The 139,754-nt window shown below is 39.3% G+C and overlaps 19 protein-coding genes and 3 pseudogenes across 22 annotated transcripts in view; 11 read left to right on the forward strand and 11 right to left on the reverse strand.

Moving 5' to 3' along the window:
- Positions 1–119: 119 nt before the first annotated feature.
- LOC141820507 (protein LONGIFOLIA 1-like) lies at positions 120–2,891 on the reverse strand (annotated as a pseudogene).
- A 12,391-nt stretch (positions 2,892–15,282) lies between these two features.
- On the reverse strand, positions 15,283–17,680 carry LOC141820727 (protein indeterminate-domain 7-like). Its single transcript, XM_074708097.1, has 3 exons — positions 17,493–17,680; positions 17,019–17,421; positions 15,283–15,865 (listed from the first exon to the last, which is right to left on the reverse strand). Exons 1-3 carry the CDS (start codon positions 17,671–17,673, stop codon positions 15,283–15,285), a joined length of 1,167 nt encoding a protein of 388 aa, XP_074564198.1. The 5' UTR covers positions 17,674–17,680.
- A 4,187-nt stretch (positions 17,681–21,867) lies between these two features.
- On the reverse strand, positions 21,868–26,087 carry LOC141820733 (late embryogenesis abundant protein D-34-like). The gene is made up of 5 exons (XM_074708102.1): positions 25,742–26,087; positions 25,515–25,627; positions 22,528–22,890; positions 22,103–22,441; positions 21,868–22,029 (listed from the first exon to the last, which is right to left on the reverse strand). Exons 1-5 carry the CDS (start codon positions 26,085–26,087, stop codon positions 21,868–21,870), a joined length of 1,323 nt encoding a protein of 440 aa, XP_074564203.1.
- Positions 26,088–27,485: 1,398 nt separating this feature from the next.
- LOC141820496 (protein SINE1-like) lies at positions 27,486–29,940 on the forward strand. Its single transcript, XM_074707816.1, has 3 exons — positions 27,486–27,530; positions 27,950–29,278; positions 29,413–29,940. Exons 2-3 carry the CDS (start codon positions 27,953–27,955, stop codon positions 29,938–29,940), a joined length of 1,854 nt encoding a protein of 617 aa, XP_074563917.1. The 5' UTR covers positions 27,486–27,530; positions 27,950–27,952.
- Positions 29,941–32,717: 2,777 nt separating this feature from the next.
- Positions 32,718–36,750, reverse strand: LOC141820716 (putative NAD(P)H dehydrogenase (quinone) FQR1-like 2). Its single transcript, XM_074708084.1, has 3 exons — positions 36,608–36,750; positions 35,728–36,419; positions 32,718–33,158 (listed from the first exon to the last, which is right to left on the reverse strand). The coding sequence occupies exons 2-3, from the start codon at positions 36,273–36,275 to the stop codon at positions 32,930–32,932; spliced, it is 777 nt and encodes a 258-aa protein (XP_074564185.1). The 5' UTR covers positions 36,276–36,419; positions 36,608–36,750; the 3' UTR covers positions 32,718–32,929.
- A 3,209-nt stretch (positions 36,751–39,959) lies between these two features.
- LOC141820505 (myosin-binding protein 7-like) lies at positions 39,960–43,066 on the forward strand (annotated as a pseudogene).
- Positions 43,067–43,972: 906 nt separating this feature from the next.
- Positions 43,973–44,519, forward strand: LOC141820506 (uncharacterized). Its single transcript, XM_074707827.1, has one exon. The coding sequence runs from the start codon at positions 43,974–43,976 to the stop codon at positions 44,517–44,519; it is 546 nt and encodes a 181-aa protein (XP_074563928.1). The 5' UTR covers position 43,973.
- Positions 44,520–47,458: 2,939 nt separating this feature from the next.
- Positions 47,459–50,359, forward strand: LOC141820700 (BTB/POZ domain-containing protein At5g66560-like). Its single transcript, XM_074708069.1, has 4 exons — positions 47,459–47,790; positions 47,877–47,949; positions 48,040–49,428; positions 49,500–50,359. Exons 1-4 carry the CDS (start codon positions 47,708–47,710, stop codon positions 50,025–50,027), a joined length of 2,073 nt encoding a protein of 690 aa, XP_074564170.1. The 5' UTR covers positions 47,459–47,707; the 3' UTR covers positions 50,028–50,359.
- Positions 50,360–50,517: 158 nt separating this feature from the next.
- On the forward strand, positions 50,518–51,716 carry LOC141820721 (STS14 protein). Its single transcript, XM_074708091.1, has one exon. It carries the CDS (start codon positions 50,764–50,766, stop codon positions 51,340–51,342), a length of 579 nt encoding a protein of 192 aa, XP_074564192.1. The 5' UTR covers positions 50,518–50,763; the 3' UTR covers positions 51,343–51,716.
- A 4,254-nt stretch (positions 51,717–55,970) lies between these two features.
- LOC141820734 (uncharacterized) lies at positions 55,971–57,130 on the reverse strand (annotated as a pseudogene).
- Positions 57,131–63,003: 5,873 nt separating this feature from the next.
- Positions 63,004–65,044, forward strand: LOC141820726 (serine/threonine receptor-like kinase NFP). Its single transcript, XM_074708096.1, has one exon. The coding sequence runs from the start codon at positions 63,019–63,021 to the stop codon at positions 64,876–64,878; it is 1,860 nt and encodes a 619-aa protein (XP_074564197.1). The 5' UTR covers positions 63,004–63,018; the 3' UTR covers positions 64,879–65,044.
- A 4,226-nt stretch (positions 65,045–69,270) lies between these two features.
- LOC141820643 (4-hydroxy-3-methylbut-2-enyl diphosphate reductase, chloroplastic-like) lies at positions 69,271–73,131 on the forward strand. The gene is made up of 10 exons (XM_074707999.1): positions 69,271–69,570; positions 69,653–69,849; positions 70,270–70,449; positions 70,537–70,668; positions 70,752–70,826; positions 70,898–71,003; positions 71,083–71,177; positions 72,306–72,491; positions 72,592–72,678; positions 72,814–73,131. Exons 1-10 carry the CDS (start codon positions 69,336–69,338, stop codon positions 72,877–72,879), a joined length of 1,359 nt encoding a protein of 452 aa, XP_074564100.1. The 5' UTR covers positions 69,271–69,335; the 3' UTR covers positions 72,880–73,131.
- A 3,949-nt stretch (positions 73,132–77,080) lies between these two features.
- On the reverse strand, positions 77,081–78,459 carry LOC141820704 (calcium uniporter protein 2, mitochondrial-like). Its single transcript, XM_074708073.1, has 2 exons — positions 77,959–78,459; positions 77,081–77,654 (listed from the first exon to the last, which is right to left on the reverse strand). The coding sequence occupies exons 1-2, from the start codon at positions 78,415–78,417 to the stop codon at positions 77,202–77,204; spliced, it is 912 nt and encodes a 303-aa protein (XP_074564174.1). The 5' UTR covers positions 78,418–78,459; the 3' UTR covers positions 77,081–77,201.
- Positions 78,460–87,786: 9,327 nt separating this feature from the next.
- LOC141820601 (U-box domain-containing protein 30-like) lies at positions 87,787–89,953 on the forward strand. 3 transcript variants are annotated; one of them, XM_074707944.1, is made up of 2 exons: positions 87,787–87,858; positions 88,209–89,953. In XM_074707944.1, exon 2 carries the CDS (start codon positions 88,388–88,390, stop codon positions 89,753–89,755), a length of 1,368 nt encoding a protein of 455 aa, XP_074564045.1. In that variant the 5' UTR covers positions 87,787–87,858; positions 88,209–88,387; the 3' UTR covers positions 89,756–89,953. The 3 variants fall into 3 exon arrangements, with proteins under 3 accessions (XP_074564045.1, XP_074564044.1, XP_074564043.1); XM_074707943.1 differs by having other exon boundaries at positions 87,796–87,858; positions 88,190–89,953; XM_074707942.1 differs by having other exon boundaries at positions 87,828–87,858; positions 88,049–89,953.
- Positions 89,954–94,188: 4,235 nt separating this feature from the next.
- Positions 94,189–94,901, forward strand: LOC141820735 (uncharacterized). The gene is made up of 2 exons (XM_074708104.1): positions 94,189–94,477; positions 94,540–94,901. The coding sequence occupies exons 1-2, from the start codon at positions 94,189–94,191 to the stop codon at positions 94,899–94,901; spliced, it is 651 nt and encodes a 216-aa protein (XP_074564205.1).
- Positions 94,902–103,424: 8,523 nt separating this feature from the next.
- LOC141820687 (transcription factor bHLH25-like) lies at positions 103,425–104,632 on the reverse strand. The gene is made up of 4 exons (XM_074708053.1): positions 104,597–104,632; positions 104,044–104,496; positions 103,588–103,959; positions 103,425–103,499 (listed from the first exon to the last, which is right to left on the reverse strand). The coding sequence occupies exons 1-4, from the start codon at positions 104,630–104,632 to the stop codon at positions 103,425–103,427; spliced, it is 936 nt and encodes a 311-aa protein (XP_074564154.1).
- A 2,698-nt stretch (positions 104,633–107,330) lies between these two features.
- Positions 107,331–113,262, reverse strand: LOC141820725 (E3 ubiquitin-protein ligase CCNB1IP1 homolog). Its single transcript, XM_074708095.1, has 8 exons — positions 113,179–113,262; positions 109,176–109,258; positions 109,004–109,076; positions 108,747–108,792; positions 108,635–108,665; positions 108,080–108,335; positions 107,845–107,966; positions 107,331–107,611 (listed from the first exon to the last, which is right to left on the reverse strand). The coding sequence occupies exons 2-8, from the start codon at positions 109,243–109,245 to the stop codon at positions 107,346–107,348; spliced, it is 864 nt and encodes a 287-aa protein (XP_074564196.1). The 5' UTR covers positions 109,246–109,258; positions 113,179–113,262; the 3' UTR covers positions 107,331–107,345.
- Positions 113,263–115,632: 2,370 nt separating this feature from the next.
- LOC141820644 (protein DETOXIFICATION 48-like) lies at positions 115,633–117,385 on the forward strand. The gene is made up of 2 exons (XM_074708000.1): positions 115,633–115,746; positions 115,856–117,385. Exons 1-2 carry the CDS (start codon positions 115,633–115,635, stop codon positions 117,383–117,385), a joined length of 1,644 nt encoding a protein of 547 aa, XP_074564101.1.
- Positions 117,386–122,568: 5,183 nt separating this feature from the next.
- On the forward strand, positions 122,569–127,477 carry LOC141820663 (uncharacterized). Of its 2 annotated transcripts, none has more exons than XM_074708019.1 (9): positions 122,569–122,699; positions 122,917–122,988; positions 123,052–123,126; positions 124,984–125,067; positions 126,519–126,612; positions 126,716–126,807; positions 126,942–126,983; positions 127,110–127,190; positions 127,286–127,477. In XM_074708019.1, the coding sequence occupies exons 1-9, from the start codon at positions 122,664–122,666 to the stop codon at positions 127,367–127,369; spliced, it is 660 nt and encodes a 219-aa protein (XP_074564120.1). In that variant the 5' UTR covers positions 122,569–122,663; the 3' UTR covers positions 127,370–127,477. The 2 variants fall into 2 exon arrangements, with proteins under 2 accessions (XP_074564120.1, XP_074564121.1); XM_074708020.1 differs by having other exon boundaries at positions 126,543–126,612.
- A 9-nt stretch (positions 127,478–127,486) lies between these two features.
- On the reverse strand, positions 127,487–128,154 carry LOC141820664 (uncharacterized). Its single transcript, XM_074708021.1, has one exon. The coding sequence runs from the start codon at positions 128,069–128,071 to the stop codon at positions 127,598–127,600; it is 474 nt and encodes a 157-aa protein (XP_074564122.1). The 5' UTR covers positions 128,072–128,154; the 3' UTR covers positions 127,487–127,597.
- A 977-nt stretch (positions 128,155–129,131) lies between these two features.
- On the reverse strand, positions 129,132–135,049 carry LOC141820695 (uncharacterized). Its single transcript, XM_074708062.1, has 7 exons — positions 134,668–135,049; positions 134,025–134,563; positions 132,985–133,073; positions 132,801–132,905; positions 131,933–132,724; positions 131,293–131,515; positions 129,132–129,693 (listed from the first exon to the last, which is right to left on the reverse strand). The coding sequence occupies exons 2-7, from the start codon at positions 134,323–134,325 to the stop codon at positions 129,413–129,415; spliced, it is 1,791 nt and encodes a 596-aa protein (XP_074564163.1). The 5' UTR covers positions 134,326–134,563; positions 134,668–135,049; the 3' UTR covers positions 129,132–129,412.
- Positions 135,050–136,869: 1,820 nt separating this feature from the next.
- The window catches only part of LOC141820622 (cellulose synthase-like protein G3), a 4,237-nt gene continuing 1,352 nt past the window's right edge, over positions 136,870–139,754 (reverse strand). Inside the window, exons 2-6 of the mRNA XM_074707972.1 lie at positions 139,139–139,288; positions 138,713–138,838; positions 138,181–138,600; positions 137,729–138,076; positions 136,870–137,634 (exon numbers count right to left, since the gene is read on the reverse strand). Of these exons, the coding sequence (XP_074564073.1) occupies positions 137,083–137,634; positions 137,729–138,076; positions 138,181–138,600; positions 138,713–138,838; positions 139,139–139,288 (1,596 nt within the window). The 3' untranslated portion in view covers positions 136,870–137,082. The remainder of the gene's footprint in view (positions 137,635–137,728; positions 138,077–138,180; positions 138,601–138,712; positions 138,839–139,138; positions 139,289–139,754) is intronic.

The following is a 139,754-nucleotide window of genomic DNA, read 5'->3' on the forward strand; positions in this document are numbered from 1 at the left end:
ACCATATGACTGCCTCAACGTTAGGCAGTTTCTGGAATTGGCGTTGCCGCCACAAAAACAGTTCCATATTTTTCGCGCCTCCCTCCGTCGGTCTCATCCGCAGACGGCAGGGGCCCATATCAACCTGGCCAAGTGCCTTGTGAAAGGAATTAGCTTACAAAATGTGACTGTTACAACTGTTGTTACATCGGCACCGTTCAAACTCGATCCAACCGCGAGATTTTGATTTTGGATCTTAGAATTCAAGCTTGCGGCGGGGAACGAGGCGGCGAGCGGTGGCGAGATCGCGGATTGTCTCCCCGACGACGTCCTTGAAGATTAGCCTCTCGATCTGAAGGACGGTGTCGGACAGTGCGGGGCCCGGCTGGGACCATCCGTCGCTCGTCCTCCCATCGATGTCCTTCCGCACCGCGCCGCCCACGGCGGCGTCCTCCATGCCGCACTCCGCCGCCGATGCCAGCTCGCGTAAGCGAAGTATATCTGTCCATACTTGTCGAAGTAGCACCTCCTCCCTGCGCGGTGCCAGAGGGGAGCTGACGACACGCGAAAAGGCGTCCCAAGGGGACACCCGGCGCATCCGGTTGAGGATCTCGGCCACCGTGTCGAAAACGAGGCGGCGGTGGAGACGGCCGGCCATGCGCGAGTCGCCAGTTCGGCGCTTCTCCAGGATCGCGTACACGGAGGCGCACGCGTCGCCGTAGCGGTCGCATGCGCGGAGCGGTCGCATGCGCGGACGACCTCACAGACGTAGGCGTAATCGGGATCCACATCCTCCAGTCCGCCGTCCGCCTCCCCTCCGATGGTTGATTCGATCGAGGACCACTGTGACTCCACCCTGTCGTCCGTCAGAGGATCTGTGGATAGGATTAGGCTTTTACTGTGATGATCCACAAAATCGGGCCAACAGGAGATCGAGGAATAGGGTATTGGGAGGAGTACCTTTGAAGTCGATGAAGCGCTTGCTTAGGGGGGAGGGCGAGCCCTCCTCGCCGAGGAATGCGAACGAATCGAGTACGGAAACGGGGCTTGGTTGCAGGTCCGACTCCGTGGATTGCTCCGTCCCGGTGAAGGCCGCGATGCTGTGCACGAGCCTGTCGCAGCGCTCCAGGATATTTCGTCCTCTGTACTCCTCTGCCTTCGTTCTCTGCAGCACCAAACCTCGCATTTTACAACAATATTTAGTTAATTGAAATAGTTTCTCCAGGAGCGAAAAGGCAATTGTACCATGACGTCCAATTGAGAGGACGCAATAGCGCTGTTTTTGGAATACGTGGTGTAGTTATCGTCCTCCGCCTGTGAATAAGCCCTCTCCTCGGAAGATGGATCCGTCAGCCGCCGGCTTCTCGGCGATAGCATAGCCACAGAATCCGGCCCCAATCTCTTTGGACTAGACTTTGGGGATACGCCTGGCGAGGTCCTCCTTTGTGCCCGCGAACTCTTGTGGACCACCGTATTTTGTGGTCGCCGGTTCACCGGCGAGCTCGGGCTCTCCGATGACTTCGGCGTTCGATTCCTCCGCCCATTTCCTACACTCACGAGACGATCGACTGGCGAGCGCTCCCGATGGAGAAGTGGCGGGACTTGGCGTGCAGCGCCGCTTTTGGGCGGAAGCGTAGGCAACTCGCTTGTCGGCCCTCGTAGGGGTTTCGTTACAGGCTTCATGATGACGATTGGAGCGTCTTCTTGGATCCGGCGCTGGTTGTTGTAGGAACTGCAGCGGCCATTGACGATGTGAGAAGGGTTGAAGTGGAGGAGTCCCCTTAGCTGAAGCGCCTCCAAAATTTGCTTTACTGTCTCCATGTCCTTCGCAGGTTCGTGGATTCCTCGCATCCTTAGCCGCCTCTCGATCTCCCCATAGAGCGTCCCAGGACGCTTTGGATCCGGGAAGAAGTCCTCGGCGTCGAAGACCTTCCGCTGTAGTGGCGGCAGCTGTGCGTTTTTCGATGGCGGCATTGCCTTCCTCGTGTTATTGAGCTTGAACTTGGCCAGACTGACCGACTTAAAGAACTCCTCGGTGGAGATCTGTTCAGATTTCGCCGGGGCCGGAAGTTCATTTCGGATCAAGCTCACGTCGACGAAGCCGTTGCACGATGGATCCTTCCGGACGCGTGACTCAGAGGAAGATCGCCGGAGCTTGGCCCCATCTGTCTCAGCTCCCCCTTCGTGGCAATGGCTCGGAAGACCCTCTAGCCCCATTAGCCGCGCAACGACGCTGGTAGATCGCCTCTGCTCCTCCCCTGCTTCGGAGGCGTCAGATTGGGCTCCGGTGTTAACCTTAGCAGCCGTCTGGATCTGGCGCCGATGGAGCTTTCCCTTCGCGTCAATCACCGCGCGGCTGTCGAGAGAGAGCCTTGGACCTTCGCGGATCCTCCACAACGTCTTCCCTCCGTCGCAGGTCTCAAAGACCTGGAGCGGCAGGGGAAGTGACCGCCGGGCGGGTGTCTCTGCGCGGATTTCTGGGGAGGAAGGGCATATCTCCGGCGAAGAGGGAGGAGGAGGCTGGCTCTCCTTATACAACGACGGCAAAGAAGAATCTGATCTCGTCGACGGCGAACTCGACCCGGCAATCTGCAACCGTCCATCCGCCCATTAGAACACCAAATAAAAACTAAAAAAAAAACCTCCACCCATGGAGACAAATCTCACCGAAGGGGTGGTGAGCGGGCGGGCCGAGAAGCCACGCCTGCCGACGACGATGTGTCCGCGATCGAACAGATGGAGGAACCCAGCCATGCAGCCGATCTGCCGCTCGAGGCGCTGCTCCTCGAGGACTCCTCCATGGCTGACGACGCCGGGCGTCATCTCCATCAACATTCCTCCTTGCTTTTCCTCGTCAACAGCTTCCTCTGCTTCCCAACTCCAACTCACTCCTCTCCCGCTCACACATGGGAAGCCTGTGCTCCTCGTTCATTCATCGCAACTCCCGTTGGTTTTTTAAAGCGTTGGCGATGGGCGGCACATTGACGAGAATGCCCCTATGCAAGGAACAATAAACGGATGCGTCCGCGTGACGTGGTTTCGCTTAATGGTTGGAGCTCAGCCGTTCAGGAATGGGGCACGTAGATTCTTGTGTAGCCTGTCCGCAGAGTAAAATGCAGTGTCAGAACCCAGAAAGCGAAAGCGAAAGCGAGGGGCGTTCGCTCGTTTATGCCCTCGGAGCCCAGGCCGAGTTAATTTGACCGCATGACGACGACACGCAGTGCTCCCTCTCTATCTTAACGCAACGCAACTAGACTTGCACTCAGACTTACCACTTCGAGGCAAGCTGTAAATTGAATCTCATTTATTACTGCTTCCTCCGTACTAATATCGACTCCAGCGATCATTAAATTAAGCGGGCTTAAGCAATTAATTATATTAGGTGGTGTGGGAGAGTGTAATGGTAATGGATGGGGACACTTACGCGATTCACAAGATCTGGCGTGACATCACCGTAGCACGTGACGCGCAAAAGGGACGGTTCGGCTGAACTTGGCATGGGCAACCATCCTTGTCGCACCGCGTCCAAGAAGCAGGAGTGTGACTACTTCTCGGTGGCCGCATCAGCGTTTATTTACTGCCGGTTTAATCTCAGGACAAATACTTGGTAAACCTTGTTACCCAAATGGCCCACTTCGAGCCAGTACTATCTCTATATAAAATAAGATTTTAGTGTTACTATGCAGTTAATATATTGTATGTCAAGATGGCATGGCTAAAAGAGTAGATGATGATCTATCTTTTCCAACATGGAAAATTTGAGCTTTTAGAAATAATCTCACGTTATTCTCTATTTGAGCTAAAAGTTAAATAAAAATTTAAAATTTAAAGTTTATAACTTTGAATTCAAATTTGGGCCTATTATCATATTTATCATGTAATAAAATATAAATTTTATTTAATATTTGATACCTTGTGACAATGGATTTACCCCAAATCAGTAAATCATTCCTATATGATTTCACTGTAGGTTGACATGTCACTTGTATGTTCAAAGATTTTAGGTTAAAGACACCCAAGATTATGGTGTAGCGGTAGAGCATGTTCAAAGATTTTTTTTAATTTTTTAGATATCTAAAGATAAAGATTGACTCTCAATTTCAATAAATTAATGAATAAATTTTTCTGTGGTTAAGAAAGTCGCCACCACATGGATAGTCAAGTCAAAAGTCAAACTAAGCTGAAAGTCAAAATCAAGATGAGCTTGGGTGTGGTCAAAATGAGTTCCAGTCAAGTCAACCCTTGTTAGAAGACCTCAAGTCAAATTTATTTGGGGTTTGGTCCCCTCTATTTGGAACTCTGATTCAACATGGTAGTTATTAAAGCGTTAATCATCAAGAGATGTGTTCTCTAAAAAAAAGTATGTCCTCTCGATCAAGAGGAAAGAGGTGTATCCTTTGGGTACAAAGGTCATCCTTTCATTTTCTATTTAAAAGTAACCAATTATAGCATCAGCAAGTAAGTTCCATTATTCTCTTTTTTTTTTTGTTCATTTTTGTTTTTCATTTTCTCCATTTTTAAGTAAGTAAGTAATTTCTCCAATCTCCTGACCTGACGAGTAGAGTCGACCTCTCAACTTATAGAGCAAAGCCCACCTCCAAACGTCAAGAAAATCAACATAATCAATATCCAATCGATCGAAAGTACTCGATCGTGATTACTTTGATGAGTCATTCCATCACTTGATCTTAGACCGGATCAGTCATGACCCTGCATCATCAATAATTACCATAATCCCTGAGATAATAGTTGAAGGTTGAAATTATTAATGATGGCGACACTTGGCTAATGGCTTGATCAAGTCTGACGTACGATTCAACCGTTATCCCCTTTAATGTCCAACCTTGTGCTCTGTTATATAAGAAGCTACGATGGTAGGTAAATATATGGTTTTCTTCTCTCAAGCGGAAGCTTGTCTTTTTTCTTGAAGCACTCTCTCGTTCTCTCTCTCTCTCTCTCTTGTACATGCGAGCTTCACCTCTCTCAGCTTGGAGTTGACTTGATCATCGGAGGGGTCATGTTGACAATGCCAACCCTTGCGGACGTGCTTTTGCACGGTTCACAAGATGCCGATGTTCGATCGACCGAAGGACGGATTTAGTCACGACTCTGAGGAGGAAGGAGGAGGAGTGGCATGAGCACGAGGACAGATTCCATCAATAATATTTAACACGATATGTAGACTTTTATGATTCATTACTATAAATATTAGATGTGTTCAAGTAGAATGAGTTGGCCTCCTAACTACTAGGTAAACACCACCTCAAACAAAGATATATAGAACTGCCTGAGAAATGGTGTAGCGGTTAAAGTCTCGACGACGAATCTTATAAATTTTCGATTCAAAACTCAACTGCATAGTACTACAGGCCGATTTCCCCTCCAGTGAATAGTGGGTCGGAAAAAATGGGTCGTCTAGATGGACCACTGTGAGTGCTTACTGATTTATTCGGGTGGTCGATAGAAAATTTTTGTAGAACTGAATCAGTCTCCCCATAATTAATCGTGTATATATATATATATATATATATATATATATATATATATATATATATATATTTATATTTATATTTATATTTATTTGTGTTTGATTTGCCCATGAACCCTAAAGGCTACTTTGTGGATGTGTCAACACCCAACCAATCAAATTGCAACACGATGATTTTGGGAAGCTCAAAATATAAGGCAGACAAATTGAATCATGTCCGGCGCATGCGGTTCCCTGGCACAAGGACTCAATTAGATTGGGTATTCAAATTGATTAGAATAAACATGATTTTTTTTTTTAAAAAAAAAAAAAGAGATTCCAAAAAGAACAATCTGATCCCAGAATTCTGCAATAGCAAACTGGCCTCCTTGATTTAAATCACAGATGCTATCATCCTAAATGGTAAACAAGATCATTTAATATCATTAAGAAAGATTAAGCTCTCTTAATTCCCTTGTGAATAAAAAGGCATAAACAAAAATATCATATAAGCGAAGTATATTAAACTCGAATATTTAACAGCTGTTGCGAATTCATTGTTCTCAAATACAGTAAAATTGGTGCCCCATTCAACTAGCAAACAAGATCAATGTTAGCACCGAATTGAGATAGATACAACATCACATCACACACGTATATTCAAAGAGACTTGCAATCATGTGATTTGATTCTAGATAAGAAGCACGAGTTCGCTAGATTTCATCTGTCCATTTGACTCAAGAACACGATACATCATTTAAACAAGGAATGCATGAATGAGCCAGGGATATAATTAACTACTGTTCGCTAGCTCATTTAGTTACTTAGTCACCCCATCAGTGAGCAAAATGTGCATCTGTAGACAGAGCCAGCTCCCTTTAAGTGAGATCATGCTTTTGTTTACATAATTATACAAGTGCAGCGTTTGTGCAACATATTTCAACATTCTTTGCTTAGGTTATGCTCAACTCCCATGGAGATGGCAGTCACACCCACCTTCCTTCCAGCACAGATAGAGACAAAGCAAAAGGCTAGCTCTAAGGATCCCCCAAAGTGACCCAGTGCCCTTCCTTTTCCACCTGTGTATCCAACATTTGCTTCTCCGGTGATTCCAACTCCATGCTTTGTTTATAGTTAATTTATCCGCCCTACTCTTTTTTTGTATCGCGTGAGTACAGAGACAGTGTATTATTTCATATTAAGAGAATGAAAGATTATATTATTGTCCAGTTCGTTCCTCATTTTCATATCTCGATATCTCTTATATTAAAAACTCGAGAGGGCGTCGTCATCGCCCCTTGCTCAGTGCCTGAGCATCTCTCCTATTCTCTCGCCCAGTTACTGTCATATCACATCTTTATGCGCCCCTTAAACATGAAAGATTTTTTGGTTGATCCCACCCACATGCATTCAGGCAGGCAGCAACGTGCAGCTCTGATCACCACCACAGCTACACCCACTCTAGGCAATCATGAAGAGCCCGTCCGCTCGATCTCTAGCCTCAAGCCGTTCAATCCATTGAACTGCAGAGGAAGGAAACCGAGAAGGGGTGGGTGGTCTTTAAAATAATAAAAAGGGTTAGATGCCGTTTCGCTGCTTCCCATGAGCTGGTGAAGTGAATGTAGATGGCGCAAACTCTGAGGGCAGACGGCACGTTCCCCAACCTTAGTATAGCCACTGCCCTCTCACATTCCATTGTACCTGAAGATAAAAGTGAGCGAGTATAATAAGTTGGGGCAGCTACTGCACGGCTACGAATAACGAGAGGAGACTGCCTCCTTTTCTCTGTGTATATCTCATAAAGTCTCTATTATTAATGAAGCGATGAAGGGATCCTATGGTACTGTATGGGCTTGTGTTTCGACCGGGATGAAACTTGTGCCAATGATGGAAAATGGGCTGCAGTCAGTCCCACACTGCATTTTAAAAGAAAAACAGTTGAAAGTTCTCCTTTGTAGACTGAGTTTCATAACAGAGACCCTACGAGCATGATCTTCCTGACAAAAAACTAGCAAGATTTGCTCGGTACTATCTTTAATATTAGAGGATGCTCTGCTTCATCCTATTCTATTCCTTTGCTTCAAGAGTGTACGACGAAGCAATGAAGAATAGTTGGCTAAGCTGTCATAAAATAAGAATCGATTATGGATGTGAAGCCATGCATGAGTATTTGGGGCTCGAAGTTGATTCAGTGGTTACTACAGATGCCAGAGTTAGGCATGTATGAGTAAGCCTAACCATTAATTGTGACTACTAAACTTTCACATAGCCATAGGTGTGCCTGATTTTTGGAGTCTATTTTATGTATAATATAGTTGACGAGGATACAAATTGTTGCTTCAGCTTCTTGAGACATGTTGAAGAGCCACAAATCATGACCAACACATACAGAAAGCAAAATATAATAAGGTGATTTAGTAATTAAACATGGTTTGCAGAAAGCCAAGTCATGGAAAGCTAACAACAAGTATCTGTTATATATGTATTCTGAAGGTTTCTTGTGTATGACTGCTCTGAACATTTCGCAAACCTTCTGTCTGCTGCATTCGACCAAGTTATAATTCTTATCATTTTTATCTTTATGGAGCGATCGATTGATCAATCGACACATGGAGAGTCAACGTGACATCTCTATATGGACGCACATCCTATCTTCCCACGTTTTCTGGTCTCCAAGCATCATCTTTGCTTTGGCACCTACCTAAATAATCCACAACTTCAAGAGTGGCCATGTGTTTCAGCAGCAACTGGGGCGTTGTTTGCTAATTAGGGAATCTTTGGAGAGAAGAAAGCAATCGCATGGCAGGAATGGAGGTGGCCCTCACAGGGCTTGGTATTGAAAAACAAAGGATGTGATGAACACGAGGGGTCATCATGTCTCTTTTTTTTTTTATTAAAAATAGATTATCTTCCTCCTAATTCGTTTATGGATAAACCCAAACAATGGGTGGTTGGTGGCCTTCTCACTCCATGTTTGGGAAAGTGAAACCAATTAACCAACATTATTGTGATTTTTTTTTTCCTTTTTTCTGTGGAATGGTGCCCTGTGCCCACCTCACATGGCTCTTCTTGGACTTGTGGATAAGAGATTGGCAGAACAGAAGAGGGAATAATAGAAGGTGGTGGAGCAAACTCTTGAGAAGAAAGCTCATGCGTTGGCAATACTATGCTGATGCCAACTTACCTAACAAGTATAATCTATGCAGATTTGACTGCATTTGAATTTATTCCTAGAAATTCAATGAATGTACATCGCAGATGAACTGGCCAGCGCAGCCAGCTACAATTTCTTGTGGTGGCCAACTGATCCACCAATGCATGCAAATATTGAAGACAGGCCTGTACTGGGTCAATGTGTGTTCCTCAAATTAATTAATTTTTCAGACTTGAAAACTCTTTCAACATGGAGCAATAAATGGTAAGCTAATGCTTTCATGTCTCCAAAGAAAACACAGGGTCAGAAGAAACGGAAGGTCATGACTTTAACCCACTCGATCATTTCTTGTGATATGAGTGACAACGATTGGCATCACTCAACGTGGATGAACATATCGTCATCAAGTGAAGGACGGCTGTAAGAAGTGTCAGCTGTGTCCTTGCTGAAGGCTTATATGCAACCAATCGGGAATCAACAGGTGGACTAAAGCGGGAGGACAAAGATTCGCGCCACAATCTAGGTGGCTCATTATTGGAGCTGAGCGTCAGGTCAATCAATCAAGCTGACACACTCGCAGTATCTATTAGCAGGATTAATGACATATAAGCAGCCACTGCTATTGCCAGAAGATGAGCTAATCTCCAATACTTAATACAGGATCATCAGAGCGTCAACGACTGAATTGGGTATATAAAAAAATTGTATTCGTTTATGATGGCAAACAGTTTTCCTTCCATGTGTAGGAAAACTTCACTGAACCATCTTTCGAGCTGATATCAAGAATCTTCAATTTGTTTTTCTCACACGCTGGCAGCCATTTTTGAGCAAATTTCGAAAATCACAAGCTTACTCCTTTTTTCTGCGTGAGACTGAACCAACTGCTAGTCTGTGACCAAATCAGGTAAAATTTTATAGACATAAGCCATTCAAGCCGCTACGATGAGAGAATTGCTGTATTAGGTAGGTATTGAATAAGATTCATTAACTGCTGGGCTGAGCATTATCATGTAGCTGAGGCTTGAATTCCTGTGTTCGTTGGAATATTGGATTGATGTATCAAAGGTGGCAAAGTCTAAAACAACAGTGAATGGCAGCGTAGGACCAAGCTGCATGTCTTGCTAGTTGCTATGATGAGTTGCTGCCTCCAAAGTTTAGTAACTTGGATCCTTGCTAGGGCTGATGGTCCCAATAACCTATCGAGCACAATAGGCTTAATTCATTGCCACCGCAAACAATGATTCGTCTGCAATGTTGAAAACAGGAATTACCATCTTAATAGTTCGCCATTATTATGCAGCTATAGCGCTTTAATTGATGTTCGGATGACATCAGCTGATTGTGCTAGATCACGAAACGAGGACAGTATCGGCCTTCAAGACGAGCATAAGACTGAATGAGCATTGAAGAGGAGTGCAGAAACATCTGCTGCGTGTTTTGCACTGAGGTGGACCTTCAAATTCTCAGTGTTTTGGAGTTTAGCTGAGCATGCTGGTCCCTGGAGTATCCTACTTCCAGGAGGTGACCCATCTAACCTGCCCATCGGCACCCTACTCGAAGTTTGCCATCGATTGCAGAGTGACTCCATCTGACTCACATTGATACTCTCATAAAGTTTAAAATCACTTCCCTGCTGCACCATGATCAACAGTTGCAATAGCATCACAATTGAAAGTTGTGCGATATGGCAATTGACAAATTAGGATATGTTGTACATATTGTTACAGCTCCCATTTGTGATCTTCTAGTTCATGTAGACATATGACCACATCACGCAAAAGAACAAAAGGAAACGGTATCAATCGAACTTTTTCCTTGGAATTTGGTAATATCTGCTTGGCATCAAAATGCAGTGAACGGGGAGAGATGTAACACCGGCCTCACTAAGTTTCAGACACAATGGAATGATGAATCGTACGCATATCTGTGGGAAATCTTCAAGTATGTCGATACTCACTAAGTGCAAAACCCACTTCTTTAAATGAGTAATATATAGTACAACTCTACCAATTGAGAATAAATTCTCACAAGCTACAGAGATCTACGTGAGGATGAAACATTTCAAACTAGAAAGCTCAAAAACAGAACAAAACCTCATGAGTTAGAGAGCCCTTTGCAATGTGCTAATCAAAGCATGTTGAAATAGTTCTTAGAACCTTAGTAACAAGGTTTGAATTAAAGATAAGATATGTGAGCTTAAATAACACCTCACAATCTCTTTTTAAGAGATGAAATGAAACACAAGTGAGAGAAGAAAATTATTGGTAGCTAGAGCTTTAAAGACTGAATAGAGGCCTTGATATCTAAGCTTTTGGATTTAATTTGGGCACTTGAACACAACAATGATAACCTTTAAAAGGTGTGGATCAATGCCCAAAATAATATTCAAATGCTCTATGAACCATGATCCATTGCTCACTTAATTACATAAGACTAAAAATGACCATTGGATTGGAATGCCGGTATGATAGAGGGAGGTGAATACTAAAATTCATTTGCAATATTAGTGTTTTATAGAAGATAGTGCATAACGAAAAAAAGAATATAATTAGAAAATTAAACCAGAGAGACATCTTCATTTTACTTGGTTGACAACTCCCAATTGTTACATGCATCCAAGGTATATGCACACAAAATCTATTATTTTTTCTTCAATTTTTCATCAATTAAGTTGAGTCCACCTAAGTTGCTTATCTACCTACTCATTTTGTTTGGAATATATTCAAGTATTGTGATCTTCTATTGTTAAGTTGTATCTTTCATAGGCTTTAAGTCATGGTTCCTCAGCTAGCCTTTTTGCATTTAGTAGATCTCTTTCTCGATTTGTCATGCTCCAATGATCCTTATCCTACAGGATGCATCATCCTTCTGCGATCTTACAAGTTTTGGACCATCAAACTTTCATAACCCTTGACCTCGTCAAGTCAATCTATATACTTGGTGGACTCTGCACAATTATTCACACAAGTCAAATAACCAACAACGCCTACATATCATAAGACTTACAAAAAATGAACTTGGCACCCCAGCACAGTGCAGCGGTTAATCTTTATAATGCGGGTTCGATTCTCATTCACAAAGTATATCGTACACTTGCGATGCTCAAACTATTGATGATATTGGACCACTACGTCAAGACTTGCTCGTACTTATGGATTTATCTGGTAGGGAAACCGGGGAAAGTCATCCACCTTCTGAATTAATCGAACCGAAGACTTAGATACCGGATTAACAAAAGATTATTAAAAAAATGAACTCTAGGTAACTTAATCTTTACGTAGGTATATCATATATCAATTCATTATCTATTAAAAAAACTAAATTTCAACAATATAAATCAATACATGGGCCACATAATCGTCGGATCGATTCTTCATCAAGCTTGATGTGATCATCTAAAAGTTTAGAGCGATCATAGTTCCGCTTCGATCCATGAAGCCCATCATTCAACTCAATCTTCTTATTCCCATGATAAGCTCTCACACCCATTGAGGATAGAAAATGATTTTTAAACTGCGTTTCTTACTATTGCCATAAAATTCTATTGACGATTTTATGATGGTTTTAATACTTCGTCACAAATATATCTACAGTAAAGATTTTGCAACAATCTTTATGATAATTATTTCAGTAGCAAACGAATATTTCCAACGATATTGTTATCATCTGCAACGGTGCAATGAATGTAATTGACTTTTTCTTCAACAGTGAGCAGCACTCCTTAGTCCTTTCATTGAGCAATCTCGCGTGGCAAGTTTCAAGACACATTCTACTTCTTATTCACTTGATGTCCTTCCTCGTGCTTAGAACAACAACTTATGCGGGTTCTTGGAATCCTTGTACTGAAATCAAACTTAAGCTTGAGGTGGGATCTTATCTCATTGTTAGTGGGTTCTTCCTTTACATATCGACGTGAGATTTCTACTGTGATAACTTATTTTATGGTCATTATAGTTGAACTCCAAGCGGCGAGAAGTTATCATTATCTATTCCTTGTTTACTCGAGTTGAATTAAAAAATTATGGCCTACTTCAATGATATAGCAAGCTGTTTAGCACTAGCATTTTCTAAAAGAGGGAAAAGAGACGTACGTAAAATGAGCTAAGAGATGGGGCTGATCCGAGTCCAAAGAGTGAGAAGAACAAGGCAACTGATAAGTTGGTCATGGAAGGCGAAGCGATTCCAGAGTTGGAAGCCCAAGGGGAGCATGCAATCGCTTTAGAATTCAGACTTGAGAGCTTTTGTTGTCTGGTTGTGAAAAGCAAAGTGCTAAAGAAAGGAAAAGGGTGACCAGATCTAGCAGACTTTTTCTGGCAGGCAAATGGCATGCACTGTACTGGATCCTTCCCATATTTCTTTCGCAAAGCTTTTGGTTATTATATTCTTTATCATCCGAAGGTTACTCTGTATTCTTTATCATCTCACATAAACAAAGAGAGGTGAATAAGATTTACCATCTATTTTCATTTAATATCGGTCGTGCTTCTAATTATCAACCGTCATGTTTTGCTCCAACTACGTGGGTTGGCTGGAAATGCAGTTTTTGGTCGAAAAGGAATGCAATTTCGTTGAATTATCACAATTGAAGGTCTCTTTAAGCTTGCTCATTTCCTACTGAACAAAAGAACAAAGGTAAAGGTGAAAAACACATGCTTTCTTATACATCCTAATGAACTCCTGAACCAGATTACAAATTTGATGAAAAGCAGGAAATAATCTGTAGTACAGTAAGAATATCTGAGTGGCCACCTAACATCTTAAGTGGAGTTTGTCCTCCTCCAAATAAAAGAATTTGATTATTGACCTTCTTCTTTTTTTTTCCTCTGAAGAAGACATGCAAGGTAAATGGTATAAGAAAGAGTACAGCCATGTCAATATTCTAACTACATAGTGGTAGGAAAGAATTACATACCTTCCCCTTTATTAGGTCACTGTCTACCATGATTGTTGCAAGAGGGGTATCGTTGATCAGTTACAGTATCTTAAAATTTTTGAAGGAACACTAATGCACATGCCTGTGTTACATCTTAGAGTGAATACCAGTTCATGTCCAATGGTAACTACACTCCATCCATGATTTGTAGGGAAATGTAAACGAGATTAATTTTGGGTGAAACTACTATTACAGAAAGACATATCTTGTCAGAGAATGGCTCTGTAAGAAGGTCAAATGCATCACTTATTCACGATGTCTCATCTTATTTTTCAGTGAAGTTATGGTGCAGAAACTTACTAGAGATTTGGTTTTGGAATAATTTACTAGATGCCACCTCTGATACATCTGTTTGATTAATTAAACTCACCAAGACAGTATTGAATTTGGAACACCTACCTTTTCAATCCCTATTTCGAAAAACATCAGTAAGGACTCCACGTTGAATTTTCTAAGGTTCTGAGCATGGTCTTCTTGCAACCATATTCATATGACAGAAAAAAATAACCTTCAAGTGATCAACTGAGCTAGTTCATAGTGAATATTATAAGATTTTCCAATCTTCTTCTACTACTTCTTAGGCATTATCTCTTGTCAAATTATAAAAATGAAAAAAAATATTTAGACCAACACCTTGTGGACCTAGATAAGTGAGAAGGGAAATGTAAAATCACTAAATCATTTTCAAGAGTTTATCCATGCCCTTATCTCACTCAAATAAACAAAACTATAGGCTTTTTAGCAAACACCTTGATCACTCTAGTCATGTCCAAATGGAAAAGTGGGACGACTAAAGTATTCCACATGCTTTCTATCTAGGCCCTTATATACCTCAGCAAAGTGAATACTGAAAAATTATGAGTACAAAACTCCTTGATAGTTTTAATAAATTGATCAGAGAAATAGGATCGCCAAACTTTAATTTACTTCTTAGGTCCTAAGAGTATATTCATGTGCTCACACCCCAAATGAATAAAAAATTATTAAAATATTAATTAAATTTGAGCAATTTTAAGAGGACTTCGTGCTATAATTTTAATACAATTAATAACATCAGAAGAATAAGAGTATTTTCGAAATGAAATATATATCATTTATTATTTTAATATATTTTTAAAAGCATCCTTTTGATAAAAAAAATAATGAGAGTCATTTTAATTGTTGCCAAAAAATAATAATAATAACTCCAACGTGAGGGAGAACTTTGCCATAGAGTTTTAGGATCTAGTTGAAAATTGTGCAATGTTGAAAGAATTGATCCGGCTTAGTCATCGGCTTGGACCGGTCCATATATATGGAAGGTGCGCTCTAGAGTTGTCATTACAATTTATCATTCGATAATAAAATTGCAATTTTTTTTCTGCAAAATGCCGTGGCTCTCCAATCCCAATATACAAGAGCTCACAGATCGAGAAAGAAGAGCATGAAAAAGACCGGAGGATCCACTTGGCCGAGGCATTTTGCTCACGCGTTGACATTTTGTTTCTACTTTTCTTCTTTAGTCTGCACTCTTTTTCTCTTCCGCATTTGCCACCATTTTTAATGCTTTGTACCGACGGGACAATTCAAGAGCCTTTTGCTCTCCGTTCCACGTTCCTCTTTCTAACATCAAGCCACTGAATTGAAATGTATTAAACCCACATTCATGCATGATGGTAGACTGGTAGTGATTATTGAGGGGAAGGCAATTCGACATTCATGATAGAAATTGTAAAGAAAACTTAATTAGACATGCAATACGTAGACTGATCAGTTCCATGTCCCGGTCACCGGGGGCAACATGGAGATCTGCTTGCTCTGGCCACTCACCGGTGAAGCAGTCACCAGATCCATTAGTAGTTCATTTCCGGGAGCCTCTCCGGTTGCTACGCCAAGGAAGTCCCTGGTCCAACGATAGCCGGCCTTTTGCCACATCGTGAGGTCGTCATGAATGTCGCCGGTTGCACCGGTACTGTAAGCCAGGCCAGTTAAGGCGTTTCTGATATTTATAGAACCCATAGCTGTGGCCCTCTGGAGTAGCTCGGTAGCAGAGAGATGAGGCGAAGAGGCGGTGCCGGTGGGGGGAAGGTGGTGGAGGAGGGAGTTGGGAAAGTTAACTTCAGGCTTGAGCTCCAAGTTACCTGATCCTAACTGAGTGCAGTCTGGGGTGGGGTTAAGTATGAAGTTAGGGTTAGAAGCTGAAAAGGGATCCCAGGAGGAGGAAGAGGAGGCGAGGAAATGATGAGGGTGGTGAAGTGGAGGGAATGTGGTGGTGGCTGCGGCCGCCGTGAGTCGTGAACTTTCTTCAGCTAAGGCGTCGCAGAAGGCCCGGTGGGTGATGAAGCTATCCTTCCTGCATGCACACCCAGGAAGTGAAACAACAAAGTAAACCATAGCTAATTAATGATGCTTGAATGCCTGCATTTTGATAATAAAATGTGTTTTAGCTGCATTAAAATTCCTGATTAATTCTTCAATTTGAATAAATTGTGGCATCATTTCTTAACTCAAAAAAGTGGATATTAAGACAGGACTTTTATATTACATTACCTTTGTGGTTTTCTGTGGTCTGTCAGTATCGTTCAGAGAAAACTTTCTCTTGAAAATGTTAGTTGATTTCTCCATCTTAAGTTGATTATCCTAGTTTTTCTCCCTCGAACATAAGGAAATGAAAAATGCGATAACAGGTATATCATGATTTAATTTATGTGTAGATCCAAAACTAGCTAAAACCCTTTCATTTATTTTCTAAACAAACAGAACAGCACCCAACAGTCATTATTTGTATACCTTTTTCCCTCTCGTCCTTCATTTTGTTGTTCCGTTTAATTATTAAGTCAGAAGCTGATGCAAGAACGGAACACATCTCCGGACATCTGTGGCCCATCCAAGAAGCCTATTTCTACTAGTATTTATTTATTTATTCCTACTCTTGTGAGAAGAAAAGTGTAGCCGTAGAGTACCCTTTGAAATATTTTATGCAAACTATTTCCCGTAGGCCTTTTGAAAATATTGCTAGTTTTGAAGATCTCCTCCTACAAACACACTGCACTATACTAGACGAGTACTCACGCATTCCACCTTGTTTAATCAGCATCGAACAGCGAGCGCAGTTGACCATTCACAAAACGATAGTTTGATAGTTTTGCAGCCTTACAGAAACTTTATCAGTGCAACTAAAAAAAATAAGCAAGTACATTTATGATTGTCAATGAACATCCTACATGTTTGTCAGCCAAAACCATGCATAATGTTTCAACCATATGGATGCATAGGACCTCGGCTACTATAGATTTTACGAAAGATCAGGACTTAGAATTAAAATGCTTGCACTAGTTTGAAAGAATAAGTGATCATTGTATAATTTACCATCTGTGTGCATTTAGTTTCAGAATATTAATCATAAGAAGAGGCATTATTTTGTTCAAACTATGATTAACAGATGCAACGCGGTATAACATAAAGAAAGTTCATACGTGATAATTAGTAAGTAGATCATCACAAACCTTGTGAAGAGAGTGCCGCAGTCGCATCTATACTCCCTTGTTCCACACGTCTTCACATGGGCTTTCCAATCGGAGTGCACAGCGTATCTCTTAGAGCACTTGTCACATTTCCACTTCTTCTCTCCGTGTTTCCTGGAGAAGTGCTTCTTGATCCCTGTGAGGTCTCCGAGAGCCCTAGAAGGATGGTGATGCACACAAGACGGGTCTGGGCACACGTACACCCTCTTCCTTGTAATTCCTTCCTTGCTGCCTCTCTGCCTCAGCTTCCAAGGCAGGTTGTGCCCCCTCCTATGCAGCTGCAGGTTCTGATCCCTTTGGAAACCTTTGTTACATATCTCACAAACGAACCTATTGGTGGCCATCAGTGTTTTTGGTGACAAGGCCACGACTTCAGCGTCTGGGTCTTTAAAAAAGGGAACAATTTAAGAACAAACAAGAACAAGGAGGTTAGTTTATTTCTGCTAAGGGTCGTACCTGGATTCCCTGGTTGATTTCTCTTCTTCTTGGCCTTCGGTGGTGGCAATTGCTGGTTTTGTTGTTGGGATGTAAGCAAAGAGCTCAAGCTGAAGCGGTCATAGAGCACTTTGGTCTCACAGGAAACACTGGCTTCTTCGGAGACGGAGGTGGAATTCGACATTGTTGCTAATAAGAACATGGAGGAGATATTCTCCTTTGTTTTCTTTCAGCAAGGAACGAAAAGGGACCATATAGAGGTATCCAGTCTCTATTCTGTTCTTATCATGTACGCCAAAGCTTCCGAAGGAGTCGACGGTGAAGAGAGCTGGAGAAAATAAACCCACTCAAACTTACAATCGCACGATCAAACTTACCAGATCGTGCGGCTGCAAGAGAAGGCTTCACATTATTTTTAGGCCTGATGTCCCTTTCACGCCATTTTTCCCCCTCGGAAAAGGCATTAATGGAGGGCAGTAAGGGGAGGGGATTAATGATTAACATAGTGTGAAGAGGATAAATCAGGTTTATCCACATGCATAAAGCACGGGGCATCCATCTCTTTGATTCAGTTTTTACTTTTCTCTTTTTTATTTAGGTCCATGACTTGATGAATCTTTAGATTTATGTCTTATCACATAACACCCAAACCCCAAAGGTGCTTTAATTGGAATAACATGATAACGAAAGCACATAGCTAGTTTACTTACCTTGAACCGTGCATAGAAAATCGGTTTATAAAGCTTGCTCACAGCCTTTCCCTATAGCCCACAACATGCATTATTGCTCAATTGATATATATTGAGATATTCTTATTCTCTTCCTTCCTATCAATCGCTCATCTTTTGCCTCTTCGAGGTTTAGTGGGCATTACTTGATTGATCAGAGTTCTCTTTTCTCTGGATTTGGTTTCTAGGCTCTTACATACTCTTTATTCTTTTTTTTGATGGATTATCTCCCATAATTAGTGGTTTACCAGTTATTCAAGTCTCTAACCCAAGTTATTCTAGGGGAGTGCTCAAGAGTTGCATTAAATGCCATTGCATTAATGGCTATTTCACACATATATGGCAAACATATAAAGCCAGCACCATGATAGCCTGAGCTATATACGTGTGGGTGGTGGTCCTTCATGTTATATATTTTTGTTCATAGAGTTGCAAACAGACATGGAACACGCACGCACACATTTATTATGATTGTAAATGTATCAAATATTCAATAAAATTTTTATAAACATATTAAATAAATAAAAAATTAAAAATAAATAAATAAGTTGTATTATCGAATTGATCAATAACCAACTAAATAAATTTGAATTGAAAGTTTGAAACAAACTCAAATTCTCGTTTACCTCCTACACATAGGCCCTTGGTACATATAAAATTTGAAAAAGCTTTGAGAAAATTTTACTCACGTGAACTCCATGATCTCTCCTGCTATCGTTTCTTACTGATCCAGATGATTGTCATTTGCAGGGTGCGTCTATTTATGCACAAGGTACCCCTGGCACCGTCTCACTGTATGCCTTAACAGTAATCTTGTCCTGACACCTTTTACAAACTGTAACCTTGTGGATGAGCGAGTGTTGGGTGGTGAGGTGGCCTCCACTTAATATTTTGCCAATTGGGAAGGGGAGGTGACTCAGGTGGGGGCTTAAATGGAAGTTAATATAACTCCAGTATGGTATTTGTGGTGTTCTCAAAGGAAAGTCTTGGTATTTCTGGTGCGAGGGTTCCAATTATATGCAAGCACTATTTAATTTGCTTGGGCTGCTGGCCAACTTGCCTTTGTTTCTATTTTTCACCTGGTTGTAAGCTGGCGAGGGGAAAGCCAAGAGGATTAACAAGTAGAACATTTAATGTTTTTCCTATCTTTCTCTTTTGTCATGAAATATGAGATGGTTGAAGTTCCCTTTATGCTGTGAAATTAAAGGAAACAATATTATACTGCCAAGTATCACCAACTTCAAGTGTATTTGAGAAGATTAATATGTTTTGAAGGTTTTGGTTACATCTGCAAGTTTTCTTTTTTAGAAGATTATTCGGGCACAAGCCATAGCTTCTTCCATCATTCTTTTTGAGAAGATTAATATGTTTTGGTTACATCTACAAGTCTAAATAGATCAATATGATTGATTGAATGTTAGATTTTCGGGTAGATTAAAATCAATCAAATATGACAAGATGAGAATTCAATTTTGACAACGTTGAAATATGAGTATCAATCTATTGATAAGGTATATCGATCGATTGATAGAACTTTAAACTTCGAAATTGAGATTTGATGTATTTTTAAGGTTTACTATAGTAACTTGCTGATTTTCTGCTATAGTAGATAGGGTTGCAACAATAACATGGTTTATTACAAACTATAAACCTCGAAAATTAATTTAGTAATCGATTGATGGCGGTCAAACTATTTGAAAAGAGTTATTTCTACATATTTAAATGGTTGATCCAACGTGGCAGTGCAATTGGTAAAGTTCAACAATCATTATTAGACAGAAATCAGCACGAGCAACAATCTTTAAAAGAGGATTTCGAAATGATTTGAAGATGTCAATTCTTAAAGATTTGGAGATAAAGTGCTACTGTATTTTTACATCAAGAGACAATAAAACAAATTAAGAAGCAAGTAAAGTAAAGTTCTTATTGTAAAATAATTTTCACTTTTATTTATATTTTTATATTTATTTTTTTGTTGTATTGTGTGAAAATAAATTGTAAAAAACTTCTCTACCTTCCAAAAGATATTTGAGAAAGAGAAGAGAAAAAGATAGTGATGATAGTGATTAGAACTAGACCTTGAACATAATCATTTTAGAAAATGATGAACCAAATAAAACTAAGTGTGTTACGATTGTATTCTTATTTCATTGTGACTTCAAATTTTTGCTACACATTTAATCGATACGATCAAAATTATTCATCTCGTATTGCTGTATGTCTAACAATAAAATCTTCTTCTCCGATTATAAAACACAAATGCACAAGAAAAACAAAAATAATAAACTAGAGAACTAATTCTATATAATGTTGTAAAAGAAAGTACTGTAAACACTGAGGCCCGGATCCAGGTTCCCGGGTACCAACCCAGAGGCTCTCCACCCGAGCCCGGCAGCCCAGTGGGCCCGCCGAGAAGACGAATAATCTCACCAGGCCGACTCCCAGATACGCCGAGTGGCTGGCATACTCGACTCACTGACTCACAGATGGCCCGACCGAGCCACATCCCCGACTCGAGCCGCAGCCCCGACCCGACCCAGGGAGTCGGCCCCCGAATCGTACGCCCTACCCCTGACCACTCCATTCCTTGTCCTAGGGCCGCCACAACTGACAAGCACGCCACGAGGTATGGCGACGCGCCGCCGGACGTACACCTCTGACAACAGTAGGTCCTCGACAGTAAGGGCGCCACTCCTCGCCCGTACAGTAAGTACCCGCACAGTAAGGTCCCCCTTGCTGTGCCCAGGGTACGGATCTCCCCTTCCTTATATAAGGCGACCCCTGTGAAGGGGCCAGGTATGCTCTAACCGTTACTCACTTCTTCTACTCTCGACAGTAAACTTTAAATAGTCAACTTGTTGGTTCGTTAAAGTTCATAAAATTTTTTATAAACAATTTATTAATTTATATATAATTTAATTATAAATTTATTCCTATTTTTTAAAAATAATTGTTTATAAAATTTTATTAGAACTTAATAAAATAAATAAATTATAAGAAACTAATAAACAAATATAAATCAAATCGTTCTTCTCCACCCTTATAAATTTGTAAATAAGACCCTAAAAATTTCCAATCTAAATTGGAAGTTTAGTATTTGACCTTAGCGTTATTAAAAAGGTTGATATTTGAGTCCCCGAAATGACAACGGAGGCTTTTCCAGTATTTTATCTATGATTTTTTGGTCGAAAACTTTCTAGAGCTGGGAGTTCAGTGGAATCGATCTCGACCATTGAACAATCAGCTGGCAAGATTAACTTCACTCGTCACCTCTCAGATTAAATACAGCGCTGTGAAAGATCTTTTTCGCCATGGTTTTGTTCCCACCAAAAACTAGTCTTCCTCTTTCCAAAAATTTGATTACAGTAGGAGTTAGTCGAAAGAACATACTCGGAGCCTTGATTTAAGACGCCGACGATAAAGCGCTCGGAAGAAGGATGTGGAACCGGGAACGAGATGTAAATTTCACAGCAGCAATGGTAGGGATGTGAAGCCGGAGCTAATAAGCCACACAAACAGTTTCATTAACTAGTATATATTACAGTAACACACGCTCCGGTTTCATTAACAAATATAGGAAACAAACAGAGTGCGCACCCACCTGATACAAACAGAGTGCGCTCTTATTCTACAAGCAAGGTTACCATCTCATCTCCTTGTACACCCATTTAAGTTGTAGGCTCATTTAGCCTCGCCGCCGCCGCCACTGTGTTGGCTACTCCGCCGGTGCGTGTCTCCAAGTCAGGGTTGCTCCTTAACTCCGCCCTCACCACCCTCTCCGCGTCTTGCCTCGTCGCCTCCTTGTCCGCCGCAATCCTCTCTGTCGCGTTCTGCCAACTACTTATTTAGCAATTAAACAATTCTGTGTAATATGCATCGAGTTTCAAATTAAGTGGTTACTACCGCAAGCACGTCGCCCAATTTAGTCTTGTCCTCGTCTCTGTCAATCCAGGCGTTCGAGATAACCGCCGCCTGGGCAGCTGCGGCGACGCCGCCTGGAATGACCCCAGGCATGCCTGTCGCGGACGCCTCAGCGGCCTGGATGGCGGCGGCGTCGCTGGGCTCGACCGGTCTATTTCCGGCAGTTCTTGCTGTCGCCTCCAGTGCCTCCCCAATTGTTACCTTGTCAGTCCACGTTGCCACGCCGCCGCGGATATCAGCATCCATCTCTCCGCCTCCGCCGCCCACTTCATTATTTCCGCGTCCCTGGCCTCCCACGCCGGCGACGTACTGGCGCACGGCCTGTTTCATGCCGCTTGTTCAGTGAATGCTAACGAGAGCAACGAAACACAAACAACTCTTTGTTACAGCAAGTTCCAACCACCTACCTGACCGGCGACGAACTCGGTGACGAGTCGTAGGTTGGGTTGTCCGGGGACGTCAGTTTGGGTGACGTTGACCCCCTGGTCTCGTGGGAGCGCGCTGAACTGGTCGTGGTCCACGGCCCGGCGCTGTTCGTTGCGGGTGGCGGCCGACTCCATGGCGGCAGCGGCGCCTCCCTTGAGCGTCTGGCCGAAAATCGTGGACTCAAGTGACTGCATCATGGCGGCGTCTCGGGGCGCAACGGGCTGGTCCGCCAGCTCACCGGCCACCGGGAACACGTCCCCGTACCTAATGGCCGCATCTCCCTGACCTTGTCCTGGCCTTCGTGGTTGCTCCTGGCTCATTGTGCAGAGATGTACTCGAGACTTCTGATTTCAGAGAGTTTCCGATGGTGGTTACCATCTGGCGCTGTAGCCTTATATACAGATCGCATTAACAGAGGGAGAGGAGATGAGGTGGGGAGTGGCGCGGGCACGTATATGGACGGGCGTGTGAGCATGGACACGTGTGAATAATTTGTGAGATGAAGGCAGAGATAGCGCGGATGATGTTGGCGCGTGGGGCGGTGGGAAATCGGTCGGCGGTGATTTACTCGGCCGAGAGGCGGTGCCGCGGAGTCGGGGTCATTTTCTCTTTCATTGCGCAAGTTCATTGACTTATCTCAAGCCGATCTCGTGTTTGATTGTATGTGCCTGAGCCCTGCGCCTCTGTCAGCCAAAGGGATCGTGCTGGAAGTGCATGGTTGAATAATAGACTTATATAGTGTATCATTTCTCTTATGATATATAGAGACAAAGTGTTTCTTCTATCAAGACGGCCACAACTTTCAAAAAGGATTACAATTGCTTTCACCTAACAAAAAAGAATCAAGACGAAATTGCTAGAAAGGGAAGGAGGGGAACTAACACAAAGAAAGCGCTTTAGAATAAACTTTAATCCTAAACTCTTGAAATATATAAACATTTTAAGAAATGTGTACCAAGAATATAATTAGTCAATCCAAATTATCTAATTTAGTCACAAAATTTTTAAATCATGTGAACAAAATCAAATTTAAATAATGTTCAATCCTAACTTATCAAAACCAAACTAAATCAACTAATTTAGTTCAATTCTAATTTGAATTTGAATCGAGTGACATTATAAATAAAATTTAATCACTTCATAATATTTATTTATTTATTTTAGATATAATAATATCTGTCGCCCATAAGTCCTGATTGACCATCATATCAAAGCAAAGTTTGATGTGATTTGACTTTCTAATCTCGTGATTTAGCTTTCTAATCTCTACAGCCGTCTCGTAACTCCTCTATCGTTTGGCTATAATTTTCTCTCTTATCACTTGTACCTGTTGTTTCGTTGAGGGTTGTCCCCCTGGCCCTGGTTGATTTCTCCACCTCCTTATGTATATGTATTTGGAGCTTTTTTGTCCTCGTGGGCATAATCGGATTGATACTCAGGTGGTATATTATCATATGAAAAAATGATTGAATCTTCAGAGAAATAATTCTCACTTGGAGAAGTCGATCGATCATCATAATTTATTTTTTTCAAATCATTATAGAACCGATATTGCAAGACACTCAAAATGAACGTTTCACCTGTAGTTGGAGCTATCTCAAACTCATTTAATTGGGATGACGATTATCATTGACTGCGCTAGAGTAATCCTCCTCGTCATGGATGAATAAGTGTTCTTCAATGTTGAGCTTGTATATGAGTTTGCTTTCAATGATGTTTCAGAGAGTCCTACCATGAATGAGCATGCATGCCTGGTACCTCCCCATTTCTTTGGTTACCTTGAGATTCATTTTTGGAGAAATAAATCACTGACTGTTCAGATTCATTTTTTGCATTCATGCACCAATGAACAATTTTAGTTGTCTTGTGGACAACAGCGGAACCAGCTTGACTGATTTATCCAAACTGATCAGAGTTGATCTCAGACTTCAAACTATCTTTCTTTATTTTTCATATTCTTCCTTTCTTTATTTTTCAACATCATCAATCCTCATACTAAAGTCCAAATAAGTTAATACATGACTCCGTCTTTATTTGTGGATGTATACTCCATCTGTTAGGTGAAAGTTTCATCGACTATGATATCATATAGTCCATCTGTTATGTTTAATTTATTCTTTGTAAAATATTGAATGAATAGTACACTTGAACTTCAGCATGTTTTTGTTAAATTAATTGTCTACTTTGTTAAATAAGTAAACTTAGAGGAGCACTTAAAATTATCATAAATCATTCGGCAACTATTTGTCAAATTGAGCAAATATTTTTTGTTTTAGGCAAGAATAAAAAGTTGGGATATTTTTAAAGAATTTATTTAAATCGATTTTAAAACACAGATTAGAGATTACAAAACAAAAACAAGATCTAGTTATTTATTTACTTATTTATTTATTATATGCGGTCAAACGTCGAACTTTATCGAAGCAAGAGAAGAACAGAGCAGGAATCGTGGGAAGTCCGCATAAAGGTTATTGTGAGTTCTGAAGCGAAGCGGAACGGCGGGAAAATTACTCGCCTAGAAATTCAAATCTAACCTGCTCACTGACTTGGCAAATCTTCCTCTTTCAAAAATTTGATTACAGTAGGTCTAGGAGTTAGTCGAAAGAACATACTCGGAGACTCGATTTAAGACGCCGACGATAAAGCGCTCGGAAGAACTAAGAAGGAAGTGGAACTGGGAACGAGATGTAAATTTCACAGCAGCAATGGTAGGGATGTGAAGCCGGAGCTATAATAAGCCACACAAACAGTTTCATTAACTAGCTAGTATATATTACAGTAACACACACGCTCCAAGTTTCATTAACTAGTATATATTACAGTTACGCACACCCTCCAGGAGAGGACAAAAAGGCAAGAAACATAGAGTGCGCACCCACCTGATACAAACACAGACTTATTCTACAAGCAAGGTTACCATCTCATCTCCTTGTACACACATTTAAGTTGTAGGCTCATTTAGCCTCGCCTCCAGTGCCTCCCCAATTGTTACCTTGTCAGTCCACGTTGCCACGCCGCCGCGGACATCAGCATCCATCTCTCCGCCTCCGCCGCCCACTTCATTATTTCCGCCTCCCTGGCCTCCCACGCCGGCGACGTGCTGGCGCACGGTCTGTTTCATGCCGCTTGTTCAGTGAATGCTAACGAGAGCAACGAAACACAAACAAGTCTTTGTTACAGCTAGCAAGTTCTAACCACCTACCTGACCGGCGACGGACTCGGTGACGAGTCGTAGGTTGGGCTTTCCGGGGACGTCAGTTTGGGTGACGTTGACCCCCTGGTCTCGTGGGAGCGCGCTGACCTGGTCGTGGTCCATGGCCTGGTGGTGTTCGTTGCGGGCGGCGGCCGACTGCATGGTGGCAGCGGCGCCTCCCTTGAGCGTATGGCCGAAAATCGTGGACTCAGCTGACTGCATCATGGCGGCGTCTCGGGGCGCAACGGGCTGGTCCGCCAGCTCGCCGGCCACCGGGAACACGTCCCCGTACCTAATGGTCCCATCTCCCCGACCTTGGGCGGGCCTTCGTGGTTGCTCCTGGCTCATTGTGCAGAGATGTACTCTCAGGACTTTTGATTTCAGAGAGTTTGCGATGGTGGTTGGCATCTGGCGCTGTAGCCTTATATATAGAGAGCGCATTAACAGAGGGAGAGGAGATGAGGTGGGGAGTGGCGCGGGCACGTATAGGCGTGTGAGCATGGACACGTGTGAATAATTTGTTAGATGAAGGCAGAGGTAGCGCGGATGATGTTGGCGCGTGGAGCGGTGGGAAATCGCTCGGCGGTGATTTACTCGGCCGAGAGGCGGTGCAGCGGAGTCGGGGTCATTTTGTCTTTCATTGCGCAAGTTCATTGACGTATCTCAAGCCGATCTCGTGTTTGATTGTATGTGCGTGAGCCCTGCGCCTTTGTCAGCCAAAGGGATCGTGTGGAAGTGCATGGTTACGTTGAATAATAGACTCATTTCCTGTCGAGCCATGCCCAATTATATATAGCTTACTTAACCAACGTAACACGTTTATTTGTTTAGCCTAGCTAGTTTCATGACCAACTAAATAACTTAGTTTGGTTGGACTCCATAATATAATTAATTCTACTTGTCTCAAGCAACTTATTTAATTCAATTGACCCAATCAAATCCACTTAGTGTGTTAATCTGAGGAACTCAATTAGTATAATTAGTTTGTCCACTATCAATCTAGAGTTAAATGCACTTAGTGTGTTAATCCACTTATTTATTTGTGGATGTATACTCCATCTGTTAGGTGAAAGTTTCATCGATTATGATATCATATAGTCCATCTGTTATGTTTAATTTATTCTGACGATGAAATTTTATAAAATATTGAATGAATAGTACACTCGAACTTCAGCATGTTTTTGTTAAATTAATGTCTATTTTGCTAAATAAGTAAACTTAGAGGAGCACTTAAAATTATCATAAATCATTCGGCAACTATTAGTCAAATTGAGCAAATATTTTTGTTTTAGGCCAGAATAAAAAAAGTTGGGATATTTTTAAAGAATTTATTTAAATCGATTTTAAAACACAGATTAGAGATTACAAAACAAAAAACAAGATCTATTTATTTATTACATGCGGTCAAACGTCGAACCTTGTCGAAGCAAGAGAAGAACAGAGCAGGAATCGTGGGAAGTCCGCATAAAGGTTATTGTGAGTTCTAAAGCGAAGCGAAACGAGCGGGAAAATTACTCGTCTAGAAATTCAAATCCAACCTGCTCACTGACTTGGCAAATCTTCAAATTTCGATCCTCCAACTATAAATAGTCACCAGAACCCTAAAAAATTCTGTCTTTTTCTATCCTCGTTTTTTGAATACTTCACGCTCCTCTCATCCACTTCTAGATCCAAAACCCAAACTTGGGTCTCTCCTCTCCTCCACTACCACTCGCCCTCTTTGGCTCTGTAGTCGCTCTTTCTGCAGCGACGCTTGGATTTTGGAGAAGGGAGCATTGCATTTGAGCTCAGGTCAGCATCGTCGCCCCTTTCTCCTACCAATCAAGACTGATTTTGAGCTTGTCAAGCTGTTTCTTTCACGCTCGTATTTTTTTTTTCTGAATTCAAAATTGAGAAGGCAGATAAATTTCCAGGTTTTCCTCATTTTCCTAGCTATTTCTGTCATCGGGGGATGAACTGCTTTCCAATTTTATATTTCTTGTGCGATGAAGTTATTATTTTGGATGGAAATGTGTTATAAAGACTTGCCTTTGTTTCCTTTGTATTTCCATTTTGTTGACGATTTTGAGAAATCTTGTTTCCTTATAGTGTGCGTGATTCGTTGGCATATCTTGATTCTCCCATAAATTAATGCAAACTACGAAAAAATTCTTCTTTTCTCTCTATTGCTTTGGGGAGAACTCGTTGTTTATCTGTATTTGGATCCTCAGCTCATGGGAAGAAGTCTTAGCCCATTGCTCCGGCAGGAGCTTGCCAACCTTGACAAGGACGCAGATTGCCGCCGTTCCGCCATGAAAGCTCTTAAAACCTACGCGAAAGATTTGGACTCCAAAGCCATCCCACACTTCCTCTCTGAAGTCTCGGACGCCAATGGTGCAACGTCTGTGGATTGCACAATCTCCCTCTATGAAGTCCTTGCCAGAGTCCATGGCAGAAACATCGTCCCTCAGATAGATAACATCATGTCCACCATCATGCGCACCCTATCCTCAAACGGAGGATCTTTTGCCCTCCACCAGGCCTGCTCCAAGGTCGTCCCTGCAATCGCCCGCTACGGAATTGATCCCTCAATGCAGGACAATGAGAAGACGAGGATAATCTCCTCGCTCTGCAAGCCTCTTTCTGATGCTTTGATGGGCATGCAAGAGAGTCCTGCATCTGGAGCTGCATTCTGCTTGAAAGCCCTTGTCGAATCAGGAAATTGGAGGTTTGCAACAGATGAGATGGTGAATGAGGTCTGCTTGAAGGTCGCAGGGGCTTTGGAAGAAAAGGCGACCCAAACCAATGCTCATATGGGGTTGGCCATGGCCTTGGCAAAGCACAATGGCTTGATCGCTGAGGCTTTTGCTAGATCACTTGTCCGATCTGGCTTGCAGATACTGGCGACTGGTGCATCTGAAAGCAACTCCCAGAAGCGCCTCTCAGCGATTCAAATGATCAATTTCTTGATGAAATGTGTTGATCCAAGAAGCATTTCCACAGAGGTATTCAGGGTAATTGATGTCATGGAGAAATGCCAAGCTGATGATAAGATGCCCTTTGTGAGGGGAGCAGCATTTGAGGCGCTGCAGACCGCGAAGGCACTGGGTTCACAGAACGGATCCAGGCATGGCATAAATACAAGTCCCCTAGTAGGTTCCAACTTCCATAGGAGAAATTCCAGGAGCCCATTGAGATCTAGAAATTGCTCCCCTGTTCGATTGTGCTCTCCGGAGTCTCAGACCATTGAGTCTTCTATCAACAACGATGCATTCGCTGATTCACCTGCTTCAGTCGTTCAATCTCCTTGTGAAATTGTGCGTAACGGAAAACGTGCTAATCGGAGACTGTGGAGCCATGATGGCTGTGCTGTTGATGTTTCATTGAAGGATGGCTTGTTCTTTAAACCTTGTGCACGTACTGAGAGCAAAGTCGCCGATTTTGATCAGATCATTAAAGGTAAGCCAAGTGATCAAAGTGATGAAGTTTCAGGAGATTTCTCGGGATTTATGCAAGCTAATGAGTCCAACTTAGCACGAGATACCACTCCAAATCCCCAGGTATATGCAAAAAGTTGATAACCAAATTATTATTATTATGATTATTATTTTCAAAAGGAAAAAAGATAAATTAATGAATGTAGGCACCTTTCCTGCATTATCTTTATAATCTTATCATTGTAATGGTATTACAGAGATCCAGGCAGCAGCTCACAATGGATGAGATTAACATATACTCAACACCAAGAAAGCTGGTTAGATCTCTTCAGGATTCTACCGATAGCAAATCTGAGTGCACCAATGGTCTAAGCAATCTTGTGCTAGTTAAGCCGTCATCAAATGAAGTCGAATGGAAACAAATAGGAAACGTTAGCAGAGATGATCAATCTCAGAATGTTAACTCTAAGAGTGGTGGAAAAGGCTTGGAGAATGGGGGTCAGTTGGGCATGTTTAACAATATCAAGGACAATAAAGAAGTGCAAGATGGCACTGAATCAGTTTCATCTACTTCTGATGCCCTCGAAAGCAACCTTTGTGAGGTGTCACATGGATGTGGCCATGAAGAACAGAATATATTAACTACGAACAGCAGAAGAACAATGAAGTATGGTACTGCAGTGCTAGGGTTTCTTTCAGGTGCAGTTGTGGTACTTTTTGCAATGATCCTTTTATCGCTGATAACTGAGAATGATGAGCCTCTCTATGGCTTGGTTCCCACTTAATATATGATTAATCGTATCTTAATTTGGTTTGTAGGTCGTGAACATGCACTTCCATTTTGCTGTGTTTTAGAGTAGCGATTATACAATGTAGACTTGCATTACTGCTTGGTTGAGTTTGTTACATCAAGTTGCATTAACTGAAATCAATGTACTTTGACTTGAGAAAAAAATGGATATTTAAACTCACGTTATGATATTTGTGAGTTGATAGTGACAATGGTGCGGTGATAGTGAAAATGGAGAAGACAATTGATAGGATGGTGAGGTGGAGGGACTTAAGGGGGATGGAAAAAGAATGAAGATAGGAAGAGCTTTTAGGAGAGGAAAAGGCGATCACCATGGGCAAAACCAATGGTCAACGAGAAGGGGACCATGGTAATTACTTGATGGTGCAATTGTAAAAGATGGGGTTAGGATTATTTTTAGAGCAAATCCAACAACGGGTGAGTTTTGTTATGTTGGTAGATCTAGTTGGTTGATGGATCTAGCACATAGGACAGTAAAATTTTGTGTTGATAGAGTAGTTTTGTGTTAGTCGGTAGGGCAGCACAAGTAGCAACAAGCGGTAGAGAAGATGATGCACATCATTGGCATCTTAATGAACAAAGAAAGAGTGATCTATGCTTTTTGATAATTCAAGTGTGATCTATGTTGGAAGATAGATTTTGAACATCAATAGAGAGGAGACTGCAAGAAAACATTTAACAAAGGTTAGGACCAAAGAGAAGGGCTCATTTAGTGTGTGTGTGTGTGTCTCCTTCCCCTTTTACCAGATCAAAATAAGATGAGGAAGAATTGGCAGCTCTTGCACCTCCAAATGTAGTGCTCCCCATTAATCTGGGTGGATTCAAAGAAACATGGCGACTACCCTTTGATCTGGTCAAATCAACAATTTATATTTGTTATAACTCCTCTCTACTGGTGGAAGAACCAACAGAAGCTTGTGTGGGATTTTGTTCAAACCAGTTTATCAATGCGGTCCTTGTTGGTGCAATCGTGTCTTAAGTGGTCGAATTTGATATTGGATTTTAATGTTTGTATAAAGGATTTACATCGAGTCTTGCATTTTGTATTTGATATGAGTATTAAATTTTACAAGAACTTGTCAAGACACATATGGAGCTTATCAGCTTATAGAGCTTGTAAGTCGATAAGGTGAAGTGTTGATGATGATTTAGTGAAACTAAAGCAACAAGCTTAATGGCTTGAAGGTCAAATGGAGTTTGGAAAATATTGTATGAGGCACCCAAGGGGCTGTACAAAGAGAAATATTAAGGTGTTGTTAAAGCAACTAATAAAGTATGATTTGGTATGACCAAGTTAGTTAGTTCAGAAATTTGAAGTCAACTACAGATTATAAAAGGATGATATAAGACATTCAAGAGATCATAGATGGATATTGTATCCAGAAGAAGACAATTAAAATAGGAAAAGATTGAAGGATGACATGTGAAGTGAATTATGGACTCGAGGATTTGAGGACCTAGTAGGAGATGACCTTGATGATGAAGTTAAATAGTGGAAGGTAAACTCTTATGTGAGTTGTGAGAGTTGAGATACATGTATCCTTAGAAGTTGGAAGATTTCAACTAAAACTCAATCATTAGGATGATCATAGTTAGGGCTTTGGTCAGCTAAAGGTGATTCCAATTGATTGATGAGCTAAGTCGGCTAAGATGTTGACTTAAGTTGATCAGCAGTAAACAAAATCTTATTTCTATTTATAGTTAAATTAATTGGATAGTCAACTAATTTGAGATTAGTTAACTAATACAAGAAAGCCAAAAGTAGTAGTTGATCTAACAAAGTTGTGTTGCCATAGTTTGATGATATAGGGGCTATAATGGTTAGCCAATGGTAAACTACAAATCGAAACAATCGAGACATTAGTCAATGGTGTGATGGATCCGGTCAACTAACTCATCGAAGACAAAAGAACAAAAGGAGCTTGAAGGCTTTATATAAAGGGGATCATGGGGAACATTCAAGGATTGATGAAATATTGATTGTCCAACTCATTTAACCCTTATTCTCTGGTGGTCTTTCACCTTCCTTTTAGGTTATTATGTAGTTTGTTGTAAGGCATTTCTTTACCTCCGAAGGTTATCAGCGAAGGAGAAAGAAAGTGACTAACCGATAAGTCATGGGCTATGGTGTAGGGTGCCAAACCATATAACATGCTTGTGTTAGCGTTTAGTATATGCAACCTTGTTTATTTTCCTGCTTTGGAGGATGATCTTTGAAATCTAAAAGCTGTAGTTGTATCAGTTTGGCTTGATCTGAAATATGAAACCATGTATTCTCTGTTTCACATGGTATTACATAACTTCGGCTTGCACAACCTCAGCTTGATATAGCTTCGGATACTGCATTTGTATCAGGTTTCGAATGCAAAACTGAAACTACAGTTGTATCAGTTTGTATAAACTGAAAATAGATACCGACTTATGAGGTTTGCTACAGCTGCTGCTAAAATTCTTGGACATAATCAATAGAAATATCAGGTCTCTACTTGAGTGTCAGCACAAAGCATCGGGCAAATGAAAAGTCCAAATATAAGATAAGTCAAGTGCTGTTGTTTCAGATTTGTGTAAGAATTATGTACTAGTTTGGACTATTTAGATTCTGTATTAGTTCCTGCTATGTTTCAGACATCTGCAACTCCATGTGCTTTTGTAAACAGCTAGTGAATTTCTCACTGACGACCCAAACACAATACATTCACACCACTAAATATAATCACTGACGATTTCCCTCATATTGCTGCCTTCCAGAGAAACTGAATCAAATTTGAAATACAATTAAAATGAGAGATGATAAGAATACATTGATTGAAACGCCTTGCACACTTTTAATGACGCCCAGCAGACTGAGCTAAAAAAACCAAAAAAAAAAAAAAGGAGAAAGAGCATAAACTTATTCATCCAACTGATAAGGCAATTAACAGTAATTAAATAGAGTGAATAGGTATTTGAAAAAGGGAAATGCATCATGCACGCGCCAGTTTCTTGACTATAGAAGCCATGTATTTGCCTTGGTGCTGTGCAAGAGCAAGCTCCCCTTCACTTGCTTGCCTAGATCCATCACCAGCATAAACACCAGCACCATATGGAGAACCACCTCTAATTTCATCTATGGCAAACATACCAGCTCCAAAGGTGTACCCAATGGGAACAAAGAGCATCCCATGGTGGGTTAATTGAGTTATGGCAGTCCAACTACACAAGCAAAGTGCACCAAATTAATTTAGTAAATATGATATTATTAGCATCTCATTGAAAAACAAGAACTTCAAAAATGTCAATGAAAGTAAAATTATAGTGTAAAATCCAAGTTTCTGCACCCTTTGGTAAAGAAAATTAACTAAAGCGCTACCATAAAAGAATTATATAAAGATTAGATTGCAAAAGTGGTCATACTGATGCAACAAACAAGCTACTCAGACACTGCTATTGTGCACTGTGCACTTTTTAGAAGTTAATTCTGTCGAAATATCCACTTTAAACAATTTTCTAAATGCATACAGAAAAGCTATTCAATCCTCTGGTTTTGTTTGATATTTTCTGCACAGTGTAAATCGTTTACCAATTCAAACCATGCCTCCCAAATTGTAAATTGGAGCACTATTTCTGTTGGTCAAACAAAAATGTACAATATTTGCATATGGTTCTTAATCTAGCGCAAAGATTCACAGATTTGAGATAACAAAATGGATGTTGATCCATCTAAGAATTAGAGCGTATGTAACTGGATAAATATAGAAAATAATTCCATGTAACCTTAGGTAAACCTTCTAAAATGTTTACTATTCAATACAACAATTACGATTTACGTAAACATAAAAAGAAGAAATATATATTCAACAATCTGTACCTGGAATTCAATCAACATCCAAGACAAACATTTTCCTTGTGAGTTATAACAAATACTGTTAGCATTAATCCAAAAAAAAAAGAACATGCACCAGAAAATTACATCAAAAATCTTACCAAGTTCAAATCTAAATCTAACAAATAATCACTAGTCAGTTCCTAAGATAACTGTTATTAAGTTCAGATCACTTAGGGTAATCATTTAGAATATACATAAATGTTATCAATCAAATCAATTCACTTTAAGATAATGACCAGCAGGCATTCAGGAATCAAGATAAACAGAATATTTATAATGCACCTACAGAAAATCATTTTAAAGTTAAGGATGACAATTTCCTCCGAACCCGATGGAGAATCTGATACCCAACCCGAATGGAGGAAGGTATGGAGGGATTTTTTGAACCCGATTAAATAATCAAGTATATGGATTTTCAAATTCAGGTATGGAGGCGGGTCTGATAAAATCCTACCCATACACCTAAATATCCGATTAAATTTTATATATATATATATATATATATATATATATATATATATATATATTAAAGAAAGATTTCTTTTCTCAAAATTTCAAACAAAATTCAAAACCCACTAACTATTTTTTTTCTTTCATTTCACTGTCAACCAACATCAATGTGGTGTTGTTCTTTGAAATCCAACACCATAATGGTGCTGATATTTGAAAATCAACACCACTGCGGTGTTGGTTTTCAAAATAAAGTACCACAATAGTGTTGATTTTAAGATTTATGCAGTACCAATCACATCACAGTGGTGCTGGTTGACACTCAAAATTGGTTATCGAGTGAGAAATAAGGTAATATAAATTGCAAATTAGTTTTTATTATTTTTGAATGAAAATATTCTTCTTTTATAATCTGCTTTTGTTGAATGATGATAATTGGATGAAATGAAGAAAATTATTAGTATAGAGGATATCCAATCCTCTGATTGGATAGGGATGAGTATCCGATCCTTCAATGGGTATGGATATGAGGATGAAAATTAAATACCTGATGGGGATGGGGATGAGGATAGATATAATAAATAGGCATGGAGATGGAGGATATGAAATCCGACCCATTGCCATTTCTATTTTAAGTGAGTGCAAAATTGGATATACAAAATCAGATGATGCTTATAGTAGATAGATCAAGGGTAGACTCCAATATGAGCATGAGGCAAACTACAAAAAGAAATAGGTTCACCTCTTTGAACTTATGCAGAATTTTCTTGCTGTACTTCACATATGATATATTATACATTTTTATGTCCTGTGATTTCTTCTTGCAGGCTTAAGACTTAAAGCATCTCATTAAGCCCCAGGTTATGAATCAGGATACAAGGGCAGAACAAAGCAAGATATATCGGTCTATCCTGTCATCAGACACATAGATCAAAGCAGAAGAAAAATCCATGAGGCTTTCACTAAAACAATTTGTAAGGAGGGATAAAGAAGAAAATAATTATGGTTACAGGATCAAGGTCTTGTAGTGAATAGAAAAAGAAACATGTACTTCCAATAAGTCATTTCATATAAAATTATATGCCATCAAGACAACAAGAAACAAACAATGTTTAAGATAGATAATTCCAGATTTATTGGTCATTTTTTCCGGTTCAGTGTGCCAAAATGTTATATAACATGTTTTCTGTATGGAGCGTTTGATGCCATAAGAATAACAATTTGTTATTTAAAAAGGAAACATCCGATCAGCAAGTTATATAAATCATAAAGATTAATATTATACACAAATATGCAGTTGCTAGTACTAAGTCGCCATATGCAATTGTGGGAGAAAAACCTTTCCCTAGTGGAAGACTGACAAGTAAAAAGAGCATAGTTAAAATAAGAAAAACAGAAAATTAAGGCCTAGGAAAACAAGAACGGTTTGGTAAAAAGTTTTCTTACATTGTAGTTTCTTGTCCTCCACCTTGGCTCCCTGTGCTCACGAAAAATCCAGCTGGCTTGCCGGCTAGCTTTTGCTCCCTCCATAGCTGCCCTGTAGAATCAAAAAAGGCTTTCATCTGAGCTGCCATGCACCCATACCTTGTTGGAAATCCAAATAGTATGCCATCAGCCTCTGTCAGCTCAGCAGCAGATATCAGGGGGATCGCTGGATCCTTCGGTGGCGCTTGCATCTTTTCCAACACCTCCTGCGGGAGAGTCTCTTCAACACGATAAAGAATACCCTCTGCCCCTTCTATGCCATCCACCCCCTCCTTCATCTTCTTGGCAAGTGACTCGACGTGGCCGTACATAGAGTAGAACACGATGAAGATCTTTAACTTGTGCTCGATAGGTGTTGCTGTGGAAGATGCAGGTTGAACAACCTCAGCACTGCCCTCAGTATTCTCCTCCTCTGGAATGGGGGCATTACGATCAATTGCGGAAGACTTGACAGAACTAGAGACAGTGTTCCGATTCTTGCTCGGGAAGCATCCTCCTCCCTTTCCCATTAACCTCTAAAAACAACACAAATCCTTCAATGCCCTCTTCTTCACACTCTTGCAGAAACCCTAAATCGGTCCAACAACTTCAATACTCGATACGAGTATTAATACCTACCAATTTCGCCTGCGCCGTGTTATCAGTTTCACCCACTGCAGACCAAATACCATTGCAGAATAATGAAATCAGACTGAAACCCTAATTGGCCGCAAGAAAATGCACGAACAAGAATGGAAATCAACCGAATCTTTAGCATTTAAAGCGAAATCGAAACCTACTAAAATTAACCCCGATAACCCAATCAACAAGAGATCGTACACCGCCAGATATCGGTTCTTACCCTAACTTTCCTCTGGAGTGGAGCAGCCGCGCGCCGATTTCCTCGGCGAGTCCGAGATCCGAATCAAATCGGGTATTCTTCGCGCTTCGAACGGGGATAAAGAAGGGTGCTTGAGTCGAGCGCAGCACATCGCTTCGCTGTCGTGCTGACTTGAACTTCGAGAAGGTTTTGGTGACATCCTGTTACACCTACCGCCAATGGAAGGAGATCTCCTGCAACTGGCAGTGCAGCGAATCGGTCAGTTTGTCCAATAAATGGATGCCACGTAGGGGTTTATTGGTTCTTAAAGGAGGGCTGGCATTATTCGATGATTCGGTACTATTGATTATCGCATCTAGGAGTAGGGGTGTTGTTGATAATTTTAAAATTTTGAAAGGCGTTTCAAAATTTCACATATCATGATATAAATTCCTTAATAATTAATGCATTAAAATAACAATTAATTTTGTCTTTTGTGATTTATTCATTTGAAGCTGCTTTAAGGTAATTAGAAATTCAAATAATAAATTCAAATCATGCTATGAAAAACAAAACGTGTATTATTTTATTATTATTTTTATAATTTTAAATGATTCCAATAATAAAAAAAACTACAAATGTATCCTTTTCTAACTTAATATTTACAGAAGGAGAAAATTTTCAGTGTGTCTCTGGATTTATTTTTCAGCAATTATTCCACATGCACTTCGTTTTTATATTTCACATTTGTTATTATATATATATCTAAAGAGCATTCATTCCATCCACATGTAAAAAGGCCTCAATGTCATATATATATATATAGATCACTCAAATATATATTACCAAAAAATAGAAAGCCTACTGAGTCATCTCAGAGCAATCTCAACTATCTTGCAAGTTCTTTCATTTCAAAAGACGTCCACTAATTTCCTATCTTTCATTTTTGAGTTGAATAATTACATTATAACATATTTCATACTTTGACTACATCGATTAATTTGAGTGTGTTTATTGTTTATACCCACAATGTAGGCTACATAAATGATAACAATAAACTAAACAATTCAGACAACTGATCGGTTGGTGCGTTGAAGGAGTCAAATAGGCTGATATAAATTGAACAATGACAGTGTCAAGCCGCCCTGAATAATTCAGGCCGCAATTATAATTTGATATATATATATATAGAGGGATTTAGGTGTTGAGATTTGATATATGCACGTCTTATGTCTTATTCTAATGGCAGAGTCAGGAATTTAGTAGTCTCTGGGCTAATAAATTCATATTGTCATGTCATAAAAAATGTAAGCTTAAGCATACCGCCTAATTGACGTAGCGTTAATTAAACTTAATTGATGAACTCACGTGGATTAAATCCTTTTACACTCATCTTAGATCATCCAGTAGTGATAACAATAAAAGATTGCATTATTTTGGTCATATCTTAATAGTTTGTTGCTTGTTAGGTTATTAAATCTAGCATACATCTCAAATTTGGACAGGTGTATAGGAGACTAAGCTGGAATTGAGCAGTATTCGAAAGTTGGGTATGCTTGATAGAGGAGATTATGCATACGATAGACTTTTAGGAAGTGCATTGTTTTTGCAAGCACATTTGAGTTGGATTGATTTTGATGTGATTGGTTAAACCATAGACACAATATTTAAGTTAGATAAAATTGACTTAATTATTTAATTAGTTATGTTAAGTGTGTAGGTACAGAATCTTAACATAATTACAATTGCAGTTTTGCCAGCTTGGTAAATGGAAGTTTGATAGCAAAAAAGTTTGACAGCTCTAAATTCACAAATGAAAGTTAGGCATGAAATTTAATTTGGAGGTGAGCTATTGGCAAACGAAGTCTTGACAGATTAAGAAATTAGATCGAATGTTTGGACAGGTAAAGTCTAAGTAAATTAAAGAGAATTGGATATTTAAAAGGTGAACTTTCGGAATGTTTGGTAAGTGAAGTTTTGACATTTTAAGAAAGACCAAATGCTCAATACCAAATCTTGAAAGTGAGCTCTTGGAAGGTGAAATATGGACAGGTCAAGAAGAACAGAGTGTTTTGCAAGAAATCTTAAGTGAAACCTTGACAGATGAAAGTCTAGGAGATTAAATCTCTTGGCAACTTCAACAAATATCAAAGAACATCTATACATATTTGAAAAAATGTTAACTTAGTTGACGTAGATCAAATAGGAGTACTTGAAGGCTGAAAACTTATCAAGGTCTCAAGGAATGGAACAGGATCAACTTGAAGACATGTTAGGTGAGAATAAAAATTTTCTTTTAAGTTGAAGTCAATGAAATTGCTTGAGGTCAAGTAAAAACAATTGGTTGCTATGTAAGATCAATCCATTGGTTTAGTAAATTAGATGTCTGGACATGAGTTCTTCAGAAAAACTTGTCTTTTGAACATGATGAAGATTAATGTCGCTTTAAAATGAAAAGTTTTGAAAATAATTTTCAAAGATAGAAAAGGAAGAAGAAGATGTGCTTATATGGAAGGATGAATGGGATGAAGATATTCGAATTGAGCTATATCCATGTCTTAGAAAAGTAAAATATATTGATGAAGCAACATAGTGGTAAATACGGATCGGATCCAATTCATATTTAACTCAATTTAAGTTTTTCCGATAAGGATTGATGCTGCACTACGGTTGTTTGTTCGGAGTCTGTGTCCATACTGCCCATACATCATTAATGCTCATAATGCTTGAATAATGTTGAGCAAAAGCAACTAGCGGTGATTTATTAATGACAAACCTCCCCTCTGACTTGTAAACGGATGAACAAAAGAATTTTCCTTTAAATGGAGAACGCAATCAAACTATCTGTGAGGAGGTAAATCGAGAAACTGCAATTGATCACAATACAGGAGGGTATTACCTGATTTCGGCAAGATTCAAACTTTTGGGACCTACAAGTCTGCAAAGATCGTAACCAACTAACTGCTATGTATTTTATTCAAACCTCCCCTCTGACTTTGTATACGGATGAACAAGTCAACCATGTAATGCAGCATCGCAAGTGGATTAATTACTCATCGAGTGCCGGCATTGACCGGGCACTGCAGGAACGGACAAGGCGAAGGGCGATGGTGTCGATAGGGTGGTTGTCAATGAATTTCAGATTAATTTTTTTAGTTTTTTTTATATTTATCTTGCAGAGTAAATAAGACATTAATGCTGTTATTCGTTAACCTCGACGGTTACGTCACTGTGTCGATTGGGCGATCGTGGATATCATTGGAACGACGACTTGTATCTTCCTTATTAATCTAACTAATTGCGAATTAACATTTTTTTTAATTATAATTAAGGGAAGGATACGGAGAACCGTCGAGGGGTGGGAGAGTAGAAGGCGACTTGGAAAAGAGGGGAGACGACGCGTTTTATTGCCGATTTCTCTTCCTTTCCATTCGATTCGGAGCCCTAGCTCGATTTCGGATCCTGCTGCTTCTTCATGTTCTCCCCGAAACCATGGAATCCCAGGAATCTGCACCCTTACCCGGGGAAAGAGGAGAAGGCGGCGCAGAGGCAGGGAGCGGGATGTGTGCCTGCGCCTGCCTTTGCTGCGACTCTGCTTCTTCTCCCTCAGTTTCATGGAGCCAGAGCATGAAGCGGAAGCTGGAGGGGATGGACGACAAAGCCCCAGGCGGCAACGAAGCCTGCGCAGGCGTGGCCAAGGTGGCGATGGAGATTGAAGTGGAGGCCCTTCGTCAGGCCCTAATCGACCACCACCAGGCGGTGCAGAAGCTACAGATGGAGCTTGAGGAGGAGCGCAATGCTGCCGCGTCCTCTGCCACCGAGGCTATGTCGATGATCCTCCGCCTGCAGCGAGAGAAGGCTGAGAGTTTGATGGAAGCACGCCAGTTCAAGCGTTTTGCCGAGGGGAAGATGGTGCACAACCAGCAAGAGATCGCTGCTCTAGAGGATCTGCTATTCAAGAGAGACCAAGCCATCGAAGTCCTAAGCCGTGCACTCCAGGCATACCGCCAGCGCCTTCACAGCCATGGCATCGACATCGATGGCGATGCGCCTCCCTCGCCGCAAAAGAGTCCTCTCGACACGGCTTCCTGTTCATTCCCCCATTTCGACCTGCTTCTTCGCGATTATCCCCAATTTGATCAGCGCGCCTTATGTGCGAGTCCTAAGCAATTCCAGAAGCTGAACCGCCAGATCAGCCAGCTCGAACGGAAGTCAAGCAACGATTTTTGTGAAGTAATGGACAAGACGGTTATAGTGGGACAGTCACCAAGCCACCCAGTTTCAGGCCTCGAGCACAGTAAGGGAGAGGATTGCCCCTTCCACGGTTGACTGTGCGTCAGATTGTGTTGGAAAAGATGATACGAATGACCAAGTGCATACGGTGGATGCAGTGCGCATGGTGAGTGAAGACTATATCAGTAAACCAAGGGATCTCCAGAACAGTATGGGTGTAAGTGGCGGCGTTGACGAAGACGAAGTAAGGAAGCTTTTTACGCGGCTCCAGGCACTTGAGGCTGATCGAGAATCCATGAGGCAGTCCTTACTTTCCTTAAACATAGATAAGGCTGAGCTAGTGTTATTGAAAGAAATTGCTCAACAAATGTTCAAGGAAGGTGATACAGAGAGAAGGATTGTGAAGAAACCACCTACTGTCGAGAGGTTTTCTTTCATTTCGATGATTAAGGTAAATATCAATTCTTTTTTTATATATTTTCAATGCACAAGTTTTTTGGTATGTAGACTCAATTTAAGTGTTTCGACAGACACCAAAATGAAACATGCTGAACATGAAAATGTTTGGAATCTCGATGGGTGTTTGGATGCGTAGAACATGTCAAATTTGGAGATAATCCTTCAAAGACTTATTGGTTTCACAAGTGAAAAATAGACTGCTGAAGGGTTTTTACCTTAATTATAATAGAGAAAAATTATGCATAAATGTTCTACTGTTAGTCTGATCAAAAGTTCAAAATCTGTCTGTTTATGATTGATGAGAAACAGTTAAGAAGTCATGTGACTTCAGTAATTCAATTCAGAAGATGCAAATTTGACGTATCCGAGAAGGTAAGAATACAGTTACACAGAAATCAAAACAGTTATCATAGTAGTTCCGATGCAATTATACAAGCAATCTTGGCTATTCACTTTATAGTACTATGTCATTTTCCAGTGTCAATTTCTTCTTGCATCAGATTGTCCTTGCATTAACCTGTAATACAGTAAGAAGATATGAAAGTGAGTACTTGTGTTTTTTTTTTACTGATCCTATGAGAATCCTCTGAAATCCAAAATTTTATTCACTATTCATGAATACTTTTGTGCAATTATTTGGGGTATTAATTTTTTGATAGTAATTGACTTGAAGTATGAGTCATTTGAAACCCCTAATGAGTTAGTGTTTTGTTTGATTAGATCATTGAAAGGTGTATGCTGAATGCAACAGTGGTATTTTAATGATGTAGCTTTCTTATTGAGTTTCTACAATTGTAGTGTTTCATCTTTTTTGGATTTGTTCATATTAATTGGTTTTTGGGCTTGATTAGTAACGACAAGGGAGCATTATTGTGGATCTTGTTAATCAAACTAGTTTTTTTATGCTTGTCGCGACTATGCATATTTTACAAGCTCCAAGCTAGAAATTGATTGTCTTTTTCTTCACATTGAATGTTCTCCTACATACATCTTGTAGCTGTTCTTGTAGTAACATTTGTCTCCAGTATTGGAATCTGTTGACTATTTGGACGTCCATGGGAATGTGCCATGGAAGGCATTTGTGCTCAAATCTTAAAAAAGTTAACTTTAATCTTTGCTTAGGAACCCCCTACTTGTATCTCTCACATATTGTACACGACCTTGCCAGTGTAAATGTGAAGCCTGTTAATTTCCCTATCTATTATTGATTATGTATTGACAATCTTGTCTCATTCATCAAAATTTGAGGCAATCTCAAAGGGAATGGTTGTTATATGAAGTCTAACAGCATTTTTTAAAATAATTTATGCAGAGTTTCTTCTCATTTTTCTGGAGACCATCTCAATTAAGGTATGTTTGCAAATTTCGCTATAAACATATAAATCTTTCATTGTTTCAATCAGATGAAAATTGAGATCTCTGTTAACTGTTACCTTTCCAGATACACCTTTGGGCTCTCCGTTGGTATTGTTGGCTTATTGATGCTCTTAGAGAAATCTATCAACACAAGGCATGGAAAGCATCTCCTTGGAAGAGCATAGCCACAGGGGTGACTTCTATTCCTACTGCACCAAGACTCTCAAAACAAAGATCAGATATGTAAATCGACTAGGGTATTGATGTTAATTGTCCATTGGCAAATGTATTCTTTTTTAGTCTATAGGGGGGCCATTCCCGTGGGGATTTCGTCTTGATTGTCAAGCTGCTTTTGATACTAAGTCGTTAGCAGCGAATGTATTCTTTCATGTACCTTAAATGCGTGGACACTGGTTTGAATTTTACTCTACTTTAGTGTGATTATTTTGTGTATATTTTGTCATTCTCCTGTCTGCTTTTTTGAGTGTTGTTCACCGTAATGGTGGAATTTAACCTCCTCTTGCTCACAACAGAGATAGGTGTTTTGCTAATTTCAATTTGCCCAACAACCACACAAGTTAAAGAATGGAACGTAGAAGGAAGACATGCAAGAAGAGGATATGATGAGATTTAGATTGAAGCTCTCTACCTCTTCATGCTCCGACGACATACACCGCCGCCATGGTCTATGCTTCTCCGGAACATCCCAAGAATTACCCCGCCGTCGCCTCTCAGATGCAGCAACGACTCGTAGCCGTTTATCCTGTGCCGGTGATCGTCGCTTCTCCGATCCTCACCCGGTCACGGTAGAGATGTCATTGCCCAACAACTACCTCTCGGCATGTATCGCCCTTGCCACTGTCAAACCCGAACGTTGGCCAAAGGAGCCTGCAGCCACAGCCGCCGGCGCCACCATTCAAAAACGCAACGGAATTTTGGAACGCGACATGTTTGGAAGAATGCGAAGAGTTTGGCGTCCAACTGAAGTCCCTCGGTCAACGTTCATAGGAAAGCAACCTGAAAAGTCGCTTGGTCCTGAATTTGACATGCCGACACCTCGATCGATCGGAATTTAGATGGCGTAGACTGCTCATCCAGCTGAGCACCCAAAATTAGCTACCTACCAATTGGCACCTCAGAAAGATGCAAAATTCAGCAAATAACATCTCCATCTGTCGATATCCGATGTCCACGGAAAGCGTTTTGACTCGAAGCGCGATATCCATCTTCATAGGTGTTGCGTGTTCTACCCCATCGCGCCTTTAATTGGTGGCCGTCGTTGTCCCCTTCTATATAAATTATCTATCGACTTCCGGAGTCGATCGAGCTTGGAGAAATCTGAACGACGGGGGAGGGGAAGATGGCGAAGAAGTCATCTTATCCTCCTGCGGTCATCCCTTACCAAGCCGGAGGAGGAGCTGCCCCAGTCTTCGCTGCCTATCGGTCCTACCGATGCCAGCGGCAACTACCGCTGGTCTTGAAGGGAAACCATGAGCCGAACCTGGGCGCACGGATCGCTGAGTCGACCGGGCAAACCGCGGCGGAGTGCACCGCCGTCGTCTGTTGCTGCCCATGCGGCCTAGCTAACCTCGTCTATCTGGCGGCCGTGAAGCTTCCCGCGGGGCTCGTCCGGCGGGCCCTATGCGGAGCCGGTGGCATGACTCGCCGTGGCGTCGGACTTGTGAGGAATAGGCCCGGACTTCTGACGAATAACAGAGTCAATCCAGTCGATGGCGATGACGACGGCGGCATCAGCTTCCACGCTACCAGGTCGTTGGTGAGGTTGAGGGATGATGCGGCGTGCCCTACGAAGCTGGCGTTGCCGGAGCTGGTGGCGTTGGAGAAGGAGATGTCGGCAAGGTTCTATGGCGCCGGATTTTGGAGAAGCCCTTCGCGGAAGGAGTAAAGGCCGTGGTTCGTCTGCGAAGGAAGAGGGGGAACGGCGACAATGTGAGAATCTCGCAGGTTGAAGAGAGATTAAAATTATGCTTAAAAAATGAGATTTTTTAATTTTAAAAAAAATGAAAAATCAATATTTATTATTAATTTCTTGGTACATTTTTATTAGAGGGGATATATGATAAATATTTATTTTTTATTCTTTAACATTTTTATTTTTTTAGAAATTGTGAATCAAAAATATAAAATCTTCATGAACTGAACAAGGCCTTCCATTACCTAATCCCGATTAAGTTTCCCACCATTAACTCTCTTATTCTGCTCTATTGAAAATTATTTTTTACAGTTTATGATCTATTATTTAATAATAGATAAATCACTATATATATAGATTATTTATTACGTGCTTAGATTATTACAAAATAAATTTTTAAATGAATAAAAAGATGTTAAAAAATAGTTATTCAAGTCATAAAATAAGCACATTGTAGATTTAGTAAAATGACTATTCAAAATATGTTTCAATGGGCTAAAATTTAAAATTTAAATGTTTAATCTAATAATACAATTAAAAGCTTCCTTTATCGAATGGACATCATTTAATTAAATAATCAAGTCTTCTAATTGATTGAAATTTTTTTTTTAAATACTGCAGAGACGAGTAAGCTCTATAGTTAATTATCTCACAGAATTAGAGTAAAACAATATAAAATATGAAAATTTTAATTTGACATATAAAATTTATTTATAACATATCTATTACATAATAAATAAATAAACATAATGAATATAAAGTGAGAGTGTAAAAATATTATTGTTTAATCTTTTGTTAAAAAAGATACTTAAACAATTAATAAATTATTTATTTAGGGATTAGTATTTAGATATTTGAAATTAAAATGAGCATAAGATATGAACTTATGTTTAGGTGAAAAAAAATGAAGACCTAAGAACTTACTTAGAAGCACATGTTTAAATGGAGATAGATCATCAAAATATATTTATATGCTCAATCGTTAAAATGAACATAAGTAGAGGCAATTAGACATACTTCAATTTTTTTAAAAAAAATTTTGCTAGTCCTTAAAAAATAAAGTAAAATTAAATAGAATATGTTTTCAAGTGTTCACAATTTGAAATTAAATTTGGATTTATAGATTTGATGTAATTTTGGATTTATAAATTTGATTTTTTTTAAAAGGGCCATAAAGAAAAAATATTTAGGTAATTTTAACCTCCTTTGAGGTGGCTTAATTTTGTTTTGGATATATATAATTAAACAAGTTTAAAAATATAAAATTTTAAAAGAAAATCAAATAAGCCACAGTTAAAAGTGTAGAAATATTTAAACTAATCAAATTAAAACCAAATTTAAACCAAGCTCAAACTAAAATAAAAAAAAGGAAAGAAATCAAATTTGAACAACTATTTCAACAACTTGAATAATTAACCTCAACTCCACTTGTCCTTGTTACCTTATTAAATAAATTTGAACAAAATAAAAGTTAGTTCTACTTGACAATTAGTTGGGTAAGAATACTTAATCCGTAAAGAATTAGTGAGATCTACTTGAAAAACAAAATACACCTTAATTTTTTTATAAGATCTTAGTTCTACTCAACCAAGTAGTGTGGTTTTAAAAAACATAATCCTTATTTGAATATTTAAGAAATTTAATAGTGTGGTTTAGTAAAACGCCTTATTTATTTTAATAGAGATTAAATTGTGTCAAAAGTTTAAGAACACTCAAGAAAATTAATTTGATTCCTAGCTACAACAGCTCTCTTTTTATATATATATATAAAAATGGTGTCTATTTTTCAGTTGTACCATTCAAATCAAGAACTAGAAAAATAGGTAAAATCCATGGGATCAGATCATGTTAGATGGCATGTCCACCTCCAACTTTACCTTTTTTGCATCATTTGCTTCCCCATGAATTTGTCCTGTCTCACATATTTAACCACTTTTGTCCATCATATTGTATCTTCCAGAGTGAAGTCATCTGCAAGATACCCTTTTTTTTTTTTTTGGCTAATTGTCTTTCTCCCTACGCCGTCATCAACAATAATAACCAAAGCTTCCCCCACTCTCAGCAATTGATTAAAGAGTTGGTGAAGTTGGTGAAAAGCAACACGAGTCACAACACTTGAATTCTCTCTGAAGCACTCTTCAGTTCACCGAGAAGAGCCAGAGGCAAGTGGGAGCCACAGAAGGGTCATCTCTTATGTGGTTATTTGGCCACTCCATTCTCATGCACAACCTACTACTCAATGGAACAAGTGGGAGCAGTTGCATTATTGCAACACTCTGTTCTAGTCCCCACCTTCATTGTTTGTAGTGATGGTTTATGTCACAACAGAGCCCATGCTGATTTCATTGTCACGCATGGAGAAAACAGCCTTAACCTGGGAATTCACACAATTGAACAAGTATAAATTCATGTTTCTCGCAACATCAGTAATGCGTCTACTTTATACACACAAAACCGTTTCTTATCAATCCCAATTTAAATTCACTACTCGATTTAAGAACACCCACGCTAATTTTAACGAGAAGCATTTAGTGTCTGACAAGAACTGAACATGATCATAGATTCCAGAATTGGGCCAAGGCATTTGGTAGGGTAGAACCGAACCGATCCTTCCTTCATCTACGCATTCACGCAAACACATGGTAGTTGTAGAGTTTGAATGCGATGGCGGAGGCCGCTCCATTAACGGCAGCATGCACTGTGAAGCGGAGGTAGATGGGCATCGATGAGTCGGAAGTGGAGACTGAGACTGAGTTGCGTGGGAGAAATGAAAGAAGTTACAATGATTATTATGGCAAATTAATTATCGAGTTTCAGTTCGAATGGTTCACCTACCGTACTTTAATGGCCAACCAAAGCGTGCTTGTTCCAGGGCAAAGCAGGCTTTTGATGCGCGCTGTTCATTCTCGCCTTTATCTTTTGTTCCCTCCCGCTTTAAAATCCATCCTTTTCGATCAGCCCTTGTCGAACCAGCCTGTCTTGTGTGTGGACAGGGCGATGGCGGAATGGAAACAAAGCTTGAAAGAGATGCTTCTTCCGGAGGCAACACTTTGCCTCTGAAGGTCTCCGAAACAGCTGTTCGTGTTGCTGGCCGTGGTCTGCTTCGCATGGTTGGGGGGAAATAGGGATTTCATAGCTCGCGGTGGGGGTGATCTAATTCCATGAGTTCTCGGAGTAGGGGCCTCGTTCGGGGGAAGGAAGCGGCGATGGCGAAGGAGGAGCGAGGTTCCAAGGGCCAGGCCTGGTGAATTTTGTGTTCCATTGCGGTTTCTCTTACTTTTTCTTGTTTTGGTTCGTGATTTGGGATTAAGAAAGGTTTGACCTTTGTAGGTTTTGTTTCACCACGGGATTGCCGAGTGATATCGCGATCGAAGTAGATGGAATGAGTTTCCATCTCCATAAGGTGATCCTCAACTCGGTTCTTCGTCCAATTGGATGTGAAATTTGCAAGAAAAACTTGCTGCTATTTTTTTTTTTAAACTCCTGCGAGCAGTTTCCTTTAATGGCGAGGAGTGGGAGGATTCAGCGGCTGATCACGGAGATGGAGGAAAACCCTAAAAGTGGCCCGAGAAGAAGGCAGAAGGAAAGGGTTGAAGCAGGGGAGCCGCAGGAGGATGCTGACGGAGCAGATATCGAGGAGGTAGAAAAGGAGGAAGAGGAGATGGAGGAGGCGGCTCATCGACACATCGCGCTCGCGGATTTCCCGGCCAACTGCGAGGCGTTCGAGACGGCCGCCAAGTTCTGCTATGGCGTCAAGATCGACCTCAGCCCCTGGAACGTGGCGCCGGTTCGCTGCGCTGCGGAGTACCTCGAGATGACCGAAGATTTCTTCGAGGATAACCTCGTCGCTCGCACAGAGAGGTTCCTCGCCCAAACCGTACTTCCCAGCATCCGACAGTCAATCCAGACCCTCAAGTCGTGCGAGGACCTACTGCCGCTGGCCGACAACCTCACCATCACCCAGCGATGCATCGACGCCATCGCCGCCTGTGCATCTGCCGCGGACCCGAACTCCCTCTTCCGGTGGCCGGCCGACGAAGGGCACCGCGGGGGCAGTGGCAGCGGCGAGCAGATCCTCTGGAACGGGATCGAGACCGGGCTGCTCCGCCGCAGGAACGGCGTCCGGTCATCCTCGTTCGCTGCCGGAGCTGGTTCTTGGTTGGAGGATCTCGCAATCCTAAGCCTCCCGATGTACAAGCGCGTGATCGCCGCAATGAAGGCGCGCGAACTGAACTCCGACGCCATCGAAGGATCTCTAATCTCCTATGCTCAGCAGTCCATTCCGGGCCTTTCCCGCTCCAGACGGAAGCACTCCTCCGCGCCTGTAGCATCGGAGACTGAGCAACGGGAGCTACTGGAGACAGTGATCGCAAACCTTCCTGCAGGGAAGAACTCGGTGGTGGTAGCCTCCTCCGCCACCGCCACGAAGTTCCTCTTCGGCCTGCTCCGGACCGCCCACATCCTCCGAGCCTCAGAGGCCGCGCGAACTGCTCTCGAACGCAAAATTGCCTCGCAGCTGGAGCGGGCGACATTGGATAATCTCCTGATCCCAAACTATTCCTACCTCGCCGAGACGCTATACGACGTGGACTGCGTCGAGCGGATCCTCGGTTACTACCTTGCTGGCATAGAGGCCGAACAAGCACCACTTTCCATACAGGAAGGGCAAGAGGTGGAAAGGGCGACGGCAATGGTGGCGGGAACGGCATCCTCGACCGGTTCGCTTCAGTCTGTCGGGAAGCAGGTGGATGCGTACCTGGCGGAGATAGCATCCGACGCCAATCTTAAGGTGGACAAATTTTACGGCCTTGCGGTGGCGCTTCCGGACGAAGCTCGAGTTTACCATGACGGCCTTTATCGCGCCGTCGACATCTATCTCAAGGTAAAGAGATCAAGTGTAATCGTAGTTGTTGTTCTTCTATCTGTTGATTTGTGTTTTAAAACCTTGGGTAGACGCACCCGCGGATGAACGAGGAAGAGAAGGAGAGGCTGTGCGGCGTTATGGACTTCCGGAAACTGACGCTGGAGGCATGCACGCACGCGGCGCAGAATGAGCGGCTGCCACTGCGGGCGGTGGTGCAGGTGCTCTTCTTCGAGCAGCTGCAGCTCCGGCGGGTGATTGCGGGGACGCTGCTGGCGGCCGAGGAAGAGACGACAGAGCCGTCAGCAGCGGTGGCGGGAAACAGGGGGAGTGGCGAAGAAGGCGGTGCATGGCGGGCGGCGATGCGGGAGAACCAGGTGCTCCGGCTGGACATGGACAGCATGCGGAACAGAGTGCAGGAGCTGGAGCGCGAGTGCTCGAGCATGAAGAAGGCGTTGGCGAAGCTGGAGGAAGGCGGTGAGGGGGAGGAACGTGAGCAGCGACGGCATCGGCCGGACAGGAGCCGATTCCGCTTCCGGTTTAGCACGCAGGTGTGCGACTCTCGCGAGGGCAACGTGGTGGAGTCGAGGCAGACGGCCAGGCGCGAGCTGAGCCCGTAGCTTTGCTTTCGCGCTGGCTTGTGGACTAAAAGCGCCACCATCTTCTAAAAACAACCGAAAGGAAACTTGAATCTGATTGTCTTTTCGCCATTTTATCAAATCTCGTACCCAAGATTTTATATTTATATTGGCCACTGTCACATCACACACTGAAATGTCTTGACGGGTTTTCACGTCTAAATCCTCCATAACACACCATTAAACTTCTTGTCTTCCAAATGGAGCATTGGAGGAGAGGCCTTGTTGGAGGCTTGGAGCAGAGACTTTTGGGCTTTGATATGAAGAGCCCAGTGCACCAATGCTTAGGTAATGAAGCAGCTCATTGAAGGACTTTTTAAAATTGTTTATCAATTTATATTAAAACTTATATATAATTTCTCATATATATAAATAAAGAATTTATGTTACAAGGCACGAGGCAGTGCACCCTCAGATCCCAGCAATCCCACATGCCACATGGCCCTTGTCTCCCTCTCCCCCCCTTCTCGGATACCCTTTGCTATTATCTGCCAGAGACGCACGTGTTGTGTAGACACGTCCAGTGGCACTTGGGCAGTGCATGCACAGTTTGACATCTCGATTCTGCGTGTGTGCCCATTGGAAATTTGCAACCTTAATTAATGGATACTTTCTTTTAAAATGTTAGTAAACAATTAAAGTTTGAGTAATTAATCATATAATTTATAGTTTATATACACCACCAACACCATCTCCGGTTGCAGAAATTGAGTTGCCGATGGCGGATTCAAGAACACGCCACTTCCACCACCTCCTCTGTCTCCTATCCATCGCTACTAGCCTCGAAGTCACCGGCGGGAGGCTGCTCCAGGGAGCCCCACTTGCCGCGCCGTCTCCGCCGCCGCCATCGGCCACCCTGGCGGATCAGTTCCTGACCCCGCACAACCAGGCTCGTGCGGCGGTCCGGGTGCTGCCGCTCCAGTGGAGCCCGCAGCTGGCGTCCACGGCGAGCAGGGTGACGCGGGACCAGCGGGAGCGGAGCGCGTGCGAGTTCGCGGACTTGGGGTCGAGCCAGTACGGGGCGAACCAGGCGTGGGCGAGCTATCCGATGGGCCCTGCGGAGGCGGTGCGGTCGTGGGTGGCGGAGGGGAAGTACTACGACTACGCGAACAACACGTGCACGGCGGGGCACAAGTACTGCGGCACCTACACGCAGGTGGTGTGGCGAAGGACGACGAGCGTCGGGTGCGCGCAGGCGGTGTGCGGCGGCGGCAGGGGAAGAGCGACGGCGACGGCGACGCTCACGCTGTGTCTTTATGATCCCCCTGGGAACGTGGTGGGAGAGAAGCCTTACTAATTAATGGCTAATTTATCAAATCAGGCCTCCTGTTTTCAATTTTATTAGCTGGACTGCATTTTACTTTTCTAAATGTTCAAATCACGTCGCATTTTATTTTTTTTTCTTCTCAATTTCTTTCAATCTATCTTTTTTTTTGCTCAACAAATTGATTCTGACATTAATTAATAGCATTATAGCTTTAATAAACTTGCATATAAAATTAAGTCCAAAGTAAATTGTTAAACCGATTGTTTCTAAACCAATTGCTTGTGGAGGGTAAAGATGGATTGCGTAAAGCCTAAAATGTGAATGGTAAATTTTATAAAATTATAATGTGATTATGTAAAAGAAATAAAGGTGATTCATCTAGGAATTTAAAATTCAGAACGTAATTTATACACATCTATCTAACTAAGATATATCTTTTAAATATTTAATCTTTTTTTTATTTTCTTAAATATTTTACAACTATATCACAATTAGGGCATTAAATGTTATTATTCCTTGCCCTTATTAATTGATAGTACTTTTTTTGAGATGCGAGCAATAAATTAACAGTAAATTAATATTGATTTTTATCAATTACAATGTTTGACTCCTCGTGCCATGCTTTAATTACCCCATTAATACTAGGGGACACAATGTGGCGTATTTATTTAGGTCAAAAAAGATTTAAACTTTTAAGTATTTGTTTTAAGATTAAGTGAAAAAGACAATAAGTGAATTGAGTTCAATGAAGTTTAAAGCAGAGAATTGGTTAGTTTGGTCAAATTCCCATCAAACAAAACAAAACTTGCTAAACTGCATAATCCTATTCAAAAAATTCATAGACTACAAACTTTGGTTACCCCTTCCAACCTTTTTAGTTCAAATGTTGAACACCTAAAGAGTATGCATGTCAATTCCAACCCAGCTCTTAATGCTAATTAGTGGTTTTCTTGGGGGATTGTTAGACCACAAGTACATATTGAGCCAAGTGGAAGGCGACTAATTGCAATAATATCACCCCCAAAGCAAGCTAGAAGACCAAAGGGATCCTCCAATCTGTCTACTCCAGAATTAATTGGGTTGTAAGATATGAATACCTGATATAAAAAAATAAGGGATCCCAACTATAAAAGGGTGGAAGTGGAAGTTGTACATTTCCTTCTAATCTTCTCCTGTCTAGAGTTTTAGATCACAATGGACTCTCTTGGATGTGTTCAAAATCCTATCCAACCTCACTGATGAAATTTATGTGAACTCTAGTCTCATCGACGAATCAAACATTGTCCATGTGAAGTGATTAATTTCAATTTACTCATGATGTGAAACTTGACTAAGAGGTTGAGAAACATGACACTATGTAAACAACTCCAATCTAGTTTACATCTTTTCTAAGACTCATTTTGCGTATTACCTATAAGAGACCTCTGAGCAACTCGATAAAATTCAATGATAGACTGTTGGAACTGATTATATTTAGCTTAGACCAAGTCTCAACTCTAGTTTCTTTTGAAGCTTTTGCCCCAAGGTTGGAAAAGAGGTGAATCAAGTGTCACTCCAATGGCAATGCTGACCTTGGTTTCTTTAGGGGATTAAGGCGGCGCACTTCTTGCTCTCTTAGAAGATGTTGACCTCTTCGAATCAAGTAACTTTCAATACACAATTGATTTGAGAGCCTTGGTGTTGGTGGCTTGTTGGCCAAAAGATCCAACTTTAGGGATCAATGTTGGCATATGAGTTTCTAGGCCCCAAATTGGGAAGAGGAGTTGTTGTATCAAGAAGAGAGTGGCCTCCAAAATAATCAATAAAATGAGCATTCAAATTTGACTGAGGATGTGTTAGAAGGATGAGAGAGGAAAGAAAGATGTGCAAGCCTATACAACCCTAGAGTGCTATAGACAAGACACTTAGTATAAGGTTTTGAATAAAGGTAGCTAGAGAATTGATGTCCTGTGACAATTTTTTTTTCCTTTCCTAATGAGCTCGAGTAAAAATATTAAGCAAATGTTGAAGGGGACCTTTAGAGTGGGGATTGGCCAAGAGGAATGAAACATATGAAAAAAATTATATTTTATGGAAGTTGAAATACCTTTAGGTTAGATGTTGTAACACACTGAGCAAATTAGATATTATTAACCACTTTAATACTTAGGGCATTTAACCTTCGAATAAGAGGACTATAGAATGGTGTCAAAAGTTTGGGGAGAATCAGCTAATGGTTCCAACTGTATGAATAAGAGAAGTGAAAGTTAAAGACAGGTTTGAAAGATAATTATACAAGTAGATAGAGGAATATAAATTGTCTCTATTTGAGAATAACATTCAAAAGGAAGGAGCTCAATAAGTAATATTTGATCATATTCTTAAATTTAGCCACTAGGATGTTGGAAGTGTTAGAATGAACATTATCTCAGTTTTGACTTAAGCCAGAAGACATGCAGGCAGAAGTATTCCATTGGGATAGTAAAAATGAACTTGTCAGCATAATAATTTCATTGAATTGGATTCAAATCAACCAAATTAAAGATTCAAGTTGGTTTAAAAGACAAAGTCGAATTGAATGCAGTTCAAATGAAGGCTATTTGTACATAAAATGTAGTCAAGTATATGAAGATATGCATGTGGTATCATTAAAAAAAATAATTACACAAAAGAATTAGAGAAACTAGACATTTTATCAAAGTGGCAATGAGAAGTCTTGGAGGCAGAATGGGAGAGATGAACTCGAGAAGGTCTAAGCAAAGGACCTTAGCAGTCTTGCAAAGAGAGGGGAAACGACTCAAATTTGATAATGGGAAAAAAAAACAAGTTATTGCAAGTAATGGCGAGAGGAGATTAATGAAGATTTAGCATCAAATTCAAAAACAGAAAAAGATCTTTGTACAACTTGGTTTAAGAGGAATAACTGATGGGGGTGAACTTAATCATCAGTTTCAAAGGTCCTGGATGACACATGCTCTTTGAGATGGTAGCACCATTGCGAACAAGATTTAATGCATGTGCTCAGAATTTAACCAATGAAAAAAAGCTACACGTGCCTGAATTGTTTAGCTGACAGTTACAAACAAATTCAAGCCGAGGTTGGATCTACCTATGCACCCTTACCACATGGTGTATCATTACTGAGAAGACTCTAAAAGAAAAGTCAAGGTCGCATAAAAGAGGCTTTTTGGCAGCATTGGAGATTTACTAGTGTACCACAATGCTCTGAGCCACAATTAATCGACACCTCTAATCCATAATTGTCAGACAAATAACTCCGCAGTCTTCACCTAATTTCATCTCTATCCTTGCTACCCTAGTTCACCCTGTACTCATTTACCTTGAACAAACTTTTGGTAGTTCAACTGAATTGAACTTACTCTATTCACCGCAGTCAAACTCTCTCTTCCCAAATGGAACTCCCTCTAACTTTCCCACCAAGGTCCAAGCTAGACACAACAATTAACAGACCTCAGTATTTGTTATAGTTTTGACCATAACACAGTGTTTTTATATTAAATTTTGTAAATTAAGTTAAAAACATCTTTAAAATTATATTTTTCTTAACTTTATATTATTTCCTGGTAATTCACTTCCATAACCAAAACTGTGTTACTTAAGAATGCTAACAAGAAGGATATCTATAAAATTTTAATTACCTATACTTGTTTAGATATTAATAGTGTTGCTCATCTCATACCCAGTCGTCTAGGATATATATATGTTCCTCCCCATATACACCCTATATTTTTAAAATAGGTACTCACCCTAATAGATGTCTGTCTAATGTTGACCAAATACCACCTGATAAAGAAAAATAAATAAAAATAAGAATGTCAAGTATGTATATAATCTTAAAACAGCTTAACTTTTCTCAACTATTCACCAGTCGGCCTTTTAATCTAAACTCATCAATACCCATAAGAGTTTTGCTATTTTATCCAAATTTTAATATCTATATCCATTTAAACGGATCGAATAGTAAGTACCTCCTAACATCCATTCTTGCATGCGTGCGTACTCTTCAACCTAGCTATCATGATCTGTTGCAGCTTGCAGTGTTCTTAAAATCAGATCGGCCTGAGTTTTGGGGTCCTCTGATTGAACAAATATATTATGCCAGTCAATAGAGTATAAATGATCAATTATCTGATTTTAATAACACCGACAGATTGACCATCAGTATAAATGGATTACCAGGATCCATGCTTGCCTATTTGAATATAATTTTCTTTTTTAAAAAACAACGATATGGAATTTTTTTCAGGACATCAAAAATACATACCTTTGACTGATACTCCAGGAGCGACTCATATACAAACCTGCACAATACCATTAAACTTCTCTTTTCCAAAATAGCCCAGGCAAAGTTTGATATTGGCACGGCTCAATCGGATCCAACTATAAATTTATAATACTAAGAATAAATCATGATGATTTGATTGAGCCGTACCAACATCAAGCTCTCACCTAGCCTCCCCTCCTTATCATCCTCAAGTTCATGTTTATTGCAGAGAGACGAGACTATTTATAGAAGGAGAAATTAAATCGAACTCGAGGAAAAAGGGATACAGTGAATGGATTTAATATGTGGAGAAAAATGAAACGGTTGAGGCGTCGATGTCTCTGTTGGAGATGTTGGACCAAAAGGATAGTTTAATGTAATTATATACATATATTTAAAAGATAAGTGACGTACTTGAACTTGTTTCAACTTGTTGCACGTCTTCTTGTTTGACCCGGTTCTTTTGTTTCTCTTGCCTGCCAACATAAAATAACGTGGAATTAAAGCCGGTTATATCACAGAGTTAGCTATGGCCGGCAACCAAACCCTTTGGATCTTTCCATCCATGAGTCAACTTCAAGTTGTACTGTGGTCAAGATTCTGGTTTGCCGGTGCCAAACAAATGAGTCTGTGGAGGATACTATATTTTGTTTTTGACTTTTTGGTTGATGAAGTTTGTAGCGCGACGTACTAAGAAATTTATCCGAGAGGACAAGCAATAAATGAAAGCATATGGGCAATCACAAATGAAGGGGAAATTCAATCTCATCCATGTCAAGCTGTTTGAACTTTCAAAAACTCATTAGATGCTTGTTTCTTCAAGATTCAGGGATTAGGGAACCAAGTGAACCTCTATCCATGATTACAATTGACTAGCAAGCAGACTGGTAGAAGTTTTAGCTTAGTTCATATAAAAATACCTGGCTTGTCACTAATATTTCAGCAAGGATGGTGTTGGTGAAGCTGAAGGCTTTAAATCCTCGTACCTGTATATGCAAAAAGAAGTTAAGCTTATTACTGAGCATTGAATATACAAAACCATTAACTTCAACAAAACAAAGTCAAGTTACTATTTGCAGCTGCATGGGGTTCTGCTGCATCTGAAAGGACTGGATTTATTGTAGCTGGACCATTTTCTGTAATGAATTCCCCTAGTAATACATCTATTGTACTTTTCTTGGCAGAAGCAGTGATTTGGGTCGCAGAGGGAGAGGAAGGTGGTTTCAGATCTTCATACCTACCAGAATAGCACATTAGGCATTCAGCTCAGTCAACAGGAACAAAATCAGACAAGTACAAGGAAAACTTGCATATGCTGCGTAAGGAGAGATAAGCCTATTTCCTGGGGACATAATTTGTTCAAGCTCTTCATTAGCAACGTCTCCAGCCATTTTGGATGGACTAACAGCAGCTGATGGCTCGGTAGTACTTGGCACGGGAGTCGGGACCTTGGTGGCTTCAAGTCATTATACTTATTCATATAAAACACTCCAAATTCACGAGTTATGCTTCCAGCATAATGTGTGAGACCATAAAAAGTGGCTCACATAGCATAAGGAGAAAGTGAAGTAATCTTTTGCTCTTGCACCTTTGCAGGTTCATCCTTCACTATTGGCTTGGTAGGTTTAGGTTCAGCACAAGAAGGTGCAAGCCCTTTCAAAGTCTCAGCTGATGATTCCTGAAAGATAGAGATGGAGCATGGCTAACTCATAATTAAGTTTTCATTGGTAGCTAGAATATGGCTTGTTGCATTCAAATTATTTAGCAAAGAAAAATAATCAGTTTTACTGCATGCCCAAAGGAATTGGAAATTGTTTGAAGAAATATACAGAGAGAGAATAGGTGAGAGATCAAGAATGCTGTATAGAACTATAGGTTGATTTGTTAACTGTAAAATTCAGTGTCAACGGTCAACAACTAACCTGTTTAGACTTTATCTTGGCAAGAAGCTCCTCCATAGGCAGCAATGGTGCAATTGTTTCAGCAATCACCTCTACAATCTTACAGTAACTGAGTTTCTTATTTGTCACCATGCAGGCCATGAGTTCTGCAACCTGCATTAGGTAATTATTCAATTTTATAACACAAAATAAAAGAAAATAACCTAAATTATGATGGCCATCATGTCCTTTATCAAGGATAATAAATGAACATTCAAAATGAATACATCTTGTCCTTTCGCGTGGGTTCGAACGAGGTCAATTTAGATTTAGTCTGGCAAGTTTAGAGCCTAGTCAAATTTTTAAGTGGCAACAAACATTTCCTCATAATCCCTACTAGGTAGCTTCATGAATATTTCCTCATCTATATTATGATGCAAGAAATCATTTTTTATGTCTAACTGATGTAGCAATCACCAAGATATGGTTGTCAATGTAATCAAAAGACAAACAAAGGTACTCGAAGATGAGAATCACACGGTTACTAGAAGGCATTATGGTTGAATAACATGAAAGGAACAAATCACCACTAGATATAATTCTAACTCTAATACCATGTTGAGATTGTTAAAATAGGAAAACTATTACGGTTGTTACCTTAGGTAGTCCCCTCTACTTAGATATAGATTACCCTTTTTTGTTATTGTCATTTTATATTTACATCCTTCAGGTTGGTATATATATTTAAATGAGCCATATTTTATTTACAATTTTATCCTCAATAATAGCATTTACCTCTCTACCTGCAGAGTAATCACCTCCATCAAATTAACCATTAACCTCCACTGAGCTAAGAACATGCAGGGATAATAAGAGAATTCACCTCCACCACGGTAAGGGCACTCATCCCATCGGGGTAATAGAATTCAATTCCACCTAGGTAAGACACTCACCTGCACCACGGAAGGAAAATGTAAGTCTAACTGGGGTAAAGCATCCAAGTTTGTTCCACTTCTCGGATTTTGCAGCATGACGCCACTGGGCAGATTCCCTGCAACATTCCCTTTTGCAAGACTATTTCCGACTAAAACTCAAAGGACCGACTCTGAGCCTTAATGTCTGATCCTCTGATCTCCTTCACGTACTTCTACTTGTACTCATCTCCACATGAAATGCATTCCATGTGGTACTGCCTCGATACTAAAAAGAGATTATTTTAACGCATGTTCTACGCCAATGCCGACTCATCTGCCTATAGATTAACTAACACCCTGAAATCGGGCACGCCGCGACACCGGAAAGCAATCAAAGCTTAACCGAATACGAAAGTGATTGATTGTGCAGGAGCTACGACCCTTCACGCAAGGAAGACAAGCCAAAGAAACGAAGGGAATCTAGCGATAAAGGATAGTCAAAAATTACCTGGACGCCGAGGGCGGAAACCGATATGGGGGCAAAGTGGACCTCCATCGCAAAGGCTCATCGTTCTCGGAAAACGAAGGAACCGGCTGGATATGGCGACCGACGTATCCACAGAAGTCCGTGTTCGAGGGGAATCGAGCTGCGAGCACAAGGAGATCATCTCCATTATCCTCCTACGCTACGCTCTCCGTGTGTTCGATGAATTGGGATTTGGGAATGAATACCGTTCCAGCGGCGGGAGAGAAAGAGAAGCGATGCGGTATAATGCAGCCCTTACCGCAGATGCTGATCCGCATAGGCTTATTTCGCGGTCCCACTTTTTATTTATTAATTGGACGGTCTCTCCAATCGATTCATTGCTTTATTATAAATCCGATTTTTTTTTTAATTTAAAAATTATTCTCATAAATATTATTTAAAGTTTAAAAATTATGAAAATTTTCTTATTTAAAATTAATACGATAAGAATTAGATATTGCTAGGCCGTGCGCATTTATATAAAGCCATTAATGAAAGGACAATATGGGAATTAGAGGTGAAGGGAGAATTTCTGAAATTTTCTCTTCTCTAACAAAGTCAAATAATCCTCAAGAAAATTAGGGAAAAATTTGAAAAATTCGGGGGAAATGCAGGTAATAGACTAGATATATTGCTTAATAGATCATACAGTTACTACATTTTCATCAAATTCAATCGCATACTTCCCCTCCATGGCAAAAACAAAGCTCAAGACCTGATGCCATAGCATCTGCATCCTAATGTTCAATGACATCAACCTTCACCACACAAGAGAGCAGGCAATCCAGCATCGTTCTGAATCCAAAGCAGGAAGAGCTTTTGCTCGTCATCTTCGTCTTCCTGCTCCTCCTCTGCTTCCTCTTCTTCTCCTTGGTGGGCGCACTGCAAATCCGGTGGTAGTGCTTGTACCTGCGTCCACTGCAGCCCTCATGCCACCACGTTGAAGATGAAACAAAGCTCCCATTATCTGGCACCAGTTGCTTCATGGACTCTGCGTCTGCCTCTGCTCCATGCTCACTAAGCTTCTCGTATCTCATCCTGCTCTCTCCTTTCTCTTCTCCTCTGCAGTTCTTTCTGATTAATTAAGTTCCTTCATGATTCTTTTCATGCTGGGACTGGTCCGAAGAAGACGGAAGAGAGAATGAGACGGTGGTGTCTCTTTGTGGTTGGGTGATGTTGAGGAATTGCATGAGCAGAGGTGAGAGATTAAAATTACAGAGATGCAGGTGCAGGGACGACGGGGCCAAAGGACATGTGGCGTTGGGAATCTCTTCTGAACTTTAGGCCTGGAGAACCAAAATTCACGTGAGCTGCATGCGAAGGGGCCTAGGGATTTGACAAGGCAAGTTGGATTCATTGAGCAAAGAGACACAGATCTATGGCGTTAGATTCGTTGGATGTGAAAGGATAGAGTGGCATAGCATAGGAATTAAATTATAAATGAAATGAATTCATAAGGTAGAAAGAAAATGACGAAATGATTTTAACCTGTTAGGTTTATATAGTTTTTCTTTCAATCAATATATATAAATTATTGTTTAACATATTTATCTTTGTGAACCTAATAAAAACATACCTATCCAGTTCAAATTTGTTTGATTGGTACTAATAGTTTGATCAAATTGATCGTCTTGGTATATTAGCCTAGTCTTTATTTTTGATCGAGCACAACTAGCGTGTTTTGGACTTGACCAAGTCACATGATACACTGGAAAATTCTCATACTTCTATATAGATCACTCGTAAATGGGGAAAAAAAAATACTTAACGGCTGTCTCAAATCGTTTACTATTAGTACTTGATATGGTAAGTCTTACCAGGCCTGACGTAGTGCGATCGGTCAATAGATTGCCCAGCCTGGCCGGCCTCGGGGCCCACGGTCAAGGTGGTCTTACCCAGTCATGTGCGGCCCCAAATGTCAACAGACTGGCTGACATGGCAAGCTCTAGGGCCCATAGTCTCGTTGTCGGTACTCTCAGTTAAGAGAATCTGAGGGGTCTGATAGATCATAACCCGGAAGCTCAGCCTGTTCACCCGGCTCAGCTGGAGTTCCCTTGCTCGGCCATCCCTATACGATGCACGGTTCACCCGGCTGTTATCGTCTATACCTTCTCCCGGATGTCAATTACACTGCCGGATCATCTTCCGGGAAACACACTCCCAGATCCTCATATTATGTCTCGGCCATCACTCCCTATCACCGGGACTGCTCGGCCGCATTGAACATTACCGTGCCCGAGCATCTCTTGCCTCATAGACTCGCTTCCCGGGATACGCCTTGGGTAACCTGTTCACTGTATCCATACTGCTTATTTGCCCGGCCATCCCTTCGAGGCATATGGCTTGCCTGACTAATACTAAGCATAATCAGTCCCGAGCCTAATTTACCTTCCGAATGCAGTTCCCGAGAAGTACCCCCGCAATCAACCTAAACTGTGTTTATCGGCTCATTGTAGCACAGCTTGTCAAGTAGCCCGGCCGTTCACCCACGGTGTCTGGTTCACTTGGGCAACACACACCCTACTTGGTCCCGGGTAAACCCGATCACTATCGGTCCCAGATGCCTTCCCACTCCGATAAGTAATTCTAGCTCAAGTCCGGTTAACGCTACAGTCAAAAGAACATGTAAACTGGTATGCAGGGAAAAGGTTGCGCTCATATCCTCATGATCCTTCCCTCCGTGGCAGTCATCTTCCTCCTTTTTTGGCTAAACGACAGAAGCCGGGTACATCGCCACGCTGGAAGACGGTTACAGACAGGTCGCCCTTGTCCCTCAGATGCCATCCCTCTGGCGCAGGTGTCAGACAGCATCAGATGCTGTCCCCCCGGATACCCCCAAAGCCTGCTTCGTTGGCAGATGGGAGGTTCTCTTCACAGGTATATCAGTCCTCTCGTAGGTATGAAAAAATCATCGAATCTCTAGCATACTCACTATTGTCTTCTTCTTCTTCACTACTGTTTTTCCCCTGTCGGAAACCTAACTTGAGCGTCGGAGTGGCCTGCCGGGACTTCCCGGCGCCAGCTAATCCGTTCGTTCTTCAGTGATCTTGCAGGTCCTCTTCTTCATCGGACCCACGTCGGTTGAGGTGGCACATTGTTGACTAGTAGATTGACTGTCGTCGGTTTTTGGCCGGAACAGTACTTTCATCACTTATAATACTTAACAACATGTGTTTCTTTCACTAGCGGATTAACTAACTAAGAATTACCAAACTAATCTCACAATATCTGTGCTTATTAAACTATGAAAACTCGATCTCAGCACAACCTTCAGCCTTAAACAAGGAACAGAGCTTCACAAACCTAAACAAACACCTACCAACATCCAAACACCAAAACGAACCTTATACTCACTGTTTGATGAATGGTTCAAGATTTCTTCTGACTTCTTTTTTCTCGGGGAGAAGGATTAAAGAACCAAAGGCTCGGTCCATTTGGCATCAAGATTGTAACTTAATGATGCTTATTTTATTAAACAAATATAATATAATATAATATAATAATATATTTGAATGGTTTCCCAAATCCTTCTCTCGCGCATTGCCGTAATTTGGTGGCTTTTCTGTCTCGATCTAGCAATTTGGAGCATTAGCTGTTCCCAGTGTTAATTAGCGCATAGACAACAATAATTTTCTCCGTCATTTTGCCTTCACGGACAAGCACAACGTCAATGATCGCCCAATATATTATTAAGCCGTGTTAGATGAATCAAAGTGATGAGTGACAACCATTTTCTTTAAAACAAAATTCAACTTCCGCCAACTGCTTATTCAATAATTGTGGACCTATTGCCCTTACGAAGGGGTGAAAGAAACTGAAACAATGAACAAAGCTGCCTCTCCCACACTTAAATTATTCTAATCTGTTCTAGCAATCCTAATCCCACTATTTTGCCTTTAACTGTACTGCAAATTTACCAAGTCAGCGATGGAAGAGCATCAAACAAGCTATAGTAATATCATAAACAAGCATCAGGACAAAAAATTAAAATAAAATAAAAACCATTTGAAAGTGCCGTATTAACAAAATGGAATAGAGCTTATACCTTTTCAACAACTACTCGATTGATCTCTTCAGCTCATTAATCTCTTCTCAGAAAACAAAGCATCGGTCTCTGCTTCAATGGAGCTCTCTCCCCTGTTTCTCCCCGCTCTGCTTTTGATCCTAATTCCTGACGTTTTCACCCACCAGGCCGCCGCGCAGGCCAACACTACGCTCTTTTCTTGTTCGTCGGATACCTCGCCGGCACATCCCTGCGCCACCTTCGTGCTGTACCGGACGCAGCCTGGCTACACCGATCTCACCCGCATCTCCGACCTCTTCGGCACCAGCAGCCAGATCATACAGGAAGCCAACGGTCTGCCGTCCGAGTCCATCACGCTCCTCCCCGCCCAGCTCATCGCCATCCCAATCAACTGCGGATGCACCGGTAACCGGTCTTTTGCGAACGTCACGTACTGGATCGCATCCGGTGACAACTTCTACGTGGTCTCCACCCAACAGTTCGAAAACCTCACGGATTACCTGACCGTGCAGGCCTTGAACCCAGGGGTAAAGCCGACCGAGCTCATGCCGGGGCAGGCCGTGCTGGTGCCGCTCTTCTGCAAGTGCCACGATGAGGCCATGGCGGAGCGAGGCATCAATTATCTCATGACTTATACGTGGGCCGCGGGGGACGACCTTCCGAAGCTGAGCAAGGAGCTGAACTCTTCAGTAGAGGAGATAAGAGCTGCCAACAACTACAGAGATTTCAGCGCCGCCATCTATAAGCCAATTCTCATTCCGGTGGCAGAAAAGCCGCGCCTCGCGGTGCTATTCTACAACACCACCACCAGCTCCGAAGGGGGTCGCCGCGGGAAATCTAATAAGAAAGGCATCATTTTATCAAGCATGATCAGTGCTGCTTCGGCGGTGGTGATTTGTGCCTTACTCGTGCTCGCTTGCTGCAAGGTTTCTCCAAATAAAATCGTGGCACACACCACGTCAAACTTGGAAGGTGTCAGAGAACTTCTGTCGCCTAGGAAGTTAGCTCCCAGCAAGAACCAAGCTTTGAGCCCCAGAGCAAAGGGAAACAAGGTATTGGCTGGCGTCTCCCAGTTCATCGAGAAGCCGGCCATGTTCGACGTCAAATCCATCATGGAAGCCACCATGAATCTCAGCTCAGCTTACTGGATCGAGGGCTCCGTTTACCAAGCCACTCTCGACGGCGAAGTCTACGCGATCAAGAGAGCGAAAGGCATCGACGTGGCAGAGGAGTTAAACATTTTCCAACTGGTCAACCACGCGAATCTAATCAAGATGGCCGGATTCGCCATTCACGAAGATGGGGTCTGCTTCTTGGTGTATGAGTTCGTCGAAAACGGATCGTTGGACAAGTGGCTCTTCGCGAATGCCTCCTCCTCGGATTCCGTCAGCTGCCTGTCGTGGAGGCAGAGGCTCAACATCGCGCTGGACGTGGCGAGCGGCCTCCAGTACTTACACGAACACACGAGGCCGAGCATCGTCCACGGTGGCATCAAATCCAGCAATGTGCTGCTGGACGCGCACTACAAGGCCAAGTTATCTAACTTCTCCAAGGCGAAGCCGGCGACGGTGGGGCTGCGGCCGTCGGCGGACGTGTTCGACTTCGGGGTGCTGCTGATGGAACTGCTGTCAGGGAGGAGGGGCGGAGTGGAGGAAAGGGACGCGGGGGGCACGATGTCGAGGGAGATGAGGGCGGTGTTGGGGGTGGAGGAGAAGGGGGAGAGACTGAGGAGGTGGATGGATCCGAAGTTGAAGGGGCTGTATCCAGAGGATGGCGCGGTGACGGTGGCGGCCATGGCGAGGGCGTGCACGCGGGAGGATCCGACGGAGAGGCCAAGGATCAGTGAGATTGTGTTCGGGCTGACGGTGCTGGCGCAGTCGTGCAGCGACGCTTTCGACAGGGCGTGGGCGGCGAGCTCGGAGGAGACGATGCCCATCAAGGATGTCGTGGCGCGTTGATTTCTTGATTTGAGGTAGCAGAGCCCACTTGGTCAACACTGTAAATTGGGTAGACCAGGAGTTTTAACTAATTAGTCAGGTTCATATTTTGCGTGGTTAATATCACAAAGTGGAGACAAAAGAAAAGAGTTTTTCCTGGTCAATGTGTGTGGCGTAATATATATAAATCGCGTGTTTTTTTATAAAAATTATCAGGAAAGATTGAATTTTCAAGGCAAAGATTTTCAATCGTCCTAATTTTAGTTTGTGATTGATGCTATTGCTTTTGTCGTTCTGCTCCACTAGGTATTGCTAATTTATACAAATCATTTCTCCAGCATTACAAGTTACACAATACACATTTGAGTAAAAAAAATATAATTCACCATCTAGGTCAATCTCACTAAATCGATCTTATGATCATCTATAAAGATGTAAATCTGGAAGCTACAGTTGATCATAACTAAGAAGGATATTGTCTCGGCTTCGTTGATATTCGACTCTTATTCATTTCAGTAATTTTGTTTTATCGTAACAACTCAATTATGTCCCAAAATAAATTACACAATAGACGATATTTAACCCGGCACACATGTGAAGTGTAAGTTAGTTTAATCATACATGGCGTGCCTAAGAGCAGCAATTTGATACCCCTTTGCTTAGATGCATATTTTGGATAATATTTCATTGTACTTGGGCTGCTAATTATACATGAATGATTGGCAAGTCTGTAGTTTCCTCGCTTGTTTATTTTGTTAATATAAACATCACCACAAGGCTACTTATCGTACTTTGACATTTAAACATTTAACATGAGTCACCTTTTTCTTCTCTCTTGCTCGTCGAAGAGAGTAGACCCAACCACTAGGTCCAATTCGGATCTAGCCTGGACCTATAATTGGGTTAATGGATTGATTACTCATTGATCTAGTTAATTAGGTTAGTCATCCTAGATGGGATCTATATGCGCGAAAAATCGATTAAACCGCATATAACGTAGCGGAAAACAGGATCCCTCCAGAAGATCCATGCGAAAAACATACTCGTTTGATGATTCTACCTACTAGAATCGAGGTTACCTTTGATGCGAGCCCTTCGCAATTCCGACAGCAACTCTTGCCTTCAAAGGTTCATGGATCTCAGCACGATCAGTGTGTTCGCACCTCCACGGTATCCACACGAACACTGAGATAGAGAAGAATCAAACTGTGGTGCTAGCCACAAGAGGAGGTTCGGCCAAAGGTGGAAGAGAAGAAGAAGAGGGAGAGCAAGAGCATCCAACAACCCTTCATCAAGAGTCTCTCACCTCTTTTATATCCCACTATGGGATATGAAGGATTTTGTCTTTTAGTGATATGAAGAATTAATATTTTATTAATTCTCATGCATCTCATGCATGAAGATCTTTCTCTTCCTTTAATGAAGATCATGCATCTCATGTATGATAATCTGTCTCTTCTTTTAAGGAAGATCATGCAGCTTTATGATCATGCATCTCATGCATGATAATCTTTGATGAATTCGAATTTGACTTGTGTGACTTGAGTCCAACTCGAGTCTCACACAATCTGAGTTGACTTGAGTCTAACTCGAGTCCAACTCAATCCGAATTGACACTAATCAGTTACAATATATATCTATTTGAGATCGATGACGATGAATCAACAAAAAACAACTGTTGAGGATACAAGATTGCTTGTGAGGCTTAGATGAAAATTAGAATGGGCACACTGAGAGGGGTTCAACGTGGTTACTCTGACGTTCAAATTAGTACAAAGATTGAGAGAAGATAAAAATAATAGAGCTTATGGAAGAAGAAGGAGATGAATATGTTCATACCATATCCCCCTTATTGTATCAACCTTCTCTAGAGTTTATATAGTTGTTAAGAAAGCATTTTCACATCAGTAATAATGGGAGATTAAATCTGATAATCGTTATTTGCTTCTTCACTCGTTGAATGCTAAGTGTACGCAGAAGAGCATCTGGAGATAAGTCTGACACCTATATAATTGTTCCTCTATTCACCCGTGGTGTCATGTTCAAGAATATACTCAGTAACCATCAATAGACACCTGTAGAGTGGCGAAGCTAATGGACATTGAAGAGTCTGAGTCTTCTGGAGTTGAGGTGGTTGAACTGATAAAGTTAAGGAATTTGAGTCCTTTGGAGTCGTAATGACCGAGTGATGGAGTCTGAATCCTAGAGTAGTCTGAGTCCTGATGGAGTCTGAGTCCTCTGGAAGTCTGAGTCTTCTGGAGTCGGAGTGACCGAGCTGATGGAGTTGAGGAGTCTGAGTCATCTAGGAACATGTGGACTGAGTTGAGGGAGGAGTCGGATGACCAAAGTGAAATCTGAGTCCTCCAAAGTAAGAGTAGCCAAGTTAATAGGGTCGAGAAGTCAAATGACCAAACGGATGGGGTTGAAATGGCTATTTGACCTCCACTTTTGATCTCCATTTAAAAAAGAATGATGCTAACCTTTTCAGTGCAAGTTCAACTAGTGGTGGGACTTCCTCCCTTGCTTCACACCCGTACTCAATTGAGGATGAACCCTTTGGCTTAACTATTGAAGTTCTATCATTATCCATGGACGGACGTGGTTGGTAAATTCTTCGATCGATCTGCTTCACTAATCTATATAAGAATTATTGGAGAAATGATGCTTCCAACTGATTGGATTGGATTAGGTTGTTATATGTCTTTGGTAAATGATTTCAATTAAATTTAACCCATGTTATGAATATTTCCACTAAGTGTATAAGAATTTAGAATAATGCATATAACTTGGCGATTTTTATGAGTTGATTTGTGCTTAATGACTCGGAGCCCTAAAATGATTGTTGGAGTTCGAAGGACATTCTAACTAGGGTGAAGAGAGTTGAATATATAGTTGTGGATGTGATAGTGAGATTATGGATTATTTGATGGCTCGGAGGCCTTATGTGGGACTTGAAAGGCAAGAACAATCACATGACTTAAAGCAAATTTTAAAGCTGTGTCTGGAGGCTTGATGGCCTGGCGTGAGATGTATTTTAGGGTGTCCCAAAGCGAAGTGAATTCATAAACATGGAGTATCAGATATATGGTACAGAATTCTGAAACTTTGCATAAATTTATGCCAATTGAAAAAGAGATCATTGACTAGATAGATTTAATCGACTAGATAACAATTCAATCAACTGAAGCAGTTTAGCTGATAAGGCAATTGGATACAAAGTTCAATGAATATAATTGTTTTGTTCAAGCAGCAACTGAGTGGCTTGGCTGCGCTGTACATGGATGAGATGTTAGCATAGGGGAGGAAAGAAAGATGTCAGTACATGTATTCAAAGGTTCTTAATCTGAAAATAAAAGAAAGAGGTAGAGAAAAGGTTGCTGAATCTAATTACCATGTTCATTCTAGTAATTTATGTTGCATAGACAATGAAATTACTCCATGAGCTAAAGATAACAATAATGTAGCATAACTTACCTTCATAAGAAATCTTCACTGATATATCAATGGCAGAAGGTATACCGCCGTAGAAGACAGAGATTTGGAAGCTAATTGCTTCACATTTGCATATGCTTCAACAAATATTGGAAGACGAATGCGACCAAGCAAAGTTGAAGGATTCCTGAACAACAACAACAACAACAAAAATAACATTGTTGAAGAACTCTGGGAGAAATCTGGAATATACATAAACAAACGTGGAAAGTGAGAAGAACGAGAAGAACGTAAAATTGTTTCCATGTATATAATTTTAGTAAAAATAATAGAAAAAAAGTCCACGTTTTTCACAAAAAGTTAGCCTCCAAGAATAGAGGAAAAGAGAAAAGCAAACAAAAAAGACTTAATTTATACATTATTATCGTAAATATAATTTGACAAATCAACCCCTGCTCATTTTTCTTTGCGGAATCCTGCTGAATAAACGTGTTCCATGAGCACAGCGTTGTTACATATCGTTTTCCTGGTGACAAATTCAATTGGCATTTCCGTTACAAGACAAACTCGTGATTAATGTTTTAAAAATTAGATCGAATAAAATTAATTACCCCGTGCTTAATTTTAGACGCCGGGTCAATCGTGGAGTCAACAATCATCCACAGACGCTACCCAAATAAAATACAAAAATAAAATTTTCGTGCATTTAAAAAATTGTAATGCGCTCTATCTCTAGTCAACGGCGTTCATTGCCCGCTGCCCTTCTCCTTATTTCAAACGGGGAGGAAACTTGGATCGCGCTAAGATCCGACAGCCCGTTCTCTCTCTCTCATGGACCACGGGCATCAACTATACGACGAAACGGATCCGATAGAAAACCGGTAGCCAGAGAAAAGGTTTTTTATTTTTATTTTTAAAAAAAGGAAAATGCAGAGAAAATTTGGAGGCTGGAGGCGAGTGGATAAATAGAGCGACCGCCGGGGGATTCCACTTGCTGGCACCCGAGGCACCACACCGGCTTCCTCTCGTCGTCTTCTCCGTCCGCGATGGCGATCTCGATGCAGCTCGCGCGCTTCGCCCCCAGCCTCGCCCACTCCCGCGTCCGATCTGCCCCCTTAGCGAAGCCAACGCTCACCGTCCGTTGCAGCGGTGGCGCCGCGCTCGAACCGGACTTCGACAAGAAGGCGTTCCGCCATAATCTTACTCGCAGCGACAACTACAACCGCCGCGGGTTCGGGCACAAGAAGGAGACCCTCGAACTCATGAATCAGGAGTACACGAGTAAGTGGAAGGAGTTTGGTCGTTTTTGCCGCTGTGAGAATTGGGGGTTTTCTTAAACTTGGTTGGGGTTGTGGGATTGCAGGTGATATTATTAAGACGCTGAAGGATAACAACTACGTGTACACTTGGGGCGACGTGACTGTGAAACTCGCGGAGGCCTATGGGTTCTGCTGGGGAGTTGAGAGAGCGGTTCAGATCGCTTACGAGGCGAGGAAACAATTTCCTGAAGAGAACATCTGGATTACCAACGAAATCATCCACAACCCGACGGTCAACAAGGTTTGGGATGGATCCTAGCTACTAATTGTGTCCTGTTTAAAAATATAATGTTTTATTGTTAAACTTTCTGTTCGTTTAACTTCGTAATTTTCTTGTTCATGCAAGAAATATAAATAATAAACTATGAAATCGGTTTATGGATTCTTGTAGAAGGTTCTCTAATTTGAAGCATCTAGCTATACTTGTATACTGAAATAAACTAGGTTGGTTTTAGCATCCCAGTATAATTTTCATCATGACCTAATTTAAATCTAATTGTTAATAGAAATTTGATTCATTTCAGGATGTTATTCGTGCAATATAATTTTGGCAGAGAAGGGCTATTTTGCTACATAACAATATTTGGCGATTACCATTTGTTCCTACTAGTATGAAATATTCAATTTTATTGAGATTGATTGTATTGTTTTAATGCTGCAGAGATTGGAAGAGATGGACGTGAAAAACATTCCCGTTGAGGAGGGGATGAAACAATTTGATGTTGTTGACAAGGGTGATGTTGTAATTTTGCCAGCATTTGGAGCCTCGGTTGATGAGATGTTTACCTTGAGCGAAAAGCAGGTTCAGATAGTTGATACTACTTGTCCATGGGTTTCAAAGGTATTTTTTATTTTTACATCAGAGGAACTTGTAGTGTATTTCTCCTTGAATAGCTTCATCATAATTAATGTCTTGCTGTCGTCAAAGGTCTGGAACACTGTTGAGAAACATAAGAAGGGTGATTATACTTCAATCATACATGGCAAATATTCACACGAGGAGACTGTCGCCACAGCATCATTTGCTGGAAGATATATCATTGTGAAGAACATGACTGAGGTACTAGATCGTTGACCCAATACCATTTGGTTATGAATTAGATTCTGAAACCAAACATTGGATATAACAATTGCAAAAAATAGGCAATATACGTGTGCGACTACATTCTTGGTGGGCAATTGGATGGGTCTAGCTCCACAAAAGAAGCATTTCTTGAGGTATATTGACTCTTTTATTTCATATTATCTGCACAGAAGAAAGGTATTAACTGTGCATTCATATGCTACAGAAATTCAAATATGCCGTTTCTGTTGGGTTTGATCCGGATGTCGACTTAGCTAAAGTAGGCATTGCAAATCAAACCACAATGCTCAAGGGCGAAACAGAGGAAATAGGTAAGTTTATTGTCCCACCCTGATACTTCCTGTGTCTTTCCATCTATGGTTTACAACCAAATATAACACTAGATTTCAGGTAAATTGGCTGAGAAGACCATGATGCAAAGATATGGGGTTGAGAACATCAATGATCACTTTGTCAGCTTCAACACCATTTGTGATGCCACCCAGGTGAATTTACTGATAGTTTCCTTTCTTTTTTACTATTTGCATTTCGCATGCCTTTTCCTCTGTTATTATTGTAATTGAAAACTTCAATACAAACAGTTAAGCCATCAGTATGTTTTCTCTCCTTGATGTCTAGTTTAAATCCATTTCACTTCACTCTTACCTATCAAAATTTTACCATGAATCAATTTTTTTTCTTCAAATTATCCTGAATATCATTGGTTAACTTCTTCCCAGGTAACTGAAGAATTTATATAAGTTTTTTGCAATAATCTGGGTGGGTAGAGTTAATTGCTTGCCATCAAGTATAAACAATTGTTCAGATCGGCATGTGACTTTCATGCCTTGTGAATATAATAGCTAGAAAACCATTCTTTTTTTTTTTTCTGTGGAACTCCTATTTGTGGACTAGTTCAATGAAATTGAATGACTAGAGCTCTGTAGTTAATTTTTACTCGGAAATGGATCCATGTTTTACGTCCTTTTTAGATTGTTCTTTTAAGGTGTTGAGCTATCATGGTTGGTTACAATTTAGCCATACTAATTAGTTCTTGGTGACATATTCTGTTACAAGTTTTTTATTTATTCAGATTTATTATCAATTATTAAGGTTGAAAAAAAGTTCTGTTGCATAGTAAATTATTCTTTTTTTGACTTCCCCATTTCTTCACCTGCATCACTCTTGAGCTTTTCAGAAACCACATTTTGTGTATGCAAGGAATTGTCTTCGTAGTCATCATCATCAAGCTGTATTTTTCCCAACTATTTGAGGTCTTCTTCCTACAGTAAATCCTATAGAAAGTTATATCACTTGTCAACCTAGTCTCACAAAAAAAAAAAAAAAGGAAACAATTTTTTATTTTGGCTGTCTAGGCCCTAATGAAACCCTCAACATTCTTCATCTGATTTGGGATTGATATTGGTGGATTTTTATTTTATAGGGAAAGGATTATAATTGTAAAATAGAGTTTGGAATATCTAACTTTCATATTTATTTTTTCAGTTTTGTGGCAAATCAAAGTTGTAAAAATCAATAATATCTTCTGTTTTTTAATTTTTTTATATAATTCTTTGTATTCTATTGGATGACTGATGTCATTTCCCCCTTACCCTTCTCTTGCACTCTTTCAGGAAAGGCAGGATGCTATGTTCAAACTGGTGGAAGAGAAACTTGATCTCATCTTAGTCGTTGGTGGATGGAACTCTAGTAATACTTCACATCTCCAAGAGATTGCTGAGCTCAAGGGTATCCCTTCTTATTGGATTGACAATGAACAAAGAATTGGCCCGGGAAACAAGATCACCTATAAGTTAAATGTAAGTTACTTAAGAATAAATCTATTTTAATCAGATCATGTGACTTTTCATTATGAAATTTCATAGTCGTAATTATCATCTTATCTGTTTTTACAAGCAGCATGGAGAGCTTCTTGAGAAAGAGAATTGGCTACCTTCTGGACCAATTACAATTGGTGTCACTTCAGGTGCTTCTACTCCTGATAAGGTAATTAATATTGGATCTAATTTATGAGTCAACCGTTGACAAGTTAGTTACATGGAGAATTCCTGCTTCTGAATCTTACACCATTGTATATTTATTTTTCGGTAGTTTCTTATTTTCATGTCGCTTATAATGCAGGTTGTGGAGCAAGCATTGGAGAAGGTTTTTGCGATTAAACGTCAAGAATCATTGCAAGTAGCATAATTTTCAAGGGGATCCGGACTGGAGTATGTTTTTAGATGAAGCGCCTACTTGTACAGTACCAGCACTAGCAAAACGTATCTGGCTTTATTCTTCCACTATATACCGGAAATAATATAGTAGTCCACGATCTATGCTTCTATTTTATTTGTATCTTCAATTAGTGTACGAGGGCCAAGTCCTTGTTGAGAATGACAAGCTCTCCAACTTGACTCGAATAACAAACTGAATAAAGGTATGATGTTGTGTCACCCATTTGTATCTTGTTCTGCACCCAAAATATTAGTTGCAGCTCACCATTGGATGCATTGTTAAAATCATGGAGTCGCTAACATGCCTGAAATTTGGCATGAAATCCTAGCTAGCTAGGGCTTCAACATATGGTTGGTGGTTTACATTATATTTTTTAATTTTTAATCCAAGGATAATAACTGAAGATAAGATCTTTCAAAAGATGAAGAACTAGTGATGTCCTTGTTGACAGCATTACTTAAAGGACAATGTCGATGGTGACTATAAACTTGGAGACATGGAATCAGCTCTGAAGTTATGGATGGGCACTTCAGTTTTTTCGCTCTCTCAATTGAATTGTTTAATTCTTTTAAAATAAATTTATTCACAGTAATCTCATTCATGACTTTTCAATTAGTCATATGGTATAGCAATTGATGGTGTCCTTCCTGTCCGCTTAGACTCCTCTCCTAACGCATTCTGAGCCGAAACTACAATAGACTCCTAGTGAGCCAAGATCTGATAGCGGTGTGGAGAAGAGTTGTCTCCGTGTCCGTGTGAAAAAAAAATTATACATTCACTTACCTCGCCCGATCATTATATACTCGATGGAAGGGAATCTTCACATAGGATGTCATGTCACGGGCCTATCAACTATCTCTCTGTGAGGCAATTAGGGCACAATGGGGACAGTTGTTGGATTGCACCTTGACATAGTTTTGGCGGAATCTCCAGTAGGGTGCCATGTATCCATCAGCCATCCACCTGAGTAACGGTTAGGACACCAAGGAGTGACAACCGTCGAGAAAATCTCCATGTATGATGATATGCGTCCACTAGCTATGCATCCTAGGGCAGTTAGGGCACCAAGGAGTGACAACCATTGAGAGAATCTCTACGTGTCCATCAGCTGCCCATATAAGAGGTGATTAGGGCATTAAAGGGCGACATATGTTGAAATGTGTCTTGGAGAATCTCCATGTAAGATGACCTATGTTCGTTGCATGCACTAATTATTTTGTTAGGATGCCAAATGATAAAGCCAAGTGCCAAATTAGCTAGTTTCAAGTAGGTCTTCCAAGTTCAAATGGATCGTCGTTGGACGAAAATCAAGTGCTTGAGAACTCTAGTCTTGAGCGGCCTTCCTGAGCCCGAATGTCAAATGAACACGAGTGCTAGGGAACGGGGTCCCAAATGATCTTCCCAAACCTAAATCAGGTTGTTGTTGAACAAACACTGAGTGCTCGGGCACATAGACCCGAGCAACCTCCCCGCGTCCGAGTACGATGTTGCTAGATTAACACTGAGTGCTTGGGAGCATGGGTCCCAAGCGAGCTTCCCAAACCCGAATGGGATCATTGCTGGATGAATGCTAAGTGCTTGGACACGCAAGCCCAAGTAGCTAGCCTTCCGATGAAGCCCAATGAAATTGTTGCTGGACGAACGCTGAGCACAGTGATCGAGGAAGGAGAATGGCGAATCACTATGCTTGGAATATGAGACTGGTTAATTGGAAAGCGAGGCCAGATGCTTGGGGAAACACCGCGGATAACATCAGTAATGAAATAAAATGACTGATTAATTCCCACTTAATTTCATCTCAATGTTTACTAATAATTTAAGGATATAATATAAGCATTCTAAAGGATATGACGGTACACAAAGTGAGTTCTACTGAGTCGAGTGAACTGATCGTTTGAGATAATAAAAAAATCCTTCTCTTTGGAGTTAAATGAGTTAAAATTTTACAAATATCAGTCTTACACATAAGATTTTATATTATGTGGGTTTTATATTTTGACAAACACAAACCTCTGCCATAAATATAATAGTGGACTTTACTTTTTGAATTCATAACTTGGTCCGAAATAACCATTTTCCTGTTCTTGAATGTGTAATTTGGGTTCAAAGGAAAAAAAAATGGTGAAATAAACTATTTTCAGAGTTCTATTAAATCGAACTAGAATTTGTTTGTCATCCTTCGCCAGAACTCACATTTGAGCTATATCAAAGCGAGCGTTTGATTAATTGTATTAATTGGGAAACATGTCCTGCAAGATCATCGGCTACACATCGTCTAATCCAAGAACGTGGAAAGTATTGAAATCCTGCTCCTTTCAAAATCCACCACTAAGAGATTTCTTGTTTAAAACAAAATATAACTAATTGAACTGAAATACTAACTTAAATCGAATGTAAACAAAATTGTCTGAGCTCGCATTCAAACCAAAGGCCTCAAGTGTGTGAGACAAGCGTGATAATCAACGTTGTTGATGTTATTGATTCAACATCAGTCCAAAATAAAGACAAGTACAGATTTGACTTCTACATTAATGTGCTCATTCTACTTCTGCCACTAGGAAAAAATGAAATCCTTGAATTCCCTGCTCTTTAGATACACCTTTATGATCTGCTACACTTTATTTGTGGCCTTCATCTTGTGGTACGAAGTTTCCTTGTTCGAATTCTCACAACCACTCCAAGAATTTATTCGGATAAAATCATTTCAACATAATTGATGGCCGAGAGCAAGTAGAACTACCTTCTCATGATCCAAGTTAGCTGCAGAGAATAAGTTCCAGGAACCAAAAGGACCATCGAAATGCATGATTTGCTATTATTATCATCATCATCATCAAATTGATGTCACTAGTTTTCACGCCAATCTCTGACAATTGTTTCGTGTTCTTTCATGCAAGGATGGTAATGCGTGATCCTGGTAAAATAATGTATCAGCATCGATTCTGGAACTGATTCCTTAGCTAGCTAGTGTTGTGTTTCGAGACTTGAGAAGCTAGTGGATCCATTTTGTGCGGTTGTTGTGCAAATTCTGGGGGTACGATAAGGAATGTGTCACCTTGCCTACGACGAAAGCAAATCTAACCTCGCCCAAGCCTCGTCCTCATCTGTACCATTTGAGAGTCAGCAGATCATCCATCCACTGAGAACCAAAGATATCCATTTCTTTCACTCTCGTATGTCTTTCCTTTGTCTTTAACGTGAATAAAGTTATTCATTAATGCAGTAATCATCTGTCTAATGGGCGATATGCATGGAATAGAATTCCACACGTATGAGCGTACTGTGATTCGATCATAAACTCAGTAAGGGTTTTATAATTTATGATCCACTACAATTCATTCTTGATATAAACCTTCTAACATAAGAGTGTGTTTAATTCAAGTTATTATATATAATCTTAGTTATATGATTACTAGATAATAAAACATTTCTATCTTTCTTCGAATATTAAAAAACACCTTTCTTTTCTAATGCTTCTGGATCTCTCTCAATCTCCAAATGCACTCCACTCCAAGTCATTTCATTAGCTCTGAAATCCTCCAATCATAAAAATGTATATACTTGTTATGATTTTAGTCATAAAATACCATCTTACCCTTATACTTTAACTACTTTTTTGGAATTCCACTATTATTATTGTATTGAAATGCTCTAACCTCAAACCTCTATACTTTCATTATTATATATTATTGATTCACTCTTAATTATTTATATATGTGATTTTTGCTAACAATGGAAGTGGTAAATCAATAACACTTACAAAACAGTGAACAACAATATGAATTATAAACAGTACGTTAACAGTAGTTATGAAAGCGCAATAAAACTTAAAACAATAATAATGAAAGTCCAGGTCCAGGGTATTTCTAAACAATTAGTTAAAGTATCCATGTAAAATAAAGTTTTATTTTATTTTAGGGCTTGAAGAATACTTCGGCCGTTCTAGCACGTGGCCGAGTCACATGTGAGAGAAGCTCTCGCTCATCACAAGAGCCCTCCTTCAATCTGCCATCACATGTGAGAAAGGCTCTCGCTTATCACAAGAGCCCTCTCGCTTATCACAAGAGCCCTCCTTCTGCAAAAAGATAGAATCTGTCATCTTAACGGCCCCACACGATCGGCCCCAAAACCATTTATAAAAAGGTAAATAGAGAAACTACAGAGCCCTCCGTATCACTTTCACGATCACGAATAACTTTCTCTAAATATGATCTCATCTTCAGTTGTTATTCATTACTGCAATAAAAGAAACGAAAAACTTAATTTACAGCCTCCGCGAAAGAGGTGGTTCTCTAATGGCAGCAATGAGAGAAAGGCCGGTGAGAATCAGCATCAGGCATCGCCGGAACTCGGCTTTTCCTGAGCTGGTGGAACCGCTCGACGTCGAACCCATGGGCCTTCAAGAGGCCGGCTTGCTTGGTATCGAACCGGGCCTGGAAGAAGCCCTCGAAGGAGGGGTCCCGAGAAGTGCGGAGGAAGAAGGCGTAGCCCAGCATGAAGTAGGCCGAGGTCACGTAGAAGCAGATCGGCTCCATCACGTCCCACGACAGCTCCCAAAAGGTTAGGCGCAAGAAGCCCGCCGTCTGCAGCGCGATGAACCCCAACCCCGTCCACATCTCCCTCCGCACCGACGCCGCCGCCGCCTTCTCGATCCACGCTTTCTTCGCCTCCATCGCCCTCAGCTCCTCCGTCTGGCTCTCATCTTGAGCTGGAGACGGAATCATCCTCTCGATTGCCTTCGCTACCTGCCCAGAAGAAGATCAAAATTATAGTTGATTATTATAGTTATTTTGGAGTAACTGATAAAGTTCTTTACTGAGCGATTCTTTAGTTACGTTGAGGAAGAAATTGTTCGCAAATGCAGTTTTGGAAGTGGAAAGGTTTGATTTTTGTACTCTTGTTTCTTTTGTGCCGGAATCAACTCCATGAATTTAGAATGCTGGGTTCGGAATCGGGGCTTGTTTTCTAAGTTCGAATCGTTCAGTTTCTGGTGGAATTATTTGGAGTTGAAATGGATGCTGATTTGGGCGAAATCTCGTCGAATCTTACCATTTCGGGGCGGAGGAAGACAACATCGCCGAAGACGACGACAGCGCCGGACTCATCCAGTGCCTTCGTGAGACCCGTCGAGGTCTCGATGCCGGGGACGTTTCCGCAGATCTGGCCGAACTCCGCGTAGGAGATACAACTCCGGCCGAGCCCCTTCAGCTTCTCCCGGACCGCCTCCATCTGGGCCGCCCTCAGCACCTTCCTCGCCTGCGACACCGTCACCATCTGTTCCTCATCCGGCAGGGATAGATACTCAAAACGGATCCGATCGCCGACACGGTAGGGTAAATCGCCGGTGACGGCGAAGGGGAGCCGCGCATGGGATTGGTGGAGAAGGCCTAATTTGGGAACGGCAGCGGCCGAGGAGGAGGTGGGAGGCGGGGCGAGGGAAGAGGAGAAGGAGGAGACAATCTTGGAAAGGTTAAGGAGGCGGCGGGCGAGGGCTATGCGGAACGCCATGGTTAACCTTCTGACTTTGTGGAGCTCTGCTTCTCTTCTCGGGCTTCGGCACCCGGTTGAGATTCCAGAGACGAACCATTTAATTTATAGCCACGGCGGCCGGTGAGAGAGACAAAAAAAAAAAAAGAATTTGATTTTATTTAAATAAAAGTTCGACCTGTTATCTTGTCATCAAATTCAAAATTATGGGATAATTCTAATATTAGGCAATTATCTCGATTTTAATTAAATAGCTAATATATTAACATTTTATTATAATTTAGAATAATTATTTTTTAAAAAAAACCTTTAAAATTAATTATTGACTTAACAAGTTAATGCACTACTAAGATTCTCTTTTCTAAAATACCCTATTTAAAAGTAAAGAAAAATTAAATAAAGAGTGTAAGAAAAATTAAAACAAATAAGAAGGATCTCACTGGAACACAAATAGAACATTAAAGCTTTGCTTGGTTGATAATCAATTTTAGAGGCTTTTTTAAAAAAATCTAAAAATTTATATAATGTTATGAAAAAGTTATCCAATATGTTGAATTAATAATATAATGAAATGAAATATTACCTTTTTTTATAGAAATGTTAAACACAATATACACAAGGGCTAATTTTATATTAAAAAATATTTTTACATAAATAATTTATTTGGCTTATTTTATCTTAACCATTTGACTCGACCGACCAACTTGACAACCTCAATCAATTCAACCGACCAACTTGACAACCTCAATCAATTCAATCCAATACAACTATCTAACTTGCATGACTCATTGAAAATATCATAATATATATTGTCGATCATAATTTACTTTTAAATAATTCAAATTTTTTATACATATTTTCCCTCCCTTTGAAAAGAAATTAGTTTGTTATTGTTTGCTTAAATATTATTCAGAATATAGAGTTTTAATGGACATAGATGATCTCCCTTTCTGAACTACATGCTATTTATCTTGAATAGTAAGTCAACTCTGTAAATTTGACTAAAATAATCTCTATTTTTAAAAGAGAAAATGAAAAGTGTTCAATTTTTTTTGTAAAAAAAAAATCATTTCTAACGTGTTAGCAATACATTTCAACATATTCAGATCACTTTTTAACACATGATCTTCACCCTTAATACCATCATGAATTTGACGACTTGACAGTAGGTTGGATTTGACAATGTTGAAATTTAGGGAAACCATATATATAAACATAAACATGAATAACATGTTTAGAAACTATTCGTTGATAGTTATAGATGTACTTAATTAGTTTTGCTTTTGTCAATTTTAAAGAAATTAGAGAAAAGGTCTATGATGGAAATTCAATGGTCAAATTATTCTACATTTCATCTCACCCTACGAAGGATCACATCCCTTATATACATCAAGCACGAATACATTATCAACTCATTATTAATAACGGATTGATATGTTCTATGTTTATGAGATTCACATCGAATATCATAAACTTGCAATTAATACAACAATTATATGACTTTAATAAAATTTTCTGCAATGACAAATTCGGGCGTTACAAATTAACATATAAGCACATCAATGGAGAAATAAAATCTAATATTTTTCACTTGAATGTGATTCCGCATATCACACCTTGTTAATATATACCTAAGTTGAATTTTATGAGTTAGATACCCTTTTAGAATAATATAATTTAATAATTATATTGATATAAGACTAAAGAGATCATAGTTATCTCACTTGTAATAAGCTCAAACAATAATCATATATATATCAACTTCATTAATGATGATGTGGATGTATAGCATGAGAATTGCGTGAAATATGATCTCTTCATATCAATTCTCAATTGGTCCTTCATATGATCCAAAAGGGCCTAAATCATGTTTACTAATATCTTATTTTAAACTGCAATAGTAAATCATGATTTGTTTTCTTATAACTCAATTGTTGATCATACATCACATTTATAAACATCATATGCAAACCATAATAGTAAATCAGGATATCTTCATTTCAGGATACCTAGGCACCCAGAGACGAGGAAGGGCGTAGCAAGCAACAAAATACTTCGGGGAGTTGAAAATAAGCATAGATCCGGAGATTCCCGAATAGGTTAACCTTTCGAACGTATACAAGTCAAAGTATACATGTGACCATCAATATAGAGTATTAAATACTGAATACAGACTTCTACTAAATGTGTACTTCATCTAAAAGAAGAATCATCATATTCATCACATGCTGATGAAACACTTTGGACGGCAAGCCCTTAGTAAGTGAATTCGTCAATATAGAATCTGTGCTAATATACTCTTTCATCACCTAACCACTCTTAACTCTTTCTTTAATCGTTAAGTATTTGATATCGATGTATTTAGACTTAGATAAACTACAATTGTTTTTTAAATATAATTCAGCGGTTTTATTATTACAGTTGATCTTTAATGGCCTATCAATGTCATCAATAATCTGCAACTCTGTGATAAAGTTTTACAATCATATCCCTTAATTAGATACCCTATAGCACGCTATATATTCTACCTCTATAGTTGAAGTAATTATAACAGTTTATTTGATGTTTTTCTACGACATAGCTCTTCCATCCATTATGAAACTATAGGTTGAATATATATTGTGCCTAAAAATAATTTTTTCTTTAGACTAATTATTTTTAACATAGATATACATCTATCTACATAAAAGTACTAAATTTACCTGGTCTCCCTTTAGTAATAATATTATTTCAATTTAGTAACATATGTACAAATAAATACATAAAAAATCTAGAAAACTAAATTGAACATAAGCAATCGACTAATACTTAATAGTAGTCGAGTGATAATTCAAACAATCAATTGAGCCTTAATAGTAAGTCAGTCGCTGTGAATTAGACGAGTGCTTCAATCAACTAGAAAACTTTCATTCGCGATTTATGTGCGAATAGTTGACTGGACCTCAATAGCAACCAACTGTCTAACAATTGAGTGTCTCAATCGATTCAAAAATATTCTGTGTTCAACCTCGAAAAATAACAATCAACTGATACAAATCAACCAACTGTTTCAATCGATCAGAAAATATATTGTTCTTGACTCGTGCACAATAGTCAATTGGACCTTAATGGTAGTCGGCTGTCGAAGCAGTCGAGTGCCCCAACTCAAAAATTTTTTGTGCATGATTTCAAGCAAAACAATTGATTGATCCTATATAGTAGTCGACTAATCGAGATTGGCTAAGTGCTTCAATCAATTCTTAAATCTACTATTTAAAATTCTCAACACATCAGTCGACTGACCTAGTACATCAGTGGATTGATTACAACTTTATCAGGTTTCATGGATCAAAAGTGTGTTTCGTGATCCATTGAATATCGGGTGGCCTATGTGTGTTGAAACAAACCACCACGACACATGGAGCTTGTGTATTGTGGAAATATGTGCAACAGAATAGTTTGTCTGCACGGCGCACCAAGTGACTAGAACAAACAATCCCATTCAATTCCTTCACACGACCAAATACCCCAAAACCAAAACTACAGCATCGTGTCATTTCAATGCTAAAGGCAAACAAACTAATTTGAGCTTCCAATCCCCCAAGTCCTTAACTCATGCAAAAAAGTGAACATGAATTGGATGACAACAAGCTAAGGATATATGCTCAATTCGATTACTTAACAACAGATCCCACTTCCATTATTTCTGTTAGTTTATTTGTTTTGGCAGAGAACAAGATTCCCAATTGCTTTCGTGTTAATTAGCTAGGGGCACAGTGAGCCAGCCATCTGCCATCATCCATCCAATGGTCTTGGAAACTTCTCATCATCACCAAGCAATTGCTTTCATTTTTTTGGAAGTTTCAAGATTCCAGTGAACAAAGGGAGGTGATGGCGAACCCTGAATAACCACCCACCATGTAGGGATTCCAATTCGATCGGTTGTGCATGGGAGAGAACAATTTGTTTGAGGCAAAGATGATCGATATGGTGTCTATGAGTTTGTTGAGATAATTGTTCATTTGAAAGTATTGGAATTGAGGTAGTTATGTATATTAGCCTTTATGACTCAAGTATCATTCTTAAGAAGATTGGAGAACTTGCTTAGCGATTGAATATATATGCGAGTGAACATGTCCTGACCAGACCAAAGCAACCCCTTCCAAGGATCATTTCGAGTTTTACTAGAGTTTGATGGGAGTAAAGCACTTGTTATCGAATAGAGATTAAATAAATCCATTATTTGGAATTAAGTTGGAATCCACCTTAATCATTGCAAAGAAGAGTTTGTTGTGTATGGATAACATTTTCTTATCTCTCGTAGAGATTGAAGGGGAAGCAATGACTGTTGTACCAACAAAAAGTTAACACGACTAATACATCAGCTAGCTGCTGGATGATCTGCAAAGAAGATGGATCCGTGAGTTGAATTGGAAATTGGATTAATCTTAATCTTGAGTTGGTTTCCATGAGTGAGTTAGGTGACGGAATCCACGAATTGGATTTTGAATGGACCAAGAGAGTTTGGTTTCCTTGGAATGCAACTTATCTATCAATCAGTACTGCTGTTGTGTTCCCATAAACAACATAATTGACCACTTGGCAATATCTTAACCAAATCTTGATAATAAGTATAATTTTTATTTTTTATTTTAAAAAAAAACTTGTTTAGGGTAACACAGATTAAAAAAGTTAACTAATGTAGGTCGATTCTTTTTATACTTCTTGCTGTCTTTCTTTTTGCATGATTTGCTATGAGCCAAATTGCTGAGTGTTTGCTGATGCTTTGAGAGCTTTCCATCAAGCAGGTGATGCAACAAGCAATTGACACTCAGGTCAACTTCACTTTGATAGATTCACTCACGATGCATATCAAGGAAAAGTATTTGTTTGCATAAGCTCGAAAAGCTTCACTAATGGTGAAAATATATTGCAAATGTGTTGACTTATTGCTCTATACTTACTCTCGGAATGCAAAAAAATTGGAAATCCACAGTTGAATAGATGAATCAGAAACCAATCTGATTGGATCCTTTTTGTTTTATTATTATTATCTTTTTACTTTGCTTTGGGAAAGTAAAAGCGAGAGGGAAGATAAAGCAAGTTCACCATTCATTGCTTTTTTATGAAAGATATTTTGGAGGCTATCCATCGTCCATGTGTAAATAAAAAAACAAAACCTTTTTTTGAATTTATTCATTTTGGTCTGGCAATTAATGCAAAATAAGATAACACATAAATTGTATTTAGTTATCATAATGAAATTTACACCTGATGCCGAGAGTATAAATGTGGCTTAACATTGAAGGCAACAAGATTCTGATACTGCATCATAGTCAACAACGATTTTGCAGCATATCTTAAATCTTACAACTGTGCAGAACACTTGGTGAAGAATCCCATACTGAGAAAAGCAAAACACCATGAATCTAGATACCAAAAACAACTACTACTTGGTGAAAAGATTCAAAGAAAAATCAACTAAGCAACTTTGGAGTAGAGAAAACAAAACATGTGTTAACTGCTCACTGATAGAGTTCTTTGTTTGTTGGACTTCCCTTCTTCTTTCGATTACCGAGTTTTATTTGCCTCTTTCTTAGCTGCTCGTTGGCCTTTGTTAATATAAACAAGGGAGTTTTATGGCCTACTTCTCTCTCAAATGAGATTGAAAGAACCTAATAAGTTAGTTCCAGTAACTTTTCTTCTCTTAAAAAAAACAGGATATAACATCAAGAATCGAAGCAGCAAAGTTGAAAGTGACCAGACTCTCATTAGACATCCAAGTGAGTAGAAGATTATGCAAGACGCACTCAATGCTGTTTAATTGGAAAAAAACAGTGTATATCTTAGAAGTGCTTGGAACATTTGAGGAAGAAGCATCAATGTGGCTGAGTCATGCAGCAGTCACAAGAACATTATAATGCTTAACTAGAGGAGAGGGCATTAATAAATGATTCACTGTGGGATAGGAGGCGGCAAAAAGGTCCATCTTTCAGGGAATAAAGATACACTGTGCTTTCTTTCGATACGTGAGGTAGAATCAAGTGTAGTGTAGCCTTAATGGATAAGGCTGCTAATTGATCTCTGAAATACCAAGCGAATTAAAGATACTCAGCTTGTGGAAGGGAATATTTGTCCAGTAGAATGACTTGCGATGTCAATTCTGGAACTTGATGCTTGTGAATCATTCAGTTGTTGGGATCATGAGTGTTCTTCACTAGATTGGGTGGTTTGTTTCAGTATACCATCTTAAACTATATAAAATACTTATACATTTAATATTTTTGGAATGTAGCAAAACCTCAACCGTAAGCTCACATACCGAAATCATTGATTACCTCTGTTGCTAGAGTAGTAAAGCACACACACAAAAACAACGTATAATCTGATGTAAGTCTGCATCTATAAGATGTTAATATAAATAAGAGAAAAGTGCAATAAGAATTGAATAATTAACAATTTAAATGCATCCAAGGATATCTCATGAGCTCCAAAATATTCACTGGTGAAGACACCATCAGTTGTGACTTGTCCAATTCATGTATCTGTATAGTTTAGTTGATTAGGCCCAGTAGGCCTCCTCAAGACCCAACAAACAATCACTAAAGAACATCCAACTGAAACCACACAAGGAACCGCTTAACAACAGAGAACAGAAGTTGGTTCAGTTGAAGACAGAACACTACAGGAGAATAATTGGCAAGACAAAGAGTGTCAGAATCAATCCCTTAGGCTAGATCTTAATTTTCTAACTAGAATATTCCACCCTCCTTTTGCTGTTTCATAGTAAATGAACCATGACCAACTCCATGCTGTGAACAGAGAATCCTGCAGACATAGCCAGCACAAGACAGTAGACTGAGTTCACTACTTCGCTCAGACAAGCGAACAGAATCCGCCTCACGCCTTAAGTCAACACTACACTACAGCTACAGCCCATTGAAATAATAAGCAGCGGGAGTGCCAGACAGACGCTTCGCCATTAATTCAATTCAAATCGTCTATCTTTCTATCTGTTAGTTCGGAAATCAATAAGAGAGATGATAAAAGGGTGATTTTATTAATAGAGAAAAAAAAACCTCGTAGGAGTTTCGTCCAAGTCAGATCTGAACAATTTGGAGGATAACAATTCGATTTGGATATTTATATTGGATAATGTTCATATTGGAAATATTCGTCAGAGTTATAGAAAATCTACTTAATTAAAAATTATTAAAATTCAAATTCAGATTTAATAATCTCAAATTATTAGACTGAATTGGTTAGGTCAAACTATTCAGTTGTTCAGGCTCTTGTAGGATGTGAGTGATTGAATGTCAAGTGCTGCGAGATTTGACTAGAATACTTCCTGAGCTCAAATGGGAAGCAAAGTGCTATCCCGAGAAGGTTGACAAGTGCCAAGTAGGGATGCCAAGTGCTCCCAAGTGTTGCCAAATGTCAAGTCGAGATGCTAAGTATTCTTGTGGAGTGTTGAGTCAGGATGTCAAATTGCCTAATTGTCAAGTTTGAATAGATTGCCTTGCCAGAGTGCCGAATAGGGAGACCAAATCGTTTGACTGTCAAGTCGGAGTAGGAAAGAAAGAAATTGAAGTCTGTATTCAATACAATTTTTTTTAAAATAGTTTCGTTTCCTCTGACGATGCTTTGAGGTCACATTAAATATCTATTTTTCAAGATATAATAACACAATCATGTACGCAACTAAATATTGATTTTCGTAGTAAATTGAGTATGTACCCAAATATTATCCTAGGTAGAACTGTCAAATAGAGTGTACAACAGAAAATAAAGTGAGAGGATGAACATAGGAGGATTTCTTTTACTTATGCATTTATTTTTTCCATTATTCTCTGTCAAAAGTCATATAAGAACTTAAACCCTTAATTATAGTAAATAACAAGTAAAGATCCTTTACTATCTTTATAAATATCAAGTGTTGACCATTGATGATCAGTCGTTTCACTTAAACGGTTACAGATTCTTCATTAATTGTTGACAATTTCAGATCCATACGTTAATACATTTGTTACACATTTGAATAGGTAGCAAAAAGAGGATTAGTATAACAATTAAATATTGATTAATTTGTTTAAGTAAATTTATCTCAGTCAACTATTCATTGTGTTTATATGGTGTTTGTACATGAATCATTTGAGTTTAGTACCGTCTGAGTTTTAGATTTGTACTCCTTGCACAAGTCCATACGTGAAAGATATTATAATTTATTATAAATCAACTTTGTAACCGCGAGACTCCTAATACAAAATTATTTTATTTTGCTCATCAGCAGTACAAAATATGGGAAGCCTTCTTTTTCGTATTTCACTCCATGCCACAGCGATGTTTAATTTTGTCCCGCCAAGGCTTTGAAATCCCTGCCCCGCACGGTTCCCACGGCCATGTGTCGACCTCTCACTTGGCCATGCCCGCACAGGGACCCGCCTTACCACGCAGTCAAACCCCGAGTCTCAAGAATCCGGTCAACAGATTCAGAGCTGCAACAGTCGCAGAGTCCAACAACTGCCAACATGAAAACAGGCTCCTCTTGTTTAATTTAATTACTTCCTGCACCATTAACACTATACTTAATTTAATCTGTGTCTCCCTTCGGACTGAATTTGAACAAAGAGGATCACTTTTATATCAAAATCTCTAATGGCCAAACTAGAGTTGATGTACCAATTTGGCTTTTAGAATCAGATTACTTTTTATTAAAAAATTAATAAGAGATTAAATATGCGTTAAATATAGCTTGTTGATTCAACTTGCGGTCAGCAACGGCATTCAATCAATTGCCTTCGTCACGTTGTACTATGTATACTATTCTCGTTAACGTAGATATCAAAACATAAAGCAGCCATTAACAATTACCTAAAATTAAAATAATTGAGAGGAATTGGTATCTACATATCGCCATCTAATAGTATCTTTTTTATTTTTGGTTAACTTAAAATATAAAAAATCAAATCATGTCGATGCAACTCCCTGGATTTCCAAAAATTCGATATAATGAAAATGCAACGAGCGAATACGAATTTTCTCTGTTGCGAAAGGGTAAAATTGGCATTTTAAAGTTTAGGGATGGGAGTTTTCTGTACCCTATCCGAAGGCGTCATCCGAAGAGCAACACGGCGACGGTCAGGCGACAGGCAACGACTGCACGTGCGGTGCTCGGTCCGAGACTCCTTGGCACCGGTTACTTCCGGTCAGCCTCTTCTTCTCCTATTCCCGGTCACTCTTTTTTTTTTTTTTTCCTCAGGGAAAAGGAAAAGGAGAAGGCAGAAGACCGAAAGACAGTGAGTGTGAGAGTAGTGAGATGGTGACTTGTCTTTTCAAAATCCTCCCTTTTTTCATGGAGTTTTCTTTTTATTGTATTTAATAGTTTAATCGCATCGCTGCTAGTGCCTTTTATCTGCCTCCTGCTGCCTCGCGAGGTTGCGTCAGATCGCTCGCTCGCTCGTTCTTCGGTCCGTCTGAGAGCCGGTGAGGCCCCTCTTCTCCTTCTTCTCCCTCTCTCACAGATTTCATGTGCGATCTGTTGATTTTGAACCTCGAAAGTTACCAATTTGTTCGCTTTCTCGTTTCTTGCGTTGTTTAGGCTAGATTTCCCTCTACGGCTCACACTTTTTTTTTTTTTGGCTCTCCGCTTTTCACCTCCTGATTTGGGCTTTAGTTCGCCCATGATTTCGCCTTTTACTAAGCTCTGGTGAAGCCAGTGGCTGGGAGAGGCCGCGAGGAAGTGAGAAAGGGAGCCTTTGGGAGAGAGCAGGGGCGGTGGTCGATTATGAGTTCATGATGCTGGTTATGATGACAGGTTGCTTGCTTTTGACCAGCGCTACCCAAGGACAGCTGCTCGTGAGTTTACATAAAACTGAGGAAAAGGGCGATTTCAACTCCGCTCCCATCTCGTCCGCAAGATAGCGCTAGTTTCCTCTTCTCCCTTGTTCCACTTAGATTCTCGCAAAAAGGTCGAACCTTGGGATGCAAAATTGGGTTCTTGCGGTTCGCAGCGATGCCACAGTACCAGCAACACGCTTCCTGGAGACTGGAGGGTGGCGGGCAGATCATAGATCCGGAGACTGCCGTCAAAGGCGGGATCCTGGGTGGCGGAGGCGGGGGTGGAGGCCTTCCGACTGGGAAAGATGGTAGCTTGGTGGTTGCCGACGAGAAGCTTGACCTCAGAAAGATGTTTGAAGAACTCGATTCAGAGGCGGAGGATGTGCCTTCAGTGTTCATCTGCCCGATCTCCCTCGAGCCTATGGTGGATCCCGTCACCCTCATCACCGGTCAGACCTACGAGCGCGCCAATATCCTCAAGTGGTTCTCCATGGGGCACCTCACCTGCCCCACGACGATGCAGGAGCTTTGGGACGACGCCGTCACTCCGAATCGGACGCTCCACCAGCTGATCAGCGCCTGGTTCTCGCAGCGGTACCTCCAAATGAAGAAGCGATCCGAAGACGTGCAGGGGCGCGCAGCAGAGCTCATCCAAACCCTGAAGAAGGCCAAGGGACAGGTCAGAGTTCAAGCCCTCAAAGAGCTGCACAACATCGTAATAGCTCATGCACCTGTCAACAAATCAGTGGTGGACATTGCCGGAGTTACTCATCTCTCTTCTCTCCTCGGGCCCTTCACTTCCCATGCTGTTGGCTCCGAGGTGATCGCTATTCTCGTCAATCTCACATTAGATTCAGATACAAAATCTAATTTGATGCAGCCGGCAAAGATCTCACTCGTTGTGGACCTGCTAAACGAAGGGACAATCGATACTAAGATCAACTGCATTAGGTTGATCGAAATGCTGATGGCAGAGAGATGTTTCCGGTCCGAGGTGGTGTCAAGTTTGAGCCTTTTGGTTGCATTATTGCGATTGGTGAAGGACAAGCGACATCCAAATGGAGTTGCAGCAGGGCTTACCTTGCTCAAAGACATTGGATCTCATGCGCAAGTACGCAGCTTAATGGTGAGCGTAGGAGCAGTTCCCCAGCTTGTTGAGCTGTTGTCCAACCCGAAATGGGAGCTGAAGTTTATAGAACCCGCATTGCAAATCTTGGATGATCTTTCAACTACACCTGAAGGGTTGTTAGCTCTGAAGGATTGTCCTCAGGCCATCCGCACTGCAGTGAGGCTCTTGATGAATGCCTCTGATGTTTGTACTCATCATGCGTTGTCTATATTGTGGGCGGTCTGCAAACTTGCTTTCGATGAGTGTGCTTCCCTGGCCGTTGAGGCTGGGTTGGGTGCAAAACTACTACTACTCCAGAGTGGTTGCAATCCAGAGATGAAGCAGCGGGCTGCTGAGCTATTGAAGCTTTGTAGTCGCAATTACTCTCCAACCGTGTTCAGTTCAAAGTGCAAGCTAACAAGAACTATCCAATGACACAAACTGATTGCTTCCTGCAGTGTTAATTTCTTGGTAATCCAAGCTGCATTTGAAATGCTGTCATTGCTAAGCTGCTATATGTTTGAGCTCTTGTTTTTTCTGTATAATTTGTATGCTTGGGAGTCTCATTCTTGATAAAGAAGCATCTAATAGAGGGTAATTGGTTGTGAATTGAAAATGTTACTGATTTCGATTTTCTGCTGGATAATATATCAACATTGTCACCCTCAATAAGCTGGTGAGGTAATTAATGGTAGCATGCTTTGTCAAACAAGGGTATAGTACTCCCCAGATTAATTTTGATGTGGGCTTAGATGAGCTTGTGAAACTTCTTGCTGTAATTTTTTATAAGTTGGTGATTTTGATACTCTACTAATTTCTTTCATCAAATGAAACTGTCAGGCTCCACTTCATTTTCTTCATCTCTTAGTCTTAAATAGAGATTGATGGTTTACCCTCTCAAGTTTATGACAATATCCTGTCTTAGATCTGCGTGTTCAAACGCATGTGTGCTCTGCACATGTCATTAGCATTACCTATCTGTTTGTCAAGTTAGCTTGTCTAATCCAGTGGTTAATATGACCATAGTTTGTTTTTAATGCAACAAGTAGATACACAAACCTAGAATCTAATATGATGAAAGTCATCCAAATATTGCCATATCTGTACAAGTCCATTGATTAGCCAAAACGTGAGAATTTCATTTTGGAGTAGCCAAATACAGCAGAGGCATAAAGAATCCTTTGAAAGGAGTGATCTAACTGCAGTTACCCAGAGCACAAAATTATGCGAGTTCTTTCCTGAGGAAATGATAACCATTTACCTCTTATCATAGCAATATGCCAAATTCCTTGCAAAGTATCTGTTGACAGGGCCTGATCATGACATGACATACAGTACAGCAAGCCCTGCCTTTTCTTTCTTTGCATTCAAGCAGCCATTGCTGTGGGGACTGAGAAGACCTTTTCCCATGTGTGTGCTGCTTGAAGAAGAAAAGTGGACAAGACTGGAGATTGAGGGAACGGTAGACTGGTCACTGGCGAAGAGCATTCCTCTGGTTGTACTGAGATTGGCCATTCATCTGTGCTAGTTAGGAGGTGAGATGGGCTTTCAATGATCCATTGACTGTCCCAAACTTGAAGGGTGCCCGATGAATTTGGAAACCACGTCAGAAATGGTTACCTGTGGGGAAACCATGATGATAAAACAGGAAGTTTGATCATTTCGTGGGAAAGAGAAGGGAAGGAAATTGTGGGAAGATGGTTTTAACCATGAAGTAATTTTGATTCTGAGACAGTAACAAATTTAAATTTATCTGGTTATAAGCAGTGCCCCTCCCTTCTTCGTCTTATTATAGCTTGAGGACATTGAAACATTGTTGCTGCTAGCAATCGCATCATGTTGTTGCTTGCTTGTGGACGCCTCTGTTGCAGTTGCTCGCGAGAGATATGAAATTGTTAAGTCGTGGACTGCAACGCTCAATCATGGGAGATGTGTAGCTCACAGGCTATCAACGTGCATTGTTTATGCACATCAGACTATGTTGCCAAAGAGCGAGTACCTATGCTTATAGGTGCTTGCATAGGTAAAACAACTGCACATGCCATTACTGTACAACTATTAGCATGTCTGCTAACACAGGCAAGTGGCATGGTGATGCATGCAATGTTTGATACGACGAAGATTGGTGAAACTGATGGATGCAAAAGAGGTCATTTAGTGATATTGTGTCTCTCTTATTGCCCTCTTTCTGGAAATGAATCTTAATAGATTGAAATAAGAATGCGTATTTTTCAATGTGAATCATTCATGAGATAACAATTTAGCACAGATGTTTGTGAAAAAGAATATTGAAGCATGACCACGAGAGAATAACAATTCTCTCAAAAATTGGTGTTTCAAATTCATTTTATGTTGACATGCAGGAATATTTACTTCAGATAAACACATTCATTCAAGTAGTCTAGACACTCTTTTGGATAGTCACACCCCTTTGAAAATTCCAAGTACCTTTTGGATAGACACACATACTTTCAAGTGAATTGACTCATCCATTTCGGATGATTGTCATTGATGATTTTATTGTTTGTCATCGAGATACCTCTTTAAGTTCTTGACACACCCTCTTGGATACGTGAGAGGGTCAAGGTAAGTGTTGAACCCTTTCTCTATATATAAGATAATATTGTTTAATTAAAGTACTTATAATTTATTGATAATTATTTTCTAAGATACAATTATCTTTGATTCAAAATAAAAGTACCCTTAATTGAGTCCTAGCAAACTTTTGAGTGAAGGAAAAAATAACTCAAGAGACGATCACAACTTGAATTTTGATTTAGTTGAGTAAGAGGAGAGTGGAGTTTCTTTTAGAGGGAGAAAAGGAATAGCCTCAAGGGTGACAAGGCAATTTTAAAAAGGGTAGGTCCTTTTTTCCCACAATGGCACTGTTCTCCCATAGGCCATAGTAAAGATGCAAGGACCACTGATCATAGACAATTCTACCAATATTAACTATACTAGATATTTGTCCTACCCATGTGGCTTGACTTAATGCTAAAAACCAATATGAGCATTAACCACAAACAATCTGAGCAAGCTTGATCTTCTAGTGTTTCACTTGTGAAGTTGTATGATGATCAAGACCTCCCCCTCCATTTCAACATTGCTCGTCTTTATATTTTCTTATCAATCCATTGTGCTTCCTAGCTCCTTTGCGATCCAAGCTACAAGAATTACTAGAGATCACCACACTGCCTACTCATTGAGATGCTCTCTAGTAATCTAAAGTTCATAAATATGTTGTAGATATTTCATCATCTTGAAGGCTGTGTAAATCATCTCGAGCCAAGTGCATGTACCGTTCAATTTGGCTTGAGAATCTAAAAAATATTCGATATTTGATAATCATCATTTATGCCAGAGAGAATCTTAAGATACTTCCAACATTTTCAATCGAAGGGGAGGTCTCTTGCCAGATTTGGTGCCAGTCTTTTAGATTCATCTCAGATATTTTCTATTTATCTTAATTTTTATTATTGTTATATTATATTAGAATAATAATAGTATTCCACCATCAAACCTTACTATTTTCATGAACTCTCATGCTAATTATATTCCACTCCTAGTTAATGTGGTTGTTGGAGAATGCCAAGGCTATTTGTAATGCTGAGAAACAGTCTAGGTCTTAATATAATATAGTTTCTATTTATCACGATAATAGAAAGAAAAAAGAAGGAAAGAATCTACCAAAAAGGACAAGAGAAAACTTTGTCCAAAGAGAATAAAATAATTAAAAGAAAAAACTTGGCTCTCGTGTTTAGTTTCTAATTACTTAATTTTCACTTGTTTTTTGCTTCAACCAATGAATACGGATTGTAGTAGTTTTTATTGTATCATTTCAGGCTGCTTACATTCAGTTAAACACAATGAATACGGATCGCTCCTTTAATTAATTTGTACTATAAGACATGTCTTAGCATTTCTAGGTAGTACACCATATTTTATTGAATTAAAAGTTGGCAGCGTGTTTTCAATCTGATTTGATTGAATATATATATATATAGTTTAATATTGAAAGGAACCAGAGAATCAGGGACCAGTAATTCAATCGCTAGTATGAATTCGAAAAATAGAGAGTTTTCAGTTTTATATTATAGATTTTTATCAATGACAACTCTACTTAATCAGACATGGAATGGAGATACATATGCTGTGCACAGATCTTGAATAATAACACTTAGTTATAAATTAAATGAAGATATATAATAAATCGCTTAAAAACGGTATATAATAAATGTGATAAGAAAACAATAAAGGGCACCATTCACCTTGGTTCTGATCCAAACTAGTAGCCATCACTTGTGGTTCAGCCTCATTTACTCTCCAATCCACAGTGATGGGCAACACATGCCCTTCCCTTCCCTTCCCTTCCACCAAGCTAAGTCTTATACTGTTGGTCAAATGCCAACTGAGCAAAAGCATGAATAGTGGCATGTGAACTGGCTGTCAGTGTACTATTAGTCGTCCACTCGAAAATGTCTCTCGACTCTACCATATTGGCAATTGGCACAAGCACAAATGTGAAAAAGAAGCAGTTTGGCCTTTAATTATTTCGGTAATCCTCCCACACTAAAACTTTTTCACTGATGAGATGATGATGAGTGCATGTATATACGCTGGGAATTGATTCACCTGAACAATGTATGATATGATGTATCTTGGTGGTTGCTGGAAAAAGCCAAAAAGCATGAGAAGTCCCACACCAAGAAAGCAAAAAAAGTACCAAACTGACTACAGATTCTCCTGCCTCCCCATACTGCATCCTTGCCCTATTAATCGCATTCTCTTGACTTGGCAGAGACTTCCACTTCTTTTTGATTTTCTTGTTCCCTCCATTTTTCTTTCTTTCTCCCCTTTGCAAGCTGGAGATGAAAGCCCATGGAAGGTCTCTTTCTGAGCTGCTGGAACAGCAACAGGAGCCTTTTGTATTGGATGTTTACCTTGTGGAAAGAGGCTACTCTAGGAGGTTTCTTGCATCCAGGTCTTGCTCACTTTGCTGGCCTGGGAAGGCATGCAAAAGGCTAAAGTTGCTGACCAGCCATGGCTTCAAGTCTTGGAGGAACGCCTTGAGTTGGTTTCACAGGGCTCCTCGTCTCAACAATGTCCCCAAACACAATGCCTGTTCCAGTTCATCCTGGAATTACAATATAGTTCACTGTAAGTTCTTTAAACTTTTATTTTCTGCGTGAGACTCTTAATGCTGCAATTTCTCGTTGCAGATGATGCAGAGGAGGAGAAGTCAGGCATGAGTCTCAGCTTGCCAAGAAAAGTCCTGCGTATCTTTAATGATTTTCTTGAGGTAGCGTACGCTCCTGCATTTTATCAGCTCGTTGGATCAAAGAGGCAGATTTATAAGTGGTCTGCTTCAGAGAGAAAAGTGCTACATGCAAAGATTCCTCCATTAAACAGCACAAGGCATTTGGTGATCTCAGAGCTTTCATGCTCCGGCGATATGGAGTGGAGTGGATTCCGGTCTCAGGTTGGAGAAATTGGAGTGGAGCTAGAAGCTACACTTTTTGAAGACATCAAAGAGGAAACAATTTCAGACATGATCTGCTCTCAGTGTAAAATTCAGACATGATATAGTCTGCTTGGTTTATTTAGTTCTAGCGATTCCAAACTTTGTATACTTTTCTGTGTGTTTTTACGACTTTCTCATGAAAAAGCTCTGGTTTGCACTGGATTCAGGTAAATGCTGATGTCTTCCAATATTAAAAAGACAAAGAAACTAAAATATTATTCTAAATTATTTTTAACATATTTAAAGTTCATGAAATTCAATATTTGAAGAAGCACGACGAGTTGTACAAATCAATAGCATAGCATTGTTTTTAATGAAAAACTTATGTACCTTCATACTGTAAATTCATGTGGGATAATGGCAGGCGATGATCAGTAAAAAAGACATTTAGTACTATTGGTATATGGTAAGAGATAAATTAAAGAATAATAATATATGTTATAATCATTGGAATGTAATTTGACCATTCATTGATACATAGTATAAATGCAATACTAAATACTAGGTTGGTAAAGAACATGATACTAAATAAACATAAGTGAACAGTAAGTTACCAATATAAAATAGCAAAGAGCTTTAATTTAAAAGAATAAGTCATTTATCAAATGTATGATAATGAAGAAATTAAATAAGAAAGATTTATTTAGTTGAAATATTATTTTTCCTTGAATGAAAACAAAGAATATTATCTATAATATATTTTAATTTTTAGATCAACTCAATTTTAAGGGAAAATGGTTAAATTATATGCATGACTAAAGTCATTGAACCAACCTAAATTAATTAAAACCAAACTAAATAAATTTTTTAAAGTTGAACCAAATAATCGTAAATAAACTTATGTGATGTACAAAATGGTTAACACGTGCAAAGTTCTTATACGAAAAATACGTTGCTCCTGGGCATGACTGAATAATTGGTAACCATGTGATAAGTTTGCTACATTAAACAAGAGTGGATTCTAAGTGAAGCGGAGAATTACCCTTTTATATGGGAATCAATTTTAATTTTCTGATTTAACTCTCTATAAATGATTGTGGATCTAGTCGTGTGAGTTGGTTATTGCAAGACAGATTTACTGTAATGGGTAAGAGTCAAATTTCAACGAAGTTAAAATATTATCCTCTTCCGTAGTGGTCAACTGCAGCCTCATAAATGATTGTGAGATTAATCATGTGGAGTCATGGGTCAACTAATCACGACCTTTTGCCACATATTATATGGCAAATACGTTTCACTAAACTAGGAAAAAGAATAGATTATCTTTTGCGCTGTCTCACTTGCTTTCCTTTTTTTTTCTTTCTTTTAGATCTGTCCTTTTTTTTTTCTTGCCATTCCCTCCACTAACACTTCATTAGGAAAGAGCGCATAAAGGATCTAGTTGCAACCGCACCCAACCTCACGTGCAGTGGCCGAAACCTTGAGCAGCAGCACACGAACGTTGCGTATTCGATTAAAATTAAATCAATTAATCAAAATTAAATAAATTGCAATTTTCAAAATAAATCAAATCGAATGAATTTTTTAAATAAAATTTAAATAAATTGAATGATAAAATATTAATTAATTTAATCAAAAATTAAATTAATTAAAAATTTTAAATAATATGGAAAATATATTGATTATTTAAGAATTTTCAGATTCAGAATTGATAAAATATTAATTAATTCGATCAAAAATTAAATTAATTAAAATTTTAAAATAATATAAAAATATTTGAATTAGTTAACTTACTTAAGAATTTATTAACTAATTTTTTATTTTAAATTATTTGATTTATTTGATTAATTTTTTATTTTAAATTAATTGAAATCGAATTAAATTAATTAATATCATTAATTTTTTTAAATAAAATTTTAAAATAATTAAATTAAAATTTTAAATTTAATCGTTTCGATCGAAATCTAATTTTCTGCTCAATGGTCATAACTCCTTAGCACGCCGCATGCAGCAGCTGTGACCACGACTGCCGGTTCGGGTGCACGATGGATATTGGTTCGAGCAGCTGCTCGATGCTAGCTCGTTCGTGCGAAGGAGTAGCCGCTAGCTGGTTCAGATGCTCGACGTTAGAGGCTCGTCCAAGGCAAACGAAAGGACGCTGCAGGTTAAGATACGCGTGTGTATCGACGAGCAGTGAGGGGCAATAGAATGTGTTTTGGATGCCAAACCAACAGAAAGATCCTTTAAGAACCTCTTCTGGGCGCACACGACACTTCCTCAATGGTACGGTGCGGCGGGGACGCTGGAAGCTGCCTGACGATCGCCTGAAATCTGCAACCACAGACACCGTGAGATGGACGGCCGGCGGGACCGGCGAGACCACTCCGATGCTTAAGTCAGAGGCAGCTGAAGAGAAAACGAGAGTGGCAACAGTAAGGAACAGTGAGCACATACCTGGCCCCTCCGCAGGGGCTCGCCTTATATAAGGGGGAGTCGGTCCGTACCACGGACGAGGCAAGGTGGACTTTACCTTGAAGGTACTCTCCGTACCTGGGAGGAGTGCCGTCTTTAATGAGGAGGTACACTGTGGACAGTGTCGTACGCCGAGACGGCGCGTGGCCATGCCTGACGGCGTGCTTGTCAGCTGGAGTGGTCAGTAGGACAGGAGAGGGAGTGGTCAGAGACAGAGCGTACGATTCGGCCCCGACTCCCTGGGTCGAATCGGGTACGCTGCTCAATCGGACTATCAGGGAGTCGGCTTGGTAAGCCTATCTGTGACATATACTGGCGAGCTCCGACTTCTCGGGACGAGTCGGGTATGCTGCCCACTCGGGTTATTTGGGAGTCAGCTCGGTGGGGTTATTCGTAGACTCGGCGGACGCCCCGGGCTGTAGGGCTTGGATGTAGACCTCTCGGGCGGTTATCCCGGCACCTGGATCCGGGCCCCAATGTTCCAGCCGACTGCCGCCGGATGATTGACTCGACTCGGCCGTGTCTCTCAGTCGGATCCGGGCCCGTATCCTTACGACCGTAACAAATAAGATCCTTTAAAGAAAAATAAAATGGAGCGCCTTGTAATCATTTAAATCAAAGACACCTTTTTACTTTAGCCCAACAAAAATCTTCCTGTGAAAAAAAAAACAAAGAAAATTAATTGTTATGTCAATCGGACAAAACCCGACTCTTCCCTAATTCCTCGTGCCTCCAGTTTCAGGTTTACGATTTTCAAGCAATCAAGATTAATGCTTAATCAAAATGGTAGCTAGGATTCTAGTGTGTTCATATAGATTGAATCGTGTAAATTAAACTAGCAAGAGCAGCAAACGTTTTCATTTTCAGTGGGAAGGTAGCATCTACCGGCAAAGGTTCAAATTGAAAATCTATATATATATATATTTATTTTTTCATTTGATCAAGAGCATTTTCTTGCATAATTAACAAGTGTGATATGGAAAGCATCACTACACCTACTACGTGGGTTCCGTGAACATTCGTTTGACGTACGTGTCTTTAAGCTTAACTAGTTTTGGCATAGATAATTAAGATAAGTGATCCGATATCTCAATAATTACGGTCATACTTGTGAATGGCAGGGTAGGATTTAGTGTCGAGCTCCATGGTGTTTGGAATTGTTGGCGACCGGTAGTTCTGTTAACATTTCCGCCATAACAGTCCATATTTCTTTTGTTTTTTTTCCCTGATGTTTTTGGCATTGATCTACACCTTCCTAATGCATAACAGAGTTGTTGAAGATTAAGAGCTTTAAATTGTACAAGAAGTAATTACGAGTTAAGATGGCGAAGAGCAGGCGATACAAGCAATGAGAAGCATTGCAGAGGAGATGGCAACTTGCTCCTCAGAGAAGCCACGCTTCTTGAACTTGCAGTCCTTCTGTAGCCTCATTATCGTCTCCTGCTGCTGTGCCTCTCCCTTTTTAATCGATTTCTGACTCCTAAACTTGCTTTGCTCTTCTACCTTGTACACCATCCTTCTCGCCTTTCTCGATCGATCAGACTACAATTTACAACTGCTAAACTTGTCTGCTCCTCTCACATGGGATGGAAGCAAGTGCTCGCACCACCCTTTTATAACGATATTGAGTCCCATGTGGATTCTATTGCAATGTATAAAGTGAGCGATGCGTTTGATGCAGACATTAACCAACTTTGTCCCTACGATTTACAGTATGACATCCTCATAGAAACATTCACCCTCTGTGCAGGCCGTGAGACAAGACAGACGGGTCAAAGTTGTGTAGTTTAAGAAATGGCTTTACAAGCTCATTATTGCTATTCTTTCATTATTATTCTGGCTGCTATCTCACTATTAGAAAGACTTCAACAGTGTATATAGGAAGGGACCACGATATCATGACACAGTTGTGGTCACCCTCATTATTAATTTGCTTCTTATCTCACATGGGGCAGCAAATGCTTAAACAGTGTAAGGAGGAACACTACATGTTCTAAGGCTATCTCATAATTCTTCCAGAAGGGAGCAGCAAGTGAAAGGGATAGGCACTGGCTAGCTAAGGATGCATCGTTTTCTGTTCTGTGAAGTTATACATATGTATATATATTTCAGTAAACAGATGAAAAGAAGGAATTAGTAAATTCTAATCTTTTTGTCAATAGGTGTATCTGAAAACATTTAGATAATTAACCTTTGTCCCATAAGCAGGGGTAATGGGACAAAGCATTCCTTCTTGGTCCTGGAGCTATGCCTATGAGGAGGGGCATTTTATGTGCATTGTCTGTGATAAAACCTCAAGGTTCAATGATGTTCAGTTATTGTAACTAATTAAGCCAGTACATTCTAGTGTCTAGTTCGAGGTTATTTAGTTTCAAGATAAATGGTGCGAGCCATTCATGGTTTGCTATGCAAATTTGAAATGTGGGGATTTTTGTGGGCAAGCCATGTGGTGAGCTTTACTCACCACAATGATCATGGTGATTATTGTCCTTAATCAGAAAGATGAGAGAAACATGTCCGTTAGGTAGTCCTGATGAGTCATTGTCCAATAAATGAAAGATGTTGTTGGGAAAAATGAATGAATGATGCATCTCGTCGGCACTCTCAGGTGTCAAACTTCCCATGAGCATGAGCAAATTAAGGCTTCTAGGTAGACTTGACGAGTCATTGCCCAATAATGAAAGATGCTCTTATTAATGAAGCATGTGTTCAGCACTGTCTAGTGCAATAGTTGCGCGCGGTTATATATACCACCACAGTAAGTGTATAATTAGTAAATACAACGGTTTCTTTATTCCTTTTTCTTCTATTCTTCTAACACTGAAGCTTGAGCTCTTCTCAATAAGGTGCTTCCTAATTTTCTTGTAGATGTCGGTAGAATCTTGATGTTGCTTGATCAAGGTTTCATTGTAGCAATAGAGTAATTAGAATCCGCCACCTAACGATCCCACACAGTCGGTCTCACAATCATCTATAAGAAAGTAAATTGAGAAATTTTAATTGGCTACCGTGGAAGAGCATATTTTTCTCGACTTCATCGAAATTCGACTCTTGTTCATTGTAGTAATATCTACCCCACAGTAACCAATTGAACCTTATCCCAGAGGCTTTGACCAAGATTTCATTGGCCTTACAATTGTATCATCCTGTTTCAATGTTTATGGTGTTGGTCATTGATCATTCTTCTCATGATAACTTCAACTTAATTGGATCTACTGATTCAGATTATACATGATGTAAATTAGATTTTAAAAAAAGTATAAGTGGAAACTATCAATTTTTAGGTCAGTGCTAAATTAGTTGGAGCAATGGAAAATAATACTGTGTAGCTCTATCGGCCACTGAAATTGAATATATAACTATGCATCAATATGCAGCTCAATTATAGATGATGAATATACTAAAAAAACTATGAACTTAATTATAAAAAAGGTTCGAAGTGCTAATCGATAATATTAGAATATGATAACATCTTTGAAAATACTTCCATGTGAAAGGCTTGAAGGAGATACAAGGAGGTCTTATTAGGAAGTAGGAGTGTCAATTTAGGTGGATCAGATGAGTTCAAATCGGATTGAGTTAGATGGGTCCAAATCGGATTGAAAGAAGGATATTATAAAAAATCTTAATCCAAACTTGACTCGAACTCGAACTTAACTTGAAAATCTTAAATCCGAACCTGGATAATCCAATCAATCCGATTAATTTTTTTATTCTTTTTCTAATAATTTTTCATTTTTATCTTAATATTTCATCATGTCATACTAACCTTCTCTTATTAATATACAAAAACATCTTAATTTTTAAAATAAAATTTAATTTAATCCAAAACCCCCTTAAATCTTAAAATCAGGTAAACTTAGGTCAATTCGGATTCAAACCGAACTCAATCCAACCAAATCCAATTCAAAAATCGTCAACCCTAATTCAATATTTTTAGTATCGACTTAGATCAGATTGACAGGTCGAAGATCATCGTGCCCAACAAAGCTGGAAACAGCAATCCTGCAACGTTTGAGCCATGAAAAGTCTTCAAGAGTTAAATGAAAGCTTTGAAGATGACGCAAAAAGATAAGGTTCGATTATGTGAACCATGATTCAACCGTTCCGTCCAAGACCTATAAATTAAAACTGCAATTACTGATGGGGTAGTTTTTAAAATATCTTTAATATTTAATAATTTTTTAAAAAATTTTATAAGAGTTAAGATATCTCTATTTTTTTTGGTTTCATTATCAAAATTTTCTACTTAAGATTAAATTATTTTATCCTTAAGATTTATCATCTAAATCATTTGCTACAAATAAAAATGTTTTTTTAAGAAAATAGAAATAAATCTTAGGGCATTTTAGGAGGGATATTTGTTATTAATTATCTCCACTATCATATCATTATATTCCCATTATTGATTCCTAACTTAATTAGTTAAATCTATCAATAAAGTTTCGAATACTCACTTGCATCTCCCTGCAAACATAATATCATTAAATAGTTAATTTTATAGTGAGTAATTTTTATCGACTATTTAAAGTCAAAAAAATATACAGATCTAGTTACGAAAACCTTACATAGAGAACAAATATATTATTAAGGAATCAGGTTATAGAATTTAATATACGAATAGAACAGTGATAATTCAATCATGTTCACTATAAATTTAAAAGAAGAGAAAATTATGTATTGTGCAAATAAAATTAGGTTGGATAACATCTAATTCAACACATGAAATTGGGCTTTCAATTTACCTATTCTATTGGGGCCCAATTTCAACCCAACAACGCCTATGTGAGGGCTTTTTCCCTCCCAATATTTGAATTTTAAACTAATAGATTTTTTATACTCAATTTCAAGTGCGGTTCTCTCCTCTTTAGCTCTTCTCTCTATTATCTTATTTAAGGTATTAAAAGTTTGTTATATCTTATAATTTAGAATGTCTTGTTTCAAGATAAAAGTCATTATATTTTGAAAGATAATTATCGATAACTATAAATATTTAGGAGGGATAATACTATCTTCAAGAAAGAAAGTGTAATTTTTTTATTGATCTTACAACTACTCCTCGAAGATGCACATCAATGAAGTTTGTCAACTATACTCGGAAATTACCAATCCAAAGAGAGTGTGTGTGTGCGTGCGCGAGCGCACTACGTGAAGAATTGTTTTCCAAATTATGTGTCTATTCGAACGAGTGCATACACTACTTACTACTTGAAGAATTGTTTTGTGTGTGTGTGTGTGTCCATTTGCTCTATTTTTAAATTTTTATATATTTTTGAATGATATTTAATTCCTATTTTTTATTATTTTAAATTTCTTTAAATATAATTGTTAAAATTCCTAGGCTAACGAGCCAAACTAAATATCACACACGAAATCAATCATTTGCTCTATATGCACCACAAACCATTACATCATATCTAGATCAATGGTAATCTATTGTCACCTCTATGCATTACAAACTAATGAAACTATTATTTGTAACATGATCTATAATTTGGTTTAATATATAGACTATTAAATAAATAAACTTTTAAATAGCTTTAAGAACTTCTATGTCATTTAATTAATTCAATTTTTTGAAATAAAAAATTACATGGAGTAACAACAAGGAATGCTAATCGTAATTTTAATAAAAAAAAAGGAAATTAGCAACGTACAAAGAAACTGATTTCTGAAACTTCTTGTCAAACTTCAAGTGTCCACGAGATGCTTGTAGTTGCCAAAAAATGATACAATTGAGAATTATTCATTTGGCACTAAATTAAGAAAGATCATTATTACAGTCTTCTGAAACAAATTAAGATTGTTATTGCCCAAATATAAGGCCACCATTTGTCTCTCCAAGTCAAGCTTCAGACTTCAAACATTCAATTTGAACCAGAGAGAGGTTTTAAGAAGGGGAAGATAAGAAAGGTTAAGAAAACTCAATTTCCCCATTGACGTCCTCAAACATACTATTAAAAGAAGACAAATAAATATTCCATTCTTCTCTTCTGAAAAACATGATCAGTAGCTTTAATTTAACCATGCAAAAAAAGATTAAGAGAGAAGAGGAAGTTGTAATCCGAAGACAAAAACATGCAGCAAAAACCAGTGAAAATGGTGGGTTTACCAATCCTTGTCGTCAGATAGATGCCTAGTTAAAAAGAAAACAACCATTCATTCACTTCCTCACATGAATTGCCTGAAAGCTGAGTTCAACTTCTTCACCAAATCTTTGGCTGTGATGCAGAATTCCTCTTCCATCTGCGGAAATCCGCAAAAAGAATTTTCTGTTATTTGCAGATAAAACCAAATATGAAAAAGCGAAAGGAGCAGCAGTTGAGGATCTTGCCTGAGTCATTACAGTGATGTCAAGAGAAGCTCCAGTGAAGGTCATCACATTCGTGTTCATCACCGAGAGGCGGAGCTTCTCGATCTCCGATATCACTCTCACCAACGCTCCTTTCTTGTTCTCGCAGTGAATCTTGATCAAAATGGACTTATCACAAACCTTGGCTTCAATCTCTGGAAGGGACTCGTCATGACCCTCATTGCAATTCTCGTCACAGGATGAGCTATCATCATCACTAGACAGCTGAGACTTCCTCACAAGCACTGCGGACTCGACATTCCTTTTCGCAATTTGCTCTTCCAGGGACTGCACCTTCTCCTGGAGCTGCTTCAGGTACTTGATGCCATCCCCAAGAACAGATGCCTTGTCCTTCTTTTGCATCAAACAAGTTTGAGAGATATTAGCGAAGATGCATGATTTTGTGCAAACCCAAGACCAAATTGTCGTTGTACATACCTTCTTTAGGCCTGGAACAATGGCGGATAGGGCGATGAACCGCTGGCTGAGCTTCTCCCTTCTCTTCCTCTCAGCCATGATGTGCTCCTGGTTATGAGAAGTTGTTCTTCCTCTCTTTGGTCCCTTGGCAACCGGCACATCCATCTCTTCTTTGGGCTCGGAAACAAGACTGCCGCGGAAGGCACAGACCGGGTTGCCGAAAGATAGGATCTTTGGGCCTGATGCTGATGCATCCGGCAGCAGAACAGAGTTGAGCTCGGTGGTGGTGGAAGAACTCCAGCTGTTGGTTTTGGCTATCTTCTTGGGTCTGACTGACGCATAGGAGCTGTAGCTTTCTGAAGAGGGGCATCGTTCCAAGTCGTGTCGAAGTGCGACTCCTAAATGCTCTTCTGCATTGAACTCGTGAGCCAACGAGGTCAACTCCCACTGTTCGAGGAAGCTGTGATCCATTCCCTGCCAATTCCACCAAAAAGAAGCAATTTTTCACTCATTCGGCTTCCTGATGGAACTAAAGGAATCAGAATTGCCATGTACCAAACTGCATAGTCCTTACCATGTCTGAATAGCATGGAGACTCCAATGCTTCCATGATGAGAAATTGGTTCTTCCTCTGCAAGAGCCAAATACAGACAGCAAATCAATCATAAAAGAGAAAGAATCGCAGGTCTTTTCAGCTACTTCAAATCAAAGAAAGCAAGAAAGAAGAGGCAACCTTGAAGCAGAAGCTAAGCACTTGACTTTGTTAAAACAATAATCTTCTTTTGTAATTTTAGATAGACCTACACTTTAATGTGTTGTTGATATATATATATATATATATATATATATATATATATATATATATATATATATATAGCTAGGAGACTGCTCTCTTTCTCCATCTCCATTTGGCCCAATAGTTTATTTATTAAGAAAATGCAATATGGTGACTTGGAAGTTGCTCTACAACAGCTAATGTACACAGTAGTCAATTTTATTTTATTTTTGCTTTTGTGCTAGACACATGCCATGCATTGCCTGTCGTGTCAGCAACTCAATGTAGTTCATAGCTTGATTACTGGAGAAGAAATTATTGATATATATGCCAATTTATAGCTGAATAATTGCTCTCAGAATTTTCTCCAAGATTGTTGGAGAGCACAAAGTGACTCGAAGAACCTCCAAATACTTTAATTTGCAGCTAAATTAAACAGCAAATTTCACTGGGGTTCTACTTCTACCTTTATTTTTGTAATATTTTATATCACTAAATCATCTAAGGAACTTCTACCAGACCCAATTGCCTAACATGATGAAGCAAAATATGAAGTACATTTTTAAAACCACAACTTGCTACCTTAGCCAATATAATTAATGCAGGTAATCCCTGCATTAATCTCGGATCTGAATCATTATTTTTTTCAGCCAGATGCAAAATAAATGATCTTGGATGCATCTCAAGGGCACATGAAACACCTATATATATTATGTCCAATAATACAGCAACTGGGCTGTTCAAAATGATACATGCATGCGTACTATGTACTCTCCATTTTATTTCTTGGTTTCTTTCCAAATGTTCTAAATTGGACGTCCCTCTTGAGTTATTTGTCATATAAATTAAGGCTCAATAATGCTCTAATTGTCCAGATGCACAGACATAATGTGATAGGAATGTACCAAATGATCCATCTCAGATCACATGTTACTGATCTAAGCATCTTAGCGTATCTAGTTTTGGTGTTAAAGAATGAAGTCAGACCATACTTTACAGCCAACAAGGACATGATTAACTGGTCCACCTTTGTTTAAACCTTCCATCTGTGAGAGAATCCAAAGAAATGAGAATGATTTTCAAGTAATTATTGGAGCTAAAGGAGAGAAATCATTTCAGGAATATGTACATTGTAAGAGTTTGATCGGATCTCATGCCCATGTGTGTGCGTGTGTTCTAAAGGAAAAGAAAAAAGAAAAAAAAAATCTGTGTTTTTGTTAAGGCGTCGTTATTTATTTAAACATTGCAGAATCACAAAAGTGAGGCCACGGGAACTCGGCAAGGGCATTTTGATTCTCGCGGATTGATTTATCATAACCAATTACAACTTGGTAGGTGTGTCCTTCATGGACAACATGAGTTGGGAACCGCAACTCGGCTAGTCAGGCGGAGCTACATTGTACGATAATGGAGTCGTACACTTGACATGGTTAGATTGTAAGTCAGGTATCACCTTCGGTGTAAAATGCCTTATCAGGGGTGGTTGTGCCGCAGCGTACAATAACTGTGATCATCAAGAGTTGTCAAAAGTTGAGATCAAAGAAGATCCGTGCACGAATATAGTAGCGGGTGATGATCCAACCGAATTTATCAGGATTGCATCAAAAGGGATAAAATAAAATGAACTTTTAAAACCAAATTTTAGCTGAATTGATCAATTTAAATTAACTTAGATCAAATAATTAAAAATTATCATTCAAAATTTAAAATTTAGGGATTAGAAAATTCGAATTTATTTCATAAACTAAATTAGATTTTCTTTAGAAAATCTTAAGAGAAATTAATTTTTAAAATAAATTTAAAAACTTAATTTTATATCTTAAAATTAAATTTGAAAAATAATTATGAATTTACTTTATACAAAAATTATTATTATTTATTGATTTAAAATATTTCAATTTTAGTTCCAAATTAATTTTTAAATTTTAAATTAATTTGAAATATCACACTTGTGAATGAATTCACAATAAACAACTTAACTCGAATCATGATCGAATATGCAATCACAAATGAGGCTAAATTTGGTACCAATCATAGACCTAGTTTAGAAAGACTAACTCTCAACTTGTGATTTTTAGATTTTTTAAAAAAAATTAAGTTAACCTATAGCATAAGTCAACTTGTGGTTTCTGTTCAGCAATCAATATTCAGTGTTAAGAGTACCAAGGCTTTTGGCATCCTCTCAAATTCCTATTTTAATAAGCCAGGTAAACATCTAATGTCTCTTTTCGTAATCGAAATATTAACTTCCCCTGTTTAAACACTGAGATCAAACTAGAGTCGAACAATACATATAAAGAGAAGTGAGGGCTCCAAGTTGTCTGAACAATGGAGACTAGTGTTCTAACCACGCTAGGACGTTGAATATCTGGTTAATCAATGGCATAAAGTTTTCAGATGTCTATAAAGAAGATCAAGTATTCACGTTGCTCATCCTTCTAGATCACTATATCTTTTTTTTTAAAAAAAAATATCAACAGAAAGTGCCTGATAAAAGGCCATGTTAGGGGAAAATGCCATCTCAAGACATGCCAGGGGTGTACAGGCTTCATGTGAATAAGCGAGCATGATTACGGGAAAGTTGGGGCCTCTTCATCGGTGAAATTATGAGGTTGCGCAGAGTTGCTGCGGGGTTGCTTATACCAGATCCAAATGGAGGACGTAGTTGCCTTCTTGTTCCAGACTCAACAGGACCAGCTGTTGTTTTTGCTGGTGAGCCACCGGAAAGTTCAAAGGCTTCCAAATTAGTGTTCTTTGTCGATGGCCACATCTCCTCTCTCCTTCCTGGAGTTTCAGGAGTAAAAACCAGTCGATCTGCGACAAATAAATCATCTGGTACTTTTCGAGAGAGCTTAAAAAGTTTCATTAGCTCTCCGCTTGATGTTATAATAAACTAGTCTAAACTAAAAAGTTTCATTTGCTCGCTGCTTGATGTTATAACAAACTAGTCTGAGTTCAAACCTAATAGTAAAGTTTTGGGAAGAAAAAAAAAGCAATAAAAACAAATTTAAAGAAGAATTAACCAAAATCCATCATATTAGCCGTACCTGAGAACAACTCTGGCTCAGTTCTAGCAAAAAATTTGTTGGCTGGTTGTATTGATGAACGTTTCATAGAATCATACTCAGTTCTTAGTTGATCATACATCTCATCAAGTTTTCTCTTCTGCCTGATTTTGGAATAAGTATGTTAGAACTTGAGCCATCCTCAACCAAGTGTAACACTGAAGGTAAATCATAGAATATGACTATTTAAATGAGCAAAAAAACTTTTGGAATCAACCTGGATTTTTCAGCATATTTTTCTTGCAATTCCTTCTTATCCTTTGATAAGTTCTCTATCTCTTGTTCCATCATTTGGCACCTTTTAGCTATTTTTTGATATGCAGTGTGTACTTGTTCCAGTTTTTCAGTAAACTTTTCTTGCATAACCTCACATTTCTGCCGGCACTGTGCAACTATCTTGTTCATCTTAAAGTTCATTTCAAGTTCCTTTTGTCCAATGTAAAACATTACACTCCTGTATGCACTCTTCATGACTGATTATTTTGAAGTCAAGGAAGAAAGATGAAATAGTTCTGTTTTGACAAAGAAGTTAAAGACATCATTTTCACCCATTTGCCAGGCTCCATTAAGACAACCATCAGACAGAGCAGAGCACCCACAGCATTGATCTTGCATGAACATGCAAAAGCATTATGAAAATGAGTAATTTACAAGTGTTAGAACTAGTGCAACTTTTAATGACTTCATGAAAATGAGAAATCTATATATTCCACACTAGTGGGGTGTTTTGAGAGTCAATCAATGGCATTATCAGTGAAAGGCTATGGGATACGTATTTGTGGAGAAACTCCAGCCATTGACATCTGCAAAAGAAGAAAAACCCAGTGTAAACTGGAGCAAAGACAGACATTGCACGTTCAAGCAATTAATCAAGCATATCTTACATTGATCCATTCATCACTAGGATTTATATCGACCGGCCTCATAAGACTGGTGACAAAACAGATGGTTAATCATAATAGCAAGAAAAAGACCAAGAACAAGCACACAGAGAAAAAAGAGTGAAGATGTCTCTCATAAACACAAAATGTGTTCCTTCCTCTAAAGCAAAATAGTTCAAAAAACATTAAACTCATACTTACTAGTTAAAAGTAAAAATAAAATAAAATAAAAGGAACCAGTGTTGAATAAAGTGTCACACCTTTTGGAGAGTACTTGATCACAAATTGGACAGGCAGCATCATTGCTTACTAACTTGTTTGCGTCTTCATTGCCTTATTCATAAGTTAAGGAAAATGATGTTGCACATTTATGTTGGAGACTGTATTTCAATCACTAAAGTTGATTGCGTGTTTGAAATTAGAAGCGGATACAGAAGAGATGACCACAAGTGGTCGATACCGCTCGACCTTCCAATTCTCTCCAACAAGCATTACACCTCATCACAATTGTTACTCTGGAAATAAAAATGCATAGATTAATATATACAGAAAAAGAAGAAAAAAAGACTTCTTGTTTCTCATCTAGCATACCTACTACATCAGACAATCAGTAGAATTGATTATATATGTATAAAATCAAAGAAATATTTTAGGACTATGTTTCTGAACAATAATAAACAGAAAATCTCAGGTCTAGAATAATACTGTTCTTGAAATACCTAAGCCATTGGAACCCTATATAAGAAGAATAACACAATAACTTTTTTTCCTCAAACCAATAATATCTTTGGTTTGAAGAATGCTCTGATATTATGGCCGGAGATTTGAGTTCAAAAAATGGATAATTTTGGACCTCAACAAGAACAAGACACAGGCCTACTTATCAAATTGGCCGGTCGCCTAGGTTCTTCCCATTGACTATAAATAGCCCCACATTCAATTGAGTTAGGTATGCAATTCCCCCTAAACTTTTTCCACTTATGCCTTGTCTCATATTTGTATTTGACTTGATCCTCATAGTGCAACCCTGCAAGGCACATTTCCTGTTTCTCTCTTCTCCTTGCAGATCTGAGATTTCCTACATCACTACTCTTTCTACTAGAGGCTCTCAAAACCATCTATAAAAATTGATAAGTGGCGAAAATAATGGTTTTATATTTCCTACTTTAAAACAACCTAACCAAAACTTCATCAACTAGATAACCACTATATGATATTCCCAAAAGATCCCAAAATGGCTATATTTATCATCTCCAAATTTCATAACTATGGAAAATATTTTCACACAAGTACTAAAGCTTAGGGCTATTTGGAATGGAGAGAAAATCCCATACCTCATGGCGCAGCACAGTTACTACACACTGAAATTGAAAGTTAAAACAAACCCTTGCTATTTATTAATGACAATAAACTACAAATTATGCCCATGAAAAACACCACTGAGCAGTGGAAATCCTCCAATTGAACACATATCTGTTCTTTTTAAAAGAGAAAGTTAGGTGCCACTTAAATTGGAGAACCTTGGTTGATAAATTGAATGGATCTCTAGACACCATCATCACATCCAACAAAAATCTTTAATCACAGTTTATTGACTTCGGTTATCACAAACGAGTCTGTTGCATAGAAAGAATTGCTTTGGACCACAAGACATATTCATTAAAAACAGTCCATAATCTGTTTGGCCTCTCAAGTTTCAAAATCTCAATTTGGCCCCTGAATTTTGTACATCTTTATCTTAATTCAGTCCTTATAGCTATTGCATGTTTATCATCTGAATTTTAAAAAGTCCTAAGTTGCTAATGTTACCTAATGTTGTTTGAAATTCCAACAAGAAAATTTTTCCTCTTGCCTAATTGGTATAAATCAGTTGTGATGAAGATCCTTCCTAGCTTAGTGGTTCTCCTATTCTTGGCTTGTTAAGCGAGATGATTTGGATATATGGGTATAGATCTGATGCACAATGATCATCGTTACCATGGGTCAAGTAACTTGGCTTTGTGGCCCGGGCTTTTTTTCACAACCATCAAATATAATCTCTTTTCTAAGAGTGTTGGACAAATGACTGATCATTGCCTTCAACTTGACATCCATGTATATACTTGAATTGTTAATATTTGTATTTTCTATTTATATGTTGCGCTGGTCAAGTCAATCCCCTCATCTTCAATGTGCTTATTCACAGATGAAGATAGTATTTAAATATAAATATACAAGAACATCTCTTATTAACTTTAACGATTGTAATTTTGCCTTTAATGATATGTTGATTTTATCGCAGGTGATCATGGTGATTGCATTAAAATGACCAACCAAAGTACAAATTTATTAGAATTTTCAAGTATTCAAGATTTATGTATCATAGTTTAGGTACCATATGCATTGAACCTACTAACGAAATATCAAAAATGAACCTAATGAAGTTTTACTTAAGTACTTAAATTCAATGGTCAGTGGACGATTTTCAGAAACCTACTAGAATGTTTATGAGCCAATTCGTGTACCTAAAATTTTCCAATGGAGATGTACATATAACTTAATATAGGCAACGTAAAAAAAGAATGGTTAGACTTTGGCATGAAAAATAAAATAGACTTTTATATGTTGAAGAAAATATCTTCCACTCTGTTGGAAATGAAAATTGTATTAACTCACAAAAATTATATTATACAGTCTTAGTTATATATACAGTGTTAGTTATATATGACACCTCATCTAGAAAATAAGGAAAGATAACTTATCAAATCTCCTTAAAAAAGGAACAATTAAAATAGGAAAATAAATATAAATAAGGAAGCAAGAATATTCGACACATTCTTTCTAATTCCAACTCATTCAAAGGATTAAGTCAATTAGAATGACAGCAATATCGGAGGATTTCTTGACAATTTGGCCAATTGTCAAAATGATGTGATGGTTCAGAGTCTCAATTGGCCAATAAGATTTGGATATGGCTTTAGAAGTAGTAGGCTTAAGAGCCAGGACAAAATATTTATTTAAATGTACAAACTCACGTGGATCACCTCCTAACCATTTTTCGAACGTGATCAACATTTGAGAGCGGGCAATGTACAAAAATTTTTGGTTAAACAGAAGTCAATAACACGATATTGTTTTAAAGTGACACAACTCGACCTCTTGATTTGATCTTCCCAATTCAATGCATTGATAAGAAAATATATATATATATAGAAATATAATAAAAATGATGCTTGTTCTTTAATCAAATATCACACAAATATATTCAATGGATGATATACTATTCAATGATTAATCTGTAGAAAACTATTATTTTGACTCATGTAATTGAGGATAGGTATAGCTGAGCCATCAATATTCAGAGAGTCATATTAAAAATAAAATAAAAAACCTAATTTGTGCCAAATATCATGATAAGATTTGGCGTGCAAACGTGCAGACACCAAAATATCATGTACCAAATCATACAATTCCAACCTGGGAAGGCAAATGAGTGACCATTTACTAGCCATGACTTCCTTACTCCTTCAAGCTTAGGTTACTACCAAGCAGTCTTGAAAACTAAAAAAGGGTAAAATTTGCTAAAAGAATTGACTTATAATTCATGTTAGAAGTCAAGCAAATCAATATGAAATATATAAGCGAAAAAGTAGAATAACAGTAACCGTAGGTAAATTGACAGCATTTAATTCATACATGATGCAACAAATAGTGAAACTGGATTTGAAGTTAATATTATTGTGTGCTTTTATTGGCAATTTGGTGATGAAGTATGAACCGATCAAATTAAATTGCAAGTCCTGATCAAGTTTATAATGTATGTTGAACCAACTGGAGAAAAATACCACAATTCATGGAGGAAATAATCAAAGTCAAAGCGTCTACTATTAGAGACAAATTGGAAAACAGACTCTCATTGACTTGAAAAGTAAACTGAAGTCTTCGGTACTTTTCTGTAGGTTATGTATTGAAGGATCATACCATTTCATATGATTATGAAACAGAATCAGGTGCAATGCATAGATCAAATGAAAGCATAATTAACTCAAATACTTGTTCAGATTTGAGTATTGTACCCTCGTAACATGTCTTTCCAATTGGTAAATTCAACTGAATGATGGTAGAAAGTGCTATAAAACAAACCACTCAAGAGTATAGTAACTCATTGTTTGATATTAATTTTTTTTTCTTCACAAAAACACCATAACCAACTTCTGACAGAGATAATGTTAACTAATGAGATTACCCATCGCTCTATATTGAAATAAAAAACATATTGAAGCCAAGAGGTCACTGGAATAGTAGACTTTGGTACATAGAACGAATTTAGCAAGAAATCCTAAAAATATGTGGCCGTTTTAGTATATAGAATCTGAATTTTGATCACCATTGAGTAACTGTAAGGTAAAAGAGGACCCATGAGGTAATAAACAATAAAGCATCAGAAAATCATTACCAGGAAAATATATTCCAAACTTCTCTGCAGCATCCAGGAAGTGCTCAACGTCAACCATTCCAAAGGAAACTTTTTACTTAAGCATCTGAAAGAAATTAGAAAAAAAATAGTATATCAGAAAAAGGGAAAATATGTAGAAAATAAAATGTAATACTAAAATTTCCCGTGGAAAACAAACCATTCGTTTTATTCAAATTAATTAACCCAAACTTGACTTGAGCACAATGTTACTTGACCCAATTGATTTCACGCACAAACCGCCATCCCTTCTCGAATCCTCCCCATCACTCAAAGCACCTCGGACCCAACCTCGAAAGCCCTATTCGGCATCAAAAACACAATATCGAGGCAGAAGTAGAAAAAGGAGGAACTATCCTAATCCTGCCGCAGGGATCGCACCAAAACAGAGCCCTATAATCTGATGTCGCTTCTACCACATCTCTTAGCCAACCACACCGCCATGAGATCGGAACAGACACATTTGAACTGAACCAGCATTGAGGGAAAAAGATGAGAAGAGAAGACCCACCTCAATCTATATTCAACTGCAGCACCCTCAGATACAGAAAATGTAGAACAATAAACCAAGTTGCAATCCCAATCTAAGCACTAAAAGTCTCCACCCGAACCAAAACCAGCATCTAACAATCTGGAAACAAATAGAAAGAGAGAAAGAGAATCAGAAGAATGGAAATAAGAGAACCTACCCTTCACGTTGCCGGATCAGATCTGACCAGGATCCGGAAAAGGCGAAGCATAAGAAGTGAGGAAAAGATCAAGCAGCAGGCAATGAAGAGGAGCAGAACGCCCTTACCTTATCTGGAAAGACAATTCGGCCTGAACTCGCCGGAACAGTGGATGAGGGGCATCAGTTCCCGCACTTCTTTCGTCATTAAATACATAAACTTAAACCCTTAACACCTAAACCGGTTGTCTTGACCCTTCGAGCCGGTTCGGTCTTGACCCGACGAACCGTCTCAGCTGCTTCCAGCCTGTAAGTCTCAAATTTAAAAACGCAAAATGAAATTTTGAATTTATACAATGAAATTATTGCAAGAATTATTTTTCTTGCGGCTTTCATTTTAAATAAATATTTTAAATGATTATCATAAAATAAAATAAAAACTCAGGCCCAATATTAAATTGGCACTAAAACAAAATAGTCCCGTGATTAGTGTAATCACAGAGTCAATCAATCAGGTAATCACCAAACAATTAAATTAACTCGTGAAAAGATCAAATAAACAACTGTGAGATCCATCAATAACTAATAACAACATTATTAAGAAACAAAATCTACAAGGATCTCACATGTGTGTGTATAAGTCATGTTGTGGTAGGATCAAAATGGATTAAATATAATCTCTTAATTTATTGATTAAGCTTGCACCACCTGAGGATATATAGCCGAATGATTATGAGCGTTTGGTCAAGGCCAAGAGGAAGCTTGTTCAAGCTCAAGGTGACCAAACTTTCAGTGGCGTATGTGTGCATAAGGAAATATGTGCAACTTTACCAAACTTTTAAAAGAAAACTACATAATGCAAGATGGTACAAACGAAATACTACCACTAAAATCTCCACTATCATCGACTTACACATGTATTGGACGACGCAAGACACATCGTTAATTCAAACCTTGCACTGCATGACAAATAGTTAGTTAGGATAAGAGTTGTGTCTGTATGCATGCCAAGCATCCCCTTGCCACTGCACACCATTCGCCATTAGTCCATTACTGCTTCCCATCCAGCTTCTGTCCTCTCAATCCGCTCCAGCTTTAAAATATAGCACCCTCCATGTCTGTTTTAAAAGGAAAGATAACTTGGTGTACGTGAGTAGGCTTAGAAGTCGACCACTCTTCTGAACTCATCCCAAAGTGCTACTCACGAAATCTGCAGTTGGAACTTGGAGTAAGAGGGTTTGCCTCTGAAGCGTGTGGTAAAACAAAGAAGGCTGACCGTGATGGCACACAACCACCATAGCCATGACCAATACATATCTTACACGATCAGGTGAAGTCGGTCGTCAAATGTTCAAACAAAGCAGCTGGAGAGAAGGAAAAGCTTTGAACATCAACGATTTAGTCACTGACGTTGATTTCGGTTCATTCATGACATCATCAGGATCAGGATTAGTTTCTCTTTGGATGAGGACGAGTGACCATCAGGCAATATTCCCTGCCTGTGTATCGAATATGCACTCTGATTCGACCGGAAAAGGAAGGTGACTGGATCGAGTCGGTCCGGTTTTCCAAAGATTGGTCGTGCAATTGACCGTCTAAACAATGGACGCGTGTCCCTCACTGCTCCTCCTATTTAAGTGCCTTGCTCCCTCGCATTCCCAATTTGAAGAAGAAACAAAACGCTCACTGGATACGACTTCGCCCACCTCCATTATCGCCTTCCATTGTTGGCAGAGCGCCAGAGCAGAGCTTATCGCGGTCAGAAGGAGATGTGCAATACCACTCCGTCCTCCTCTTCTCCCCCCTTTCCTTCACTCGCCAAATCTCATCTTTTGAACAGCACTATTCCTGATGACCTCCATCGCCATCCGACTCTCTCTGAGGTTAATCATATGCACTTTATTAATGCATAGTTATGTATTTTACATGCACGCATTCTGACTATGGTCGATCTAATTCTGCTCCAATCTGTTGTTTGAATTGGTTGATTAGTTAGCGGATGAGATGCGCGCCATCGGGAAGATATCGGTGCCGGCCGCCGTGACGGGGCTCATGCTTTACTCGCGCGCCATGATTTCGATGCTCTTCCTTGGGTACCTCGGCGATTTGGAGCTGGCCGCCGGTTCGTTGGCGATTGGGTTCGCCAACATCACCGGCTACTCCGTGTTGTCCGGGCTGGCGATGGGCATGGACCCCATCTGCGCACAGGCCTTCGGCGGCAACCACCTCAGACTTCTCGGCCTCACCCTGCAGCGCGCCACGCTGCTGCTTCTTTCAGCCTCCCTTCCCATCTCCCTCCTGTGGCTCAACGCCCGCTCCATCTTGCTCCGCTGCGGTCAGGACGAGAAAATCGCCTCAGCCGCGCACATCTTCATCACCGCCGCCGCGCCCGACCTCCTCTTCCTCTCCTTCCTTCATCCGCTCCGCGTCTTCCTCCGTGCGCAGAACATCACCCTCCCTGTCACCTACTGCTCCTTCTTCTGCGCCGCGCTCCATGGCCCGCTAACTTACCTTCTGGCAGTGCACCTCCGTCTGGGCATCGCCGGCGTGGCCGCTGCCATGATCTGGACCGACCTTAACCTCCTCACCTGTCTGTTGCTCTTCCTGCTCTGCTCCGGAGCGTGCCGCGACACCTGGCCCGGCGGACCCTCCACCGACTGCCTCCGCGGGTGGCCGGCGCTGCTCCGACTCGCAGCGCCCTCGTGCGTGTCCGTCTGCCTCGAGTGGTGGTGGTACGAGCTCATGATCATCTTCAGCGGTCTCCTCGCGCACCCCCGTGCCGCCGTCGCCTCCATGGGCATCCTAATCCAGACCACCTCCCTCGTCTACGTCTTCCCCTCAGCGCTCAGCTTCGGCGTCTCCACGCGCGTCGGCAACGTGCTCGGCGCCAACCTCCCCTCCAAGGCCCGCGCTGCGGCCACAGCGGGTCTCGCCTGCGCTATCGTGCTCGGCCTCGCGGCGACCGCGTTCACGGCGTCGATGCGGCATCAGTGGGGACGGCTGTTCACCCGCGACGCGGAGACACTGAAGCTCACTGCGCTCGCGCTGCCCATCACCGGGCTCTGCGAGCTCGGGAACTGCCCACAGACGGTGGGCTGCGGCGTGCTCCGGGGGAGCGCGCGGCCCGCCACTGGCGCTAACATCAACCTCAGTTCCTTCTACCTGGTAGGGATGCCCGTCGCCGTGCTGCTTGGCTTCGTCGGCAAGATGGGTTTGCTGGGCCTGTGGCTGGGACTCCTCGCGGCGCAGTCCTCGTGCGCGGTTCTCATGGCCTTGGCACTGACCAGAACGGATTGGATGGCGGAGGCAGAGAGAGCCAGAGAATTGACCAATTGCCCTACTTCTAATTCATCTTCAACCATTCCAATTACTGTTCCTGCTTCTGATGACATAATCGATACCACAAAGGAAACAGAGAAGAGGCCCACAGCTCTACAACACGTCTTGTCCATGATTCATGAAGAGGTGAAGATGGTAACCAGTGATGCAGAAACAGCTCCTCTCATTCTCTGTGTCGATTGAACTGATTAATTCATCTATTCATTTATTTTCCCTTTTTGTTTTATAATCAGGACTTTGCTTGTGAACCTAATCCCACTCGTTCCTCTGTTTTTATTTTTACCTTAATTCACTGACTGAAAGCTACAACCAAAACTAATGCGAGGAAGATCATAGACAGCGACGTCAAAAGTTACGACTTTTTGCGTTGAATGCTTACTTTAATAATTCCCCTGCTGTTCACAAATTGGAGAGTAGATGCTGCCGTCACTTTTTAGTACTTTAGATTTAGTAGTTTTTTTGGAAATTGATTTTTTTTACTGGTCGAAAAAAAATGAAAGATTATTGTAGCTAATTTTTTAATAATTAAAAATTAAATAAATTTATTGTAATCAAGTTTCTCTTTTAATGAGTGTGGTGGCTTCACTAGTGGAAGATATTGATGTTTCACTATAATAAAAGGTGAAATTCATCATCTCAATGGCTCCACAATCATACGTGAAAAGATAAATCAGGAAATCACAGTTAACCCTTGTCCACTGTAGTAAATCTGTCTCGTAGTAACTAACTCAACATACTCCAGGAGTGATGCTTCACAATTTAAGGAGTTGGAAGAAGATGATGTGATATCTCAACTTCATCACATGTATATTCTACACTAGAGTATTGAACATCATGATCGAGTTGTGATACCTTGCCTTGGGTTCAACAACTTTAACTTACGGGTTTATAGTGATATGTGGTTCCTTTGTTGGATTCTATCATACTTCAACTCCTTAAACGTTAAATTTGGATTCTTAACAAACTTAACCCTAATATTGACTTCAATCACAAATAATGATTTTTACCTCTTCCTAAATGAGATAAAAATGCAAGAGAAGATGATACATTATCAAGAGCTTAAAGAGCCAAAGCCTTTTAATCATTGTCTAAATTCTTAGATTCCTTTAGAAATTGACCTTAATAGAGTGCAATAATAATGAATGTGTATGATAAGTTATTAGTACATAAAAGCTGTTGACGGGCTTATATATCTTTGGTTCACCTTAAAAGGTTGTTTTGGAAGCCTTCAATGATTGTATCACATCTTCAGTTGATTGATTACATAAAATTAGATATTGAATTTCAATGATATAGCTAGTTACTTAACAAACTTTAGTTAATATTTCGATGGTTAATATAATATATACTACTAACCATCGATTAATAGATTGTTAATTATCCAAAATCTCTTGCTTTGCTTTTGTTGACTTTTATATTGTTAGAATTGTATTAAAAATTCATTGATTTTATTAAATAATAAAGATAGATTTGCACATGCATTTTGATTCCAATCTAAAGGTAAAATGAATCAATCAATGACTACAATGCATGGATAAAAATAAAATTTCATGTCTAAAATCTTTGATTGTACATTTAAAATTAAATTAAACATTTGGATCATAAACCTAGTGCCTATTATTACTGTGTTATTCGATCTAGATTTCAATTATAGTTTTAGTATTTTAATTAAATATATATAGTTTAGAAATGAGACTTAGTTATAGCAACAAAAAAGACCAAAAACAAGATAAAACAAGATAAAATAGGACTACTTGGTTAGCAGATTTCAATTATATTTTTAAAATAAGATAAAATTTATTTAAATATAAATGATGATATAGAGGACAATTTAATAATAATTCAGACTTACGAGCGCGATGTCGTATATATTAGTCAGAGGAAAATTCATGCAAAAGGGAACGAAGCCACGTTTGGTTCAAGAAGTCACTGTATGGTCAACACTTGAATCATTCCTCCTCCACTGATAAAGCAAAGCATGCAAGAGCTAGAGGCATCAGTGGAAGGCTTGGAGACTATCAAAATAAAGGCTTAATTAATGCATGCTCAAGGCACGACGGGTACGTACGTTGACCAAGTGCCGCTTTCATTGAAAGATGATGAGTCCATATACTTGCCTGGTGGAATGTTTTGCCAGAGAGGTAGAAAACTAAAGGAGAAACGCAAGAAATAGCGAGGGGAGACCCGTCTCCTCCAGAAGCAGATGTGGAAACGCAAGAGGAGCTCTCTAATTTTTTGGTGAAACGCAAAAGGAACTCCCTAATTTTTTGGTGAAACGCAAGAGCATCGCTGTTTGTGCAAACTCTCTGTCCATGGATAAGCTTGGACCATTAATCCACGACCATATCTATGGTGCGAGGCTTGTTGTCGAAGTCAAACACATTTAGCTTCGTCAACAGTGGAGAGCACGGAGGAGTCTACATCTGGTTGTCCACAGTAGGAAAGCGTTTAACTAGCATCACATCATGTGCGTTAACAAATGCCAAAGGAAGATGAATCCAGACATCCAGTGCATGGGAAAGATAAGCTGACAAGGCAATGGTAAAAAAAAATAAAAAGGAGGAGAGTGACAGACCACGAACACGTACGTAACTCCAATCCTGTAGAAATGAGAAAGGAAAAAGCGAACAAGCTAAGCAAACAAAGCCAGAAGGCAGCGTTGGGAAAAACATAGGAATGGAAAAGAGATGGAAATGAATGAGATTTCATTGTGGATGAAAATTTAATTTTACATTGAGATTTTATGACTTTATGATTGATTGATAATGTATCGTAATTATTTAAGTTGTGAGGGAGAGACTCTTTTTCCCATGCGGATTGCAAATATTTAGGGTTACAATTATATTGAATCAGAGTGATTTGTATATGCGAGCATGATCTGTGTGCATTGAATATCAGATCGGTCAGAATTCAAATTGACACTTGATTTCCTTTTGTTATATGCTCAAATGCGTAACTGATTGGTTCAGAGGCTAGAGTTCGAGTCGGTGATAAATGCATGGCATTTAATCGATCAGCCATTTAATTCTGCTAAAAGTCTAAGATCCTATATAAGAAGGTTACGACCACTTATGAAAAAAAGTAAAAGAGACCATATAAGCAGACACAAGAGCACCTTCCACTTTGTTCCCCCTCGTTTCTTTCTCTCTATCGTGCACTTCACTCGATAGATCTTCCTATGACAATGTTCGAATACTTGCTCAATTCATCACAAATAACCTATGCTAAATTGAGATTATGGTTCTGACATTATATTTTAAAAAATAGACATTTAACATAACCTCAAAGTATCGTGACGAATATGTTTTAAGGAAACTGTATCAAATGCAGGTCTCACCTTTTCTTTTTCCAGCTTGGTCGACTCAGCACTTAGCAACTCGACATCAATGACCCATTCAAACTTGGCAATCGAGCAATTTGGTTTCCCAACTCGAACTTGATAACATTCGGAGGGAGATCTTGGCATCTCATTCGAGAGCACTCAATGTCCTGACTCAATATTCGGCTTCGCACTCATACTCGGAAAGCACTCAGGTCGTCTCTCTAATAGAGTGGCACTGGGACCACTCAACATCCCTCGATATTTTGTCAACGACATCCCGATAGAGTTTGGACAACTTAATCTATTTGACAGTTTGAGATTATCAATTCAAATCAGCTTAACATATAAGACTGAATTTGATTTCGGTTGAAATTTAAATTCAGTAAAATTTTCTATATGTCGGCAATATTTCCAACAGGCAGTTTTCCATTCAATGCGGTTCACTTCATGCCTCAATTTGGAGAAAATAAAGTGAAATGAGAAATGCGCTATGCGCTAGAAAATGAATTATAAAGCTGCCCCATCTGCGGTGCACGTAGCATCTGATCATAGTTTGCTGGAAGGTTTATCAATTGTTTTTGGGGCTTAAGTTGATTACAATGAAATAAATTTATTGAAGTGGACAATAATCGAATTTTAATAAAGTCGAGATAATATCATCCTCCATCGTGATTAATTACAGTTTCTCGATTTACCTCTTTATAGATAGTCGTGGAATCGACTGTGTGAGATTGCTGAGATGACAGATTCTATCTTTTGTTGAAGAAGTTGAAAGACTTATCAATTGCTTGCGATCGTTATAATGAGCGTGCGACATATAGCAGATACGTGCATCTAATTTTCTCTAAAGTGATTGCTCTCTGCGTGCACGCTTTCTCTCTCTCTTTCTGAAATTAAGAGGTAGATTCGATTACATAGAACCAATGGTTGAGGTGCCAAATGGATGGCCTCTGTTCATTCCAGCAGGCGAAACGAAAGCACGGCCTGAACCACAAAATGGTATTTGATGCTTAGGTGCCACCGTGGCACCTGGGCGTGGCCTGATTTGCGTCATGCTCAGGCCATTCCGAATCAAATTTAATTTAAAATGGTTTTTAAAACTGAAAATTTTATCATTACGTACATTTGGAATGTTATACTTTTGGGGGTTTAATGGGCTCAATCTGGACTGAGAATTAGACGCTGTTTGTGCCAACTAAAAGCAACTGGACTAAGCCAAACCTGGACGGAAACTTATGGGCCTGTCAGGCCCATGCCACGCTAGGCCCGTTAACCTCTCTAATTCCTAGGATGACAAATTTTAGTATTTTTAATTCATTTTAAAAAATAAAATTAAAACTAATTCTTTCCTGAATGAAATTTAAATTCGAGCAAAAATGTAAAAACAAAAATATATTTTTTTAAAAATGTCGAAATAATACTCCAATATATTTTTATTTTAAAAATATTTTTATTCTAATATTATTGTAGATTTATGATTGTGCCTATTACAATATAAAACAAAATTGCTCTAACTAATCAAATTATAATAGATAGAATATTATTATATTAAAATATTTTTTGCTAACTTGATAAAATTACTTGATTAAAATGATTTAATACTATTGTAACAGTTATGGTCTATAATAATATTAAAGCTATTTTAATAAAGTTAGAGTAATTTTAACTGAATTAATAAAAAATATTTTGATACAAGAATATTCTATTTATCATAATTGCTACAATATATTTCACATTTTAATGTTTATAAATATAGTTGCTGATTTTAATTAACTTAAAAATATTTTGATTAACAAGTAATTTTAATTTTAATTAAGTTTTAAATAGTATTTTAATTTTGACTAAATTAAATTATTTTATTTTGATTTTTGATTTTTGATTTTTGAATGTCCCTGAATTCTTGAACCAAACGTGATAGGATGATTCCAAGTAGATGTTTTCCGCAGGATCGACGGTCTGGATTCAAGAAGAAGGGAATCTTCGGCGTCGCCAAAATTGGAAACCGACCACCTCTATCGTTTTTTATCCCAACCGGCAGACCCTACTGCCTGACGCTGGAACCTCCACGGCTGGCTGCTCTCCCCTATCGCGTCCCTCCTCATCCCTTCCCTTCTCTCGCTACTGGGATCTACAAACAAGATGACTGCAAATCCTCCTACTCTTCCTCCGTTTAAGGTATGCTCCAATCTAATTCCTCGTCTGTATGAATTTACGACTTTATCGGGTCACCATAGTTCTAATCACATCAAAACTTGTGATTCCTTCTTTTATTGTGGGATTTCTAATCTCTTCTACTGCGATTGGATAAAAGGTGCCATTTGTTTTTTTTCCTTTTTGACCCATTTTGTCACTTCGTTAATTTGTTATTGGCTGAGACGAACTATTGTGGCAGTTGATATTGGGATCAATGTCGGTGGCTCGTCGTCACATCCTAGAACAGATGGGGTTCCTATTCGATGTCATGGTATAACAATGATCTGCATTCCTCTTTTCAATGGATAGAGATATTAACTTGGTTTATTTCTAGACCGCAGACATTGACGAGAAGAGTATTCGTAGGGAAAATCCAGATGAATTAGTTATGGTTCTTGCTGAAGCTAAGGTATGTAGCCTAAATATGGGAAATTCCGGGGCTTCACTTGCATTTATGCTTGATAATTTAGTCCAAGTATTTTTTTGGTGAAAGTAATTTGGACGTTGATTTTTAACTTTACTTTCACTAGCACATTAAGATTAGGGTGCTCTTGTGTTTATACGTGTTTGATTTATTTGTGTGGTACCCATTTTGTGTTAAAATATTGTTATTTTTCCTATGTAGCATGGTTAGTCCTATCTTTTATGTACATATTTAACTCCATAATAGTATTGATGTGCTTCTGATACAGAAAAGGTTGATGTAATAACTTGCCAAGTCCAACCGCTAATCCAAAATGTTAAGCCTATGTTAATAGTAACTTACTCATCTAAACTTATCCCTCATCATTAGTCCAAAACTCATCATATGTGACTAAACTAGGGTAGTACAAACTGCCTCATTTAAAGCTTGACCTTCATATCAAGACTTAAAGACGAATTCAACAGCCTAGAGTATCCTTAATCGGTGACATGTAAGGCTCAATGGTGAATTTTCCATACACAAGCAACGCATTCCAACAACCCATCATGCCAAGGATATATGCTCTCATTTGTCATAATCCACATGGATTAAAAAAAACCTATTAATTTGCCAGGTTCAATCAATGACCAAATGCTTAAAGATATTTAATAGTAGTTAATTCATATAAGCTAATTACCCTATCTCATAACTCATAACATGGGCATAAGTTATGATGACACATTTTACCATCTTAAGATTCTTCAAATTAGATTCCAATGTGTTTCCTTGCGCTTCTTTAAGTAACCTAAGATCTTACAGAAGGCTTGATTACAATTTTAGAACTAAATATTAATTCTATAAGATATCTGATGCAAATTTTGTTTGTGCTAATTATGCAAAATAAAATTGAGGAAAAAATATAAAGTAAAGTGGAGGCATTCCGAAGCTCTTAGTCCTAATGCAAATTTCTAACCTCAGTGTGAGTTGAATCTGATTCTCTTATGCCCGAAGGATATAGTCATGTCCCTCTTTGTTGTCATTATGAGAGTGCTATTAGACCCTTTTAACTTTGAGTAGCAAAAATAAAAATAAATTTTTTAAAGGAAATGCAAGTTGAAGAGGAAAGAAAGGTAGAAGAAGGAAAGTAGATTATTGTGAGTTGGATTTTAGAAAGGGCTTGTGTGGAAATTATGCTCATGCAACTCTAATTATCTATAACAATCTTATTTGTTCTATCTCCACACTTTGTAGAAGTATGATTCCATCTGTTGTGGGTGTGTGCAAGATGAGGTGCACTATATGAAACTTGTTACTTTTCCTTGACTTCTTTCAGCTTCTAGGAGTTTGTATGTGGTTCCAATGTTGTCATCACTTCCCATGGTTGGGGAGTACGTGTCTTCATGTTTAGAGTGGTGCACAAGTTATATGGACCATACTTTGAACATGTATATTTATGTTAGATGATCCCTACCATGGTAGCCCATAACATTGCAAATTTGGTTTGAGTTAGGGTTAGATTTTTTAACCTTCTCTAGGTTGTTGAGTTGGCCTATATCTGTTACATGGCAGTTCTGGGACAGATTGAGTTAACAAATTTTTCTAGTTGAAATGTCCTTTAGGATAGTGTGGTTCCAGTGGGAGGTGTATGTTGAAACGTAGAGGCTTTGGTAATCTGTAACTTGGTAGGCTTCTTCTAATGAATCAGAGGAAATTCACTTTGGATTTCTGCCTAAAGTCAATGGCTTTGATAATCATTGTTCTATTAAACAACTGTACTTCCTACCATATTTGGAAAAATTTTGGCTATTCCTTACAGTCTCATCTTTTATTTGGTTTTTACTTGTACTGATAATATTGTGTCAGGCAGATGCTATCATATCAAGGATGAATGCTGAAGGTCTTATAGAGAAGATTGAGGAACCAACTCTCTTGATTACTTCTGATATAGTATGTCATAACTTTGCTTACGTGGCATTTCATATACTTATGATTTCCTCCATATGTTTTGTGCTAAAATAGTTGGGGCAGTGTTTTCTTATTTTTCATGCTGGCATGCTATAATTATAGATTAGCACTGTAAAGGGGAAAAAAGTAGCCCTTCTACTAATTATGTTCATCTCAGCTTCTGTTTATCCTATTATGTACTCGTGCTCCATAAAATTTTCTTCTATTTTTTTAGAATTGGACTGGACCAATGGTTGTGACGGCTTCAACTAGAATTTGTCCTGAACTCAGTCCATTTGGCTTACTATTGGACAAATTGTTACAGCTCAGTTAGAGATTTGATGCGTTTTCCATTGCATATACTTTTTTTTTAAATTTTGATATTATGTGTGTGTGTGTGTATTGGTTTCACTAACATTAGATTACTCAATAACCCTCGTCTATGTTTATGATGATATTTTGATAAGCTTGCCTTACGCTTGCCTTTTATCAAGTCTTTTCTATTTTGTGCTAGTTATTTCTTTTTTATAGTAGGGGCTCAGTGTAAGAAGATCCATATAGTCTAGCTCACTTAGTGGGAAAAAAGCTTGATTATTGTTGTTGTTATTGTGCAAGTTATTTCTTTTTCTTACTTGGTGAACTATGACTACCTAATTGTACATCCAAGATCTTGTCTACTACATCCACAAGAAAGAAAGCCATGCCAATGTGCTTGCACTTACATGGATCTAGTGTCATACTGTCATGTCCTTGATCTAGTACATGTTTTATTTATAGGACGTGAAAATGCTATTTATTACTTGACAGCTTGGTGCAACGCTTGAAACCATGTCCTTTAAGATGAAATGCTGTTAGGGACATAATAATTATTATGGCCTATGGAAACCAAATAACTAATGCTTATGTTTTATCCTCAACTAATGCGAAATAGTTGTCGCTAAAAGAATTTATGGTACAAAGTTGCGGATAATAATTATATATGATAAAAAATTATCACAAATTTTTTATCACTATTATATAACTTTGTGGCAATATTATAAAATATATTGTCACTTAATTGTGAAAAGATTGTCAATAAGAGGACATTTTATGAGGGATCAATTTATTGGTATGATTACTACTTTTAACTATGGGAGTTAGTCCGATGAATCTAGTTATAAAATTTTTATAACCAAAAACTTTTAATGATATATTATTAAACTTTGATAATTATAAATACACTTTTTGTAGTAGTGAGTAGTGAGTAGTGACTGAATATTGTTATGTTTTCATCTAACACTCACCATAAGAATGTTAGACCAAAGAGTTATCTTGTTTGATATTCATTGTTCCATAGACCTAGATTAAGCAAACACAAGATCTATCGTTGCATGTATTTCAGCTATCTTTTTGTTTAAATGGTAACAATGTTTCACCCATTGAGCTTCATGCATAATAAATTGAATTGTTTTGAGTGCTATGTCGGTATTGATTTGGAGGTGGTGGTCGATAAAGGGATAATTAGAGAAAAGCCTAGCAGCAAGGAAGAAGCTCGGCAGTTCCTCAAAGGTTAAATCTACATGACTTCCATTCAACTTTCTTGTTCAAAATTTATCAAAAATATCTCTCTCTTTTCTCCAAGGCAAGTAGAGTCATGCCTTTTCTTCTGCAGGCTATTCTGGAGGCCACGTATCAACAGTTGGTTCAGTTCTTGTTACCAATCTAAAGACTGGCAGGAGATTTGGAGGTTTAGATAAGGCTGAGGTTCTTGCAAACTTATTTACATGGCAGTGTTTTAAAAGCAGAAATCTGTGTGGCAGAAGGGCACAAATTTTTTCATGTCAATGTTGTTGACGTTTAAAAAATAGCTGTCTAACAACCTCTTTAAACACATCTAGGTCTATTTTCATGACATACCAGACGAGATCATCGAGAACTTGGTATTTCTTCTTCCCTGCCAACTCCTGTAACATAATTTGTTTTATGTATTTTCCTGCACTATTTACCCTTCAAACCTGCTTGCGTTAGGAATCCTAAATATGAAATTTTATTTGTTCTTGGTGCAGATTGATGAGGGTGTTGTATTCAACGTTGCTGGTGGCCTGCTGCTGGAACACCCATATATCTCGCCATTTGTTGAATCAGTGGTTAGTAACAATGGAAGTCACTGAAATCTCATCAATTTTGTTAAACTTCCGCAACGTTATTTACTTGTGCACATGCATTGCGTTGTTGGTCGCAGATAGGAGCTACGGACAGTGTCATGGGACTTGCAAAGGGTCTCACTCACAACCTCATTCGTGAAGCTTTATCCGTGGACTCTTAAAAGTATTAACGCCTTGTTAAGAGTTCTGATCAACTAGTGTTCAGATTAAATGAATTGAGATTTTATTATTTCTAGTCGAGTATTTTCACTTTGTATGGAAGGTAGCTAGCTAGTCAATGATACAAGACGATCTATCGATGGTTTACAAAATGATCAAATATAAACAAATCGAAGCATCCATCGACCCAAGTTTAGAAAAGAAAAGAGATAAAGGAGAGTGGTTTCAGTTCAGCCGAAGCATTGTTCGCCGGGAAGAGGCCCAGGAATGTACCCCCGCTCCAAGAACTGCAAGCCAAAGACGACCACGACGGCGAGCAGGGCGAGGAAAGAGAACCCTTCCGCCGCGCCGAGCAGGCCGTAGGGCCCCGCCGGCAGCCCCGATCCGGTCTTCGCCTTGGTGTAGAGCGACCACCCGACGATTCCGGCCACCACCAGGTAGCTCACCCCCTCCGCCGCCCCAAACGAGCCGCCGGGTCCCGGCGGAAGCCCGCACCCCGTCGTCTTAAGCGTGTAGAGGGAAATTCCAATCACCGGGCAGGAAAGAAGGCCCCCGACCCCCGCCGCGATCTCGATGCCCTCGCCGCTGCCGCTGCCGCTGTCGGCGTCCTTGGCCTTGCAGATGACGGGCCGCCGGAGGGTAGGAGTCAGGTGACGAGGCAAGGAGGTGAAAGCGAGCGGGAGAAGCAGCCTAGCAGTCGCCATGGGGATAGGATTAGGAAGGCAGCAGCGGTGGAAGCAGGGCAGCAATATCCGCCGTTCGCGGTTCGCCTTATCTCTTCTTGCGCATGGAAGCCATTCGTTGGTTGGTTGGTTGGTTTCGTTGGTCGAGCGCTAATCTTCTTCCGGGTTTGGTCGAAACGCGACGCAGGTTTTGTGCAGCGCCCGCCCGAATCGCATGTCGATTGCCCTGCACTGCAGCGCGAGGACCTACATGACTAAATTAAATTACTCACTCCCAGATGCTGCGATAAAACACCACTGAATTTGCATCCTCGCCCACATACCTCATCACCAAAAGGGTGCTAGCTTTCAATATTTATCAAATGGTCGTTTGATACGAGCAAGCTCGATCATTGAGATGACCTCATTCTTTATCAAATGGGCAAAGTGGTTGATGTTTTTGTCCTCAATCTCCTGAAAATTCTTATGCAATGGAGCTAGTGGGGGCAATTCACGCACTAGAAGAAGTGGTCGACGTCAAAATGGCACTGGCGATATATTCAATTTATCTAAGCGACATGGTCGAGGTTTTCTGTGACATCGATCGAGCCAAAGGGATAGGATGGGGAGGTCCTTGCTTGGGCGGTGGATGTAGTGGGAAAGAAGACAATAGAGGAGGCAGCAGCACTTGTGAGGAATTGAACGATCGATAAGGATGCACGGCAAGGGCGAAGGCATACAACAATGGGTCATCAATTTTGCACTAAGAAACAAAGAGTGCATTGCGACATTCATGATTGGAAGACAGTGATAGTTGAAAAATATGCAAATTTTGAAAATGGACAAACTAACTTGATCATTATACACATCAATTTTGCACTAAGAAACAAAATGCGGCATTCATGATTGGAAGACAGTGATAGTTGAATGAAAATGAAAAACAACTTGTAGAAAACGTACAAATGAACTTAAATGCTACCTATCGAGTAACTGCAAATTCACTTGGTGAGGAAAAACAATCAAAACTAAGGAGACAACTATCAGAATTTAACAGAGAAACATGCTAATGACATCCATTCCGTATGATGCATGGTACCAGTAATATTGGGACACCATGAAGGGTTGTGACATAACAAACATTACTATCATGCCTTCCGGATATTATGGTTTAACCTAAATGCTGGAGATTACATGGCAACTACTTCAGTAGGTCAAAGCTAGATCAGCGAATCATGTGTCTATGTACTACTAAAGCACTAATCCTTGTATATATACACAGCCAAAAACCACATAAGCCAAGCACTAATACTGGTCCAACACTGCTTCCTTTGCCTTTACAATTCACCTTTCAACCACTTCCTTGGCATGACTTGCTTCATTGTCTTATTTGCATAGAGTATTAGCGACCAGGCTGCCTTCAACTTGTTTATCTTGTTCGACTGAATTTGCCTGACTAGTGATGAATTCTTGATCAGACATTGCAGAGCCACGAGATTCTACCCTCTTGATGATGAGAGGACATGAAATAAGGTTTGTCTTTTGGCTAACTGAAGATATTGTGGATAAGACATCGGGTTTGGTGGTGATATCAACCCATCTGTTCCCCATCCAATCTTTAGATATTCTAAGTCTTTTTAGTTCGCATATTAAGAATATGTCTTCACCTGCAAGATCAGGAGGGTTGCTAAGAAAATCTGATTGATTACTAAATACAACAGAAGGAAACTGATGCCAATAGTTGCAAACACTAATGGCCAGTTTTGTTCACAGAATGGAATAACTCATTCCTAAATAATGAAATTGACAAGGAATGAAATAGGATTAGGTTATTGGGATGGAATTAGGTGTTTTATTTGAATTCCTATGTTTAGTTTGCAAGAATGTTTTACGTAATAGACAATGATTAGTTTTTACAATGATAAAATATCCCATCAAATAATTTAATCAGCTCAACAAACTACCACAACCATAATGAGCCGGCCAATTCAATTTCCCTGGCCGATCAATCCAGCCCAATGAGCCAGCTCAGTCTAACCAGCCAGCCCTGCTCGCGGGGCTCATACAATCCACCTGGCACACTTGATCCACCTGAACTGACTGTCCTGCATGGCCTGATCAGGCCAATTCATCGGGCCTGCCCCATCTGGTATAGGCCCACCCATGCCACTCATAAGAAGTCTCAACGTCATCTTTGTATGTCAACATAATCTCAATCGTGCTAGTATAAAAACATTTCCAAGAAAAAACCTAGGAAACATTTAGTGCTAATGGGCCCAAATTAGGCAGCAGAGATGCTCCTATACCCAACAGTCAAAATAACAGAAATTATAACGCTGTTGCAGTATCATTTCAGGAAGCAAGTTTGGAATTCTCTATTAAGTACTGTATATCCAGTAGGAACATAAACTGGATGTAATTGTAAGCATGAACACCAAAAGTTAAGGGCAAAATCAATGCGTATATTCTGTCTTGATATGATGATTACGAGCACTCATTTTCTCAAGTTTAAAGGTCTTTTTTTAGGGAAAAAAACTATTAGTGGCCTACTGCTTACTGTGTGATCAACAATACTCCATGTCACTACAAGTGGGCCTGAGAATTCCTTGCATCAAGACAATAATGTGTCCATGTTTCCTACAAATCTCAAGGTCAATATCCAGTTGTTTAATTTGATCCAAGATCCATAGCTAGTTTGAGTGAACTTTTTGAAGGGTAGAAGGATAAAAAGACATAAATTCCAGGTATAATGGCAGCTGCAATCTATTTGAGATGAATACAAGGAGCATGCCCATTACAAGCTTAGAGAGCATTTTTTAAATTACTTGGCTGCAGCCTATTGTGTAGTTAATGATACACCATAAGGTGATTCTAGATTCTCAACTCTCTTAATCAAAGTGTTTAAGATATTTAAAGCTACCATGACTTCTCTGTAGCAAACTACCCATATTGACTAATAGTACTAGGTTAAATACAAATTACAATTATGTTTAAAGTTATTTCCTCCTGATTACAGAGTTATCATCCCTCTAAATAGCTTTGTCTGGGCAAAATAGAAGGGCATCTTTAGTCTATTGACACTTTAGACAAAATGTCAATGGACTGAGGAATACCTATGATCAAGTTGGTGCAAAACAGAGAATTCTCTTGTTAGGGAACCAGTTCCATAAAAACAGTACGGTATTGATTGCCAATACTCAATTGAATAGAACCTTAGACAACAAAATAAGTAGGCAATGGTAACTCCAAGCAGTTTAGGAATGTACCAGGCAAATATAGTTGCACATCATCATCAATGCTGTCGCCCAGCTCAATAACTACTGCTTCCCACCAACCATCACTCCAGCTTACATCAACAGCCATTCCTTTCTGGAGAGTGACATTATCCAGCAAATCAATAGAATTAGGACATGGCCGAACAGTGAGACGACCAGAATATCTCATGCCCAATCTATCAGGAGCTGCGGTCCTGAAGGCAGGTACCCATTCCTATACCATAATAATAAGCATACATCAGCAAGTTTGTGAAAACAAATCTCCTTTACTGAATAGTAGATGCAGAAAATCAGGGAATCAACATTAAAAAAAAATCATTTTGCATAAAAATTATTCATCCAAATAAAACAATTATATGACTTTTTTTTTCTTGGAGCCTTGGAGGCAATTTTAGTACAAAAAAGATAACTTAAGGCTGATTAAATACATAAAGCTAAATACACAACCAGTTACATTCTAGTGGTGATATTAGACATCATAATTGTATGGATGAACTAAATGCAACTGAAGATACCTAAAGAAGAATGTTTTAATTACATCGAAGAAGCAACATCTCTAGAAAGATCATTTTTCATGCTAGCAAATAGTCCATGATTCGCTTCAAAACTTTAAAAGAAAAACAACTCCTACCTCCAAATTCCCATATCCATCAACATTTAGCACATCTTCATATCGGACTTTTAACTTCTTATGTGATAATTCCAAAACAGTACACCTGAACCAACAACCCCTGATACCACTATCTTGGCAAAGAAGCTCTATCTTCTCTCCCACCTTAAAAGGTGGGGTAACCCAATCAGGAGACCCAACAAAGTTCATTGGGAAAGGCCTTTGAACAAGCAAATCATACCCTGCATCCTGATGAGTATATCTGCAGGTTGCTACATGATCTGAAAGTCCTGAGAGTTTAGTACTTAAATGTTCTTCAAAAAGCTTATTCCGCACCTTAACAAATCTAGTTCTCCGGGGACCACATTGCTCCTTCAATGAACCATAGCCTATTTCTTCATCTCCTTTTCCAGTCTCATTACAAATACCAAAGCATGAAAGAACATCTTGATTAAAATAACCACGCAAAGTTCTTAAATCAAAAGGCTTGAATTTATTTTTGCTGTACTGGCGAAAACAGAGTCGAAGTCCTGCTGACGAAGAAATTGACTCCACGCATTTTTCATAGTGTTCAGGAGTCAATACAGTAGCTATGCCATCAACACATTCTGCACTGATGACCTGAGAAAAAGGTGTTATGAAGACTTCACAGGGATGAGGGGCAGGTGCTGGTATCGTGCAAGCAAATTCCTGATTTTGATGAAACCATCGTACTTTAACCTTCTTCTCCCCTTTTTTATCCTCATACATATCTTCTAAATAAGCAAGATATCTAGTCTCCTCTTCAGACATTACAAGGACAAAAGAATGGGCCTACAAAAGAAATGGTTAATCATTGAACACCAAATCATGATACTGTATCAGAAAAACAAGAGATGTTCAAACTTACTACTATTGTAGTTCCATTGCGAGAAAAAGCTCGGTAATGCTGGAGCTGCTTTCCACAAGTCCAAGAAGCACCAGACCAGGAAATTTCAGATTGATAGTTTTTTCCCTGAGAGAACATTAAGAATATTCTACAAAAAAATTAAACAACAAGAACATGTGAGAAAAACACTAAGAAGAATTATCACCATATTAAGTAAGCGGCGTCCAGTATCATTGCATCTATTAACTTCCATTCCTGATCTGAAAACATGCTTTAATGGATATTTTGGCAACTCTGTGACATGAGGTGTTTATTTGATAAGTCCTTGACGGAATAAATCGCAACGATATTGCTGAAATCTCTGAGAATATCAACTAAGCAAAACCATGGAATATAAAATCTCACGAATAAAGAAAAATCAGATATTCAGCTATTTCCATTACAGTGTGTAAAGTTAAGTTTAAAGAACAGATCACAGAAGCATTTATTTTAGACATCTATGAGGATCCAAAATAACAAAGCTCCTAAAGAAACAAGTTTGCATAAATTGTTTGTTTGCAATTGTTAAAGCTAGCAGGATGTATAGAAGTAAATATGCAGCGGTTCATTTCTAGTATTTCAAAAATAGTAAAATTTCTAAACTATCATCTGTGTATCTCACAAGTCCAGGGCACACACCCTTCAGCAGTATCAGAACCAAAGCAGACACAAAATCAATTTCCACCCTGCCAATTATATTGAGAAGATATACCAATTCTAGTGGAAGAAAGAAACGTAAGACAGGATTCTCAAATCAAAAGATGATTATGAGACAGAGTTCACAGGTTATTTGCAACATAAGAAAATAAGCTTAAAATGAACCCTTAAGTTCTTCAATGACAATATCACACACATCATAAACATTTCTAACCCACTTTAATTATAATTAATTGCAAGCATGTCTTGAATCAGCATAAATCTTTAGACTGATGACTTATATTTATAGCTATGGCATGAGAAAATTTGGCTCAATTAGAGACAAGTATAAAAAGAAGAAAAAAAACAGTTACGGACCAAATACAAGGTTTCAATCACATACACTCGTGCATGGCACTGATGCAAACTAGGTAGATCTAGAAATGGTAGATCTAGAAATACAGAATCAATGAGAAAAGTCATGCAGAAGGGCATCTAAGCTTAGGGGGGAAATCAGTACACACATCAGCGTAAGACAAACAGTTATTAAGTACAAAGTGAGATTAATACTTGAATTATGAGGGCAGCAGACTTCTGCTGGAAGGAATGAAGCAAGCCAATCTACGACCTCTCTTCTCGATCTCCATTTGAGGGAAGATAACTGCAATTTATCAGCCTCATACATCTGACAAAATTCGTCTGCGATAACATAAAGCATGTGCCTCAGACTGCGTTCAGTGCCAACGACCGCAAGGTAGGAATCTCCCGAAGAATCCTCAAGGTAGTAATGAACAACGCGATGCCCTCGCTCCTGAGAGATGAACTTCTCGCTCCATTTTACAAAAGCAGGGCCACTTTCAGACATGGTCATGGCTCCGAATCAAAGTAGCACTCCAAACTAAAAAGAAAACCTAAGCACAGGAAGTACACTAATCTTTGCCATTACACAACTCGATGACAAAAGAGTTTTAGAAAATCTCAACTTCCCAGAAACATAATCCCAGTCGAAGTGGGATCGGGCTCCAAAACCACAAAGCTAACATAAGCACTAAGAGCTTGAGGCAACGATAACTTCGCGTGGGCGGGATCGGGGTGAGGAGGACAACTCCCTGAGACACGGGCAGTAAGGTTCGGAAGCCCTTTCCCAAATAAGAGAGCACCTAAATCCAACAAAAAGAGAGCCAAGCAAACAATAAAACCTCACAGGCATCACCTTTATCAGGGGAATCGATCCCGACGCAGCAGCTTGAACCGAAAAGGGTTTAGATTCAGCCAGAATCTCTCCATGGACAGTTCAGCCGAGGAGTTCACCACCCAAACCCGGCCAAAACTCAGGGAAGAGACACAGCGGCGCCGATCCGAGCCTCGGAAGCGAAAGCCCACACGAGAAGAGGGGGCGAGGGTTTGTGTAAGCAACGGACGAGGAGCTTCTACGGCGCGGAGAAGGAAGGCGAAGTGGCTACTGGGGGCACGGAGAGGTGGGAAAGACTCCGTTGAAGGGACCGGTGAAGAATCGCAGAGGAAGAGCGATCGCTTCTTCGCGAGCAGGACGCAACGAAACGGATGACGGCGATGAACTTGAGCACAGCTCGCGCTCTCTCTCTTTCTTCTCTCTCTCTCTCTAGGAGCGAGGGTGTATTTATAGGGGTCGAGAGATGAGAGGAGGTGGGTGGATTTTTGGGTCAGGGAGATCAAATAGAAAGCGTTTGGTTATCATCGTCATCATCATCATCAGTTCATTTAGGGAATTATTCTCCCTTTTGAATTCAAAACTACTTAATTAACTCAATTACCCAATTAGACACTTAATTTAATATGAGCTGGATTTAACCCACCCAATCAGGATAAAGATTAAAAGGCGATCCTAATTTTTAAATTTATTAAATGATACCCTTTTTCTTTTCCAATTTATTCTTATAAAAATTTTAAAAAATTGTTTGGCTAGTCCAATTTATAGAAAAAAAAATCCTTAATATAATTAGTAAAAATTAATTTTATAAAATAAACATTCAATAGTGTTTGGTTAAAATGGTTAGACTATCTCTTTTTAATACTTAAACCCTTAGTAGTGCATCTATATAGAGCTAACCCTTAGTAGTGCAAGCTCCTTTAATTGCTAATGCTTGTTGTGATAGAATGCATCTAAACTTCCTTTAAGAGTGCATTCTTTTTTTTTTTTTTTAATCCACGTATTCAATTTTTGAAATTGATTAGTTTTAAAAATGATGGATTTGACTTCATAAAAATTTTTCATAGGCAAGAGCATTTATTTGACCTAGCTACATCCTTCTCATGCCTCACATTTAAATTCTTCTTCAGCACACCTCTTTTCAACGAGTAAATCCTTCTTTTATTTGACCTTTATCCCTTCACAAATTCATGCTTGATTACTTGCTGTGGAACTTGGAAAAAAATATTTTCGAGTTGTTAAGAATTTGTCTAAATGTTGTATGTTATTTACCAAGATCTTATAGCAAATCCGTTGAGTAGCTTGTAGCAAAGTCTTGATTGTGAGTTTAATTACACTGTTTGGAAGGTTAAGTGAGTTAGGTAGACTAGAAGTATTGATTAAAAGATTAATAGGTGTTAACAAAATTAAGTTGAATGTTCAAATAGATTAAGGATAACAATATAGTGTCATAAATAACAATTAGTTGATTCTATCCATATTAAGAGTAGTGTCATAAATAAACAAGTTAAAACTAAACAAACAACCAAAAAACTGAAACTATTGCACTCCTTATTTTTATATATATAAAAAATATTTGAGTATTTTATTTTATTTCCTAAATTATCATTTTTATCTAACTGATGTGATAATATTTTATAAAAATTTTGATTAAAACTATTGTAATGTAAGCAATTTTAATTAATATTAAAGAGTTTTGATAAAAAAAATATTATAAAAGTGCTAGAATAATGATAATTAAGTTAGAGTAGTTTTGACTAAATTGGAATGATTTTAATGGTATTTGGGCAATTTTAATACGCTGAAGTAATTTTGATTACATAGTTTTATTCAAAGTATTATAATAATATTGAAGTAATTTTGATCAGTGTTAGAACAACATTAACTAATGTTAGAATATTTTTGGCCAATGTTAGTTAGATTAAATAATTTTAACCGGTACTAGAATAGTTTTAATTACAAAAGAGCAATATAATTTTGACTTATGTTTTAGTAATTCTTATAGTGTGAAGGTAATTTTGACCTATGTTAAAATAATTTTGATCAATATTAAAGTAACATTATAGCAATTTTGATCCAACTTTTGAAATAAAATAATTTTATTAATATTGAAGCAGTTTGAAATAATTAATATGCAAGTAATTTTAATCAAAGTTATTATAATAATGTTTGACTAGTTGATAAACAAGGTATTTTTGAAATGAAAAATTAGAAATTTTTGCCCAAAACTGAATTATATTTGTAACTTGGGGTCTACAGATAGAAAAACATTCACCATCTAGATATGCCCAATTTCCTTACATGAAAAATTAAGCTTCCATCTTCCACGGCAGTTCTAGTTCTAGTGCAAAAAAGCATCCCTTTAATTAGTTTAGGATGACGCTGGGTATCAGTATCAAATACTACATTTTGATTCTTCACCAATCAAGTAGCAGAAGATCAAACGCTGAACACGAGGTACCCAATTCCATGGAGGAAACACGCTGCTATCAACGAGAACACAGTGATCATCCTCGGCATTTTACCTCCATCGCTTCTAAGAAACATGGCCGCATAGATTGGCCAGCAGTTGGCCACTACACATGCCGACAAGAACAGCTGCGCAAACAACTCGTCCAAGCTCCCTTGCAAGCTCGCAGCTCTCCCAAGTCCCACCATAATGGAGCTTAAGTTTACCATGGCCACTGTCCCGAGTGACACAAAGAACGGCGATTGTGCTCCGAAATCAAATACACCTTTTCGGTATCGCTGTCTCTGCTCATCTTCTACTACTTTACTAGTCACATTGAAGCCTTGAGAAGATATGCCTACTTTTTTAAGCACAAATTGAATCGTTCCAAAGAGATACGATGTGAGGCCTATGAACATCCACATTCTTTGGTCATTCCACCAACTCTGAATGGTTCCTTCAGCAGCTAAAAACTCGAGAAGGTCTTGGACGTAAGCAGCAAGGAAGAGGTAGGCATACAAGTAGAACAGAGGGTCAGAGACCTGAAATAACACAAGTTTAAAGTATTACCATCATAGAAGGTCAAGCATTATGTTAACTCGATGAAGCTAAAGGAGAGATAGAAGCCATATGTACCTTTGGGAACAGCGGTGTACCATATATGAGGGCTAACTGTGGAAGAAGACAGTATATTGTTATAGGAATGGACCAACTGCCCCAAAAGGCCTCATGTGCGTAGCTTAAGCCTTCTAGAAATGAAGCTTTCATGGTGCCAAATGTTAGGGGGCAATACCTTGAGAAGGCCACCTCGAAGAGCCCCACAGACCATCTCTTGCGTTGGCTTAGAACATCATTTAGATTCAGCGGTACGTCACCGAGAAAAGCTGGCTTCTCAGGGTAGCAAAACACCGACTTCCATCCTTGACAGTGCAGGTGTAAGCCTGTATGGAAGTCCTCCGATAGTGACCCATAGCGGAAGCCAATCTGCAAGTCAAGAGATGCCGAGGGAGTCAATTTATCAACAACCAACAGCAAAAACAGAATAGCAAATGCAATACTGGAAATACAAACATATGAACTGAAGTTACCTCAGTGCCCCATTTCGTGCCAAGTTCATAATTGCAACTTGTCACTTCATGAGCTTTTCTTAATACAAATTCTGAAGAAATTGAATCAATAGGTTGCCGAGGAAGGGATGGTGGGAATGCGTTTCTTTGCAAGGAGTGTCGTGAAAAGTAGCAACCAGTACCAACGTAATTTGGACCTCCAAGTCCATCTTTTCCTCTCGGATTGATGGTGTATAGTCGCTTTACCTCAGTTGCGTAGATGTCATTCTTGTTAAGTCCTTGGAAAATTTGTGGGAATTGAACAAATGCAAGATTGGAAGACATGGCAGGGTCCAGAAAGTAGCAGAGCGCATGGAGAGGAGACCGAGGGTCATTTGAGTATGTGTCACAGTCCAAGGTAAGGATAAGTGGGGCATTGCTCATGGTGCTCGATACCCTTGTCTTCAATGCAGAATGCAAATAAAAAAAAAAGAAAAAATCATAATAAATTATGGTTGCACGACTAAGATGATGCGATGAGTTTAGAACCTAATTTTGCTTGTTTTTTCTTTACCAGAGCGTTGAGAGCCCCTGCTTTGAAGTGATGATGAGAAGTAGGTCGTTTCTCTCTAGATACATAGATGAGACTCGGCAATGGCTTCCCTGTGACATCTGAATCCTTTCTGCTTTCGAGTAAAACCTAAGAGGGGGAAAAACTAGTTTACAAGATTCATTAAAAAAAATGCATTCAAATTTAACTAATATTAAATTGATTTTACAGATTTTCTAAGACATTGATTTTGTTAACAGTTTGGCCAGTGTACTATAGCTTTCTGAAGTTTGAACGTTTGTTATAAAAAATGAATTAAAATTAACCCACGGAAACAGTTACAGAGATTCACCACTTCCATCAGTCAACGAGCTTATTTTGCTAGTCATGATGATACAAAGAGTGGATAATACTTTTCTTTTAAAAATAAAGTCTGTATTAGGAAGAGACCTGTATTATTGAAGGGTGGTCATTGCGGGTAAACCCTTTCCATCTCTTCAAAATTTCTTCTTCTTCTCCCTGGGTTATATCATTGCATTTATCACCTCTCTGCAAAGCCTTTTCTACTTTCTCTTTCATTGCTTGAAACATCTTCTCCAGCTGAGAAAAAAACATCCTTAAACATAAACATAACTACTTTAAAAACTCAATGCCCCTTTTTGCTATCGAATTTCCCATCATGCATTCATTGTGGCAGTTTCTTATTGAAGTTTTTAATCAAATAATAATCACAATAATTAATTGCGCAGTAAAATCAGGGAATCAGATCAAACTAAACTGCATCAAGTAACCAACTACTTATCTGGTTTATTGCTTCTTTTATTCCATGTCTCAATTTAGTAGTTTATGCAAGCAAGCAAGTGCAGTTATCTCTTTTTCAGGCCAGTTATTGCCTCAGATAGCGTGTCTAGGTGAGTGGAGGAAGGGGATGAGGAAGAAAAGAACAGCAGAGAAAAGAAAGAGCGGTGACAAAGAAAGGGAGTGAAGAAGAGTTTTCTTTATTGTCTCAAAAATATTAACAGAAAATGACAAAATTAATTTTTGATTTTGTCATCCTCGAGATATT

The sequence above is a fragment of the Curcuma longa genome, unplaced genomic scaffold, assembly GCF_044706935.1.
Source record: "Curcuma longa cultivar G26 ecotype Majalengka, Jawa Barat unplaced genomic scaffold, ITB_CL_G26_1.1 utg509_np1212_2302976_RagTag, whole genome shotgun sequence".
In the NCBI taxonomy this organism is placed as follows: Eukaryota; Viridiplantae; Streptophyta; class Magnoliopsida; order Zingiberales; family Zingiberaceae; genus Curcuma; species Curcuma longa.

Bases quoted from the DNA above. Each gene is read 5' to 3' on its own strand.
- LOC141820716 (XM_074708084.1), bottom strand. From the start codon at position 36,275: ATGGGAAAGGGAGGAGGATGCTTCCCGAGCAAGAATCGGAACACTGTC. The intron at 33,159-35,727 runs GTAAGAAAACTT...TTGCTTGTGTAG, and splicing joins GGAGGACAAGAAACTACAAT to TTGGACTGCCATAACTCAAT.
- LOC141820735 (XM_074708104.1), top strand. From the start codon at position 94,189: ATGAAAGCCCATGGAAGGTCTCTTTCTGAGCTGCTGGAACAGCAACAG. The intron at 94,478-94,539 runs GTAAGTTCTTTA...TTCTCGTTGCAG, and splicing joins GAATTACAATATAGTTCACT to ATGATGCAGAGGAGGAGAAG.
- LOC141820687 (XM_074708053.1), bottom strand. From the start codon at position 104,632: ATGGAAGCATTGGAGTCTCCATGCTATTCAGACATG. The intron at 104,497-104,596 runs GTAAGGACTATG...TGGAATTGGCAG, and splicing joins CTCCATGCTATTCAGACATG to GGAATGGATCACAGCTTCCT. The intron at 103,960-104,043 runs GTATGTACAACG...TTGATGCAAAAG, and splicing joins TTGTTCCAGGCCTAAAGAAG to AAGGACAAGGCATCTGTTCT.
- LOC141820506 (XM_074707827.1), top strand. From the start codon at position 43,974: ATGGCGAAGAAGTCATCTTATCCTCCTGCGGTCATCCCTTACCAAGCC.
- LOC141820721 (XM_074708091.1), top strand. From the start codon at position 50,764: ATGGCGGATTCAAGAACACGCCACTTCCACCACCTCCTCTGTCTCCTA.
- LOC141820700 (XM_074708069.1), top strand. From the start codon at position 47,708: ATGAGTTCTCGGAGTAGGGGCCTCGTTCGGGGGAAGGAAGCGGCGATG. The intron at 47,791-47,876 runs GTGAATTTTGTG...TGACCTTTGTAG, and splicing joins GGTTCCAAGGGCCAGGCCTG to GTTTTGTTTCACCACGGGAT. The intron at 47,950-48,039 runs GTGATCCTCAAC...TCCTGCGAGCAG, and splicing joins TGAGTTTCCATCTCCATAAG to TTTCCTTTAATGGCGAGGAG.
- LOC141820663 (XM_074708019.1), top strand. From the start codon at position 122,664: ATGACTGCAAATCCTCCTACTCTTCCTCCGTTTAAG. The intron at 123,127-124,983 runs GTATGTAGCCTA...ATATTGTGTCAG, and splicing joins TGGTTCTTGCTGAAGCTAAG to GCAGATGCTATCATATCAAG. The intron at 126,808-126,941 runs GTTCTTGCAAAC...AAACACATCTAG, and splicing joins GAGGTTTAGATAAGGCTGAG to GTCTATTTTCATGACATACC.
- LOC141820725 (XM_074708095.1), bottom strand. From the start codon at position 109,245: ATGAGGTGTAATGCTTGTTGGAGAGAATTGGAAGGTCGAGCGGTATCG. The intron at 108,793-109,003 runs GTGTGACACTTT...TTTTGTCACCAG, and splicing joins GATCAAGTACTCTCCAAAAG to TCTTATGAGGCCGGTCGATA. The intron at 108,666-108,746 runs GTAAGATATGCT...CTTCTTTTGCAG, and splicing joins CTAGTGATGAATGGATCAAT to ATGTCAATGGCTGGAGTTTC.
- LOC141820496 (XM_074707816.1), top strand. From the start codon at position 27,953: ATGGGAAGAAGTCTTAGCCCATTGCTCCGGCAGGAGCTTGCCAACCTT. The intron at 29,279-29,412 runs GTATATGCAAAA...ATGGTATTACAG, and splicing joins ATACCACTCCAAATCCCCAG to AGATCCAGGCAGCAGCTCAC.
- LOC141820644 (XM_074708000.1), top strand. From the start codon at position 115,633: ATGTGCAATACCACTCCGTCCTCCTCTTCTCCCCCCTTTCCTTCACTC. The intron at 115,747-115,855 runs GTTAATCATATG...TTGGTTGATTAG, and splicing joins GCCATCCGACTCTCTCTGAG to TTAGCGGATGAGATGCGCGC.
- LOC141820704 (XM_074708073.1), bottom strand. From the start codon at position 78,417: ATGGCGTTCCGCATAGCCCTCGCCCGCCGCCTCCTTAACCTTTCCAAG. The intron at 77,655-77,958 runs GTAAGATTCGAC...TCTTCTGGGCAG, and splicing joins TCTTCCTCCGCCCCGAAATG to GTAGCGAAGGCAATCGAGAG.
- LOC141820664 (XM_074708021.1), bottom strand. From the start codon at position 128,071: ATGGCGACTGCTAGGCTGCTTCTCCCGCTCGCTTTCACCTCCTTGCCT.
- LOC141820726 (XM_074708096.1), top strand. From the start codon at position 63,019: ATGGAGCTCTCTCCCCTGTTTCTCCCCGCTCTGCTTTTGATCCTAATT.
- LOC141820695 (XM_074708062.1), bottom strand. From the start codon at position 134,325: ATGACCATGTCTGAAAGTGGCCCTGCTTTTGTAAAATGGAGCGAGAAG. The intron at 132,906-132,984 runs GTGATAATTCTT...ATGTTCTCTCAG, and splicing joins GACGCCGCTTACTTAATATG to GGAAAAAACTATCAATCTGA. The intron at 129,694-131,292 runs GTACATTCCTAA...CTGATCTTGCAG, and splicing joins TGTGCAACTATATTTGCCTG to GTGAAGACATATTCTTAATA.
- LOC141820601 (XM_074707944.1), top strand. From the start codon at position 88,388: ATGCCACAGTACCAGCAACACGCTTCCTGGAGACTGGAGGGTGGCGGG.
- LOC141820727 (XM_074708097.1), bottom strand. From the start codon at position 17,673: ATGTTCTTATTAGCAACAATGTCGAATTCCACCTCCGTCTCCGAAGAA. The intron at 17,422-17,492 runs GTACGACCCTTA...CCTTTTTTAAAG, and splicing joins AAATCAACCAGGGAATCCAG to ACCCAGACGCTGAAGTCGTG. The intron at 15,866-17,018 runs GTTTGTGATGAT...GTGTGCATGCAG, and splicing joins TGCGGCACTCTCTTCACAAG to GAAGGATAGCTTCATCACCC.
- LOC141820733 (XM_074708102.1), bottom strand. From the start codon at position 26,087: ATGAGCCAGGAGCAACCACGAAGGCCCGCCCAAGGTCGGGGAGATGGG. The intron at 25,628-25,741 runs GTTAGAACTTGC...CCGGCGTGGGAG, and splicing joins CGTCGCCGGTCAGGTAGGTG to GCCAGGGAGGCGGAAATAAT. The intron at 22,030-22,102 runs GTAGTAACCACT...AGTAGTTGGCAG, and splicing joins AATTGGGCGACGTGCTTGCG to AACGCGACAGAGAGGATTGC.
- LOC141820643 (XM_074707999.1), top strand. From the start codon at position 69,336: ATGGCGATCTCGATGCAGCTCGCGCGCTTCGCCCCCAGCCTCGCCCAC. The intron at 69,571-69,652 runs GTAAGTGGAAGG...GTGGGATTGCAG, and splicing joins CATGAATCAGGAGTACACGA to GTGATATTATTAAGACGCTG. The intron at 71,178-72,305 runs GTGAATTTACTG...GCACTCTTTCAG, and splicing joins CCATTTGTGATGCCACCCAG to GAAAGGCAGGATGCTATGTT.